Source organism: Oncorhynchus clarkii, chromosome 2 (assembly GCF_045791955.1).
Source record: "Oncorhynchus clarkii lewisi isolate Uvic-CL-2024 chromosome 2, UVic_Ocla_1.0, whole genome shotgun sequence".
Lineage (NCBI taxonomy): Eukaryota > Metazoa > Chordata > Actinopteri > Salmoniformes > Salmonidae > Oncorhynchus > Oncorhynchus clarkii.
In genome coordinates this window covers 60,015,329-60,158,890 of record NC_092148.1, presented here as the reverse complement: position 1 = coordinate 60,158,890, position 143,562 = coordinate 60,015,329, and the positions used below count along the sequence as shown (strand labels likewise).

The 143,562-nt window shown below is 44.2% G+C and overlaps 8 protein-coding genes across 8 annotated transcripts in view; 3 read left to right on the top strand and 5 right to left on the bottom strand.

The window, feature by feature from the left end:
- LOC139371030 (monocarboxylate transporter 2) overlaps window positions 1–10,643 on the top strand; it is an 18,584-nt gene extending 7,941 nt beyond the window's left edge. The window contains exons 4-5 of the mRNA XM_071111062.1: window positions 127–996; window positions 9,251–10,643. Coding sequence (XP_070967163.1) covers window positions 127–996; window positions 9,251–9,393 — 1,013 coding nt within the window. The 3' untranslated portion in view covers window positions 9,394–10,643. The remainder of the gene's footprint in view (window positions 1–126; window positions 997–9,250) is intronic.
- An 11,509-nt stretch (window positions 10,644–22,152) lies between these two features.
- On the top strand, window positions 22,153–33,321 carry LOC139371036 (WAP four-disulfide core domain protein 1-like). The gene is made up of 7 exons (XM_071111074.1): window positions 22,153–22,720; window positions 30,579–30,777; window positions 30,946–31,029; window positions 31,122–31,262; window positions 31,346–31,396; window positions 31,498–31,563; window positions 32,083–33,321. The coding sequence occupies exons 1-6, from the start codon at window positions 22,610–22,612 to the stop codon at window positions 31,560–31,562; spliced, it is 651 nt and encodes a 216-aa protein (XP_070967175.1). The 5' UTR covers window positions 22,153–22,609; the 3' UTR covers window position 31,563; window positions 32,083–33,321.
- A 142-nt stretch (window positions 33,322–33,463) lies between these two features.
- Window positions 33,464–41,130, bottom strand: LOC139381886 (U3 small nucleolar RNA-associated protein 4 homolog). Its single transcript, XM_071125736.1, has 17 exons — window positions 41,031–41,130; window positions 40,497–40,665; window positions 40,116–40,304; window positions 39,918–40,002; window positions 39,511–39,600; window positions 39,153–39,364; window positions 38,778–38,952; window positions 38,578–38,669; window positions 38,304–38,400; window positions 38,084–38,148; window positions 36,435–36,557; window positions 35,073–35,229; window positions 34,833–34,939; window positions 34,620–34,715; window positions 34,254–34,439; window positions 33,952–34,062; window positions 33,464–33,785 (listed from the first exon to the last, which is right to left on the bottom strand). Exons 2-17 carry the CDS (start codon window positions 40,653–40,655, stop codon window positions 33,669–33,671), a joined length of 2,061 nt encoding a protein of 686 aa, XP_070981837.1. The 5' UTR covers window positions 40,656–40,665; window positions 41,031–41,130; the 3' UTR covers window positions 33,464–33,668.
- A 44-nt stretch (window positions 41,131–41,174) lies between these two features.
- Window positions 41,175–43,102, top strand: LOC139381882 (CTF8, chromosome transmission fidelity factor 8 homolog (S. cerevisiae)). The gene is made up of 3 exons (XM_071125720.1): window positions 41,175–41,372; window positions 42,112–42,229; window positions 42,337–43,102. The coding sequence occupies exons 1-3, from the start codon at window positions 41,347–41,349 to the stop codon at window positions 42,568–42,570; spliced, it is 378 nt and encodes a 125-aa protein (XP_070981821.1). The 5' UTR covers window positions 41,175–41,346; the 3' UTR covers window positions 42,571–43,102.
- A 1,982-nt stretch (window positions 43,103–45,084) lies between these two features.
- On the bottom strand, window positions 45,085–55,407 carry LOC139381876 (hyaluronan synthase 3). Its single transcript, XM_071125708.1, has 4 exons — window positions 55,198–55,407; window positions 47,314–47,964; window positions 46,459–46,560; window positions 45,085–46,336 (listed from the first exon to the last, which is right to left on the bottom strand). The coding sequence occupies exons 2-4, from the start codon at window positions 47,962–47,964 to the stop codon at window positions 45,407–45,409; spliced, it is 1,683 nt and encodes a 560-aa protein (XP_070981809.1). The 5' UTR covers window positions 55,198–55,407; the 3' UTR covers window positions 45,085–45,406.
- Window positions 55,408–58,456: 3,049 nt separating this feature from the next.
- On the bottom strand, window positions 58,457–90,760 carry LOC139371020 (transport and golgi organization 6 homolog (Drosophila)). The gene is made up of 18 exons (XM_071111049.1): window positions 90,461–90,760; window positions 89,553–90,202; window positions 89,178–89,294; window positions 88,032–88,188; window positions 87,769–87,875; window positions 87,500–87,662; window positions 85,802–85,869; window positions 85,604–85,716; window positions 85,280–85,456; window positions 84,902–85,028; window positions 84,583–84,777; window positions 83,761–83,901; window positions 82,970–83,620; window positions 82,206–82,263; window positions 81,790–81,939; window positions 75,366–75,517; window positions 73,445–73,558; window positions 58,457–59,179 (listed from the first exon to the last, which is right to left on the bottom strand). Exons 1-18 carry the CDS (start codon window positions 90,516–90,518, stop codon window positions 59,003–59,005), a joined length of 3,375 nt encoding a protein of 1,124 aa, XP_070967150.1. The 5' UTR covers window positions 90,519–90,760; the 3' UTR covers window positions 58,457–59,002.
- Window positions 90,761–91,686: 926 nt separating this feature from the next.
- Window positions 91,687–92,557, bottom strand: LOC139381867 (interleukin-17C-like). The gene is made up of 3 exons (XM_071125697.1): window positions 92,531–92,557; window positions 92,143–92,384; window positions 91,687–91,936 (listed from the first exon to the last, which is right to left on the bottom strand). Exons 1-3 carry the CDS (start codon window positions 92,555–92,557, stop codon window positions 91,687–91,689), a joined length of 519 nt encoding a protein of 172 aa, XP_070981798.1.
- A 2,959-nt stretch (window positions 92,558–95,516) lies between these two features.
- Window positions 95,517–133,240, bottom strand: LOC139371014 (zinc finger CCCH domain-containing protein 18-like). Its single transcript, XM_071111036.1, has 19 exons — window positions 133,074–133,240; window positions 123,723–124,633; window positions 121,258–121,342; window positions 120,610–120,761; window positions 120,413–120,508; window positions 119,993–120,150; window positions 119,844–119,873; window positions 119,446–119,563; window positions 118,948–119,234; window positions 111,920–112,108; window positions 111,634–111,759; window positions 111,347–111,442; window positions 109,673–110,692; window positions 99,937–100,047; window positions 98,435–98,634; window positions 98,077–98,306; window positions 97,581–97,680; window positions 97,258–97,357; window positions 95,517–96,575 (listed from the first exon to the last, which is right to left on the bottom strand). Exons 2-19 carry the CDS (start codon window positions 124,617–124,619, stop codon window positions 96,374–96,376), a joined length of 4,197 nt encoding a protein of 1,398 aa, XP_070967137.1. The 5' UTR covers window positions 124,620–124,633; window positions 133,074–133,240; the 3' UTR covers window positions 95,517–96,373.
- Between the last annotated feature and the right edge of the window lie 10,322 nt (window positions 133,241–143,562).

Here is a 143,562-nt window from a genome sequence, read left to right as displayed (position 1 = left end):
TTTATGAGAATTGACTGCAATTTAACTATGTTTCTAATAAGTTCAACCCCCCAATCCCAATCTTTCCTTAAATTAATTATTTCTCCAGTCCCACACACAGTGCTGTGGTCTTTACTTGCCCTGTAGGTTTTGGTTATGCCCTGACCTGGACCCCTACAGTGACCATGGTAGGCTGGTATTTTGAGAAGAGGAGGCCCATGGCCAACGCCTTGGCCAGCGCAGGAGAGTGCATCATCACCTTCCTGTTTACTCCACTGTTCCAGCTGCTGGTGGACCACTACTCCTGGAGGGGGGCCATGTTGGTGCTGGGGGGCCTGCAGCTCAACCTGTGTGTTTGTGGGATGTTACTGCGTCCCCTGAACACCCCCACTAAGCTGCCTCCCAAGGAGGTCAGAGAGGAGGAAGGAGACTTGACGTTGGATGCCTTGCCCCAGACTAAATCCAGCTCTGAGGGGACAGTGGAGCGGACAGGCAAGACCCAAGCCCAGAAGGCCAGAAAGGCTGAGCTATGGAGCAAAGTCCTGCGCTACGTGGACTACACACTCATCACTAACCCCCGCTTCATGGTCTACTCCATGTTTGGGGTGTTTGCTGCTTTGGGCTTTTTTGCCCCGGCCCTCTTCCTTGTGCCCTATGCCCGGAGCCAGGGAGTGGATGAGTATCAGGCGACTGCCCTCATGTCCATCTCAGCAGTTCTGGACCTGACGGGCCGGGTGTTCTTCGGCTGGGTGGCCAACCTGCATCTAGTGGAGATGGTGCAGCAGCTGACTGCCACTGTGATCTTGCTGGGTATAGTCCTGCTGCTGTGTCCCCTCGCCTCCTCCTTCCTTGAACTGGCTGCCTTCAGTTCAGCCTATGGCCTGGTGTACGGGGCCACCGTCTCCATCCACATCACCGTGCTGGCTGAGGTGGTTGGCGTGCAGCGGCTGGGGAGTGCCCTCGGCTTCTTCATGCTCATCCGCAGCAGCGGTGGCCTCCTGGGGCCGCCCATCGCAGGTGAGCTCATCTGTCATTAGCTCAAGGGTATTCTCTATGACCTTGTCTCTGGTTGTGCAATTCCAAAAGGCATTTGCTTATAGAAAATGTAATCTTAAGTTATGAACCGTGTGATTACTGTAACCATGTTCTGGTTTTAATTGAACATAACTTCATGTAGCTAACCATTGAGGGATTTGAGCTCTTCCTTCGAATGGTCATCCTCCAGTAGATGATGGCTTTTACTAACATTCCTATACAGAGATCCTATATTCAGAGACGGTGCACAAATATACAGTGGGGAGAACAAGTATTTGATACACTGCCGATTTTGCAGGTTTTCCTACTTACAAAGCATGTAGAGGTCTGTAATTTGTATCATAGGTACACTTCAACTGTGAGAGACAGAAAATCCAGAAAATCACATTGTATGAATTTTAAGTAATTAATTTGCATTTTATTGCATGACATAAGTATTTGATACATCAGAAAAGCAGAACTTAATATTTGGTACAGAAACCTTTCTTTGCAATTACAGAGATTATACGTTTCCTGTAGTTCTTGACCAGGTTTGCACACACTGCAGCAGGGATTTTGGTCCACTCCTCCATACAGACCTTCTCCAGATCCTTTAGGTTTTGGGGCTGTTGCCCTGGCTGTGTGTTTCGGGTCGTTGTCATGCTGGAAGACCCAGCCACAACCCCTCTTCAATGTTCTTACTGAGGGAAGGAGGTTGTTGGCCAAGATCTCGCGATACATGGCCCCATCCATCCTCCCCTCAATATGGTGCAGTCGTCCTGTCCCCTTTGCAGAAAAGCATCCCCAAAGAATTATGTTTCCACCTCCATGCTTCACGGTTGGGATGGTGTTCTTGGGGTTGTACTCATCCTTCTTCTTCCTCCAAACACGGCGAGTGGAGTTTGGACCAAAAAGCTCTATTTTTGTCTCATCAGACCACATGACCTCCTCCCATTCCTCCTCTGGATCATCCAGATGGTCATTGGCAAACTTCAGACAGGCCTGGACATGCGCTGGCTTGAGCAGGGGGACCTTGTGTGCGCTGCAGGATTTTAATCCTTGATGGCATAGTGTGTAACTAATGTTTTTTTTAGACTGTGGTCCCAGCTCTCTTCAGGTCATTGACCAGGTCCTGCCGTGTAGATCTGGGCTGATCCCTCACCTTCCTCATGATCATTGATGCCCCACGAGGTGAGATCTTGCATGGATCCCCAGACCGAGGGTGATTGACCGTCATCTTGAACTTCTTCCATTTTCTAATAATTGTGCCAACAGTTGTTGCCTTCTCACCAAGCTGCTTGCCTATTGTCCTGTAGCCCATCCCAGCCTTGTGCAGGTCTACAATTTTATCCCTTATGTCCTTACACAGCTCTCTGGTCTTGGCCATTGTGGAAAGGTTGGAGTCTGTTTGATTGAGTGTGTGGACAAGTGTCTTTTATACAGGTAACGAGTTCAAACAGGTGCAGTTAATACAGGTAAGGAGTGGAGAACAGGAGGGATTCTTAAAGATACAGTGCCTTGCGAAAGTATTCGGCCCCCTTGAACTTTGCGACCTTTTTCCACATTTCAGGCTTCAAACATAAAGATATAAAACTGTATTTTTTGTGAAGAATCAACAACAAGTGGGACACAATCATGAAGTGGAACGACATTTATTGGATATTTCAAACTTTTTTAACAAATCAAAAACTGAAAAATTGGGCGTGCAAAATTATTCAGCCCCCTTAAGTTAATACTTTGTAGCGCCACCTTTTGCTGCGATTACAGCTGTAAGTCGCTTGGGGTATGTCTCTATCAGTTTTGCACATCGAGAGACTGACATTTCTTCCCATTCCTCCTTGCAAAACAGCTCAGTGAGGTTGGATGGAGAGCATTTGTGAACAGCAGTTTTCAGTTCTTTCCACGGATTCTCGATTGGATTCAGGTCTGGACTTTGACTTGGCCAAAAAAATACAGTTTTATATCTTTATGTTTGAAGCCTGAAATGTGGCAAAAGGTCGCAAAGTTCAAGGGGGCCGAATACTTTCGCAAGGCACTGTAAACTAACAGGTCTGTGAGAGCCGGAATTCTTACTGGTTGGTAGGTGATCAAATACTTATGTCATGCAATAAAATGCTAATTAATTACTTAAAAATCATACAATGTGATTTTCTGGATTTTTTTAGATTCCGTCTCTCACAGTTGAAGTGTACCTATGATAAAAATTACAGACCTCTACATGCTTTGTAAGTAGGAAAACCTGCAAAATCAGCAGTGTGTCAAATACTTGTTCTCCCCACTGTATATCATTGTGCTTTACAGTTAATTTCATGGGCCATTGACCCCATAATAAATGTATTTCTCTGGGATGGGTTTCCTCTCCATTGACTTCCTCTTCTAGCACACACACTCCACTCCAGCTCTTTGTCTGAATGTAAAATAATGTTTCACAGATCATGATTCTTCAAAGACCTTGTGAACAACTGCATGCACAGCATTGGGTAAAAATATAAATAGCAAAGGTACTCTTAAATGTTAACTCTGTTGGATCACAAACCAAAAACACACAATACAACATAGTGGAAGAATACCAACAGTATAATAGACGTGCCCCACTGCCTTCAGAAAGGCTCTGATAACCATAGCATTTGGGGTTGATTACTAAGGTGGTGATATTTTGCCCCTCTGGTCTAAACAATAGCAGTAAATATAGGCTACCAAATCAGGTCTTGGCTTAGCACCACACAGTTCGGGGCATGCCAGAAAGTGTTTTGCCTCAGAGCACCTTCAACACTACATCAGGTGGAAAAACCTCTTATGTCAAACTCTGGCCCGGTCACCAAAGAAAAAACATGACTTTAATTGTGGCTATAGCTATTCCAGGAGACAATTAACTGAGTTTATCATTTTCCTGTCAGTAATAGAGAAGAGACGTGAGTTGTTGAAGTTGGAGAGGCTGGATTTCAGGAGGAAGGAATGTAGTTCTCACTGTATCATAACGATCCGTGTAATTGCTTTGTAAATTAATGTAGTCCTGATCCAGTTTGTAAGGGGGAACCATATTGTTTCTCGGCCAGATTTCAGTTCCACCCAGTTGCCAGAAGTCCTTTCTCTCTCTCTTTCTCCATTACTCCTTCCTCTGATTAAACACTACTGCTGAGAGAGAGAGTTAGGGGGGGGGGGGGGCTTAGCAGAGAGACTACAACCCAGGGATCATTATCAACACAATTAAAGCTCTGGATTAGCACAGTATCAAAATATCAGATCACCAAATTCTGTTTCAAGTTCATTTACAAGGCTATTAAGATACAGAAAATGTAGCTAAATCAAAGTGTTATGTTGATTATCCCTTCTCTTATGTTCCCGGGAAATTTGACCTGGAACAGAGTTTGAAATCACTAAAATACTATTTTAAGTAATTTTTCCACCAAATCAAACCAAATTTTATTTGTCACATACACATGGTTTGCAGATGTTAATGTGAGTGTAGCGAAATGCTTGTGCTTCTACTCCCTCTGCTGTTTCCTGAAGTCCACGATCATCTCCTTTGTTTTGTTGATGTTGAGTGTGAGGTTATTTACCTGACACCACACTCCGAGGGCCCTCACCTCCTCCCTGTAGGCCGTCTCGTCGTTGTTGGTAATCAAGCCTACCACTGTAGTGTTGTCTGCAAACTTAATGATTGAGTTGGAGGCTTGCATGGCCATGCAGTCATGGGTGAACAGGGAGTACAGGAGAGGGCTGAGAACACACCGTTGTGGGGCCCCAATTTTGAGGATCAGCGGGGTGGAGATGTTGTATCCTACCCTCACCACCTGGGGGCGGCCCATCAGGAAGTCCAGGACCCAGTTGCACAGGGCGGGGTCGAGACCCTGGTTCTCGAGCTTAATGACGAGTTTGGAGGGTACTATGGTGTTAAATGCTGAGCTGGAGTCGATGAACAGCATTATTACATTTTTTTATTTTTTTTTATTTCACCTTTATTTAACCAGGTAGGCAATTGCGACCTGGCCAAGATAAAGTAAAGCAGTTCGACACATTCAACAACACAGAGTTACACATGGAGTAACACAAACATACAGTCAATAATACAGTAGAAAAATAAGTCTATATACAATGTGAGCAAATGAGGTGAGATAAGGGAGGTAAAGGCAAAAAAAGGCCATGGTGGCGAAGTACAGTGCCTTGCGAAAGTATTCGGCCCCCTTGAACTTTGCGACCTTTTGCCACATTTCAGGCTTCAAACATAAAGATATAAAACTGTATTTTTTTGTGAAGAATCAACAACAATCATGAAGTGGATTGACATTTATTGGATATTTCAAACTTTTTTAACAAATCAAAAACTGAAAAATTGGGCGTGCAAAATTATTCAGCCCCCTTAAGTTAATACTTTGTAGCGCCACCTTTTGCTGCGATTACAGCTGTAAGTCGCTTGGGGTATGTCTCTATCAGTTTTGCACATCGAGAGACTGACATTTTTTCCCATTCCTCCTTGCAAAACAGCTCGAGCTCAGTGAGGTTGGATGGAGAGCATTTGTGAACAGCAGTTTTCAGTTCTTTCCACAGATTCTCGATTGGATTCAGGTCTGGACATTGACTTGGCCATTCTAACACCTGGATTTGTTTATTTTTGAACCATTCCATTGTAGATTTTGCTTTATGTTTTGGATCATTGTCTTGTTGGAAGACAAATCTCCGTCCCAGTCTCAGGTCTTTTGCAGACTCCATCAGGTTTTCTTCCAGAATGGTCCTGTATTTGGCTCCATCCATCTTCCCATCAATTTTAACCATCTTCCCTGTCCCTGCTGAAGAAAAGCAGGCCCAAACCATGATGCTGCCACCACCATGTTTGACAGTGGGGATGGTGTGTTCAGGGTGATGAGCTGTGTTGCTTTTACGCCAAACATAACGTTTTGCATTGTTGCCAAAAAGTTCAATTTTGGTTTCATCTGACCAGAGCACCTTCTTCCACATGTTTGGTGTGTCTCCCAGGTGGCTTGTGGCAAACTTTAAACGGCACTTTTTATGGATATCTTTAAGAAATGGCTTTCTTCTTGCCACTCTTCCATAAAGGCCAGATTTGTGCAATATACAACTGATTGTTGTCCTATGGACAGAGTCTCCCACCTCAGCTGTAGATCTCTGCAGTTCATCCAGAGTGATCATGGGCCTCTTGGCTGCATGAGGACAATACAGTGCCACTGACACGGCCTGCAACGAAAACTTGCGGTCTCTCCTTCACTGCAGCCGAGGTGAGTAAGACATTTAAACGTGTTAACCCTCGCAAGGCTGCAGGCCCAGACGGCATCCCCAGCCGCGCCCTCAGAGCATGCGCAGACCAGCTGGCCGGTGTGTTTACGGACATATTCAATCAATCCCTATACCAGTCTGCTGTTCCCACATGCTTCAAGAGGGCCACCATTGTTCCTGTTCCCAAGAAAGCTAAGGTAACTGAGCTAAACGACTACCGCCCCGTAGCACTCACTTCCGTCATCATGAAGTGCTTTGAGAGACTAGTCAAGGACCATATCACCTCCACCCTACCTGACACCCTAGACCCACTCCAATTTGCTTACCGCCCAAATAGGTCCACAGACGATGCAATCTCAACCACACTGCACACTGCCCTAACCCATCTGGACAAGAGGAATACCTATGTGAGAATGCTGTTCATTGACTACAGCTCGGCATTCAACACCATAGTACCCTCCAAGCTCGTCATCAAGCTCGAGACCCTGGGTCTCGACCCCGCCCTGTGCAACTGGGTACTGGACTTCCTGACGGGCCGCCCCCAGGTGGTGAGGGTAGGCAACAACATCTCCTCCCCGCTGATCCTCAACACTGGGGCCCCACAAGGGTGCGTTCTGAGCCCTCTCCTGTACTCCCTGTTCACCCACGACTGCGTGGCCACGCACGCCTCCAACTCAATCATCAAGTTTGCGGACGACACAACAGTGGTAGGCTTGATTACCAACAACGACGAGACGGCCTACAGGGAGGAGGTGAGGGCCCTCGGAGTGTGGTGTCAGGAAAATAACCTCACACTCAACGTCAACAAAACTAAGAAGATGATTGTGGACTTCAAGGAAACAGCAGAGGGAACACCCCCCTATCCACATCGATGGAACAGTAGTGGAGAGGGTAGCAAGTTTTAAGTTCCTCGGCATACACATCACAGACAAACTGAATTGGTCCACTCACACAGACAGCATTGTGAAGAAGGCGCAGCAGCGCCTCTTCAACCTCAGGAGGCTGAAGAAATTCGGCTTGTCACCAAAAGCACTCACAAACTTCTACAGATGCACAATCGAGAGCATCCTGGCGGGCTGTATCACCGCCTGGTACGGCAACTGCTCCGCCCTCAACCGTAAGGCTCTCCAGAGGGTAGTGAGGTCTGCACAACGCATCACCGGGGGCAAACTACCTGCCCTCCAGGACACCTACACCACCCGATGTCACAGGAAGGCCATAAAGATCATCAAGGACATCAACCACCCGAGCCACTGCCTGTTCACCCCGCTATCATCCAGAAGGCGAGGTCAGTACAGGTGCATCAAAGCTGGGACCGAGAGACTGAAAAACAGCTTCTATCTCAAGGCTATCAGACTGTTAAACAGCCACCACTAACATTGAGTGGCTGCTGCCAACACACTGACACTGACTCAACTCCAGCCACTTTAATAATGGGAATTGATGGGAAATTATGTAAATATATCACTAGCCACTTTAAACAATGCTACCTTATATAATGTTACTTACCCTACATTATTCATCTCATAGGCATACGTATATACTGTACTCTATATCATCGACTGTATCCTTATGTAATACATGTATCACTAGCCACTTTAACTATGCCACTTTGTTTACATACTCATCTCATATGTATATACTGTACTCGATACAATCTACTGTATCTGCCTATGCTGCTCTGTACCATCACTCATTCATATATCCTTATGTACATATTCTTTATCCCCTCACACTGTGTACAAGACAGTAGTTTTGGAATTGTTAGTTAGATTACTTGTTGGTTATTACTGCATTGTCGGAACTAGAAGCACAAGCATTTCGCTACACTCGCATTAACATCTGCTAACCATGTGTATGTGACAAATAAAATTTGATTTGATTTGATTTGCATCTCTGATCAGTCTTCTCCTTGTATGAGCTGAAAGTTTAGAGGGACGGCCAGGTCTTGGTAGATTTGCAGTGGTCTGATACTCCTTCCATTTCAATATTATCGCTTGCACAGTGCTCCTTGGGATGTTTAAAGCTTGGGAAATCTTTTTGTATCCAAATCCGGCTTTAAACTTCTTCACAACAGTATCTCGGACCTGCCTGGTGTGTTCCTTGTTCTTCATGATGCTCTCTGCGCTTTTAACGGACCTCTGAGACTATCACAGTGCAGGTGCATTTATACGGAGACTTGATTACACACAGGTGGATTGTATTTATCATCATTAGTCATTTAGGTCAACATTGGATCATTCAGAGATCCTCACTGAACTTCTGGAGAGAGTTTGCTGCACTGAAAGTAAAGGGGCTGAATAATTTTGCACGCCCAATTTTTCAGTTTTTGATTTGTTAAAAAAGTTTGAAATATCCAATAAATGTCGTTCCACTTCATGATTGTGTCCCACTTGTTGTTGATTCTTCACAACAAAAAAAAAAGATGCTCAGAAGCTCAGCAACGCTGATCTGAATCCAATTTTAAGTCAATTTGACCTTGACCTTTGTGCTAGAGTCTAACGGTCTTATGTGCAGTAAAGATATATCCATGATGATCATACATAAGTATGTTTCCCTGTGATATTCAAAGGCCGAGGGACAGAAATGACATAGATGTCATAAAATGTTATAATTTGATTAATTTATGACTTTGGTACAGTAATGTAGGACATGTACAAACATGTAGGAAAAATAATTGAACAGCTGGTCTATCAACTCAGGGAAAAAAGCATATGAAAAAGGACATTCTCAGCTACCGGAAAATACATTTTAGGAGATTAAAATCATACATGTATGAGCTTGATATACTTACTGTACGGGTCAAATTGACCCGGAACATGAACGGTGTAGGCCGAATCGAACATAAAGGAAGGGTTAAAAGCAAGATATGTGTTGGCCTGTGGTGTTCTTAAACAGCTTAGTGTGTGGCAATAGAAAGCAATCCTTAGTGAGGGGAACAAATTCCTTATATCCCATAATTACGGAAGATGACAATACATGCATGGACATGGTAATAATTGTGTCCCATCTTTCATTCACCCAGGATTCCTTATAGACAAGATGAGTGACTATGGGACAGGCTTCCTCATGGCAGGCGTTTCCCTCCTCATCTCTGCCCTCTTTCTGCTCCTGCTGCACCAGATGAACCGCAGGGCTCAGGGGTCAGCCAGGACGGGACATGTATGATTCGCCTATGGACAGGCAGAAGGGGGAGGAGCTGTGGAAGTGGACGGTATAGCACAGCAAAAAGGACTGTACAGACTGGGAGTACGAGGATGGAGAACAGACAAGGACCTCAACAGAATAGTGCCAATCACATTCCTTCTTCTGAAGATTTATCATCTAAACTGTTTCTGCAGAAACTAGTGCCTTATTCACTCACACAACACTGGCAGACACCTCTTTTCTTCACAGAGTTTAAATGAGCTCATAAGGAAAACTCTACCAGATGGCCTCAAGTATCACAACAACTATGCAGTGATTCACTTTTGACTCATTACAAAACATAAAATGTGATAATGACCAAAAAGGTGCAATCCTCCACAACAATGCTTTGTAGGACATGTGTAGTGCTTCTGATATGACTCATTCAAATAGCTGGGACAAGTTTGATAACACTTACTCCCTCTAGTGGAGCTTAGAGGTATTTTAAAGTAGAGTCTATGGCTAAACTCAGTGGGGATCATGTCTGAATATATTTATTGCTGGAGCTGGCATTAACTCAAATTAGTTAGATAATGAGTTTAGCTGTTGTAAATAGTTTAGTGGATCAGTAGTAATAGGGGGAATAACCTTTGCAGTAGTAAATTGTCAAATCTACAGCTGAACAAACATGCACATACACATTAACTCATTGTCATCCTCCCAACATGAGACATTTAAGGGGAAATTAGATTGTGTACTGTGAAACATTGCTCACAAAGGCAACAAATTAAGTGCTTTCCATTTACTCTGCTCTACAATGTTTTTTGCAAAATATACATCCAAGATAAGTAAACTCCACAAAACTGCAATAACACAGGCACTCTGATAAAAATCTTACCGCTGGACTAATACAAATACGCCTAAATAAAGTAGTCACCTTCCATAAACCTGGAATAATAAACTAGAAACGGAGGTTTAGCTAAAGCCAGCTGTTCCATAAACACTTGCTTGGGAATCTCCCACCACATGCAAACAAACACACACATGCACGCACGTACAAAGGCATACCGTCACGTACACATGCACGCACGCACACACACCAGGACCCTTTGGGTGCGTGAAATGGCCGACTGCCAAGTGATAGAGCCCACCTATTATCTTTTACAGAAGACTATCAGATCAAATAAACAAATTACCACAGCATTTCCATCCCATGGAACTAAAACTCCTATTCTCTGTTGTGTCTGTTTCATCTTTTGATCACTTTCCAGTATAAACTATCTAAACCCACATCTCCCTTTCTTGTTTGAGCATATTGTATGCATTGTAAAAATACATGTTGATACTGTATCAGGCAAACATTTTTCAAGGTCCCACATGTGAAAACTTTTCTGAACATCATATTTCCTCATTCAAATACACAAGCCCTCAGTGCTGTTCTGGAAGAAATGGTACAGTAGGCTCATACGGCAAATGAAGATAACTGTGGGAATCCGCTTGAATGCATACAGCCGCTGAAAGGTATAGCGTGACACATATGCTTAAGTTATGATGAAGGGATGGTAAAAAGTAGGACAAATAAAGGCCTCCTGCCTTGTCATTACAGGGAGAGAGGAGAGAATGATACCTTGGGAAAGTGGGACATGGGACCTCAGGTGACCTCAGTCTTCAACTCTTATAAAGCAGGAAGACCGAGTCCTTTGGAGTCCTAAAGAACTCAAAAGAATCTCCGATCCATCTCCCCTCCCATTCCCCCCAGTCCCTACCACATCCCCAACCCTAATCAACCCCCCTTCACTTTGACCTCACTGTTGGACTCCAGGGAAGAATGTCGCTATAGTAACTACAAGTTTAAATGTTTGCTTTGACCATGCTTTCAGGGGTCACATTGTGGAATTTCAGGCAGCTACCTGAGTTCAAAGGGCCCCCGGCTGTAGCTGTAGGGTGAGGGTAGAGAGGGACAGCTGGAGGCAGAGAGAGAGAGAGAGGGGGGGAGAAGTAAGAACCAGACAGAGAAGTTGGTAAGGAGATGAAAGGGAAATGATGGAGTGGAAAAAGGTGCACAGAAAGGGAGGAAGGTTAATAAGGTGGAGGGTGAAAATGGTAGGTAGAGGCCTAGGTTAAAGGGGGAAAAGGATACTCCTCCAGCCCAGTGTGGATGGCTCCCTCTCTCCCTGTCGGTGGAAGAGTGGCACTGATTAGGGGAGGTCATGGGGAAATGGTCCTAATGAGTTGTGATTGGGCCAGCTGCAGGGGGTTAGGATAACGAGCTACAAGCACAAAGGCCCTCCCAGATGAGCAATTTAAAACCAGCTATAGTGTCTTTCATTTCGTCTTTCTTCTAAACAAAGTTGTAAAAATTCTAAAATGCTAAAGTTCAAAATCCTAGACTCAAAGTGAATAAAGACTGAAAACTAAACAATCTTGAAAGCCAAGATGAAAAAATATTATTTTCCTATTTTGTTGCATTACAACCTGTAATTTAAATTGATTTTCATTTGGATTTCATGTAATGGACATACACAAAATAGTCCAAATTGTTGAAGTGATATGAAAAAAAGAACTTGTTTAAAAAAAGTAAAAAATTAAAAGTTCTGGTGCAATCAATTACCTCTAGAAGTCACATAATTAGTTAAATAAAGCCCACCTGTGTGCAATCTAAGTGCCACATGGTGTCAGTATATATACACATGTTCTGAAAGAGTCCCAGAGTCTGCAACACCACTAAGCAAGGGGCACCACCAAGCAAGCGGCACCATGACGACCAAGGAGCTCTCCAAACAAGTCAGGGACAAAGTTGTGGAGAAGTACAGATTAGATTTGGGTTATAAAAAAAATATCAGTAACTTCGAACATCTCACGGAGCACCATTAAATGCATTATTAAAAAATGGAAAGAATATGGCACCACAACAAACCTGCCAAGAGAGGGCCACCCACCAAAACACAGGCAAGGAGGGCATTGATCAGAGAGGCAACAAAGAGACCAAATATAACCCTGAAGGAGCTGCAAAGCTCCACAGCAGAGATTGGAGTATCTATCCATAGGACAACTTTAAGCTGTACACTCCACAGAGCTGGGATTTATGGAAGAGTGGCCAGAAAAAGCCATTGCTTAAAGAAAAAAATCAGCAAACACATTTGGTGTTCGCCAAAAAGCATGTGGGAGACTCCCCAAACATATGGAAGAAGGTACTCTGGTCAGATAAGACTAAAATTGAGCTTTTTGGCCATCAAGGAAAATGTATGTCTGACACAAACCCCAAACCTCTCATCCCCCCGAGAACACCATGTTTTTCATTGGCAGGGACTGGGAAACTGGTCAGAATTGAAGGAATGATGGATGGTGCTAAATACAGGGAAATTCTTTGAGAGATTTGAGACTGGGACGGAGGTTCACCTTCCAGCAGGACAATGACCCTGAAGCATACTGCTAAAGCAACACTTGAGTGGTTTAAGGGGAAACATTTAAATGTCTTGGAATGACTTAGTCAAAGCCCAGACCTCAATCCAATTGAGAATCTGTGGTATGACTTAAAGATTGCTGTACACCAGCGGAACCCATCCAACTTGAAGGCGCTGAAGCAGTTTTGCCTTGAAGGATGGACAAAAATCCCAGTGTCTAGATGTGCCAAGCTTAGATGTGTCAAATCAAATTATGCAAACCCCCCAAAAAATCTATTTTAATTCCAGCTTGTAAGGCAACAAAATAGGAAAAATGCTAAGGGGGTGAATACTTTCGCAAGCCACTGCATTTTCTAGTTGTCCCAGCAATGAGGTACATTAAAATTAAAAACAGATTTACTTAGTTTGGTGGAGACCCGAGGAACCTCGAGTTGATGTGAACAGGTTTCCTTATTTTACTTTTTTATACTTTATCAATGAATTTAGGTAAGTTGGAAGCTTATGTAGTAGAGCGTAGAGCTTTGTAAACAAAACAGGAGTAATGAAGTGAACAAAGTCTATGGGGAAATGGATAAATGCTGAAAATAAGGTCTGTGGTAAACACAAGCTTAGGAGATCTGATATGTTTTGTTCTGAGATAATCTTCACTTTTTGTCAAATTTGAAGCGTTTATATAATAAATAAACACAACGCACATACATTCATAAAGGTCATGTTAACTGACTGACACTGTCTCATAAAACAAAATGTATAAGATCTCATAAGCCTGTGTTAACCATATCAGTGTTTATTCCAACACCATATTCTTTCCCTATTCATTTTGTCAATAGGAATGGCTGAATGAACCAGAGGTAAATCATTTCAGTTTTTTAAGGACTACAAGCTGGCGAGCTCTATTTGATCAAATTTACGTTTTGTATTGGTTAGGTTGTTACGAATGCACTGATATACAGTGAGGGAAAAAAGTATTTGATCCCCTGCTGATTTTGTACGTTTGCCCACTGACAAAGAAATGATCAGTCTATAATTTTAATGGTAGGTTTATTTGAACAGTGAGAGACAGAATAACAACCAAAAAAATCCAGACAATTTATGTCAAAAATGTTATGAATTGATTTGCATTTTAATGAGGGAAATAAGTATTTGACCCCTCAAAACATGACTTAGTACATGGTGGCAAAACCCTTGTTGGCAATCACAGAGGTCAGACGTTTCTTGTAGTTGGCCATCCGGTTTGCACACATCTCAGGAGGGATTTTGTCCCACTCCTCTTGGCAGATCTTCTCCAAGTCATTAAGGTTTCGAGGCTGACGTTTGGCAACTCGAACCTTCAGCTCCCTCCACAGATTTTCTATGGGTTTAAGGTCTGGAGACTGACTAGACCACTCCAGAACCTTAATGTGCTTCTTCTTGAGCCACTCCTTTGTTGCCTTGGCCGTGTGTTTTGGGTCATTGTCATGCTGGAATACCCATCCACGACCCATTTTCCCATCCACGACCCAGTTATCCTGTCCACTTAGCAGAAAAACACCCCCAAAGCATAATGTTTCCACCTCCATGTTTGACGGTGGGGATGGTGTTCTTGGGGTCATAGGCAGCATTCCTCCAAACAAGGCGAGTTGAGTTGATGCCAAAGAGCTCCATTTTGGTCTCATCTGACCACAACACTTTCACCCAGTTGTCCTCTGAATCATTCAGATGTTCATTCGCAATCTTCAGACGTGCTTCCTTGAGCAGGGGGACCTTGCGGGCGCTGCAGGATTTCAGTACTTCACGACGTAGTGTGTTGCCAATTGTTTTCTTGGTGACTATGGTCCCAGCTGCCTTGCGATCATTGACTAGATCCTCCCGTGTAGTTCTGGGCTGATTCCTCACCGTTCTCGTGATCATTGCAACTCCACGAGGTGAGATCTTGCATGGAGCACCAGGCCGAGGGAGATTGACAGTTATTTTGTGTTTCTTACATTTGCGAATAATCACACCAACTGTTGTCACCTTCTCACCAAGCTGCTTGGCGATGGTCTTGTAGCCCATTCCAGCCTTGTGTAGGTCTACAATCCTGTCCCTGACATCCTTGGAGAGCACTTTGGTCTTGGCCATGGTGGAGAGTTTGGAATATGATTGATTGCTTCTGTGGACAGGTGTCTTTTATACAGGTAACAAGCTGAGATTAGGAGCACTCCTGGGAGCCAGAAATCTTTCTGATTGAGAGGGGGTCAAATACTTTTATCCCTCATTAAAATGCAAATAAATTTATAACATTTTTGACATGCGTTTTTCTGGATCTTTTTGTTGTTATTCTGTCTCTCCCTGTTCAAATAAACCTAAAATTAAAATGATAGACTGATCATTTCTTTGTCAGTGGGCAAACGTGCTAAATCAGCAGGGGATCAAATACTTTTTTCCCTCACTGTAAGTGGATGCACGTGGCATTTCGGTAACTTTGAAAACAACTTTTTTCTTATATTGGAGTTGTGGCTGTCACACACGAATCTGCCCTCTCATTGGCTAGAATGGTCCCATCTGATCTTGCCTCCTCCCATCTGCTTTCCATCTTTGAGGACATGTATTTCCATTGTTAGAGTGGTCACAATGTTTTCAATATTATGGATAACCTTTGGTATAGTACAGATCATGTAATTGTTTTACTGGGGGGTTGATCCACTTCACTTACTGTAGTTCAATAACCAAAATAGATTTGTTCAAACTCAAGGCATCATATCATAGCTGACACCCCATTATTTCCGCAGACATCTTTGAATCTTAATTCAGAGTTTTTGGAAAACGTGGTCACATAAAAAACTGAGGGAGATTTTACTGTCCTTCTGGTATGCCCAACAGTTAACGTCAGGGGCTGCAATAGAAGCGGATTGGTTTACCAGCCCATCACTGCTAATCCCTGACCCAGTGGGGACCACCCTGATTGGGTCTCCCATTTGGGGAACAATATATTAGACTACTGCTTTAACATCATCCCTTCCCCCCCTATCTATTATAACACCTCCACCTTACCTGTCAACCTAGTGCCACTTCAATTTGCTGACCCCCCAATAGGTCCACAGATGATGCAATTGCCATAACACTGCGCACTGCCCTATCCAATCTGGACAAGAGGAATACAGTGCCTTGCGAAAGTATTCGGCCCCCTTGAACTTTGCGACCTTTTGCCACATTTCAGGCTTCAAACATAAAGATATAAAACTGTATTTTTTTGTGAAGAATCAACAACAAGTGGGACACAATCATGAAGAGGAACGACATTTATTGGATATTTCAAACATTTTTAACAAATCAAAAACTGAAAAATTGGGCGTGCAAAATTATTCAGCCCCTTTACTTTCAGTGCAGCAAACTCTCTCCAGAAGTTCAGTGAGGATCTCTGAATGATCCAATGTTGACCTAAGTGACTAATGATGATAAATACAATCCACCTGTGTGTAATCAAGTCTCCGTATAAATGCACCTGCACTGTGATAGTCTCAGAGGTCCGTTAAAAGCGCAGAGAGCATCATGAAGAACAAGGAACACACCAGGCAGGTCCAAGATACTGTTGTGAAGAAGTTTAAAGCCAGATTTGGATACAAAAAGATTTCCCAAGCTTTAAACATCCCAAGGAGCACTGTGCAAGCAATAATATTGAAATGGAAGGAGTATCAGACCACTGCAAATCTACCAAGACCTGGCCGTCCCTCTAAACTTTCAGCTCATACAAGGAGAAGACTGATCAGAGATGCAGCCAAGAGGCCCATGATCACTCTGGATGAACTGCAGAGATCTACAGCTGAGGTGGGAGACTCTGTCCATAGGACAACAATCAGTCATATATTGCACAAATCTGGCCTTTATGGAAGAGTGGCAAGAAGAAAGCCATTTCTTAAAGATATCCATAAAAAGTGTTGTTTAAAGTTTGCCACAAGCCACCTGGGAGACACACCAAACATGTGGAAGAAGGTGCTCTGGTCAGATGAAACCAAAATTGAACTTTTTGGCAACAATGCAAAACGTTATGTTTGGCGTAAAAGCAACACAGCTAATCACCCTGAAAACACCATCCCAACTGTCAAACATGGTGGTGGCAGCATCATGGTTTGGGCCTGCTTTTCTTCAGCAGGGACAGGGAAGATGGTTAAAATTGATGGGAAGATGGATGGAGCCAAATACAGGACCATTCTGGAAGAAAACCTGATGGAGTCTGCAAAAGACCTGAGACTGGGACGGAGATTTGTCTTCCAACAAGACAATGATCCAAAACATAAAGCAAAATCTACAATGGAATGGTTCAAAAATAAACATATCCAGGTGTTAGAATGGCCTAGTCAAAGTCCAGACCTGAATCCAATCAAGAATCTGTGGAAATAACTGAAAACTGCTGTTCACAAATGCTCTCCATCCAACCTCACTGAGCTCGAGCTGTTTTGCAAGGAGGAATGGGAAAATATTTCAGTCTCTCGATGTGCAAAACTGATAGAGACATACCCCAAGCGACTTACAGCTGTAATCGCAGCAAAAGGTGGCGCTACAAAGTATTAACTTAAGGGGGCTGAATAATTTTGCACGCCCATTTTTCAGTTTTTGATTTGTTAAAAAAGTTTGAAATATCCAATAAATGTCGTTCCACTTCATGATTGTGTCCCACTTGTTGTTGATTCTTCACAAAAAATACAGTTTTATATCTTTATGTTTGAAGCCTGAAATGTGGCAAAAGGTCACAAAGTTCAAGGGGGCCGAATACTTTCGCAAGGCACTGTACCTATATAAGAATGCATTCAACACCATAGTACCCTCCAAGCTCATTATTAAGCTAGAGGCCCTGGGTCTCAACCCCGCCCTGTGCAATTGTGTCCTGGACTTCCTGACGGGCTGTCCCCAGGTGGTGAAGGTAGGAAACAACATCTCCACTTCGCTGATCCTCACACTGGGGCCACACAAGGGTACATGCTCAGCCCCCTCCTGTACTCCCTGTTCACCCATGACTGCGTGGCCATGCATGCCTCCAACTCAATCATCAAGTTTGCAGACGACACAACAGTAGTAGGCTTGATTTCCAACAACGATGAGACAGCCTACAGGGAAGAGGTGAGAGCACTTGGAGTGTGGTGTCAGCAAAACAACCTCTCACTCAACGTCAAGAAAACAAAGGATATGATCGTGGGCTTCAGGAAACAGCAGAGGGAGCACCCCCCCCATCCCCATCGATGGGACAGCAGTGGAGAAGGTGGAAAGTTTTAAATTAATCGGCGTACACATCACGGACAAACTGAAATGGTCCATCCACACAGACAGTGTGGTGAAGAAGGCGCAATAGCGCCTCTTCAACCTTAGGAGGCTGAAGAAATTTGGCTTGTCACCTAAAACCTTCACAAACTTTTACAGATGCACAATTTAGAGGAGGTTCACTAGTCACTTCAATAATGCCCCTTTAATAATGTTTATATATCTTGCATTACTCATCTCATATGTATATAATGTATTTATACCATCTATTGCATCTTGCCTGTGCCGCTCTGACATTGCTCATCCATACATTTATATGTACAGTATATATTCTTATTCCATTCCATTTACTTAGATTTGTATGCATTAGGTAGTTGTTGTAGAATTGTTAGATTACATTAGATATTGCTGCACTGTCGGAACTAGAAGCACAAGCATTTCGCTACACTCACAATAACATCTGCTAACCATGTGTATGTGACCAATACATTTTGATTTGATTTGTCTCATCACCATACTCAGGTCCCTAATGCCCTGTGACATGGCTATCCACCGTGGTTGTAACAGAGACACAGGGAGTCAGGAAGCAGGTGCAGTTGGTGAGTTTAATAGGATTGAACATGAAGTGAATACAAAAACAGGAGCTAAACATGAAAACAGGAAACAATACTACCTAATGGGTGATACAACGGAGCGCTAGATAAAGGGGAAGTAATCAGGGAGGGATAAAGTCCAGGTGTGCCTCATGATGGGGCGCAGGTGTGCGTAATGATGGTTGCCAGGACCGGTGGTTAGTAGACCGGAGACGTCGAGCGCTGGAGAGGGGGAGCGGGAGTAGACGTGACAGTGGTCCATCTGGGCTGCATTAGAGCAGCAGTACACACTGAGATCTGAAGCATGTGATGTGTGCAAAAAGCCCTCTCTGCTCTAACAGAAACATCCCAATCTCCAGAGAACACTGCCTCAGATCAAAGGAATGTATGCCTCTCTATGTGTGTGTGTGTGTGTGTGTGTGTGTGTGTGTGTGTGTGTTGCCTTGCTTAATCAGCATGCATCACAGAATATCTGTTTGCGATATCTTTCTACACTGCCTGGGAAAACCAATACGGTCACACTGTAACTTCAAACTGCCACCCATATACATACACACTGTGTAACAAGACCGGATAAGAATGAATTTAACGAACACAGAGACACTCAACATAGTCAGGTCCTGTTGCATGTGAAGGGGGCGCCCAGGTTCCGTGTCAAGGTTATCCGAGTCAAGTTTCTCTGTGCCCTTGCTATAGAAGGGGACAAAGAGTTGCGCTGGTGGTTGGGTGGTAGACAGAGTGGAGTGTACTTGGGTTTAGGCTAGTGCAGGGATGGGCAAGTGACGAATGCAGGGGGGGATGTGGGGGTTGGGCAGTCTGGGGTGACAGGTGACCGTGACAGGGGAAGTGACTCTCTAACCTAACAGTGCAGAAATGAGAGTGACTGTCATCTGCATGGAGCACAGCCACATGTCTACACTTAGCTGTCTCTAGTCTGGCTATAATCACCATGCCAATAAACACCACTCAACAAGTTTACCACTGCTGTGTTACGTGGTTATAATCAGCTTAAAGCGACAATCAACATGACCCAACCGTCCTGTAATGAATGGTCTGAGCTCCACATATTGTTGCATTATGGTTCTCTGAGGTATGTTATCATAGTTTTAGTTCCTAGCTCCATAATTTTTGGTTTCTGCTGTTATTACTGTAGCTACTGTATCACCTCCGCTATTGATGCAGTACCATTCCTGGCAGGGAACATCCCATGGTTACATCATCAGGGGTCTTTATAGTAAAGCTACTTTCCCGACCCCATGCCCCATCCAGGCCCCGCTGGCGACAGACAGGCATGTCTTTCTCTCGCTATTCTCTCTCTCTTCATTCTCTCTTTTGTGTTACTATAGCTTGGGCCCCATTGTGGCATGGGCCTTGCTCCTGTAAAACTAATAATGACGGAGATTTTTGCAGGCTTAGCATTCTTTCCCCCTTTCAATGCAGGATACGGGAATGATGGGGGTTAGGGGGAGTTAGGGAGTGAGAAGGGTGAGGGGATATGTCCTAGTTTGAAAGGGAACATGTTTTTTCATAGACAAGTGGCTCCTTCCCTGGAACACGCAACATGATTTTATTCTTTCTGGTTGACCGTCTACATCATCCTTTCAATATATAACCTTCTCAGGAATGTATAGTCAAGAATGACACAAATATTAATTTTCACAAAGTGTGCTGCCTCAGTGTCTTTAGATATTTTTGTCAGATGTTACTATGGAACACTGAAGTATAATTACAAGCATTTCATAAGTGTCAAAGGCTTTTATTGACAATTACATGAAGTTGATGCAAAGAGTCAATATTTGCAGTGTTGACCCTTCTTTTTCAAGACCTCTGCAATCCGCCCTGGCATGCTGTCAATTAACATCTGGGCCACATCCTGACTGATGGCAGCCCATTCTTGCATAATCAATGCTTGGAGTTTGTCAGAATTTGTGGGTTTTTGTTTGTCCACCCATCTGGAGGATTGACCACAAGTTCTCAATGGGATGAAGCTCTGGGGAGTTTCCTGGCCATGGACCCAAAATATTAATGTTTTGTTCCCCGAGCCACTTAGTTATCACTTTAGCCTTATGTCAAAGTGCTCCATCATGCTGTAAAAGGCATTGTTTGTCACCAAACTGTTCCTGGATGGTTGGGAGAAGTTGCTCTCGGAGGATGTGTTGGTACCATTCTTTACTCATGGATGTGTTCTTAGGCAAAATTGTGAGTGAGCCCACTGCCTTGGCTGAGAAGCAACCCCACACATGAATGGTCTCAGGATGCTTTACTGTTGGCATGACACAGGACTGATGGTAGCGCTCACCTTGTCTTCTCTGGACAAGCTTTTTTCTGGATGCCCCAAACAATCGGAAAGGGGAGAGAATTACTTTACCCCGGTCCTCAGTAGTACCTTTTGCAGAATATCAGTCTGTCCCTGATGTATTCCTGGAGAGAAGTGGCTTCTTTGCGGCCCTTCTTAACACCAGGTCGTCCTCCAAAAGTCTTCACCTCAATGTGCGTGCAGATGCACTCACACCTGCCTGCTGCCATTCCCGAGCAAGCTCTGTACTGGTGGTGCCCCGATCCCACAGCTGAATCACCTTTAGGTCCTGGCGCTTGCTGGACTTTCTTGGGCACCCTGAAGCCTTCTTCACAACAATTGAACCACTCTCCTTGAAGTTCTTGATGATCCGATCTATGGTTGATTTAGATGCAATCTTACTGGCAGCAATATCCTTGCCTGTGAAGCCCTTTTTGTGAAAAGCAATGATGACGGCACATGTTTCCTTGCATGTAAACATGGTTGGCAGAGGAAGAACAATGATTCCAAGCACCACCCTCTTTTTGAAGCTTCCAGTCTGTTATTCGAACTCAATCAGCATGACAGAGTGATCTCCAGCCTTGTCCTCGTCAACACTCACACCCGTGTTAACGAGAGAATCACTGACATGATGTCAGATGGTCCTTTTGTGGTAGGGCTGAAATGCAGTGGAAATGTTTTTTTTGGGGGGGATTCAGTTAATTTGCATGGCAAAGAGGGACTTTGCAATTCATTGTAATTCATCTGATCACTCTTCATAACATTCTGGAGTATATGCAAATTGCCATCATACAAACTGAGGATGCAGACTTTGTGAAAATTAATATTTGTGTCATTATCAAAACTTTTGGCCACGACTGTATATCATGCATTTCCTATCTCCACAAATTAAACTCATTGTGTAAAATGTATGCAACAATATATACAACAATGTATACAACGATCATAACTGAATACAGGCATACATACACATTAACTCTAACATACAGTCCATACTGGAAATGTACTATATGCTGTCAGCATTAGCCCTCAATGTTTTTCCTACTCTCTTTAACACATACAGTACGTTCCCAAAGACAAATACTATATACTCAAACTCAAGGATGGATGTCTCTCTCCATCTCTCTCTCTCTCTCTCTCACTCTAGTTACAGACACATGGGGCAACAATATCTCATTCTACACATCTTTCGGTCTTCTGTTCTCTCCCCTCCCTCCTTAGGGCTCCCTCCTCCCGCTCCCTCCCTCCCTCCTTCCCTCGCTCAGTCATAGGCAGACGTGCTTGTCGTGCCAGCAGACCGATTTAACCCTCTCCTCAGAATAACTGATGCAGACAGCTGCATTTCACTTCCTCTCCTTGACTCCTCTAACTATCTCCCTCTTTCCTTTTCTCTCCACAGTAGCTCTATTCATTCTTTCTCCTCCTTTCCATTCCTCTTCCTGATTTTCCCTTGCAGTTTTCCCTGCTCAGATGGCTATAAAGACTTGTCCTGTAGCAGAGCTTGTGTAATCGCTGGCTTCACAGGAACACGAGAACAGGAGCCCCTGCCTCAATACCGGCCCAATAAGGAATACCAAGCACTGGACTGAACAACACAGCGTTGGAGGGAAGGATAAAACATAAGACATACAAAGAAAAACAGGCCACCTTTTCTAAACTCCAAGGAAGAAGGATACAATACAGAATACAAGGAGTGGCAGAAGAAGAGACGAAACAGTGTGAGGAGTACAGGAAGAGTTCCGTGTTAGACCATGCCTGGCTGTCATGTCCGGACACCGCTGGTGCTGGTGCTCTGCATGCTGGTGCTGTCCTGTGGGTCAGGAGGCGCCCGGCGGATCAGGAAGAGAGGGCTTAACCAAAAGGTGGGGGTTAGTTAGAGCTGATATGAGTACCTACACTGTTTCTGCAGCAATGTGTGTGTGTGTGTGTGTGTGTGCGTGTGTGTGAGAAGAGAGAGGGAAAGGCTGGTGTAAATACAATACATACTCTGTTTTAGCAGGGTGGCAGGGGGGTGTAGTTTGAAGGTTTCACACTGAAAACAGTTTTGGCACTGAGGTGAGAGGAGGGTGTTAACAGTGATGTGATGTCTCTGTTGAAGAGCTCAGTAGAGGTGTGTATGTCTGAAGATAAACGTACTGAGTAATGTGCTTGAACTCTATCAAAAAAACTCTCACAAGACTACAAAATAGAAGGTACAGAGCAGGATGCGTGTGTGTGCGGTACGAGTGTATGTGTTTGTGTGAACCTGGTGTAAAGGATGTTAGGGTTATTGGGGCAGGAACTCAGTGGGCCTTAGCTCGTTAACTCAGCTCAGTGCAGGTTTGATTGATCATAGTTAACGAGGGCCGGTGCACTATGGTGCCCCCCCCCTCTCTCTCTATCTCCCCCTCCCTCCCTCCCTCCCTCTCCCTCCCTCCCTCTCTCTCTCTCTTTCTTTCTCTCCCTCCCTCACGACGGATGGCCAAACTGACATTCTTGAAGGACGCTGCTTCAAAACCATTTTAATTGGAACATGCTGAGGTGGCCGTGACCTAATGCTTTATTCTCCAAGCCTTCCACCTCTTTCACTTCCTTCACTCTTCATTCACAACTCCATGTCACCAGCATGTGCAACACCTGTTGCCTTCCCTTGCCTTTCTTTTTTGTCTGAATAAGCCAGTAATGGTTGTGTGTGTGTTGCCTTGCGGAGAATAAGAGCAGGTGGTCAGTCCAGTTCAAGTGTTCAGTCTGATGGCTTGTTGATAGAAACTGTCTCTGATGGCTTGTTGATAGAAACTGTCTTTGATGGCTTGTTGATAGAAACTGTCTCTGATGGCTTGTTGATAGAAACTGTCTCTGATGGCTTGTTGATAGAAACTGTCTCTGATGGCTTGTTGATAGAAACTGTCTCTGATGGCTTGTTGATAGAAACTGTCTCTGATGGCTTGTTGATAGAATCTGTCTCTGATGGCTTGTTGATAGAAACTGTCTCTGATGGCTTGTTGATAGAAACGGTCTCTGAGCCTGTTTGTGTCAGACCTCATCCTTTGATACCTTCTGCCCGATGGTAAGGGATGCAGAAGTGCTTGTCGGTCAAAGGAAATTGTTGCCCGGACATTCTGAGCAAACAAATTCAAACAGGAACCGACAAGACGCGCATCCTCCTCAGTGCTGCAATCTTATCTTGTCCCATTAGGTCAGTAGTCGTGGTGTAGTGTTGGCTCAGATTAGTCCAGAACTGGGGCACTGGGTCACCTCAGGTCAGTAGTCGTAGTGTAGTGTTGGCTCAGATTAGTCCAGAACTGGGGCACTGGGTCACCTCAGGTCAGTAGTCGTAGTGTAGTGTTGGCTCAGATTAGTCCAGAACTGGGGCACTGGGTCACCTCAGGTCAGTAGTCGTGGTGTAGTGTTGGCTCAGATTAGTCCAGAACTGGGGCACTGGGTCACCTCAGGTCAGTAGTCGTGGTGTAGTGTTGGCTCAGATTAGTCCAGAACTGGGGCACTGGGTCAAATTCTTCTGGCACTTTGCTCCGCTGTAATTGCAGCTTAAACTGCAAAGTTCATAAGTGCCAAAGTTCTTGAGTGAGATGACTCAAATTAATTGGACTGTTTAATTAAATGATTTCATCCCATTGCCAGGCAGCCCCAAGTGCCCCCTCTCCATTAGAGTGCCCACAGAGTGGTGTTTAATGGATGAGGCATGAACTCAGTATTGACTGCATGGACACCTTGTTGTGAGGCCATTTATAAGCTATTGTCAATATCATTGCCCTCGTCATTCAATCATTACACAGCTTTTAAAAGCCCAGGCATCTTATTCATGTAAACCCTTCCAGTGTGCTCAGTCTTAGCAATAGCAGCACTATGGTTTCATGAAGGCTGTGTGAGGAGTGGAGGAGTGACAGACAGTCATGCAGAAGACAGACCACAGAGAAACAGAGCATGGCCATTGTCACAGAGGGGCTGTGTGAGAGCAGCAGACAGAGGGAGGGGAGGAGGGAGGGGAAAGATGGGAGAGGTGCAGGAGGCAGAGGGGCACAAGGTGCAGCTCTCTTTCTCCCTCCAGACCAGCAAAGTAGAATGAGCAGCCGGCCAGCACAGCCGGCCAGCACAGCCAGAAACATGCAAACATTCTGCTAGAAAGGGGAGAGCATTTCAATATCCACAGCTGCCACTGCTTAGACAGCACCCAGAGAATGTTGATGCAAATTTTGGAGTAACACTCCTCTTATTGTGTCCCATCCAGGGGGATATAGGAATGTTCGTGATGTTCTCAACTGTACTAAATCTGTACAGTTCCATTAATTTCCCTCGATGGGGACAGGCTTTTGTCAGGCTCTGAAATTAGATTGGGCCTGCAGATGCTCAGCAAATCCTTGGCCTTCCTGTTCTGTTTCTGCTCTGGCCCATCTGCCTTGGCCTCTCTCAGCATTTTATGTCCTCCCCAGGTGATTCTCACACCTCTGTTTACCATCTTACAGATACAGCTCTTTATCTATGGGAGCTATAAGGGAATGAATCCCATGGAATTGGGCTGTCTGTGGGCTAAAACATCAGAATGAACCGAATTGGAACAGGCATCCTAACTTTGCACATTCCAGCATGGTGGCCAAGTTCATTTACAGTATAGGCTATTCCAAGATGGCTGGACTCAATATAGCAGATAATCCCTCTATTGTAGCCAGTAAATACCACTCTGTCTATGAGTAGGACAAAAATTTAAAATATTCGTAACAAATACAAAACATATGGCCTTGCCATACAGTAATATATTGGAACAAATATTCTGGAAGAAATCCACAGGAGGTAAGGTATGTTTTATACTTGGTTTGACGATACTGCTGGGTAGGTCAGAGTTAATACACTCAGTCCACTGGCAGAGGTGGTCAGGTGATGTGGACTTTGATAGGCATTCTGAATGTTAATCCCAGTCAGATGATGTGAGCATGGTCTGTACGTTACTGTACACCATCAACTAGATTCAGCCGCAGGCCAATTTTTTCATGAGTGGCTGGTCAGGGTGCCGGAACATAGCTACAATTAATTTGTAGACTGCAAATTGACCGCAAGAAGCCCAAACAGATATAATATCTGACTAAAACATAATTTCACCCCCTCCTCAGCATTTGTCTGGCTACACTCCATCTCTTTATAGACTAAGGTCAGACCCTGCCAGCTGTCAGTCAGAGTCGGTGCAGGAAATTAACTAAGTGCCCAGGGGCCACACAACGTCTAGAGCAAGGCTGGTCTAGATACCTTTCACAGCACAGGAGAACTCTGCATGAAAAGGAGGCTGGATAATGCATGTAGTTATATTACATGAGAAAGGAGGAGATACCGATCCAAATAGCATGGCCATACGTATGACTAGTATGAAATAATCAGTGTAATCCATTTGAGCTGTATGACAGTATCACATTATACATAGTCACTGGAGAGGCTGCATGGTGTGCTTCCTGGAGTTCTCGGAATCAGGAAGTGTCAGATCTAAGAACTAGATACAATACAGACCTCAATGGCCTGATCACAGTTTACATCGCAGTCTGCAGCCAAATTTGGTTTCTTATTTTTTTATTTTTTTATTTTTACCCCTTTTTCTCCCCAATTTCGTTGTATCCAATTGTTGTAGTAGCTACTATCTTGTCTCATCGCTACAACTCCCGTACGGGCTCGGGAGAGACGAAGGTTGAAAGTCATGCGTCCTCCGATACACAACCAACCAAGCCGCTGCTTCTTTAACACAGCGCACATCCAACCCGGAAGCCAGCCGCACCAATGCGCCGGAGGAAACACCGTGCACCTGGCCACCTTGGCTAGCGTACACTGCGCCCAGCCCGCCACAGGAGTCGCTGGTGCGCGATGAGACAAGGACACCCCTACCGACCAAGCCCTCCCTAACCCGGGCGACGCTAGGCCAATTGTGCGTCGCCCCACGGACCTCCCGGTCGCGGCCGGTTACGACAGAGCCTGGGCGCGAACCCAGGACTCTGATGGCACAGCTGGCGCTGCAGTACAGCGCCCTTAACCACTGCGCCACCCGGGAGGCCGCCAAATTTGGTTTCTGATTGCTTTAGACCACAGCTGCAGCGCTCAGCTTTGAAAACCCTGCCCTGGAAGACAATGCTCCCAGTAAACACCAGTATAACAGGGCTGCCGGCATCTCTGTGGCCCAGCAGGAAGATACCAATAAACAATAAATAAACAATGTGGGACTGAACACCAAACAGACACATGCAGCACGGCACAGTGCTATACTGTAGGGCAGCTTGGCACTCAGACAGGTAGACTGATAGACTGACAGACAGGATCCAGACACTACTTCCTCTGTTACTGAGATCTGAGGGGAAACGATGGGAACTGAGCAGATAATGAACCATGGTCACTGTAACTCACATTATCCATTCACAGAGATAATCAGTCTCACTCTTGTACTTTAAACCTGGAGTTGCATTTGTAAAGATATAGGATGACATGGGGATGAAAGTGAATGGCCTACTTTGCATCCCATAATCATGTGTTTATAGGATTATAATTATTTTGTAGACTGAACAGCATGACGACATTTGATTAGCTTCTCTTTCACCTTTCCACTGGTTTTGAGATAATATAGGTTAGGTTAATATGACTAGGCCTAGAAACCCTCAGGAGACAGACAGTCAGAATATCTGAGAGATGCTTGTTACAATCTGGCCAACGTAGACCATGGCTGCTAAAAGCACAAATTCTCAGTATGAAGAGAACCCTAATGAAGTCAAGAGCTCAAAAGATTAACTTGAATCACTGTAAAGATTGTAAAGATTAAGGTGAATCACTGTAAAGATTGTAAAGATTAAGGTTAATCACTGTAAAGATTGTAAAGATTAAGGTGAATCACTGTAAAGATTGTAAAGATTAACTTGAATCACTGTAAAGATTGTAAAGATTAAGGTGAATCACTGTAAAGATTGTAAAGATTAAGGTTAATCACTGTAAAGATTGTAAAGATTAAGGTGAATCACTGTAAAGATTGTAAAGATTAAGGTGAATCACTGTAAAGATTAAGGTGAATCACTGTAAAGATTGTAAAGATTAAGGTGAATCACTGTAAAGATTGTAAAGATTAAGGTGAATCACTGTAAAGATTGTAAAGATTAAGGTGAATCACTGTAAAGTACATAAACAATCTGGAAGTGGTCCTAAGACGTAGTCAATTGGCGTCAAATCAAGATCAATACCCTAACCAAGGCACAGCCTGAGGACGCACTGTGGTCACACTGACAGGGAGGGACAAAAAGTAGTGCCTCTGTATGTTGCCACGCCAACGCCACAAGTTGATTCAGTCACTAAGCCATGGTGAGACCCGGCACCCCACCCACCAGGCTGGCAGCTGATGAAGCAAACGATGTGTGTGTTTATTACAAATATGCATTCTGTGTGTCACAAACACCCATACCAAACATTTGCTTTAATTTTTACGGTTGATTTGGAAGAGCAGTTGCTTAGTCTGCCATATAAACAGTGCAGTTTTAACAATTTTGATCAGTCTGCAAGCACATTAACTAATTAGTGAGAGGGTATCCACTACGTGAGTAGCAAGCAGGATGCACACCTGAGTTTACAGTATCTGCTATGGAGCTCCATGCTATAGATGGGCTTTCGTTCTCTCTAGGCCAGACAATGCGGAATATTTGCATTCTGATTAACTACTGCTTGATGAAGGATGATAGAGCAGAGGAATTTGTATTGGCAGAGTGAGCCTCCCAGATTGTGTCTGGTTGGCACTGTACAATACCTCAACCGGAAACCTGACCTCACTGGATCTGCTGCTGGGCCAGAGCAGTTCCTCTGTGGAATAACACTAGAAAATATGAGGAAAGTGGTGTGCACATCACATACAGTGACCACAAACTTAAATAAACCTGTGTTTGACCTATGACCTCCTCCAGAGCTTACAGGAAGTGCAGCCTCTAATGGGTGAAGTTCACCACATGGGTGCATGGAAATAGTTGTAGCTTATTGAACCAAGCAAAGCAGTAAGCACAGTCATGGCTGTATTACAGATCTGATTATATAAGTGTTTCACAAGCTCTTTACGAGCAATCACAGACCACCACTGTTCCGGAGAGGGGGAGAATGTGTGTGGGTTTGAGGCACAATCACAGACCACCACTGTTCCGGAGAGGGGGAGAATGTGTGTGGGTTTGAGGCACACTGTTCAGGAGAGGTGGAGAATGTGTGTGGGTTTGAGGCACAATCACAGACCACCACTGTTCAGGAGAGGTGGAGAATGTGTGTGGGTTTGAGGCACAATCACAGACCACCACTGTTCAGGAGAGGGGGAGAATGTGTGTGGGTTTGAGGCACAATCACAGACCACCACTGTTCAGGAGAGGTGGAGAATGTGTGTGGGTTTGAGGCACAATCACAGACCACCACTGTTCAGGAGAGGTGGAGAATGTGTGTGGGTTTGAGGCACAATCACAGACCACCACTGTTCAGGAGAGGTGGAGAATGTGTGTGGGTTTGAGGCACAATCACAGACCACCACTGTTCAGGAGAGGTGGAGAATGTGTGTGGGTTTGAGGCACAATCACAGACCACCACTGTTCAGGAGAGGTGGAGAATGTGTGTGGGTTTGAGGCACAATCACAGACCACCACTGTTCAGGAGAGGGGGAGAATGTGTGTGGGTTTGAGGCACAATCACAGACCACCACTGTTCCGGAGAGGGGGAGAATGTGTGTGGGTTTGAGGCACAATCACAGACCACCACTGTTCAGGAGAGGTGGAGAATGTGTGTGGGTTTGAGGCACAATCACAGACCACCACTGTTCAGGAGAGGTGGAGAATGTGTGTGGGTTTGAGGCACACTGTTCAGGAGAGGTGGAGAATGTGTGTGGGTTTGAGGCACAATCACAGACCACCACTGTTCAGGAGAGGGGGAGAATGTGTGTGGGTTTGAGGCACAATCACAGACCACCACTTTTCAGGAGAGGTGGAGAATGTGTGTGGGTTTGAGGCACACTGTTCAGGAGAGGTGGAGAATGTGTGTGGGTTTGAGGCACAATCACAGACCACCACTGTTCAGGAGAGGTGGAGAATGTGTGTGGGTTTGAGGCACAATCACAGACCACCACTGTTCAGGAGAGGTGGAGAATGTGTGTGGGTTTGAGGCACAATCACAGACCACCACTGTTCAGGAGAGGTGGAGAATGTGTGTGGGTTTGAGGCACAATCACAGACCACCACTGGTCAGGAGAGGTGGAGAATGTGTGTGGGTTTGAGGCACAATCACAGACCACCACTGTTCAGGAGAGGTGGAGAATGTGTGTGGGTTTGAGGCACAATCACAGACCACCACTGTTCAGGAGAGGTGGAGAATGTGTGTGGGTTTGAGGCAGGCAGGACCTCCTTGACAGTGTATCACTTGTGAAGATCTCTGGCTCATGTTCACAGCCCTATTTCCCTCCATATTGAGTTACTCTTCCTCAATTCTTCATCCCCCCACATTTTTAGAGTACTGGCAGGCATGACAGCTACATTACACTGAAAACATAAGAAATAGAAGAAGCTGATGGATAATGTTGCAACAAGTATGATAGATAAATCAGTTACTGCCACCTGCTGGTCAAAAGGATAGGACAAGCACACTTACCATTATTTATCTTTATAGGCCTACAATAGCTATTATGTTGGAAAGGACCCAGGTCTCTTTATATTTCAGCAAACAATGAAGTAATTATCTTATCTCATCTCCTCTCAGGACTATGAGTATCCGAACCAGCAGTCCCAGTCCACCCAGCACCAGAAGAACGACCGCTGCCCACCCCCACCTCAGATGCTACCGGAGCGGGCCTGCGAGGTGCCCGGCTGCCGCTCTGACTCAGAGTGTGAGCGCCACAAACGCTGCTGTTACAACGGTTGCATCTACGCCTGTCTGGAGTCAGTGCAGCCACCACCAGGTGAGCACCATAAGATCTAGTATACAGTAAACAAAATCATACTTATCGACCCATTTGACAACACACATATATAGCATGAGCATGGTTCTAACCACAAGGATATGCATTAAAGTCCTGACGATATAATTAGGATCAAACTTTCCAATGACGTGTGTTTGTGTTGACCAGTGCTGGACTGGCTGGTTCAACCCAAGCCTCGGTGGCTGGGAGGGAATGGCTGGCTTCTAGACGGTCCAGAGGAGGTACTGCAGGGTGAGTAGCCTGGAACCATTAAACCCACCTGAAGTCTACATCATCAGTATGTGTTTAGTTGACCTCTGACCTGTGTGTCCCCTTCCCAATAGCGGAGGCATGCAGCACCACAGAGGATGGTGACGAGCCCCTTCACTGTCCCACGGGCTACGAGTGCCACATCATCAACCAAGGAAACCCCGCCGTTGGCATCCCCAACAGGGGACAGTGCATCAAGTCGCGTGGTAACTCTGGTAAGGTCAGATTCAGTCAACACCCATGCAATGGAATTCTAAAAACTGCCATAAACTAACTGGAGGTGCTCTCTCTCTTCCAGACGGACGTCCCATGAGGCAAAAGTCCTACAAGGACTATAAGGATTACTTGGGTAGGTGTGATGATCAATTGTCCTGTATACTCAATCATTATTACTGCATTTGGATCAACTACTGGGGTCTCTTTTATACACCTGTCATTTCTCCACCATAGGAACTGGAAGCAGCTCTAATAATGCTGTGGCCTATGAGAAACACCACCACAAACATCTGGGATGAGGTAGGTCTTACTGGGATAGAAAACTAGATGGCATTTAGAAAAACAAAAAGGACATAATATAGCCTATATTATTTGCTAGGGCTGAGAATTACCAGGGACCTCACTATATGATATTATCACGATATTTAGGTGCCAATACAATATGTATTATGATTTGATGTTCCAAAGATATTGCTCTCTATGTCTGCTGCAGAGACTAGAGAGAGCATAAGTACATTTGTTTTGATCAATCATGGAAATGAAATACCTGAAAACGTGTTGGCTCACTATTTTAAAAGATGGAGAAGAAGCTATAGGATGAAAAATACAAGCATTTTGGCACAGGTAGTCAATTTAGCACCAGCTAAAAATATATATTGTCCAAAATAATATTGCTCTATGTAACAGTATCGATTTTCCCCTCATCAAAATGTTTTGCCTATGCCAGAGCTATCAGAGGACAATCTAACAATCTATAATAACAATGTGACAGATAGTAAATGCTCATACTCATCACAACAGATCAATGTCTTTCCTTAGAGCATCGGATACCTCTCCACAGAACCTCAGCTATCAGAGCCCAGATACCAAACCTCTCGTCAACAGAACACAACCAAACCAGACCTGGTAACCTCACGGTGCGTTACATTTCTCATGTCTGGCCTGGGAAAAGGACGAAAACAAGCCTACATTTCCTACCTCTTCTCTAACTGGTATACTCACTTTTGTTGTAATAATGTTCCAGGCAGGATTAACACATAATACACTACTTTGAGAGATTCACACACACACACACAGAAACGTGTTGTGATTTTGTCATGGGTAAAGAATAATGGCGTTATGGTTGAAGCAGAGAAAGGTATAAGACAGTAAACATCAAAGCACTTTTCTTTCCATCTCAAACTGGGAAATAAAAATAAATCATGACATTATTCTTAACATAATATCTAAGTAGATCCACTGCAAAACACTCCACAACTAGACGCACACACACACACCCGCCACCTAGGCAGACCAATGTTTCTCCAACTAATAAGTATTTTCACCAATCAGATCAGCTCTGAAAAAGAACTGTGAAAAGAAATGCGATTGCTCAAAACTAGTGGAAAAATTGGGCTGCCTGTGTAAACCCAGACATTGAATCCTAACCTGAGGCTACTTGAGGGCTGGTCAATAGAAAATAAGAACCATGTGCTGCTGTTGGCCCACTCACCCTTCAGGCGAGCAGGATGAAGGTCCCATAAACACACAGGATTTATGGTTATCAGACTGAAACCCAGAAACAGACCCAGAAACAGCTGGGGGTCAACCAGAACCACAAACAGACTCCATACATTCATGTAATAACTTCACAACTACCCTCCACTCTACTGACAGCTTGAACAAAGGCTGTCTGTCTATCATAGTGGGAGAGCAAGCTAGGCCTTACACCAATGATCACATCACTTTCAGAACATCGAATAGTTCAAACTATCGAAAGTGAATCAAATTGATCCTATTCCATCCAGTATTTTCACAAAAATGTGCTTTAGTATAATAAACAGTGAGTGGTTAGGAGTCCACGTCTGTATTTGAGTACTAAATGAAATGGTGCTCAGTTCCAAGGCTGCCTCTTCTAACAGGACAATAAGCGGGTCTACACACAAAGACTGAATTACACAACTAATAAGCTAGAGGTATGAACAAGATGTAACTGAGTGAAACAGTGATATCCAAATGTTGTCAAACTGGTGCTGTAATGTTGCTTTGTGTATTCTAAATAAACTTGTTTGAGGCATGGTCTGTTATTCACATTATTGTACAGACCTAAATAACTGCAAAACGTTACACTAAAACCTAACCATTAACGCAAAAGCACGATCTACCATTCTTGCTAACTTAAGGTGACTACCTTGGGGTGGATGACAAAACAGTCTGTACATTACAGTAAATATTTCATTTATTAACGTATCAAACAGTCTTTACAAAGCATGGGTCAGGGGTGAAGACACAGGCTGTGTTCCGATTCCCTCCCCTGCTCCCTGAAATGGCATTCTTTTTAAATCCAATGAATGTACCTCAGGGAGAAGGTTAGAGAATTGAAGTGCAGCCACAGACAAACATAAAAACACACTTCTCGGCCATGTTTATGTTGCAAACTTTTTCTGTCGGACTGGAGCAGGCAGCTGAGATGTGATGGCCAGGAGAGGGCGCTCCACCACCACCAGAGACTGGTCATCCAACAGGCTCACACACAGCAGGTCCTACAAAGGACATATCATAGGAACAGACACATGAATAAAACATACTGATTTGACCTGTTATATTTACAGAATTTAAACATCACTGTATATAGGGTATATCCAACAGAATCCTGATATTGTCCCAGTTTGGGGTTGGGTTCTACCTGGCCAAAAAGAGGAGACTCACCTGGAAGGTTTTGCATATTTTGAAAGCATGGAGGTGACTGGGCCTCTCCTGCTCTGATAGGCTCCTGAGGGTCATCTGATTGTAAAACTGGGTCTTCTGGTCAGGGAGGGGCTGAGCGGGAAAAGGGGACAGCGATAACCTCACAGGCCACTTACAGCAGGGGTATTTCTAAATGATACATTCATCATGATCCATACTAGGCCACTAAAACCAATAAGGCCATTATGACAAGGACATTGATGAATAAACACTTGAAAGAAAAACAAAAAGGAGGATGCCTTTGGGAAATGCAGGTTTCTTACCAGACTTTGGTCGATTATGCAGAACATGTGCATGTCGTGCAGGACAACTTGATTTGGGTTTTTCGGGTTGAAGGTCACATGGGTGACAGGTGTGTCCCGGTCCAACCAGACGTTGTGGAGCCCCTGCTTCTGCAGCTTTCGGCTCCAGTCTGTGTACTGCTTCTCCACTATAGAGTACTCAAATAACTACAGACATGCACCACAGAACAGTCAGCATAACTACACGTGTCAAGAGTACTAAATCCTAAACCTACAGGGGAAATGACAACAATTTCAACAAGATCAATCCTGTAAAAGGTATAATTGAGAGATACTAATATCTACAACTGCAGTGGCAGCAATGTGAGGGGATGGCATGGTGTTTACCTGTTGGTCAGCGTGCACCACTGTCATGTTGTTGGTGGTGGGGTGGATCCCCATGGCACTGGGACAGGAACCATAAACAGGTACTATACAATGGAGCTGGAACACAAGAACAGGGCCATGAGCGGCTGTCATTGGTAGAAGATTATACAACTTTTACAATGTTACTTGTAGTCTAACAAGCAGCTGTAGAGCTTGGCTGGAAAACCCACCCACCTTTAGTTTCTGTAGATTGTAGACGTGGATCTCACAGTCACTATTTGCGGCCGCCAGCCACTTCCCATCTACACTGGTAGTCATTAGGTGAATGGGCTGCCTGGACCCTGGAGAAGAAAACGTCAGAGTGAGACCATGTTGCCACAATCAGAGTTTACAATCGAAATTATACAAAAGAAAGCTATGGTTTTCCAGTGAAGAACAACCAAACTGAGGTGACATATCGGAGGATCCACTGACCTGACTTGGGCTTGAGGGTGTGCACATACTTGCACTCAGACTGGGTAAGAGCAATAACGAGGACTGATGATTGGCTGGAGGCAGCAAACATCTTGGAGGAGTCCGAGGAGAAGCAGAGCTGGTGTGCAGAGCGTAAAGCCTTTGGGAGTTTGGATACCTGAGAGGGGGTGACAAGTGAGGTAGTTCAAATATATTCTAAAAATAAAATATATTGCTGAACCTACACTATATATACACACAAAGGTATGCGGACACCCCTTCAAATCAGTGGATTCGGCTACTTCAGGCACACCCGTTGCTGACAGGTGTATAAAATCGAGCACACAGCCATACAATCGCCAGAGACAAACATGGCAGTAGAATGGCCTTACTGAAGAGCTCAGTGACTTTCAACGTGGCACCGTCAAATTTCTGTCCTAGAGCTGTCCCGGTCAACTGTAAGTGCTGTTATTGTGAAGGTTAAATGTGTAAAATGTGTCTGTCCTCAGTTGCAACACTCACTACCGAGTTCTAAACTGCCTTTGGAATTAACTTCAGCACAAGAACTGTGTCAATAGCTTATCATAGCCAAGCAGCCGCACACACTCCTAAGATCACGCAATGCCAAGCGTCGGCTGGAGTGGTGTGAAACTGTGGAAACGCGTTCTCTGGAGTGATGAACCATAGTTCACCATCTGGCAGTCCAACGGACGAATCTCAGGAGAACGCTACCTGTCCGAATGCATAGTGCCAACTGTAAAGTTTGGTGGAGGAGGAATAATGGTCAAATTGTTTTTTGTTTTCATTGTTCAGACTAGGGCCATTAGTTCCAATGAAGGGACATCTTAATGCTACAGCATAGAATAACATTCTAGACAATTCTGTGCTTCCAACTTCATGTCAACAGTTTGAGGTAGGCCAGTTCCTGTTTCACCATGGCAATGACCCCATGAACAAAGTGAGGTCCATAAAGAAATAGTTTTTCGAAATCGGGGTGGAAGAACTGACCTCAACCTCGTCGAACACCCCTGGGATTAATTAATAATGGCATAGAAATAATGGCTGGTCCATTTTAATGATTGCAAATATCACCACCCCTAGGAAAACTGAACACAATCAATGATCAGATTCCACAAACTCAAATGACAATCAACAAGAACAGGATCTTATGAATTAGTCAAACAATGAGAAATCAATCCTGGAATATTGACTTAGTTGACTTACAATCGTGGAAATCAGTTCATAACCAGAGATCAAATAGTAGAAGAAATATCTCAATATATGAATACATTTTGTTGTCATTGCCACTACTGCCAGAGCGACACGCATGATACAGTACAGGTGAGGAAGCTGAATTTATCCACATTCAGGATTTGGTAATACCTTGGTAATACTGATGTTATTATTGTCTGTCTGCAGCCTGTAGATACGCACACAGGACACGGTGGAATAAGCTAGCCATCCTCCACAGGAGGACAGGGCACTGCAGCAGATATGATCTTCACCCTGGGGGCAAAGGTCACAACAATACTACAGTTAAACAGCATTACTTTAACATTATAAACTCAGCAAAAAAAGAAACATCCTCTTTTCAGGACCCTGTCAGATCTTCATTGTAAAGGGTTTAAACAGGGTTTCCCATGTTCAATGAACCATAAACAATTAATGAACATGCACCCTTGGAACAGTCGTTAAGACACTAACAGCTTACAGACGGTAGACAATTAAGGTCACAGTAATGAAAAGTTAGAACACTAAAGAGGCCCTTCCGCTGACTCTGAAAAACTCCAAAAGAAAGATGCCCAGGGCCCCTCGTCATCTGCATGAACGTGCCTTAGGCATGCTGCAAGGAAGCATGAGGCCAAAGACAGCGCTACAGAGAGACAGGACGGACAGCTGATTGTCCTCGCAGTGGCAGACCATGTGTAACACCTGCACAGGATCGGTACATCCGAACGTCACACCTGCGTGACAGGTAAAGGATGGCAATAACAACTGCCCAAGTTACATCAGGAATGCACAATCCCTCCATCAGTGCTCAGACTGTCCTCAATAGGCTGAGAGGCAGGTCCTCACCAGACATCAAAGGTAACAACGTCACCTATGGGCACAAACCCACCGTCACTGGATCAGACAGGACTGGAAAAAAGTGCTCTTCACTGACGAGTCGTGGTTTTGTCTCACCGGGGGTGATGGTCGGATTTGCATTTATCGTTGAAGGAATGAGTGTTACACCGAGGCCTGTACTCTGGAGAGGGATCGATTTGAAGGTAGAGGGTGCGTCATGGTCTGGGGCGGTGTGTCACAGCATCATCTGACTGAGCTTGTTGTCATTGCAGGCAATCTCAACGCAGTGCGTTACATCCTCCTCCCTCATGTGGTACCCTTCATGCAGGCTCATACTGAAATGACCCTCCAGCACGACAACGCCACCAGCCATACTGCTCGTTCTGTGCGTGATTTCCTGCAAGACAGGAATGTCAGTGTTCTGCCATGGCCAGCAAAGAGCCCGGCTCTCAATCCCATTGAGCACGTCCGGGACCGGTTGGATCGGAGGGTGAGGACTAGGGCCATTCCCCCCTGAAATGTCCGGGAACTTGCAGGTGCCTTGGTGCAAGAACTGGCAAATCTGGTGCAGTCCACGAGGAGGAGATGCTCTGCAGTACTTAATGCAGCTGGTGGCCACACCAGATACTGACTGTTACTTTTGATTTTGACCCCCCCCCTTTGTTCAGGGACACATTATTAAATTTATGTTAGTCATGTCTGTGGAACTGGTTCAGTTTGTCTCAGTTGTTGAATCTTATCTTCATACAAATATTTGGTTTGATTTGGTGGAAAAATTTCTTAAAATAGGATTTTAAGCCTTGTATAGCCTTGTCAGAGGACGTTTATTTTTTTGCTGAGTTTATAAACTCAAGACTATGCCACTCAGATTCACTGTATACTGTGCTCAGATAAGCTAAGAGGAAAGGCTAGAGGGTCGGGTGATCTTAGATGGTTCTACTGATATGCAGGAGCCACGTAGCTACCTTTCTCTTCAGAAGGAGGAGTTTCTCCGGCTTCCTCTTCAGAGGCAAGCGGTCTCCTGGCTTCCCTGAAAGGAAGACAGATGAGTTGTCAAATACTGCACACAACAACTATACCTACTAGACAAGTGTGATGACCACTGCCTTTTGTTTGAAAAGAGTCAACGATATTGACTGTATTTCTCCCATCTTCCTAAACAGTGTGTGTGTGTGTGGTTCTCACCATGTCCATCACTATCTCCCAGTCTCCACAGCTCCAGCTGACCAGGGAACTGGAAGAGCAGTAGTCCTGCCTTCTTCGCACAGGATACTAGATTTCGCTGGGGAAAAAACAATAAAACAGGATCGAACCCAGCCTTAAGGCAATTCTATAATAATAAAAAAACATGTTCCTAGTTAATAGGAATATTCCATTGAATTCACTATTCAGAATCAATGCAATTGATATTATTTGCAACAACTGACACCAGAGTAATTTCTGCCATTTCTGTACTCACATGGGGAAAGTGGATCTTCCGAAGTCCTGAAGCGTGTGACTTCTCATCAAACTTCTCCAAGAGGGGTCTCACTACAAGGTGGGTATCCATGCCTGAGAAAATAATGAATCCAGAATGAGTATTTATGCAGTCAATATAAAGCAACATTTATTGTACTACAGTAGCATTTCATCTTCCTCCATTTGAGCATTAGTACTGACCTCCAGAGACGATGGCAGTCTCGATCTCAGCCAGGGCTCTGACATCATGCGTGTGGTTCTTGAAGGTCCTGGTTCTGACCCACTCCTTGTCCTGCTGCTGATGCAGAGTAGGAGCAATGAACTGGAACTGGATCACAGTGCCTTCTGACGTCCCTGCCACCACACTGCTCTCGTCCTGTCAATCACACACAGCCAAGTCAGGAAGGAAGCTCCATTCTAGTGAAACATAAACAGTAGTTGTGTCAAACAAATACATGCCTTCAGACATGTCACCCTGCTCCCTCCCCTCTGAATAAAAATAGAGTGCGCCAATCCGGAAGGAGAGATAAGATATTTGTTAACGCCAGGTGTCCATCACAGAGAATATCCTCTCACCTTAGAGACAGACAGTGCCAGCACATCCCACTTGGTCACCAGGTGTGTTTTGACAAGAGTGCCGGTGTGTCCGTCCCAGACTTGGACCTTCCCAGCAGAGTCCCCGCTTACAACAGTATGGTCTGACAGGAAGGCCACGCTCCAGACTACTGTCTCCTGACTCTTAGAGCCTCCAAAGCCCCGGTCCACCAGGAGCCTCTGTACAGCATGACCTGAGACAACAAACAAGGGTCAGGATCAAACTACAAGTAGCTACATGCAACATAACACCACAACCTCACTGGCCCATTGAAACAAGTATGAATTCAACACTACTTTTCGCATGTAAATTGATTATTCAAAGCAGATCATAGCTCACCAGTTGGAACATCAAAGACACGGATCATGTCCATCATGCCAGCAGCGATGTGTGTGCCAGAGGGGTGCCAGGAGAGGGATATGATGCGACCTGAAAGACAGGATTAGAATGTTTAACAGGGCTGCACTACAACAAGAGGTTTAGTTCTCAACACCCATTGACAGTGTGAGTGAGGATTCCCATATTTTACCTTTACTTAACTAGTTAAGAACAAATTCTTATTTTCAATGTCGGCCTGTTCAACTACCTTGTCAGCTCGGGGGTTTGAACTTGCAACCTTCCGGTTGCTAGTCCACCGCTCTAACCACTAGGCTACCCTGCCACCCCTTAAATAGCATAAGAAAGGCTGCAATCTAAGGAAGGAACACATGTTTGAACAATTAAATCAGAAGGACCGTTTCTCTTACCTTTCTGTCTGTCCAGATTGCGCTCAAACTGTATGTGCTCTTCAAGTACTTCAAACAACTTCACTGTCCCATCTTCACATCCAATCTAACAGGTGAAAAACACACATTTACATTGTTTTAATAGCAAAATAAACACACCTACAGCAGGCATACTTGGAATATTTCTGAAAATACTTTGATTCTAGAGGGGTAACTGACCGCTAATTGTGTCCCTTGAGTATTGCTGATTATGGTCCAAATGGGGCCCCCATATGCCTCCAGGGAGTACTTGGGTCTTAGGTTTTCCAGGTCATATTCTGTGATCTCTCCATTCAGGCCAGCACTGAAAAGGCGTCCTCCAACCCAACACAGAGACTCAGTGGATCGGGAGTCTTTCCCTGGGATAACCTGCAGATCCAAAACAAGTGTTAATGGCAAGTTTTAGCAACCACACTGAGGCAATTTCTGTCAACAATGTCGATCAACAATGGCCAAACAAGAGAGGTTTGAAGTTTTTAAAATGTGATAGAATGTAATGGCCAATCAAAATGTTTCTTTACATTCTGAACATGCCATAAAATAACTAAGTATGCTACTAACTTTTTCCTGGAAATAGTGGTCAGTGAAGTTGAAAATCTCGACACTCCCATCCATTCGTGCAAGGGCTAGTCTCTTTGTGTGGGCATTGAATGCCATGGCTCTGATCGCTGTGGGCATGTAGTCGAAAAACCGAACCCGGTGCACTTTGAACTCCCCCATTGTTGCGTATCTAAGAAAACATATACATGTTAAAATTAAAAAGAGAATGAATAGTTTTGCATGGAAAACAGTAATGTTAGCTAACGTTAATGGACTTAGTTACAATAACTAGTTAGCGGATAAACGACCATCATGTTAAATATATAATTTGAAATGTAAACCGCAACAAGATAACTATCAACTACAAAACTAGCCTACTTGGATAAAGATAGCTAGCTAAAGTTAGCTTGCTAGCTCACAATTTGGCCGGTTAGCTAGCTACGCTCGCTGTAACGTTACACTGAAAGACAAGAACATGGATATCAACAAATTATTACATTATTGGCAAGTACCGATATATATTGAACATAGAAAGAGTAAAACAAATACGCTTACTTATATCACCCCCTTCTTTAGTACTTTCACCAAACGTTCATTGCTAAGAGTTTCAAACGTTGAATTACAGCAAACACCACGTTGGACACCTTTGAACCGGAAACCCTAGATGTGAGTGACGCGACTGTGCGCCGGAAGAAGGTGGTACATGTTGCTGGCGGGAAAAACATGAAAACAATCAGGATTTGTGAAAGCCAGAATAAGCGTTAACGCATCATTATATGTACCTAACAATGTCTAGTTAAGTGCCTATGTTGCATCTCTCTTCTTCTCCTCACCCCCTCTGTGTTTTAGTTATATTTCTGCGAGCAGTACGATGGTTCAAATAATCATAAATTCAAGGTAAGACTTGTCAATCATCTGAATTCTTATTACACGTGTTCTGTCTGTCTCGTCGCAGTATAAAACATTGATTCAGAGTAGTGTACCTTACATAGCTATGTATTTAATTTCATAAGATGTTAATGAACAGAGTTAGATCTGTCAGCAGGATACCACCCTGCACCCCACTGCTGGCTTTCTTCTGGAGCTAAGCAGGGTTGGTCCTGGTCTGTCTGTCCCCTGTATGGGAGACCAGATGCTGCTGGGAGTGGTGTTGGAGGCACACTTTCCTCTGGTTTAAAAAAATATCCCAATGCCCCAGGGCAGTGATTGCAGACATTGCCCTGTGTTGGGTGCTGTCTTTCAGATGGGAGGTTAAACAGGTGTCCTGACTCTCTGTGGTCAATAAAGATCCCATGGCACTTATTGTAGAGTAGGGTAGGGGTGTTAATCCTGGTGTTCTGGCTAAATTCCCAGTCTGGCCTTCATACCATCATGGCCACCTAATCATCCCCTGTTTACAATTGGCTCATTCACACCCCTCCTCTCCCCAGTAACTATTCCCCAGGTTGTTGCTGTAAATGAGAATGTGTTCTCAGTCAAATTACCTGGTAAAATAAGGGTTAAAAAAATAAAACATGTGTGTCAATCAGTCTGTTGTAGTGTGTTAAAGATTAATTTCTGTTTAGTGACTGCTTGATGTCTAGTTATGTAATTGGCGAGTACGTTTGTTTCTACTCCCCTATCCATCCCTGTCCAGTGTGGATGGGACTGGTCCTGCTGAGTGGCTTCTGGTTGAACTCCAGGGGGAGATGGTGTCCAGGCAGAACTCTGGACTGTCTGGGAACCTGATGGGAGATCTGCTCTACACCAAAGAGGTACAGGACAACATGGCACTATAATATAGTGTTAGTACACTCTTCTCTTACCTCACCTCTTTCCACTCTGAGATGTTGTTTGTCTTCACCTGTATCCCCTCCCCCAGGGTGTGCCTGTGCTCATTGTGGGACACCACATCCTCTATGGAAAGGTGGTCAAACTGGAGAAGCCCTTCGCTGTCCTGATGAAACACTCCGGCCTCCCGCAGGGGGACGAGGTTCCCATGGAAACCAACCATCAGAACCCCACCACCTACTCTGTCGCCGCCCTCATCAAGAAGAAGCTAATCTTCAAGACTCGCCCAAAGCCCATCATCACTAATGTACCCAAGAAAGTTTAGTGAAGTACTTGGTCATATGCATTAGGGCTCACTGTCGAAAAACCCTTTTTACTGAAAAATTTGACAAGTTCAGATCGTCCCTCTTTGTTTCAGTGTTCCGTTTTGTGCCTAATGACCCTGGTCACCTCTGTGGGAGGAAAGTACATGCTGCTCTCTTAATGACTTCAAATCCACAAGTATGGAGCACACAGTGCAAGACTGTATTTGGGACACACTCCTCTGGCTTGAGGTTATCGACCACTGGAACTAGACTGTGTACATATTTGTTTAGATATGTAAGTGGTTATGCTCCTCGAATTTGCTGTATGCGGTGGTGTATTAGTAAAATCAAGATATTTCAATCATTTTTGCATTTTTGTGACATGATTTAATGTGTTGATATGCCATTTGTACTGTGTTTATTTTCAGATGGGAAAGAAATCAGTACAACAGTGGAATGAGCATGTTTTTATTCAGATACAAAAACATACAGTTTTTCAACCGCTGTACAAGTGTAAAAAATAAATGTTCTGATTGAAATTTAAATACAAAACCTTTTTCCAAAAACATGTCTTTTATACTGTATTTAAATATGTTCATAATGAAATACATGGGTGGTTACAATACTTTATTTTCAGCTGTTCTATACCAATAAAACTATATGTGTTATGTTGTGTATCAATAGCCATATGCTGTTGCTTGATTCTGAGAGTTTTTAAAATATTTTTTTTACCATGCTACTGTTAGAAATGTTATCTGTTGGTTAATTACTTCTACAGGACACCTGTTTTAAATCTACATATCATCCCTAAATGGTCATATAAAATAAGTCTTATCTCTCATCCATGTAACTTCACAAATACCAGTGTAGCAATGTTGAGCTCTAGAGACCAAACCACACTGAATTCACTGACCATGATGTGCTGGCTACATCATACTATAAACATGATGTAAACAGCTGTTTCATGAAATCAGAACTCCATAATTCCTTTTAAATATAAGCCTGTTCTTCACCCCATCATTCTTAACGCATCTTCAAAATATCTTTAAATGTTCAATACAGAAAATATATTACTTGGCAATATTCTTTGAAACATTGCCTTTTGTAAACATTGAATGATGTATGAGCTGAGCTGCCATGGCTTTTTGGTTAGGCTCAACAGTCGTTCTGCGGCATTGAGAGAATGCCTAGAACATTCTGGTATCGATTTTAAGTCACGTTGAGACTTATTGAATAGTTCTATAATTATATTCAAACAAGTTCTATTATAAGAATGTTTTTCCATGGAAGATATGCCTACAAAATATGGGTGGACATCTACTGTCACTCAGCGTTATGAGACCCATTGATTTATTGTCAAACATGAGTGGTCGGAAACTGTCACAGCTCAAGGTTCTGAGTGTACATCAGAGGCAGGAAGTATCAAGGAAATCAAAAACGGCATGAAAGACAATATTGTAGACTGAGCAGATGTTCAGCCTGATAGATACGCTATTGAATATGATATCTACACACCATACAACATCAATCACAGTCATCTCTCTATTTTATTTATGCCTCTAATTGGTTCATGTAATCCCAATATCTATACCACTGTGAGTCTTATTACACAGTCACATTACATACACCCTTGAAAGTAGATGGAGACATTATTCCTGTGGCTAATGTTGAGGTTGCAGTTTTGAGCCCCAACAACAGCAAACTCTGATTTACAGCTAAGACAACACTGCAAATGCAAACCTACCAAGTTTGTCCTTTAATATCTACTCAGACTGAAAAGGGAAAGAAAGTCATATCACCTTTGATCTCCTCTGTGTGGTCATGGAAATATACTGTACCGTCAAGCGTTGTTTCTTGTGTCTTGTTTGCACTTTCAAGTTATGCAATTCTCACTGAATAAAATAATATTGACACAACTTAAAAAGCACAAGAGTGGAAACTTCAACGACAGTATCTCCATTCTCCAACAACAAAAACATGTCAACTTAGACATGGCACCTACACTAATACCAATGGCCTTGTTAAAAGGGGATCATGGTTTTCTATTTTCTTATTCTGGATTTAACAACTAATAACAGCAATGTGGAGTTAGTACTTGTATTATACTAATGGTCAGGCATGCGGTAAAAAAACAAGTGGTCTTTGGTCATAGCAGTTTACATGATGGAATGAATGATGGATTATCCTCAGTTGGTAAATTATATCCTGTAATGAGCATTGATACTGTATGTAATGTGTATACAATGTGGCACTCATACAATAAAATGCCCACACAAAATTATCTGACTCATTTAATTGGATTTAAATATCCTTGCAGGCATTGGAAGATTGGACTATTACCATATGAGCTAAACTTTTATCTTGGGCACTGTTCAACAGCACCAAAAATGTATTTATGAGTTATGTATAAATGTTGGATTGTCTTTAAATTACTGTATTAAAGAAATACAACTGTAGATCATTGTGTCACCTGATTGAGGCAAAGTGGGCCCTCCGTACATGTGTCTTACTGTCTCTATGTTCAGTCATTCAACTCAGGCTGGAGACATATCAACACTGCTTCATACTGACACATATACTTGTTTTGATAAGCCCAAACCCCCATGCCTGTGTCATAGCTCTTACAATCTCTTGTAAACGGGTTGTATGATAATGTGCTTTATATCTATGGAAAGCACCATGCCCTTGTAACTCATGACCACTGGTAGAGCACTCTACAACACATTCATACCACATATGTCCCTTAGAACCAGAGGTTTAGCACCATGGAGACAGAATGGCATGAGAGGGGTGGGGCCAAAGACTGGCTCAGCTGTTCCAGCAGCACCATTGAAACACTGATAATTGATTCATGTCTTATGCATCTGCATACGGCAGGTGGTATTGCTCCTCCCTCTTGTTGCAGCGTTTGGCTACAATAGCCAGGTAAAGAACCAGCAGGATGACCCAGTAGCAGGCGTAAAGGATGGCCCCAGCGATGAGCAGGGCTTTCTCTGTCTCACTGAAGGGCTCCTGGGTCTCACAGTAGATGGTGTATGCCACCCCACCCAGCAGCACAGCCCCCCACACTGTGACAGGCACTGCCCCAATGAAGTTCACCACAATCTTCCTCCGCCCTGATGTGCCCCAGCCAGCCTTGTTGATAGTGAACAGGGCAAAGATTTTGGCTGGCAGCAGGCTGGACATGTAGAGGAGGGAGTAGAGAGACATGAAGATCATGACCAGACTGCCCCTCAGGAAGCAGGCGTAGGTAGCCTTCACCATGCCAACTAGCTGCACTGTCAACAGGAAGAGAAGGATGTTCCACAGGCGCCCACGGTAGAACAGGTGGATCACTGTGGCAACCAGGAAGAAGGGGAAGAAGCCTGTCACCACAGACTCGTAGGTCATCCAGAGGCTGTGCTTGTGGAACCAGAGAGCGTTGTACAGCCACTCCCTGAAGTAGGACTTGCTCCAGCGGGTCTGTTGGTTGAGCCAGCGGAGGTAGCGTGTTGGCGTTTCAGTCTGGCACTGGGAGCGAGCGGTGAACTTGGTCTTGTAGCCGAAGCTGAGCACGCGGTTGGTGAGGTGGCGGTCGTCACCGAAGCTGCACTTGCTGCCCAGGAAGGTCTGGTGATACCAGGGCTCCAGGAACTGCTGCAGCAGGGAGTTACGGTACATGCCCAGGGGACCACTGATACACTGCACACAGCCAAAGTAGGACTGGCAGGCCCGCTCCACGTTGAAGGCCATCCAGTAACGCACACTGCTCAGGAAGGAGAGCCACGAGTCATACTTATTCAGGATCTGAAGGGAAACAATAAGAGGACAGGAGAAACTGTTGCAGATGATTGATTCAGTGTACTAGTATAGGAAGGAAGACAATAACACCATTGTGAAGGGTCTTCTTGGAGAAAGAAGTCTCTCACCTGAACATCTCCACCTACTCCCCCCACCTTTGCATCCTCTTCTAGAATCTTCAGCATCTCTATGGTGCACGCTGGGTCCAGAACTGTGTCTGAGTCACACACCTGCAATGGCACACACATGGGGGCCTTATTTCTACTCTTATAATATAACTGACATGAAGCCAAGTTGGTGGTAATGTGTATTGGTTTAGACAGTGGATTCATCTGATTTGCTTATCCATCACACAATAGGCCATTGATCTTACTATTGACGTTACGATAGCTGTTGGGATCATACAGTATGTTTACAATACACACTGGTCTACATTAACAAACGAGTGATTAACTGTCTATTGATGATTGAGAAATACTCAAGACGGCAGCCTAGGGCCACAGCAGGTGTTTTAGCTCCATTGTGTTTCATCAGATGCCACTCAAGTTACCTGAGATAATTTAGAGACTGCTGACAGCACACAGGTGTTCCAGAAGCACACAGGTGAGGGTCAGCTGAACAAATGAACTTCGACCCTGACAATGCAGTAATGCACTGTGTATGGCTCAATGTGCATCTTTGTTTTTATAACAATCCACAAGCCCAGGAGCAGCACAGAAATATCAGTCCATTGCTATAATATGTAATAAAAGGGTGTGTGTTTGTGTGTGTGTGTGTGTGTGTGTGTGTGAGTATATGTGTGTGTCTGCATGTGTGTACGTGTTCGCAGATTTGTGATATTGTTCTCTAATCGAAGAGCATCAAAACAAGACCTTGTGCCAATGTCTGTGGAGACTCAGTCACAATGAGGTTAGATTACCTATTTCTATCAAGCAGGACAGATGACACACTGATGCAAAATTCAACCACTGAGAGAGACGTACCTGCATATAGTCCACAGAGTCTCCCAGGGCTTTGAAAGCTGTGTACATCACCTCTCTCTTCCCTCCCCACTCCTGCATGATACAGGAGTAGCGACAGTTCCTCACCAGCCTGGCCACACGTGCAGCCTCCTCCGCATGCAGGGACGCTGCTCTGGTCCCCCCTCCGCCCACCCCTCCACCCCCGCCCCCGTCACTGTGGTAGTTCCCCTTCCACACCACACTGCCGGCCTGGTCCGCTCCACCCATCACCTCCTGGAAGATGTCCATCATGTAGCCGTCCTCCGGCCTGTTCCCGTCCACCACCAGCACCACCTTTAGGCCGGGGAAAGAGATGCGGCGCACGCTGCGGAGGCACTTCCTCAGGTAGTCTGGGTCCTCCTGGTAGGCAGCGATGCACAGGGCCACAGAGCGCCGCAGGTGCTGGGGCTGGGCGGGGCTGCGCATGTGTCTGTGCTCCAGGAAGGCAAACAGGCTCTGGAGGAAGAGGTGCAGAGATAGGATGGCTCCGTACAGGCCGAAAGACAAGTGGTGCTGCTCTGTGTGGATGAACTGGTAGCCAGTCACGTAAGCCAGCAGGATCCCAAAAAGGACCACAGCGGCAAAGAGGGTGGTCGTCACGATATGCAGCACAGTCCTACAGCGAGAGGGCATCTGGAGGGAACAAGAGAGGGAATGGATTCATGATTCCAGAAAGAACTGATGGACGAAAGACAGCGCTCATCCACTGTGCACAGACGTTCAACGTCTAGTTTTTATTTACATTTGGTTGAGTTGTCAACTAACGTGAATTCAATGTGAAAGAAAAAAAATGTAACCACGTCAATGGATTTAGGTTAAAAAAAGACTACATTTACATTTACATTTTAGTAATTTAGCAAATGCTCTGATGCAGAGCGACTTAGAGCGACTAAGACAAGCACATTTTTCGTCAATAAAGTGTCTATCAGCAAAATCAGACCTATTAAGGGGGAAAGAATGCCAGTGTTAGTTCACAAGTCTGGGGGGCTGTGGGAATATTTAAGATATCCTTTGAAGAGGTAGGGTTGTTGCAGATGTTTTCAGAAGATGGGCAGGGACTCTGCTGTCCTAGCTTCAGGGGGAAGCTGGTTCCACCATTTGGGTGCCAGGACAGAGAAGAGCTTGGACTGGACTGAGCGGGAGCTGCCCTCCCGTAGGGGTGGGAGGGCCAAGAGACTAGAGGTTGCAGAACAGAGTGCTTGGGTTGGGGTGTAGGGTTTGAGCATAGCCTGAAGGTAGAGCGGAGAAGTTCCTCTTGCTGCTCTGTAGGCAAGTACCATGGTCCTTTAGTGGAGTTGTCAACCGTGATGGAGAGGTCTTGGAACAGGCAGGCCTTCCCTGGGAGGAAGAGCAGCTCAGTCTTGTCGAGGTTGAGCTTGAGGTGTTGGGCCGACATCCAAGCTGAGATATGTGCCAGGAATGCAGAGATGTGTGACGCCACCTGGGTGTCAGAAGGGGGGAAAGAGAAAAGTAGTTGTGTGTCATCCCTTACTTTAATGACTTTTTTACAAATTCAATAAGTTCTCAACTTTGATTCAACGTCATCACATTGAATTTTCCTGTCTTATCTGTCACACTCTTCATAACCAGTCTTCTTCTGAAACATAAATAACTAAATGCATTGTTCATAACACTAAACATGTAAATATGAAGATCTAAACATTATCTCAAAAATTCCAAATGAAATGACCCCACCTACAGAAAGCTGAATAAACATGGGGAAACAACATAGCCATTTACAACCTTTATACATTAAATGGAAATGAGACCAGTTCACTGAGTTAGACATCTGCTGTTGCCCCCCCCCCCCCCCCCCCCCCCCCCCCCCAGGTTAATTACTTTAATTAAAGACCAGGCAGGGCTTGGAAGGCACTCAGGAGTGGCCAGAATGGAGAACAATCCCCCCTTTCATTGATGAAATTACCTCCATGTGCCCCCTGCTTCGGTTCTGCTGGGGAAAGACGGCCTTCATTCACAGACCTCATATCATAACATCCACTTGTAGGGAAAGCATTGGCAGAAATGGAATTCATAAAGTGAATTTACATCATGGTCCTCAGGCAGTTTACCACTCATATTTTCTATACAACCTGCATTCAATGTAATAATACTCTGTAAGCTACTTGTAGGCATTGTCAATATTGTACACCACCAGGATAAGTAATACACCACCTGAACAGAATTTCCATAATATTACGTTATTCCATTAATATTCCACCATGCCTGATATTGCATCTAGAATTGCTTATGTGAAAGTGAGTGCAGATTAATTCAGTGTCCACTGACAACACATATACAGTTACTATTCCCCTCTGAGGGCCAGTCTATGATCTGGGGACCATGGGGGACAATAAGAGGGTGAGGCAGCCAGCACGCCATTAATGCCCCCTGGGCATACAGGAGATGACAGACAGGCAGACAGACTAATTAGAGGGCCACATTCACTTTTTTGGGGGGGGGGGGGGGGGGGGCTGTTAGCAAGCAGGATTAGAGAAGAATGGACTGACATTTCAACCATAGCATTATGCCATCATGGTAACCAATTGACAAACCTTCTATAAAATATGTGGAATTTGTACCTTTGAAACAAAGTCAGATCTTCAATGTAATATCCGCTAAAAGCAAAAAAAACAATAGGCTGGGAAGCACCTCCTACTGAATCTATCTACAGCCACCCTTTGGTCTCCCATCCAGGGTTTAACCAAGCCCAGCTTTGCTTTAATATGTATCACTGACTTTTACCCATGTGCTATTGTGAGGATGATTGATGAGAAATATCCACTTATTCACTGTTGCTATCAAAGTCATTCCAAAAGGTAGATTTAACAGAGCAAATTAAATGTAACTATACTTTATCACTCATATATCATCAATGATGCTATTAATCCTATATAGCATTTGGAAAGTCATCAACAGCTATTGTATAAATTCAACCCAGGGTTCAACTAAAAAGAGACAAGACAGATAGGCTTAAGGTTTCAAGCTTTGGCTGATTTCAAATGGAATCTACAAGTTAGTAGTAATCTACAAGTTAGTAGTCAAAGTAATTTAGGAGACTCTTTACTCAGAGCGACTTACAGGAGCAATTAGGGTTAACCTTTAATGCAGTGGGCTAAGTCAAGGTCACATAGAGTGATTCTTGGTAGTTCTAAACACATCTACTTTGAAACACACCTCACACACATGGTTATAGGCAACAACAAAAAAAGAACACATCTGTACCATGTCAGATATGGAGTTGAAATGTATTACATTTTGGGATTGCATCCCAATATTACACTTTATGTACAGTGTCAGTCAAAAGTTTGGACACACCTACTCATTCAAGGGTTTTTCTTTATCTTTTGTATTTTTTTCTACATTGTAGAATAATAGTGAAGACAGCGAAATTATGAAATAACAAATATATGGAATCATGTTGTAACCAAAAAAGTATTAAACAAATCAAAATATATTTTATATTTGAGATTCTTCAAAGTAACCACCCTTTGCACACTTTTGGCATTCTCTCAACCAGCTTCATGAGGAATGCTTTTCCAACGGTCGTGAAGGAGTTCCCACATATGTTGAGCACTTGTTGGCTGCTTTTCTTTCACTCTGTGGTCCAACTCATCACAAACCATCTCAATTGGGTTGAGGTCGGGTGATTGTGGAAGCCAGGTTATCTGATGCAGCACTCCATCACTCTCCTTGGTCAAATAGCCCTTACACATTCTGGAGGTGTGTTGGGTCATTGTCCTGTTGAAAAACAAATGATAGTCCAACTAAACGCAAACCAGATGGGAATGCGTATCGCTGAAGAATGCTGTGGTAGCCATGCTGGTTAAGTGTGCCTTGAATTCTAAATAATTCACCAACAGTGTCACCAGCAAAGCACCCCCACACCATCACTCCTCCTCCATGCTCCACGGTGGGAACCACACATGCAGAGATCATCCGTTCAACTACTTTGTGTCTCACAAAGACACGGCGGTTATAACCAGAAATCGCAAATTTGGACTCATCAGACCAAAGAACAGATTTCCACCAGTCTAATGACCATTGCTCGTGTTTCTTCATCCAAGCAAGTCTCTTCTTATTATTGGTGTCCTTTAGTAGTGGTTTCTTTGCAGCAATTCGACCATGAAGGCCTGATTCACAGTCTCCTCTGAAAAGTTGTGTCTGTTACTTGAATTCTGTGAAGTATTTATTTGGGCTGCAATCTGAGGCTGGTAACTCTAATGAACTTATCCTCTGTAGCAGAGGTAACTCTGGGTCTTCCTTTCCTGTGGCAGTCCTCATGAGAGCCAGTTTCATCATTGATGGTTTTTAGGTCTGCACTTAAACAAACTTTCAAAGTTCTTGAGATTTTCCACATTGACTGACCTTCATGTCTTAAAGTAATGATGGACTGTCACTTCTCTTTGCATATTTGAGCTGGTCTTGCCATAATATGGACTTGGTCTTTTACAAAATAGCGCTATCTAATGTATACCACACCTAACTTGTCGCAATTGCTCAAACGCATTAAGAAGGAAAGAACAAGGCACACCTGTTAATTGAAAGGCATTCCAGGTGACTACCTCATGAAGCTGGTTGAGAGAATGCCAAGAGTGTGCAAAGCTGTCATCAAGGCAAAGGCTGGCTACTTTGAAGAATCTCAAATATAAAATATATTTTGATTTGTTGAACACTTTTTTTCTTACTACGTGATTCCATATGTGTTATTTCATAGTTTTGATGTCTTCACTATTATTCTACAATGTAGAAAATAGCAAAAAGAAAGAAAAACCCTGAAATGAGTCGGTGTGTCCAAACATTTGACTGACTTTTGACAGAAAACTGAAATAAAACGAAACCATTTGACATAGAAACACTGGATTTTTCAGAGGGTTTAATTATTAATTTATTTGATTAATTATGAATAACATTCCACATGTGAGGCCACTAGAGAGCAATTTGGTCATTTTACTATGGCCTATGTGCCTTGCTCAAGGGCACATTAACAGATTTTTCACCTAGTCTGAATAGGGGTTCAAACCAGCATCCTTTTGGTTACTGACCCAATGCTCTTAACTGCTAGGCTACCTGCCACTAGGTAACCTGCCACCCCGTTTAAAGGTTGATTTGATTTAGTCCTATTAATTAACTTCGATTTTTGGTTGGAGACGTGAATCTAACATACGGTACCAATTATTAATTTGTAGACAAACTGGAATTCAGTGGCACAGACGGAACTATCCAAGGATACATATCCTTCAAATGATGATATTTGGTTGCATTGACAACCAAACACAATTCAAAATCACTTTTGCAGTAGAGTAAATATTAACTTGTCGACCAGTTAACAAACAATGTGTTGGATTCAGGTGGAACTATCCAAGCAGTAGATACATCTCCATTGTCAACCAAACACAATTCAATGTTACTCTGTAATACAATAAATAGCCTAAAGTTAGGTCTATCTTACAAACTAACACAAAACTATTTATTCAACTTTAAAATGATTAATATATCCTGGCCACATTTGGAGGTTGTTCTGACAATAAATGTGTTACGTAATCATAGAAAGCGTGCATGTTCAAATGCATGTAGGTCTCTGGAAATCTTCACAATTGCAATAACAATCTGCGCAGAATCTCAAACGACATTGATCACTTGCACAATGTACTTAAATAATCTCAACTGCAATTCAAGTCATTTAGTTGTGCTAGTAGATGAAGCACAGTGATAACACATTAAATATCTAACATTGTATTCCCATTTGAAATTTGTTGTGCTTTTAATTGGTTGAAAGCGCAGTGATATCGCATTCACCTGACAACTTAACCAAAAATCTGACATAGATTTTCCATTGGAATTAGTGTTTTTAGGTGCTTGAAAGCATACTGATAACACATTGGGAATTCAACAAACTTTTGACTGTCTTTGTGAGTGGATGAAAATAGTTTGTAATCTCATTGATCAAAGTATCAAACAAATATTACCCAATTATTGACATGGTGTGCCCAGTGGGACCCTTCTACCACAATGCACTTTCAAGCACTGAGTATAATTCTACATTTCGACAACAGAGTTAAGGGAATACCTGAACAATATTGTTAAGTCCTTAGAGTAGTGAGTGGTCAAAGGCAAGTACTCACTGTGGTGGTAATGGTGACAGCTGGAGAAGCAGGATTTCAGTTCATGATCAAGGCTTTTTCTGTCCATGCTACCTAAACATACATCTCCTAGAGTATCTCCTGGAGTATCTCCTCTATCTTGTATGTCCCATTCAAATGAAGAATCTGCTGTGTAATCCAGCGGCTCTAGGGTGAGCTGCAGTTCAGCATTCACAGAGGAGAGCCAAGCATGGGCACAGGTAGCTATTCCCAGGTGAGTCCCAGGTCCCAGGTAGGTATTTGCAGGTGTAATGTGCCCCTCCAACAGAATGAATGGATTCTATTCTCAGGTGTGATGGCAGGCTGGTGCAGACTGAATGAGCATTTGGGCTGTGGGACAGGGGACATCTACAGAGGCTAGTGAAGAAGGGTAGGAGGGAGGAGAGGAGGGAGGAATGACAGCAAGCAAAGGAGGGGGAGTGGATGACCATGTGAAGGGAGAGATGGATGGGGCAAGTGAGTGGAGTCTCTTGATTGCTGGGTTTCAACTTGACTCTTCATCAATCTACTCTATCAATACTGTAACTCCCACAGCCTTGCTTTCATGAGTCATGGTTCATCCAATCAGATACAAGCCTGTGAATCAAAGCCCTGGAGTTTTCTCTGAGAAACCCAGAGATCTTTCTGCTTTCCATGCACAGGAGACTCAGCTTCTTGCAGTATGTATTTAATAATATTGTCACCATGACTCAGAATATAATAATATATCATCTTCAGTTAGGCCAATGTATAACAATGCATCTATTCCCCACTAGAGGGCTCTCTTTAAATCTCACAACACATTTACAATGACTGAGGCACTTTCAAGGAGTACACAAAAAGCAGAGACTATATGGCAAAAATACTCATGGAAAATACATTGATCTCTTTTCTTAAACTATTGAATAAAAAGTAATCTTTCACGTTCCCCCATACAAAGAGACATGTGGTTGCAGAGAGTTTTGGTAAAGCAGCTTAAGCACTTCTGTGGCAGACTGAGCTGAGGTAGTTGGTAACTGGGCCAGTTAGTCAAATAGAAACCACTGAGAAACCAGCACCGCTTCCCATAAGGCCTGATGGCAAATCCCAACAGGGCCTTTTCAAATGGCCACCAGACCCCAATTTGGAGTCAACCAGTGATGCCATGGAAAGTCAAACAATCAACGTTTTCCTTGGAGAGGTCACTTCTTCAAACAGAATTCTGAGGCGTTGCTGTCGTTTCTTTCTAACGTTCCGCCAGCCTCAGGGAACCAACCACTGTGCTCTAACACAAAATACATAATTTTGTATCCTACACTTTCAAAACACTAAACTGACACAAGCCGACACGCACGCACGCACGCACGCACGCACACACACACACACACACACACACAAAGAGACATTCATCTCCTCATAAACAGAATGTGACTCATTCTTTACCCCATGACATACTCCCTCTATTTCTAATACTTACATACAATTAAACATACATATATTCTGAGATGGTAATGTTTGTTTCAAACCAAATGTTACTTTCTACCTTTCGTCTGACATCCTTTTTTGGCCATTAGCACAGTGAACAAGCACATTTTCTCCATAAAATATTCTGCATACATTTGCTATACACAAGGCTCTCTCTACATTTTTATGTTCTTACTTACACAGAGGTTTCACAAACGTACCACTTTCTTTCTTTCTTTCTTTCTTTCTTTCTTTCTTTCTTTCTTTCACACAGAGTAACATAAAACATAGCATTGTCCCATACCTTCCTGATCTAGTGGACCGCTCAGGCTCTGTCTCCCCCACTGGAGTCACCCCTGCAGCTCCGTCAGGCCGCCTGTGTGTCCGTCAGTCCACCCCCTGCTCCCGGTCTGCCCCACTCCACCACACTCTGCAGCACAGCACACTACTTGTTCTGCTTCCCACTCACACTACATCTTTATTCCAGCTCGCTTATTTCGGGAGTCCTTCATCCAAAAATACAGCTCTACCTCACCCTAAGCCTCCTTCTCCCCCACCTCCCCCTGCCCCTCCTCCTCTCCCTCTCCTCTATCTACCTGGACAGTCTCAGGGCATGAAGGCCCTCAGATCCCAGTCTCACCCAACAGCTGAGAGTGTTAGGCAGAGATAAGTGTACAAGAGGATAGCAGATGACCTGATCCCATCCCTGATCCTGGTTGGATCTCAACCATCCGGTCTTGAGTCCATGTCTGCTCGGTGGTCTCTCCCATGGGCAAGCGGTCGGGTCACAATGTGGTAGAGGTTGGAGGTCTGATACTGGGTCTCCGTAGCCTCCTGCTTGCCTGTCCTTCAGTCGCCCTCTCTGTTTCGATCTCGCTTCCCTGCTGCAGTGGAAGCTCCACTCTGCATCCCTTTGCAGCACAGCCCAAATCCCTGCTCCACTCTCCTCTGTCACACTGTCCCGGCTCGGTACATAGCTGCCCAGACTGATGCTGATTTTCCTCCTCTCACCTTCAAGACCCCTCTACCCTCTCACTAGCTCCCCCTCCCTGTCCTAGCTCACTGCAGTGTAGCCAGCCTCCAACAAGACTCAGGACTGTTCAGGCAGACCCCCTCTCCCCTCCTCCACACTGCCTGGCTCAAAGCATCCTTTATGGGCTTATTTATTTACCCACCCCTCCTCTCCTGCGCCGGTGCTGCCGACAGCCTGCAGGTCTGATACAGGCTGATAGACTGAGGGAGAGAAACTGCAGAAAGCTCTGACACACACACTCAGTACATCCTGTAATCACATACACTACTCAAGTCATACCCTGAACACCAAGTTACCAATTATCTTATAACACATACTGTATTCAACTGTGTCTGGTCCCACTTACTCTCTCACCCCATCTCCTGCTCAGAGGGCGTGGCAGTACTGTAATTAGTGTAAGAGCCATTTCATGGAGAGCAATGGCATGGGGCCTGTGGGGTGGTACGCCACTTGGCTGGCTGTGTTTCAGGGTTACTGTCCTGCGGTGAGCTGAGGTGAATCAGAGCATAGCATCACACTATCAGAGCATCCCATTCACTGTGAGGATGTCCTTGGCAGTCAAGCTGAGGAGACAAACCCTGGCAGGCTGGCACACACATCATTTCTGCATTTCTATGTCCGGCTGCACTAGTATGACTTACCTGAACCTCATGTTGCTTGAAAAGGTAAACTCAGCAAAAAAAGAAGCGTCCCTTTTTCAGGACCCTGTCTTTCAAAGATAATTCGTAAAAATCCGTAAAGATCACAGATCTTCATTGTAATGGATTTAAACACTGTTTCCCATGCTTGTTCAATGAACCATAAACAATTAATGAACATGCACCCTTGGAACAGTCGTTAAGACACTAACAGCTTATAGACGGTAGACAATTAAGGTCACCGTTATGAAAAGTTAGGACACTACAGAGGCCTTTCTGCTTACTCTGAAAAACTCCAAAAGAAAGATGCCCAGGGCCCCTGCTCATCTGCATGAACGTGCCTTAGGCATGCTGCAAGGAAGCATGAGGACTGCAGATGTGGCCAGGGCAATAAATTGCAATGTCTGTAATGTGAGACACCAAAGACAGCGCTACAGAGACAGGACGGACAGCTGATCGTCCTCGCAGTGGCAGACCACGTGTAACAACACCTGCACAGGATCAGTACATCCGAACATCACACCTGCGGGACAGGTACAGGATGGCAACAACAACTGCCCGAGTTACACCAGGAACGCACAATCCCTCCATCAGTGCTGACTGTCCGCAATAGACTGAGAGAAGCTTGACTGAGGGCTTGTAGGCCTGTTGTAAGGCAGGTCCTCACCAGACATCAAAGGTAACAACGTCGCCTATGGGCACAAACCCACCGTCACTGGACCAGACAGGACTGGCAAAAAGTGCTCTTCACTGACGAGTTGCGGTTTCGTCTCATTTCGTCGGATTCGCGTTTGTCGTCGAAGGAATGAGCGTTACTCTGGAGCGGGATCGATTTGGAGGTGGAGGGTCCGTCATGGTCTGGGGCGGTGTCTCACAGCATCATCGGACTGAGCTTGTTGTCATTGCAGGCAATCTCAATGTTGTGCGTTACAGGGAAGACATCCTCCTCCCTCATGTGGTACCCTTCCTGCAGGCTCATCCTGACATGACCCTCCAGCATGACAATGCCACCAGCCATACTGCTCGTTCTGTGCACGATTTCCTGCAAGACAGGAATGTCACTGTTCTGCCATGGCCAGCGAAGAGCCCGGATTTCAATTTCATTGAGCACCTCTGGGACCTGTTGGATCGGAGGGTGAGGGCTAGGGCCATTCCCCCCAGAAATGTCAGGGAACTTGCCTTGGTGGAAGAGTGGGATAACATCCCACAGCAAGAATTGGCAAATCTGGTGCAGTCCAAGAGGAGGAGATGCACTGCAGTACTTAATGCAGCTGGTGGCCACACCATACACTGACTGTTCATTTTGATTTTGACCCACCCTTGTTCAGTGACAGATTATTCCATTTGTTAGTCACATGTCTGTGGAACTTGTTCAGTTTATGTCTCAGTTGTTGAATCTTATGTTCATACAAATATTTACACAAATTTGCTGAAAATAAACACAAATTCATTACAGTATTAATGTAACATCTCTATCTCCATAGAGACTGATACGCTATTTGATTAAGTGCCTCACGACATAACCATAACTGTATACATGAACTTTGATCTAAATAAAGATGTAAAAACATATCGTCATGGCATGTTTAGATCGAAAGTATTTTCAGTACAGTCCTCAATTCTATACACATATAATGGCAAGGATCACATAACTAGCCAACTGCTTACAAGAATTGACCTTGTTTATGGTTATGAATACGGGACTACAGTGCAAGCAGGGTAAGCTCATTGCTGGAAGCTAAAAGTGCTGTGCTGGTGAATTCATGGTTAGTCCCTAGTGGCTCGGAGTCCCTGCTCCTGAGCTACTTTCAGCTCCACTGGGCCATCTGCCTAGAACACAAACTACAACAGCCTGAGGTCACCGTAAAGAACAACGCTCAAACAAAAGAACATGCACTTGTTCATACAAAAGGAAACTCATTTCCCTTTATTTTATTTCACTGTAATGGGATTTTATTCAGAGGCACACACACATTATCAGCTGATCATCATCATCACCTCTAATGTTTACCTCTAAGATTATACGATTCATAGGCACATACAGGTGTGGTTTCCAGGTGTGGTTTCCAGAGAGGGAAAGTTTGGTGCCTCTGCAGAAGGCCTAGATCTGTCATTGTGATAAAATACCCTTCATTCACTATGGTCACAATGATAGCATGACAGACTGGCTTGGGGGAACTCCATGTACTGCAAACACTGAGAAAATGACCAAGAGAGGTAACTCTCGTGTTTGTTGAGAAAGTCATGTTGTACACACAGTTCAGCTATCATTCAATGCCTGCCTTTTCACCTTCAGCGGGAACTTGGACAAAAAGGTGGAATGTTGTGCCCAGTCTGAAACTATCCCCTAGTTCCTACTCCTGGATACTCCTAAAAAGTTATCGTAACACTGGTTAGTTGGTGTGTGTGCTGTTCTGTGTGCTCATGTTCCTAAAATCTCATGGCAAAACCACTATCTTCTTCTCCAGCTTCTGTACAGGGAAGATGAACCTCCTCATGACATCGTCAAGGTCCTCCAGAGCCAGCTGAGCATGGAGCACTGTGACATCATCAGTGTCTGAGCGCACCACCCACTTCAATGCCCGGTACAGGTCCAGCAGAACATCACTCAGGACCTGGGAGATTAAGAGAGACAAGAAAAGGTGAGAGAAAAATATGGAGGGAGAGAGATTAGAGGGATGTATACAGAACTGAATAAGAGAGTGATCTCACAGAGCCATAATGAGTGTGGTGTAGGTAGGTGATCAGTGTTCCTGGGAGCACAAGGTAGACACAGGTCTTCAGCCATCAGCTGTTTCTTCTCAATCACCAGGTTTGAGTCATCAGGTTTAAGGTCATGTCTGGTCTACCTAACTGATATTTTCACATGGACTCAGTGTTATTGCCACCACAACAGCTGCACACACAGCTACATCAATTAACCAAATGACAGGACTGAGAAAGGCCTGAGAAACTTAACCAAGGGAAAAGTGTGTTGTGAAGACCAGTTACAGATTTGAAAAGTCATACGACCAAAAGACAGCAAATGTAGCGATTGGACCATTCTAGCTGTTTCGGCTAATACAAAATTCTTCAGACTTCCAAAAGGAGTGGACAACGTGGTTTGGAGCTATGCTACGCGGGACTAGATATTGGCCTATACGAAGGAATCAAATGGTCAGTAATGCAAAGGTCGGACAAGCAGCCTAGATAGAATGGAGAGTGAATAACCCTATAAAACAAGGGGGTAAAGTTAACAGGTTCTTTGTCCAGACTGTACTGACCCTTAGCAACACATCAGTGTCCAGTCCTGAAGTTAGAGAGTTAGCTGTTCTTTGTATTCAGCGTTTGATTCTCTGGTTGGACAGAGAGTATGTCATACAAGATGAGCATGGACTTTCCCCAGATAACATGGTTGTTACAATGCAAGTCCAAAACAGGATGCTTTTACTAAGTCTCCTTCCTGTTCTTGGTGAGAATCTGCCAACAGTCTGTAATCACACTGTGGAGCATGGTGACACAAGATTAGAGGACCAATTGTTTCAAAGAACAGGCTCTGAACCGATTCTACTGTTGAACACACCTAATGTTTTCACACTTCTACTAGTGTTTTCAGTATGCCGGCCAGTGTAGAGCACCAGAGGTGATAATATGGACATTGTTTTCTTCCTCCACAGAAAGGGTTCCTCTACTAGCCTATATTGTTTTCAGGAATGCCCATATTTGGTGTACACATTCTGAGGCCCTGGCTACACAGGGATGTTGTCTACATGACATCCCTGAACTTTTGGCCTTTTGGGTCTACTGATACAATGAAACTAAGTTTACACACACAAACATTTTCACACACGGTTAGCAGAGAACCAACTATTGAGAGATCAAAAGAACCAGTATTGCCTGTAACCCCTTGAGTCTTTTGCCCAACGTTTTTGTGTACAGTCCCTCCTTCAATCAATTTAAGATATGGGACTCTCAAAATTCAGAAAGTGTCACAGCATTAAGGCACAATTTGAAGACTTTCCCAGACAACTCATCAACAGTGGCCAGTCCCATCACACATTGTGGAAAATCCCTGGCTATTATCATCTATCAGTTCTGTATTAGTGTGGCCTCGCCATTAGAGCCTGACCAATATATCGGTTCGCTGATATTATCAAACAATATTGGCTTGTTAACAATCTCGGAGGATATTACCACAGATAACCAAAATTCAATAGATAGGATGGGGAAAAAAAGGGAATCTCATGATTATCTGAACACTTGTGGCCATTCTCATAATGTGTCAATATTGTCACAATGTAAGAAATCAACATTTGAAGCATATTTCTTTGACAATTGCTCTTTTGGATGGCAATTTTGAGAAGCCTGTGTGGACAAATTTTACTTATTAATTTTCCCGCTGTAAAACAGCAGATATCGGTATCTGTAAGTTTTAACCCCCAAAAAACAGCAGAATCAGTCCAAAACTCCCATATCAGTCGGGCTCTGTTCTCCATAAGCAGACGGTTAACTCAGTTTAAACAATCAGGTTAGGGGGGGTGGAGGGGCATCTACCAATGGAAACCAATGTGAGTCACAGTGGCACAGACTGGCACCAAGGTAACATACCTACCACATCAAACACACACCTCCTGAGTGTGGAACCAAGATGGCCACAGTGCAATGAAATCAGTTATTGTGGAAGCAAACCTACTATACCTGATTCACATGCTCTAGGGTCACAGAGTGCAGCACACACCAAAATACTAACTAAAAATATCCTGCCTGGGCAGTAACTCCATATTTATAACCGTGCATGACATAATAACAGTTGAATTCAGGGAGCTGTACTGTGGAACACTGGTACTTGCTGTAAACTGTGGTGTGTGTATTGAAGGTTGTGTGAGTGAGAGAATCATGATGTCTACAGAAAGGTATTCAGGGATAAACTATAAAAGGTGGCTTTCAGACTGGTGTTCCAAATAAGGGAAGAGGAAAAGACAGAACCACTGTTTTCTTTAACTGCTTTCACATAGGAGTTACGGTATTTTGCTTGTAAAAAAAGAAGGGCAATGTTTCTTTCTCCCCCTTAAAACAGGCCCTACTTTTATCACATTCTTGACTGCATACACTTTTTATACCTCTCGTGTGCATGCCGGGGTTGAGTGGTAGTAGTGGTGTGCAGATGTGGGAGGGTGTCTATTTCAAAAAATTCATTTAGAATATACACTACCATTCAAAAGTTTGGGGTCACTTTGAAATGTCCTTGTTTGACAGAAAAACATTTTTTTTGTCCATTAAAATATCAAATTGATCAGAAATACAGTGTAGACATTATTAATGTTATAAATGACTATTGTAGCTGGAAACTGCTATTTTTTTTAAATGGAATATCTACATAGGCCCATTATCAATAACTATCACTCCTGTGTTCCAATGGTACGTTGTGTTAGCTAATCCAAGATGATCATTTTAAAAGTCTAATTGATCGTTAGAAAACCTTTTTGCAATTATGTTAGCACATCTGAAATCTGTTGTCCTGATTAAAGAAGCAATAAAAGTGGCCTTCTTTAGACTAGTTGAGTATCTGGAGCATCAGCATTTCTGGGTTCGATTACAGGCTCAAAATGGCCAGAAACCAAAAACTTAATTCCGAAACTCATCAGTCTATTTTTGTTCAGAGAAATGAAGGCTATTCCATGCGAGAAATTGCCAAGTAACTGAAGATCTCGTACAACGCTGTGTACTACTCCCTAAAAAGAACAGCGCAAACTGTCACTAACCAGAATAGAAAGAGGAGTGGGAGGCCCCGGTGCACAACTGAGCAAGAGGACAAGGACATGAGAGTGTCTAGTTTGAGAAACAGATGCCTCACAAATCCTCAACTGGCAGCTTCATTAAATAGTACCCGCAAAATACCAGTCTCAACCTGAACAGTGAAGAGGTGACTCTGGGATGCTGGAGCCAGAAACCGATGAACCAAATAGCCTATACAGACGGAGATTCAGTGAAACAAAATCACATTGATTGATTATCAGACAAGTCAGTGAGTGAAGTCACAGGGTTTTGGTTGGGAGTAGGCCTAGGCTACTTACTAAGCGACCGCGAGAAGAGCAAAGTAATAAACTTGTTAAACTACATATCATAGCAAAATGTTCTAATACATTAAACAAGATGATCATGGCCAGCATTCACCTCAACTTACCATTTCCCATCCCAATATCCCAATTGTAGCCTAACTAATATTCAAACTGAGATTTTTCAAAGTCACCGACCTAGCCATCGCTGATCCTCTTTTCATTTTCCTTTGGTTTTGTCTTCCATCACACCTGGTTCCAATCCCATCAATTACATGTTGTGTATTTAACCCTCTGTTCCCCCTCATGTCCTTGTCTGTGATTGTTTATTGTAAGTGCTTGTGCACGTCTGTCCTGGTGTGCGTTGGGTTATGTACCAATTTATTTGATTATATTTTCCGGTGGGTTTCGTTAATAAACTGCGCTGTTGGAAAAACAGTTATTTCTCTCCTGCGTCTGACTTCTCTGCTGCCAGTTCGCATCCCTTACAGAATCACAGACCCAAACTATGGAGTCAGCAGGAGCAGGTACGCCGGGTATAGGGGTGGAGGAGCGTGTCCAGGAGCATGCAATGCTTCACCATCTTGGCACCGCCATGGACCGCGTTGTCCGGACAATGAACCGCTGGGAGAGACAGGGAGTTTTTCCAGCGCCTCCACCAGCACTACCGGGGTCTCCCCCAAGAGACCCTCTTCCGCTTGGTCCCAGTCGGATTAATCTGTCCTTGCCCCAGGAGTACAACGGGAAGGCTGCAAACTGCCAGGGGTTCCTGCTACAATTAGACCTATACCTGGCCACCGTCCACCCGGCTCCATCGGGCCGTGAGAGGGTGTCCGCCCTCGTCTTGTGCCTCACCGGGAAAGCCCTGGAGTGGACCAACGCCATGTGGAGAGAGGGAGTTGCGGCGTTGGACCAGTTTGAGGAGTTCACCCGCCGTTTCCAGGCAGTCTTCGACCACCCGCCCGAGGGTAGAGCGGCAGGTGAACGCCTCTTCCATCTGAGGCAGGATATGAGGAGCGCCCAGGAGTTCGCCCTGGAGTTTAGGACCCTGGCTCCCGGCGCGGGATGGAACAACAGGGCCGTGATCGACCAATACCGCTGCAGTCTGCGCAAGGACATCCATCAGGAGTTGGCCTGCAGTGACACCACCCTCACATTCGACCAGCTGGTAGACCTGTCCATCCGGCTGGACAACCTGCAGGCTACCCGCGGACGTTCAGATCGGGGTCTGGTGGTTCCATCCTCTAGGAAACCCTCTCCGATACTCATGGAGCTGGGAGGGGCGGTGCGCAAGGAGACCGGAGGGGGTTCCAGCTCATGCACCATCTGTGGCCGCAGAGGTCACACTGCCGGTCGGTGCTGGGTTGGTTCCTCTGGGGATCGTGGCAGCAGGCAGGGTGCTCGAGCGTCACCCCAGGTGAGCCGGCACCATTTTCACCCAGAGCCCTCTGTTGCACATATGTTTGTGTTTGTCACTTTCCCTGAGTTTCCCCCGCATTCCCAGCATAAGGCGCTCGTCTATTCAGGCGCGGCTGGGAATTTTATTGATAGAGCATTAGCCCATAGTTTAGGGATCCCCATTGTTCCCGTGGATGTGCCCTTCCCCGTTCACGCCTTAGATAGTCGACCATTAGGGTCAGGGTTGATTAGGGAGGTCACTGCTCCTTTGGGCATGGTGACACCTCCTTTGGGGGTCACACAGAGAGAATTAGTCTCTTATTTATTGACTCTCCTGCATTACCCGTGGTACTGGGCCTACCCTGGTTAGCTTGTCATAACTCCACTGTTTCTTGGCCACAGAGGGCTCTCACGGGGTGGTCGCGAGAGTGCTCAGGTAGGTGTTTAGGGGCCCGCTCCCGTCCAGTGTCCCGCTGGGTGTCTGTTCGTGGCCGGTTCATCTATTGGGCCCACACGTCACCCTCCTCTGGTCATCCTGGGATTGGTCGGACAGTGCGCTGTTTGAGCGGGAGGTGCTGGCGGCCTACCTTGGCTAAGGACATGAGGGTTTATGTTTCCTCCTGCTTGGTGTGGGCACAGTGTAAGGCTCCTAGGCACCTGCCCAGAGGTAAGCTACACCCCTTACCCGTTCCGCAGCGGCCTTGATCGCACCTGTCTGTGGATTTTCTGACTGATCTTCCACTCTCACAGGATAACACCGCGAACCTGGTCATTGTGGATCGTTTCTCTAAGTTCTGTCAACTCCTCTTTCTGCCCGGTATCCCTACGGCCCTACAGACTGCGGAGGCCTTGTTTACACACGTCTTCCTGCACTGCCTGAGGATATAGTGTCTGATCGGGGTTCCCAGTTCACGTCTAGGGGCTGGAAGGCATTCATGGAACGTCTGGGGGTCTCGATCAGCCTTACTTCAGGGCTTCACCCCCAGAGTAATGGGCAGGTGGCGAGAGTTAACATGGATGTGGGCAGGTTTCTGCGGTCCTATTGCCAGGACCGGCCGGGGGAGTGGGCGGCGTTTGTGCCCTGGGCCGAGATGGCACAGAACTTGCTCCGCCATTACTCCACTAACCAGGGTACCAGCTGGTTCTGGCGCCTTGGCATCAGGGTCAGACCAAGGTTCCTGCGGTGGACGACTGGTTCAGGCGCGCGGAGGAGACATGGGAAGCCGTCCGTGACACGCCAAAAGAGGAATGCAGATCGCCACCGCAGCCGTCTATCGTCCATATGTATATAGTCTTAATTAATTCCTACTTAGATTTATGTGTATTGGGTATATGTTGTGTAATTTGTTAGATATTACTGCACTGTCGAAGCTAGAAGCACAAGCATTGCTACACCCGCAATAACATCTGCTAATCACGAGTATGTGACCAATACAATTTGATTTGATTTGAAGCGGGTATGTTATTGCTTCAAATGTTATACAAGGATTGAAATGCTTTGGGAGTTTCAGTAAGCAACAATTTGATACAAGCCTTCAATTGCATTAGCCTACTGATTGGACTGATCATGTTAACATCATATTTTCAAAATCTTAGATAGCAAGCAGTCATCATCATGAATCAAATTTGCCCACAGGGACCGCCACACCACCTTCCTGTTCAAGTGAGCACAGCACAAGGTGAGTCCAAAAATGTATTGTATGCTGCTGCATAAATGATGTAATATGCCAGGGAGATATGTATACTGTAGTTAAGAAAGTAAGACTAAATGTTAGTAGCCTGTGTGCCTCACACTAATAATTTGGTCCCTTTCCCCCTCATAACTTAGCCTACTGTTCTGACTTGGTGGTGCACATATAGCCTGCTTTATAGAAATGTAATCATTGAATATTGTAAGAGCTTCCACTGTCTGATTATATGCCCCCTTTATTTCTGACTTGTGTGCAGGGAGAACACTAAGAACGGTCCATGTTATGAATTCTGTCACTGTATGTTTCAAAAGTGCTGAACAAAGTTATATTGACTACGTCCATCCAAGCTCGCTAATTAATGTTTTAATCTAAATTACGGATGGCCTCTTATTCGCTCATCGCCCCCTTATGCCATAGTTTGTACATCTCAATTGTCAGTAGAAACCACATTTGTTTAAGTAAATCAGCCATATCAGCTGATTATTTTAAAAGGCAGTAAATGAGGCAGAATGAACTGTTTCGCTGCCAGACAAGGCTCTGCTGAAAGCCAGGTGTAGTGGTGGTAAGGATTCACTCCATGGTGCTGAAAATAAAGCTCTGCTGTTGGAACAGCTTTATGTAGGTCCTAACAGTTGTGGGCACCGTTTATCACCGTTATAGTGCAAATAATGTATTGTTCAGTGTTGTGTTGTGGCTCTGCTGGCATGCGTCAACAATTTTGGTGGGAAATTTGCCCCCACCAAGATTTACATGCTAAAATCACCACTGACTGGGATATTTGTTTCTCCATTCCAGCTGGCTCCAGGATTGCACATGTAGCCTAAACACAGTGATGTTCACCAAGACACACAGAGGTCTGCGCGGGACTGAGTTCTTCCTCCAGCTCCCACCCACAGCTTTTCATACCGCTCCTGCCTGTTCTCGCTTGGCTTTCTGTCCAACTCCCACCCGCTCCTGCAAGAACTAGTCCTGCAATGTTATTTAGGTGTATGTGACGCAGCTCCCAATCATTTTGTACCCTCTAGGCAATTTCAAAATGCTAAAAAATAACCAAAGAAATAGGTTACATTCAGTGGCGGTCGGTGCAGTTTAAGATGAGGGAGGACAATTATTTTTTTAATGAGCATGGCCTTATTTCTATTACAGCGTATTGGATGACAAAGGAGCTGATCGTGGACTGCAGGAAAAGGAGTGCCGAACAGGCCCCCATTAACATCGACAGGGCTCTTGTGCAGCGGGCCGAGAGTTTCAAGTTCCTTGGTGTCCACATCAACAAACTATCATGGTCCAAACACACATTTGGACCATGGTTGGTCTACACCTGTTGTATTCGGCGCATGTGACCAATGACATTTGATTTGTCATTCATATTCCATTCACCCAATTCAATGTTGCGTTGATAGGTTTAGGCTACTACATGATAAAAAAAAAAAATCCCTACACCCATCACCCTAGCCTATGAATGAAAGTTTACAACGTAGGTGTACAGGTTGAAAGAAATTTGAGTAATCAAGGTGACAGACATTGACAAATACTGCCTGCACACTCTTGCCTGCATCTAGCTGATCTAGTGTGTAATCATTAGTCCAACAGTTTGAAACGAGAGTTACTATTGGACAAATTCAGGTATGTTTATCCCTGTTCCCTTTGCTTACGTTAAAGAAACGTTTTTCAACAGAATCAGCAGAATTAATACATGTAAACACAGTTCACTTTCATAGCAGCCAAATACAAACAGCATGATTCCTTCTCAAATCTACACGTTCTTTTCCTCTCACCCTTTCACTTCGCTTGTGGACTTCACACATCAGCTGTCTGACCAGGCGAAAAAAACTTCTGCTAACCGCTACACACAGCTTACATTGTCACGATATTAATGTCATTGTCAACATAGCTAATTGAACTAACAGTGTTAGTAAACCAGCTACAATCATGCAGTACAGTCAGCAGCAAACAGTTTGGCAGTTACACCAGCAGGCCCCTGTGGCAATACATTTATAAAACCAAAAGCTAACCTTGATGAGTTCCAGTGTTGGATAGCCATAGCCAGCTAGCTCTCATCCCTCTCTGTTTAAGCCAGGTGTTTGAATAGGCTAAACTAGCTAGCTGCATTCACTAGCTAAGTAAGTGAAAGTAAACACCACGCTCAAACAGAGAGGGATGCTATGTTAGCTAGCTGGCTATCCCTCTCTCCCACTTTCGCTTCTCCTTCATTTTGAAGAGATTAATTTGTTCAAAACTGTTCAACTATTGTCTGTAGCTTATACTTTCAGTACTAGATTCATTCTCTGACCCTTTGATTGGGTGGACAACATGTCAGTTCATGCTGCAAGAGCTCTGATAGGTTGGAGGACAATCTCATAATTACTGTGTAAGTCTATGGAAGAGGATGAGAACCACGAGCCTCCTAGGTTTTTGTATTGAAGTCAATGTACACAGAGGAGGACGGAAACTAGCTATCATCCGGTTTCACCATGGTGCTACCCTACAGAGTGCTGTTGAGGCTACTGTAGACCATCATTGCAAAACAGTGTGTTTTAATCAATTATTTGGTGACATGAGAATATATTTACTATAGTTTTATCAAAAAAAAGGTACATTTTTTAATGATTCACTATTTTTATTTAGATGAAATTCCTCCTCTGAGGAGCCTCCACTGGTTACATTACCAGAGATTCTCACATGGCCCATTACTGGGCTATATCTACAGCAATGGGATGTAGGGGTGTTGAAAAATCTGAATTAATCAAATATATATTAATAGAAAAACATATATGGAGACTTTTTTCTCTCACAAAAGTAGTGCACTGGGCCTTTACTAGTCCTGTATTAGCAGACCGATATAGTCATCTGTAGCGAGGGCAAACATCTTGCTGCGGCTATGGCTATATCAGCCAGTAGGCTAGACATCGTTTGAAGAGATCAGAGTTTAACTTTCTCTTGAGCTACATTATGCATATAGCCTACCTTTTAGGAGTGGGATGATTTTCAGACAGACAAATATGAGTGAGCAATATTTATTTTTAGGCAACGTAGTAAACTATAGCCTAATCATATTTAGGAAGTAGATTCCCTTGGAAAGATACCTGCCTATTGCTTCTCTTCCCATGAATACTCCATTTAATTGTGGCCACACGCACACCTGATCTCACGCGCTCAATTTAGGAGCGTAGAGGTTCGGCTACTGAACTTGAAGCAGCCTGGATGATAAAAGCAGACACTAACCTTTTCTTGAGCTACACATTGCATATAGGGTAAGGGTACCTATTAAGTCCCCCAAAATCTAAGTTTACACATTTCTAACATATGGTGGTGCATTCGAAAGTATTCAGACTCCTTGACTTTTTCCCACCGTTACATTACAGCCTTACTCAAATTTTTTTGTTGTTTTTCCTCATCAGTCTACACACAATACACCCAGAATGTATTAAAAACTGAAATATCACATTTACAAGTACTATCAAAGAAAGAACAAAAACAACTCTACTTTCCTGGACTGAGAACCAACAGAGGGAGACGTGGAAATCCTTCTAATATAAAATGCATCTCCCCTAAAGTTGTTAGAATAAACTGATCATTGCTATTCATCCTGACAGTCCACAGAGATCAATGTGGACTTTTGTTCTTGCAAACCAGTACACACCTGATTCAACTAATCATTGACTTCAATTAGTTGAATCAGGTGTGTTACTGATTGGTTAGAACACAAATCTTCCTCCCTACTGTGTATTAAAAAAGGTACAGGTGGTGGACCCAAAAACAGAATCACCTGGATGAATGAAAGACAACAATATGACAATTCCCCCACCCAAAAGTGCATGAGCAGTCTTCAAATTGTCATCTTCCTGTCCCTCATTTGTTTGCATTTTTGTCACCTCTTGTAGGTCTTCTATCCTTCAACCCTGATCTTGTTCTTCTCTCTCTCTGCATCAAGGACTACCTGTCCACTCCAAAAGTCTTGGAGAGAGTACAGAGGTTTCTATCTTGGTAAAGGCACCATAGCTAGATGCATAATATGCATACCTGTAGTTTTTGTGTGTTTTAACCAACAAATCGGAGAAAAAAAAGAACTTTTTTTGGTAATTGAATATGAGGGATATCAACACACTATCCCCATGTGTTTCAATATAAACCAGGCTTAATAGGAGCATACTGGGCCTAATAGGTGCATACTGGGCCTAATAGGAGCATACTGGGCCTAATAGGAGCATACTGGGCCTAATAGGAGCATACTGGGCCTAATAGGAGCATACTGGGTCTAAAAGGAGCATACTGGGCTTAATTGGAACAAACAGTGATTTATGGTGAAAAAGACAGAAGAGCAAAGTCTACTCATAAAATATTTGGAAACGAATGCACAGGGCTATAAATATACACTATAGACTACAATATTATGTAAAAATAGTATTGATCATATTGAACAATATTTCTTTGTCATTTACACTCTGTATAGAGGGAGTGCTTTTGTGCTACTGTACCCTTTAAGTCCAACTAAATGTCAATGGCATCTACAGTGGGGCAAAAAAGTATTTAGTCAGCCACCAACTGTGCAAGTTCTCCCACTTAAAAAGATGAGGCCTGTAATTTTCATCGTAGGTACACTTAAAAAATGATAGACAAAATGAGAAAATAAATCCAGAAAATCACATTGTAGGATTTTTTATGAATTTATTTGCAAATTATGGTGGAAAATAAGTATTTAGTCATCTACAAACAAGCAAGTTTTCTGGCTCTCACAGACCTGTAACTTCTTCTTTAAGAGGCTCCTCTGTCCTCCACTCGTTACCTGTATTAATGGCACCTGTTTCAACTTGTTATCAGTATAAAAGACACCTGTCCACAACCTCAAACAGTCACACTCCAAACTCCACTATGGCCAAGACCAAAGAGCTGTCAAAGGACACCAGAAACAAAATTGTAGACCTGCACCAGGCTGGGAAGACTGAATCTGCAATAGGTAAGCAGCTTGGTTTGAAGAAATCAACTGTGGGAGCAATTATTAGGAAATGGAAGACATACAAGACCACTGATAATCTCCCACGATCTGGGGCTCCACGCAAGATCTCACCCCGTGGGGTCAAAATGATCACAAGAACGATGAGCAAAAATCCCAGAACCACACGGGGGGACCTAGTGAATGACCTGCAGAGGGACCAAAGTAACAAAGCCTACCATCATCTGCTGGGACCAAAGTAACAAAGCCTACCATCAGTAACACACTACGCCGCCAGGGACTGAAATCCTGAAGTGCCAGACGTGTCCCCCTGCTTAAGCCAGTACATGTCCAGGCCCATCTGAAGTTTGCTAGAGAGCATTTGGATGACCCAGAAGAAGATTGGGAGAATGTCATATGGTCAGATGAAACCAAAATATAACTTTTTGGTAAAAACTCAACTCGTCGTGTTTGGAGGACAAAGAATGCTGAGTTGCATCCAAAGAACACCCATACCTACTGTGAAGCATGGGGGTGGAAACATCATGCTTTGGGGCTGTTTTTCTGCAAAGGGACCAGGACGACTGATCCGTGTAAAGGAAAGAATGAATGGGGCCATGTATCGTGAGATTTTGAGTGAAAACCTCATTCCATCAGAAAGGGCATTGAAGATGAAACGTGGCTGGGTCTTTCAGCATGACAATGATCCCAAACACACCGCCCGGGCAACGAAGGAGTGGCTTCGTAAGAAGGAACTTTTCAAGGTCCTGGAGTGGCCTAGCCAGTCTCCAGATCTCAACCCCATAGACAATCTTTGGAGGGAGTTGAAAGTCCATGTTGCCCAGCAACAGCCCCAAAACATCACTGCTCTAGAGGAGATCTGCATGGGGGAACGGGCCAAAATACCAGCAACAGTGTGTGAAAAACTTGTGAAGACTTACAGAAAACGTTTGACCTCTGTCATTGCCAACAAAGGGTATATAACAAAGTATTGAGATAAGTATTTGGTTAATAACAAAAGTTTATTTTCCACCATAATTTGCAAATAAATTCATTAAAAAATCCTACAATGTGATTTTCTGGATTTTTTTTCTCATTTTGTTTGTCATAGTTGAAGTGTACCTATGATGAAAATTACAGGCCTCTCATCTTTTTAAGTGGGAGAACTTGCACAATTGGTGGCTGACTAAATACTTTTTTGCCCCACTGTATGTATATCAATGCAAGGTTGATTTAACAGTAAAATTAGACAAAATGCTTTGGAAAAAAATGTAAGCTGAGAATGCCTGAAATCTATTATCTTGCTGTAGTTCACCAATTTGTTGCTACTGTGTAACTGTGACATGCATGTATGACTGCTAGCATGAAAAACACTTATTTCAATTGGCAAGAAATAGCAATGAATCCTCATGAAACATGCTATCATAAATCAACACATTCTAAAATATCTGAAGATGTTGTTTATCTGAGGGTAGCATCAATACAAGTTTTTTTGCAGCTTTAAAATTAGCCATTAGTGGGAACTTATACATAACAGTCAATACCTTAATAATACAACAACATCTGATTGGCTTAGAATAAAAAAGTTGGGTGTAACAACCAAATGAATTAGTTGAAACGTTAAACAGCAGAAAAGTTGTTTTATTTTATTACATTTTTGGCATCCAAAGATGGAAGTGGGCTTAATGGGAAAAGTGGGTTTAATAGGTATGCTTACCCTAACTTTTACAACGATTTGCAGATAGAGACAATTAAATGGGCAAACAATGTTTATTGAAAAGGTCGCTCACCATGGTATGTGCATTGCATCTTTTCCTTTTTAATGATAATCACAATTTTTGACTGTACTTCGACTCACGTTGGTTAAGTGCCCTCCACTTGTTTCCATTATCAATATTTATTCACACACACCGTAGTAAACTATAGTGTAATCATATTTAAGTTAATTTCCTTGGAAAGATAACTGCCATGTGATTCTCTGCCTATGCATACGTAGTGGACACATCAATTCAGGCTACAAGTGAAGGCACAATGACAACCACTGAATGTCATTACAGATGTCTCTTTTCATTCATTAAATTGCGGATGCACAGCGCACTGTTGGGGTTTGGATGCTGAAATGATTTAGTGAGTGGACGAACATGCACAGGTAGCCTACAGGAGCACCTTTTTGAAGTGATTGTTTGACAATCAGATGAAAACATCATGACTGGTTGTGTTTATGCCACATTAAAAGGTCATACATTGTTTTACTAGGCCTAGGCTAAGAACACAGAGATCATATATGAAATGATTAGGGATTCTATAGGCCTATGTAATTCTATGATTAAACCTAGCCTATAAAAATTAAAAAAAGTGTTTGTCCCGTACCGGTAAGAAATAAAATCTACTTTTACCCCTACTTTTAATACAATAGGTGGTCCAAAGTGAATGCATACAAAGCAGAATGACAACTGTTTCAAAATATTCTGCAGGACAAAAAACCCTCCAAAGTTGTCTGACCGCCCGCTTCTGCCCGCAGTATGATGACCGCAGTATGATGACCGCATAATGATGACCGCAACGATCTCTGTTGCAACCCGCCGGCCCTCCAACACACATCTCCACACACTAATATGTCAACTATATTAGATTACATTCTGTAGGAGGCCATACCAATGACCATTTTTTACTTCTTATGACTGTTTAACAAATGTGTGTAGGAGTGTTCAACAAATGTGTGTAGGAGTGTTCAACAAATGTGTGTAGGAGTGCTCAACAGATTTGTGTATCCATGTGGTTCTTGAACCTGTACGGGTACAGACAACTGCTCTAGTACTGTACCTCGGTGGCTTTGTCGCTCAGGCCCCTGAGCAGCAGGGCAATGACGTGGACAGCAGCTCGCCGCACCTCTGCCTCCTTCTCTGTCTTTATCAGTGCCGTCAAACAGGTGCTCAACTAAGGAAGAACAAACACATACACAGGTAAATACACACTCTCAGAGGATCTATAAAGGAGCAGTGACCTTGCCAAGGTCCACAGTGCTGTGGTTACCGCTAGTGCACTGGGTTGATTAACATATTGGTAGGATAGACACACACCGACGGCAGGCTGCGATGGACTGAGAGGGATTAGGCTGTAGCAGAGAGCAGAGGGCCATGGCTCTCATGAATAGGCATCCCTGTTACTCAGCCTGACAGAGATGCGTATTCATGAAGCAGAGCCTGCAGTGCACAGACCTCGCTGACAGACCCCTGGTCGTCAAAGCAGCTTTATTTAGGACCCTGACCACTGCAGCAGGCAGACAGGCCTTCCACAAGCTGCCCTGACACACACACATTTCTGTCAACTCAAACATAGACTAGAGCGGACGAGCGTTTGAGTAAAGTGATTCCGGACCCTCCCCCTCATGCTCTCCCCACCAGTGAAAAGCCTGATCTCAGCACTGAGGGAGGGGCTCTTTAGGAGAGGTCACTCCAACACACAATACTGCTGAGCTGGGAAAAATGTGTCATGGGCAGAGGCACAGGCTGAGAGAGGGGCAGTAGGACAAGACAGTCACAGTTCAGTTCTCTCCCTCTGAAGAAAGTGAACCGTGACCTTTAACCTTGGGCAATACCTGCTGTTCCCTGACGCCGGACCCCTAGATGAATCCCACCCTGACCCCAACCCTGACCCCAACCATCCTATGGCTAATAAGTGTAGCCATACGCCAAGACAGGGGACATCTGGACTCATTGACAGATTTAAGAGAGGGAGTAGTTACGTCACTATATAATGAGTGATTGGCAAATTCAGGATGATTCATTGACAGATTATTTTATTAGTCACATGCACAGGGTCACAGATGCATTTGCAGGGTACAGTGAAATTCTTACGCTCCGAGCTAGAACAGTGCAGGTACAACAGAAGTGAATGAAACAATACAAATAATAATAGTAATATTATTAATAGTAGTAGGTGCATGGAGCACCAGTTTGTATCAAGAACTGCAATACTGCTGGGGTTTTCACACTCAACAGTTTCCTGTGTGTATCAAGAATGGTCCACCACCAAAAGGACATCCAGCCAACTTGACACAACTGTGGGAAGCACTGGAGTCAACATGGGCCAGCATCAGTGGAATGCTTTCGTGATGGCGTATCGCTGCAGAATGCTGTGGTAGCCATGCTGGTTGTGTGCCTTGAATTCAAAATAAATCACTGACAGTGTCACCAGCAAAGCACCCACACACCACCACCTCCATGCTTCACGGTGGGAACCACACATGCGGAGATCAACCGTTAACCTACTCTGCGTCTCACAAAGACACAGAGGTTGGAACCAGAAATCTCAAATTGGGACTCATCAGACAGATTTCCACCAGTCTAATGTCCATTGCTTGTGTTTCTTGGTGTAACTCTAATAACTCTAATGTAACTCTAATGAACATATCCTCTGTAGCAGAGGTAACTCTGGGTCTTCCTTTCCTGTGGTGGTCCTCATGAGAGCCAGTTTCATCATTGCACTTGATGTTTTTTGTGACTGCACTTGACGAAACTTTCAACTTTCTTGTTTGGTTACTACAAGATTCCATATGTGTTATTTCATAGTTTTGATGTCTTCACTATTATTTTATAATGTAGAAAATAGTAAAAATAAAGAAAAACCCTGGAATGAGTAGGTGTGTCCAAACTTTTGACTGGTACTGTACTTAGAAACTATAGGCAAATAAACTGACAGACATATGTTTAACCATATGACATGGTTTACTAGTGGTCCTCACCTCCTGAGCCCAAGGCCCCAGGGCATAGTTGAGTCTCTGGCAGAGCTCTCCCAGGTTGGACAGGCAGCTAGCGCGGACACTGCGGTCCTCGTCCCTCGTACCCCTCAGGAAGACCCCGATCAGAGGCCGGCCATGGTGGGGAGCCAGGTCACCTGAAACACAGGAAGGAAGATAAGGTTTGTATTCTTATTAACGATTATAAATACTGTACTATTACCTGCCAGCAAAACTGACTACTGCTGACAGTGCTGAGGAAACTTCCCCACATCTGGTCTGTCCTCCAATGCACCTCAGGAGGACATGGCATCACACTACCTGCCTATTGGTCCAGCTGGTGAAGTTGTTTTAATCTATACAAAGAGCTGTGTGTGTGTGTGTTTTTTTTATTTTTTTATTTTTTTTTTTACAAAGGTGGTTGCTAAATCTGCAAAGAAACTAAAATAGAGAAGACGCTTTACTCCTTTCAGTGTGTGTAAGTGTGTGTGTGTGTGTGTTACAGATACCATTATCCTGTGTGTGTGTGTATCCTGTGTGTTTCTTTTCTCTCCGTCTCCCCTCACAGGTGAAAATCATCACTCCCCAATCAGTCAACAATCCAATCAACAATCAGAAGACACACCTCCTCCTGTTTCCTACCCTATCACAGTTCCTTCCCCATGGTTTAAAAACCCCATCATTTGTTTGCTCTGGAGCTCAATCTCTTTGTAAATGCCATGTTTGTAGATCTCTGTTCTTCGCTCGCTCTCTGTGTATTAATTAACCTCTCTTTTGTTTGAGCACCTCCATAGCACTTTGTCATCACCTGTGAGTATTGTTTTGGTTATGGTGTTTCTTTGTTTGCTAGTGGGAAAAGGGGAAACCAAGACAAGTCGCCCATGGGCATACACTACTCGTAGGTGAACTTTTAAATACCCTAGTTAGAACTGGGCGGACCACCCACTGTATTTTTGGTTGGTTAGTTAGCTGTTGTTAAAGTAGGCTAGTCTAGTTTAGGGGTGTTTTTGCATATTTGTTTCTTTCCTTGGGTCCAGCTCAGCCCCTTTTCCTGCTCCCCCCCCCCATTACCGTGTGTTTATCAAATAAACCTTGAGTTTGACGGTAGATTTCAGTTGTCCTGGTTATTACGTTCACACTTTTACTTTGTCACTATTATAATTTACATGAGTTCTGTTACGAGTCTCATTACCATCCCCCCCTAGACTGTCGGGCCAAAAGGGATTCGTAACATAAGTGGGGGCTCATCCGGGATATGTCTTTACTGACACCCATGCCGCTCATGTAGATTGTTGATAGTGGTATAGTTCAGTGTTGAGCGTCATAGCTGAAGTAGCATTAGTGTTTGCTATTTTCGTTGGCTCTTGTGAAGTAGTGTAAGATGGCTACTTTTGATTTGAAGTCCTTTTTGGATAACCCTTCGTGGGAGGTTTTTGATAAATGTCGTAGAGTTGACTTAATGACCGTGGCTGACCATTATTCAGTATCGATTCCACAGAATGTAGTTAAGTCGGAGGTTAAAAAGCTGGTGTTAAATGTATTGTTGGAAGAGCTAGTGCTTGTGTTACCGCTGCCTGAGCATACTACCCCTATAGGGGATGTTGCTGCTCCTGTAAGCCCATTGGTGTCTGATAATGAGGGTGAGGCTAAAACACCAGCCACATTGTCCCGTTTTGATCCACTCTCCCCACTGTCAAATGGTGATGCCAGGAGGGATGTCCGTTTAGCACAGTTACAACTAGAGGTGGAAGAGAGAGCCCAAATTAGGCGAGAGACTCTCCAGTTGGAGATGTGTAAAATTGAGGCAGAAAAAGAACGTGAACGAGAACAGAGGCAGATGACGTTTAAAATGCGCCAGATGGAACTGGAGGCAGAGACAGCAAGGCTAGCCTTCGTTCCTACTGTGCCTGTTAGTGAGTCGTCCTCACCTGCTGTGTCCTCAAACACGCTTGACATTAGTAGGCAGATTGCCTTAGTACCTTTGTTCAGAGAGTCGGAGGTTGACTCCTATTTTTGTGTATTTGAGCGTATAGCCGTAGCATTGAAGTGGCCTGAAGAGGTATGGTGTCTATTACTTCAGTGTAAATTAACTGGTAAAGCCCAAGAGGTTTTGTCAGCGCTACCTCTGGAGGACAGTTTGAATTATGAAGTGGTCAAAGCTACTGTTCTTCGTGCCTATGAGCTTGTGCCTGAGGCATACCGACAGAGATTTAGGTCTCATAAAAAGTCTTCTAGTAAGACTTATGTGGAATTTGCTAGAGACAAGGGAAATCTGTTTGATAAATGGCATGCTGCTAGTAAGGTAACTGATTTCAACTCTCTCCGGGAGTTAATCTTGTTGGAAGAGTTTAAAAATTGCTTACCCGAACGCATTGTAGTTTATCTAAACGAACAGAAAGTATCCTCCCTGGCAGAAGCGTCTGTGTTGGCAGACAAGTTTGTGTTGACGCACAAGTGTGTTTTCGGCTCAAACTAAGAGTAGAACCACTGAGTTTCCTACCTTTAGCCCTAGTCGACCAGCAGTGGTATATCAAGAACGCCAGAAGACTGAGCGTTCCTGTTTCTATTGTCATAAAGTGGGACATATGATTAATGATTACTTCATGCTTAAACGCAAACAAGGGCTGCCTCTTCGTGCCAAGCCGCCAACAGGTGTTGCTCTAATTCGTACGGTTGTGAGGTCTGCAACAAAACAGGTGCCTCAGGGTAACTGTAGTTTGAAAGTCTCAGTCCCCGACCGCAGTTATGAGCCATTCATTTCCGAGGGGTTTGTGTCCCTAACGAATGACGAAGCGTCTCAGCGTCCGGTTAAAATCCTTAGAGATACTGGTGCGGCGCAGTCGTTTATATTGTCTGATGTGTTGCCCTTATCTGACGATACATACTGTGGTTCCAGTGTGTTAGTGCAGGGTATTGAAATGGGTTTTGTCCCAGTGCCATTGCACTTTGTGAAAGTACACTCTGTTAATCAGTGGAATATTCAGAGTGGGGGTACGTCCTAAGTTGCCAGTGAAAGGTGTGACCTTTATAATGGGTAACGATATTGCCGGAGGAAAGGTAGTACCCGTATTGGATAAAAGTGACCACTCTCTCTCTAATGAGCTGGCACAGAGTTATCCACATGTGTTCCCCGCTTGTGCTGTCACTCGTGCTCAGGCACTACAAGAGGGTGACGTGATAGATTTCTGATCACTGTTCTGTTCAAAGAGGATGATCAAGAGGATGGATTGTGTGATACCTCTGAGAAGCTGATCACCTCTGACAAACAGCCCAGGAAAGAATTAAAGAACGTTGAACTTATTGCTGAGGCAATACAGTTACCAGTCACTCGTGAGCAGCTGATTGCTAACCAAAAGGTTGACAACAAACTTGCTAAATGTTTTACTAGTGTTGTCTCATTGGAAGAGGTGAAGAAGAAGAATGTGGCTTACTTCATTGATGGTAATCTCCTCATGCGTAAATGGAAATCCCATGTTGACGCGGGTGGAGATTGGAATGCTGTTTACCAAATAGTGATTCCTACAGCCTTTCGACAAAATGTGTTATCCCTTGCTCATGATCACCAGTGGTCTGGTCATTTAGGAATTACAAAGACGTATGATCGGATCCTTCGACATTTCTTTTGGCCGGGTTTAAAACCAGATGTGGCGCAGTTCTGTCGGACATGCCACACCTGTAAGATAACAAGAGAACCAAATCAGGTTATTCCTCCCGCTCCTCTTTGTCCAATACCTGTCATAGGTGAACCATTTGAGCATGTGGTGGTTGATTGTGTCGGACCGTTACCGAAGACAAAATCGGGTAACCAGTTTTTGTCTTGTCTAATGATTTTTGTATGTTTTGCAAGGTTGTTGCTTTGTGAGTATTAATTGTAATACTGTGATCGCAATCCCCCCTAGGGTTGCTCTTTTAAGGGTGGGAGTGTTACGGATACCATTATCCTGTGTGTGTGTGTGTGTATCCTGTGTGTTTCTTTTCTCTCCGTCTCCCCTCACAGGTGAAAATCATCACTCCCCAATCAGTCAACAATCCAATCAACAATCAGAAGACACACCTCCTCCTGTTTCCTAACCTATCATAGTTCCTTCCCCATGGTTTAAAAACCCCATCATGTGTTTGCTCTGGAGCTCAATCTCTTTGTAAATGCCATGTTTGTAGATCTCTGTTCTTCGCTCGCTCTCTGTGTATTAATTAACCTCTTTTGTTTGAGCACCTCCATAGCACTTTGTCATCACCTGTGAGTATTGTTTTGGTTATGGTGTTTGTTTGCTAGTGGGAAAAGGGGAAACCAAGACAAGTCGCCCATGGGCATACACTACCCGTAGGTGAACTTTGTTAAATACACTAGTTAGAACTGGGCGGACCACCCACTGTATTTTTGGTTAGTTAGCTGTTGTTAAAGTAGGCTAGTCTAGTTTAGGGGTGTTTTTGCATATTTGTTTCTTTCCTTGGGTCCAGCTCAGCCCCTTTTCCTGCTCCCCCCCCCCATTACCGTGTGTTTATCAAATAAACCTTGAGTTTGACGGTAGATTTCAGTTGTCCTGGTTATTACGTTCACACTTTTACTTTGTCACTATTATAATTTACATGAGTTGTTACGGGTCTCATTACCATCCCCCCCCTAGACTGTCGGGCCAAAAGGGATTCGTAACAGTGTATCTGTCTTTCTAAGACAGCCCCCCACTGACAGTGCAAAACCTACTTTATTCCACAACATAAAGCAGTGGAGCCATGGAGTTGGCCAGGTGACTGGGTGTCCAAGTAAGACCCAGATGGGTGGACTGGGTCGTGGTCCCTGCAGCTGAGTCTGCTGGCCCAGTCAGACCCACCATGAGAGATATCATTCAGCCTGCCCCGGCCTCCACCTTCCAGATACCCATACACACCAGTTCAGCTGGCCACTCCTCAGTCAGAGCCATGTTTCAAAGGATGGTATTTTATTAACTGCCTTAATAAAAGAGAACGGGTGTCGGTTTGTGAATGATTGTGTGTTTTATCCAGGTCAGCAAGCCTGTATTCGTCCAGTTGCTACTCTCATGCTTCCCTTGCCCATTTACTACTATCTGTTTCTGACTTATTCTAGCTCCTTTGTCCAGTCAGTCAAAACTGTAACTGTACATTTACATCACTCTCAGACCAAGATCTGACCTGGGCCAAAGAATCTCAAGAATTCCTTTGATGGAAATGTATTAATGTGCAATACACTGAAAAAGCGGCCTTTTGTGCACTGGGGATACAGTACGTGGTAGGGATGGGCATGGTTAATGGATGTTAGTATTCGTTTACTTGAGTGAGTTAAATTATTTTTAGGCCTATTTAAACAGCGAAAAAGCTTTACCTGCAAGGATATAGCACAACATTTTAAATTCTTTAAAAAAATAAAAATACATGTACTTTGTTTTTCTCTCATAGCATTGGTATGCTATGTTCCGCACCTAACAGTTTCCACAGGACCTGACACAGATCAATACAAAATACTCACCAGAAAACCTTTTTGTATTATAATCAGTTCTATCATGGCGAAAATCAGACTTCTCTTTCGCTGTTGTTGTTAGCCAAAACTACCTGAGAAAAGCAGTCTGTCCGCTGTTGACCATCATTTTGCATTGTAGAGCAAATTCTGTTATGATTTTGCATTCCGGCTATCCCAGAAAAATATAATATTACTTGAATAGTAAAGGAATTTTAAATGCCCATCTAGTATGTGGGGGGACACAAAAAAAGATGGGGTGCTAATATGGTTGGATTCAGCAGACGGGGGTATTTTCCCAGATGCATAAGGGGAGAATGATCCAGAGGAGTGACAAAAGATTCCTGTGGGTATCTAATGGGGCGACAAACCAGCTGAGATGATGTTCTGTTAGGCTAGTGGAGCAGGGCCAATTAGAGACCGTCGCTGGTCTGTCTGGGGGACTTTCACATCCAAGATAAGGGAGGGGAAGGGGGGCATGCCGAATAACCCCTCACTTGTCCCGGCAGACAAAACCAGGGAGAGGGAAAAACCACAAACAAGGAATTCTAACAGAGAGGGATAGGTTTCGATATAGTCCCCTCAGTGTGGAACAAGCATGTACTGTCTGTTTTACGACCGTTTTAGGACTTTATAACTATAATTGGGCCCCATACACCGTTAACATAAACCAACACACATGTATGCATAATTCAAATGGAAACACTAACATGAGTAAGCAAATTCACAATCATTCATACACGTCCCTCACAAAACAGCCTATGAATCTGTCAAAACCTAACCTCAAAACTGTATCACTGAGGCTAGCTGCAGGCGCTTCCTTCTCTGTGTGGTCAATCTACACACCAAAATATAATAATCTCATTGAGTTAATGAGTGTACTGCTGGAGCCTCTCCCAGGATGTGTGGTGAGCAGGTTTTTAGTAGGTCAGTTAGTTGTGTTGATAATAGTCCACTCACCCATAGCCCTGCTAGCCCTCATCAGCACCTCTCCAACCTTCAGCCGTGTCTCCAGGGACCTCTCCTTCTGAGAGGATGGAACATTCTGGTACTCTTCCTGCAGCCGCAGCAGGATCCTCTCAGGGAAGAAGTCAGCCAACACCGCCAGGCCTGCAGGGAGGAGAGGGACACAGAATGGGTCACTGAGAAACTCTAAGCCCAGCAAAACCTATATGCCACTGCAAGGTAATGTCATTCCAGTTTCTAGGGCAAATTAGATGAGATACAGCAGTTATATCCTAGTTATACTTGCTACAACTTGCTAAAGGAAAGCTAGCCGATTCAAAAGGTTAATATCACCCCACAAAACTAAAGTAAAAGACCAAAGGTTTACACATGTATGGTTAAGCACCACCTGGAGACCATCGACTTCCTACCTTGAATGGCTGACAGATACACAAACGTGTCCTCATGTTCCAAGTTCTCCAGGAAGAGCTGGAAGACAAAGCCATCACAGGACACATTATACCAAAGCTGCTCAACTTTCCCATCTGACATCTTATAAAAATGATAATTTCACCACTACATAATTTTCTTCATAGTGCTTGTAATTTGTCCCAAAACAACCCAACACAAAGAGAAGTACAATAGGATGGAGATTAAAGAGGATCCCCACCCCCCACCAGGTACTGGACCCCCTAGGCTGAGACGGGATGGGGGGGGGGGGGGGGGGGGGTCATGGAAGGTGCGCACAGAAGGGGTGCTCATTACACTGAATACTAAATGAGATCCAGACCCAGTGTGATAATCCAGTTCCCTCAACCTCACCACCCCTCAACCAGATTAACAAGTCCCCATAGACCACACTGCATTCCCCCAGGGTCTCTGATCAACTCCCCTCATCTATTAAACATCCTCTCCACCCAAACAGACAGTAACCCCCACAGAGACGGGTTCTGCTGCTACTGTCCACGCCTCCAGGGCCTGCATGAGGCTATGGTGTTAGAGGAAGAGCCCTCTCAAGGGAGATGGAGACCCTGGAAGTCAGCGATGGAGGTAGAAAGATAGATAACACTGAATCAGAGGGAACCTATTAAACCCATGACTGCAATGGGTCCCCTGGTTGATACACAGTCAAACCACTGAGTTATATTCTATAAGCTACATGCAATATTTACTGGTTCTCCACCGCTCTACTCACCGTGAGGACTTTCTCCTGATTCTGAAGAGCCTCCCGGTCTCCGTTCTGTATGGCCCGTGTTAAGGTTCTCAGGGCCACTGCTCTGGTGGGGACCTCAGGATCACATGCCCCGAGCATGCAGTCTGAGAAGGCCCTACTGTGGGTGCCACTGGAGGGCTCAGTGCTGCTACTGCTGCCACCCCTCCCACCTGACTGCCCCCCATCAGGAGCAGACACCCCTGCAGGACCCTGGCCAGCCCCAGATGATACCCTCTGGGATAGATGAGTTTTCTGGGCCAGACTATCACCAGAGCTGCTCTGTGTTCTGAGGTTGGGGATACAGGTCTGAATTGAGGCTCGAGTGTTAGGCGTTTGAATAGTGTCTGTGCTGGGGTTGTTATGAAGGGTGGGTGAGCAGAGTCTTGTTAGGGAGACTTGCGAGGGACATGTTTGGGTCTTGAAGTTTTTCTTAGTAGGCACGTTATTGTCCATTTTGGGACTTTGATATTGAGTGGCTCGTGTCACGTTGTCAGGTTGGTAGGCACCGTGTGTGCCTATGGCGGCTCGCAGGTCTGAGGCCAGCTCCTGGATGACCACCTCAGGGTGCCTCTGGGAAATCTCCTCCAGAGGTGGGAGGAGCCTGGACATCGAGGAGTAGTCCTCAGCACTCAGCTGCGACAAGGAGAGAGAGACATCAAAACAAAATGCCACATATCATACAGTATGATACCATACTCATCTACAGTAGTATCAAAGGTAAAGCCTGTTGCCTGAACAGAATGGTGTGTGTTCCCTAGCTGTGTGTGCAGTACCGGTGAGGGTCCTGACAGCAGGGTGGCCACCAGGCCCATTCCCATGCTGAGTGTCTGGGTCTCAACTGGACTTGCAGCAGCCCGGACCTGGTCCAAACCCATACAGGCCCTCTGCAGCATGGCCACGATGAACTCCACCACCTGGGAGAGAACACACAGACAGACATATCAGTTACAAGACGGACAGACAGACAGCTGCATGTATACAAACCACACATTTCCTACCAAGAGGTGCATATTAACTAGTGCTATTAAATTCTCACACCCACAGTTTTAAACATAAAAAAAACTTTAAAATGTCTCTGCAAAAACCCCTGGCTGAGGGCCCTCAAGATAAAATGGCTAAAAATACTGCTTATCAACTGAACTGAAGCCAGTTTATCAGAGACGTTTCCTAATCTGAGAGTGAATGGTTTTCCTCGGGCAAAATGGCACAGCACTAGCCCTGGGTCTTTTACCTAATCAGAGATAGACCACACTATTCTTAGAGCTCTTAAAGTATTACTCATCATGCCCTCATTCCTCAATAAGGAGGCCCAGAGGACCAGTGTTCTGTAAAGCCCTGATGCGGAGGGAGAGACAGAAAGACTTAAAGTTAAAGTTTGATAAAAGCTCATCACAAAACCACAAGCGGAAAAATGGTGAACATAAACTGAGATAATAACGTAAACGATGGGAGACTGAAACTTTAGAGCTGGAGTTAAATAGTTAAGCAGTGAAAAAAAATACTCAAGTCAATCAACTGTTGGCATCTGACATGATCCAATCTTGAACAGGAGCAAGGTCATTGAGTTTAGCTGTGGGGTGTATACCAGTAGTTACCTGGGTTGGCTTGCGCAGCAGTAGAGTGTGTGGTAGGCCCTCACACATGACAGCCAGCACCTGCAGTAGGGCCAGCTTCTGACCCCTCCCTGTGACTTTCCCTAACAGATGCTGCTCCAGCTGCAGTAGTGTCATGGCTGACGTGTCCACTTCCTGCTCCTCTTCCTCCTCCTCTGCAGCCCAGCAAGTCAGCGCCTGCCAGGGAAGAGAGCGTCCATATTTACACACCAACCCCACCTGGGGAACTCAGCAGGACAATACTGGCCAAAGCCATAGGCTGTCTCTCTGTCTGTGTCTGTCTGTGTGGTACATTAGATACCTGCAGCAGCTCCAGGAAGAAGTCTCCAGGCAGGTCGCTATCCTTCATCTCAGCCAGCAGCTGGGCCAGACACTCCACCCTCCACTGCTCCCCAGACACCTTCTCATACAGAGCATCATCCTCATCACTGAGACATGAAGGGTAGAGGAGACCAACACACATGATGGGAGAGACTTGGTGCATGATCGTATATTTCAATGTTTTTTCTAACATGACTGGATAGGTGCACTTGCAGTTTCCACTACATTACATCCATCAATCCCAGTCATCCGATCAGTGATAACAACCCCTCCGCCCAATGAAGGGGTTTTACTAGCAGCTTCTTCTCATATGGGAGCATTGGAGACCAGTAATTGTGTGATGTTGAATGCCAGTCACCTGATGGTCTCTGAGGGGTTAAGCTGTGCCCCTCCGTCACTACCAGGGGTGAAGTGGAAGCCAGAGGCCACCCCGCCTGCCCCTCCATCCATGGCACACAGCTGCTGTAGGGTTGAGAGGGCGACAGAAAGCTCAGAGTTGCCAAAGTACCAGAGCAGGATCTCCTGACAGGGGGCGCTGTGGAGCACACAGCATACACAGGGAAAAGTTAGAAACTACCTAAAAAGCAGAGACCATCACAAATAGGGCTTATTGAGACTATTTAGTAATAGCCAGATATTGAAATGCTTCAACTGCTCAGTATTTCTCTAACAGAGAACTGACCGTAGGTGGGAAGCATTCTTCTTGGTAAAGCAGTACAGATCGAAGAGAACAGGAACCACTTCTCCAAGAGCCTTCAGCAAAGGAGCAGACGGGCTGTTCCCCACCACACAGATCTGAGAGATGGAAGGAGAGAGTGATACAGTAAATCTCTAGGTTTGGCCTATACATGGTTGAGTTAATCGTCTGTGTTCCACTCACCTTAAACACGTCCTCCACACAGCGCGTCAGCTCCCATTCCTCCACTGTGACCCGGGTTTGACCCTCCCCTGACAAATACAAACATACTCAGTGCCTAGAGCCACCCAAGCTGTGTCTGAACCTAGAGGTTCATGTTCAGCATCACGTAAACAAGCACTTACAGCCAGCAGACATCTTTAATCGTGAGCCAGAATTTCGCGAGCTTAAAAAACACACGCTGAATTCAGCGAGGGACAATACCTACAGAATAGAGGATAATTGTTTTCACACACACATAATACATGTTAAAAGAATATAGTAACTGGGGCAGGATTTATATAAAACTTAGATACTATTCAAAACAGAAAGAGGCTAAGGATGAGTCTCATAGGGTAGATGTGTCCTGTGTTGGTTAAGTGGATCAATGAGGAGTTCTTTGCCGATGCAGATTTGCTGTGTCTGCATACCATCTATCTGTCAGAGCAACAGCCAGACCACAGGCCTGTTAACAGCAGGGGGACATCCATATTCAATTAGCCCAACTTTACAGAGTGCTCCTCAAGCAATACCACAATTTACACACACAGGCATGGGCACCCATACATGTACACGCAAACAAACACACACAGGCACATATTAAGATGCACGCATGCACACACAAGTAAATACCAAGAGTCATTTTCAGAGTGGTAAGGACATTGACCGGCAGACTCTAATTAAAAGCCAGCGGAGTCAATCTCTGCAGCAGTGTCAATTTCCCTGATGCACAGACCAAATCATTTGATAGAAAGCGGTGAGCAGCTGCAATCAGCTGTGCAAGCTAACAACAGTGGTGGTTATTTTTCAGTTATATAGCCTACAGAAGTTGTCATTTTTAACAAACCAACATACACTACATGACCAAAAGTATGTGAACACCTGCTCGAACATCTCATTCCAAAATCATGAGTATGAATATGGATTTGGTCCCCCCTTTACTGCTATAACAGCCTCCACTCTTCTGGGAAGGCTTTCCACTAGATGTTGGAACATTGCTGCAGGGACTTGATTCCATTCAGCCACAAGAGCATTAGTGAGGTCGGGCACTGACATTGGGCAATTAGGACTGGCCCACAGTCTGCGTTCCAATTTTTCCCAAAGGTGTTCGATGGGGTTGAGGTCAGTGCTCTGTGCAGGTTAGTCAAGTTCTTCCACATCGATCTCGACAAACCATTTCTGTTTGGACCTCGCTTTGTGCACGAGAGCATTGTCGTGCTGAAATAGGAAAGGGCCTTCCCCAAACTATTGCCACATAGTTGGAAGCACAGAATTGTCTAGAATGTCATTGTATGCTGTAGCTTTAAGATTTCCCTTCACGCTACAGCGTTTTGCTGAGCCATTGTTGCACCTAGATGTTTCGACTTCACAATAACAGCACTTACTGTTGACCGGGAAGCTCTAGCAGGGCAGAAATCTGACAAACTGACTTGTTGGAAAGGTGGCATCCTATGACGGTGCCACATTGAAAATCACGGAGCACTTCAGTATGGCCATTCTACTGACAATGTTTGTCTATGGAGATTGCATGGCTGTGTGCTTGATTTTATATACCTGTCAGCAACGGAGTGGCTGAAATAGCAGAATCCACTAATTTGAAGGGGTGTCCACATTTGCATATATAGTTTAGGCAAGTAATTAGTACATTTGTTCTCTCAGAGATACTGCACAGCGTGCACTGACCTGTCATCCGGCCACAGCGGAGAAGGGAGCTGAAGAGGGGAGTGAGCAGGTACTGCAGGGCAAACATTGGGCAGTCCTGCACCATGGTGAGAGCCGCCCTGGTGGCCACACGCTGGAACTGCTGCGCTGTCAGCTTGTCTCTGAAGTGCAGGAGCTCCAGAATCTGACCATTAAGACAGAATATTATTACCAGAATGAATCTAGACTTTTATGCTGGTATGTACAGAAAGTTCAATTTCCATAAATCTTTAAAAACATGACAGGTTTACCTGGGGGCAAACCTGACTGTAGTAGCTGTCTGAAGATAGAGACTGCTGAGGGCAGGCTGCTAGGATCCTGGCTACACCATCACATTTCCTCCAATCAGACTCTCCTCCTATTAGAGAGAGAGGGAACAAAAAGTGAAACTGCATTATTATATGGGTCACTCATCACAACAACTGATAATACCTAAGTGTTTGGTAGATGTTTCTTGCCCATCTCATGGCCAGGGTTTTCTAAATGTTCCCCCTATATCTCCAGCGAAGCTCACCTGCGCCTCCCTCTAGGATAGCCCTCACCACAGACTGGACTCCATTGGGCTGCATCAGCCTCTCAGACAGCAGCTGCCCACACAGACGCCTCAGCCATGGGGGAGCCTGGCTCAGGGGGCTCCTATTGCCACCACTAGTACCAGGGCCTGGAGGGGCCTGGAAGGGCAGAGAGACATTTACATTTGAGTCATTTAGCAGATTATCTTATCCAGAGCGACTTTGTGCATTCATCTTACGATAGCTAGGTGAGACGACCACATATCACAGTCGTAGTAAGTAATGCCATTTTAGTGTAAGAGCTGTTTGGAATTTTGGCTTGCATGGTGACCTTAGTTAATAAACTAATAAGGAAGAGTTCTAAACCTCTTTGCCAATAACAGATAGTTTTCAGTATCCCCTCCCCACTCAGACCACTCCCAGACACTCCTAGCAAAATTATTGCTTGAGAAATGCTCTTTGCTAATGTAGCACATGGGGATGTGTGAAACTTACTCCTCAGCCTGAAGTGTCCCCACTGTTTAAAAAGACCAGCGCCAGATGACAGGTCAGTGCAAGCTGGTAAGATGCTTGAGGAGGGTGGTCACGTGTGCTAGCAAGGCAGGGGTCCCCGAGTTTGCGCCAGGTATGGCCCAATTCGGGAGGAAGTGGTACTCGCTAAGAAAGCAGCGTGACTTCCTTTACACTAAGAAGCTATTTGTGTTTCTTTTTTACCATTTGAATTGAAAACACAGTAAGGTACTTAATGATTTCCCAGAAATCATTTGATATTGAGATAAAACATTTGCATTGGACCTTTAAGATACTCTTTGAAGATCATACCAGAGTTATCATCAGCAGTGTCAAAAACAACCAGATGTTTACGCTTTTCAGGAAAAATTGATTTCTGGCTTTCGGACATTAACAAGGTGATACTCCATCTTAACTCCTCCTCCACATTTACTGGATTGGATGAATAGTGCATTAGAGAATCTCCCTCTACTGTTTTTTCTCTTGTTATGATCAAAAAGAAAGAAAGGCCGCTCAGGCGTTTCTTTTACGCCTGCTACATTCGGTTACACCAGAGAAGACAGACAGCACCATATACAAGTACATAGAGGAAAACATACTGATATGTAATGGTGTACAGATACTTCACTGCGCTCTACCTGTTTGGGACCGCCTTGGAGAATAAGCAGCTCTTTGATAACGATTGGCTGGTAGACTTTCCCCAAGAGTTTTTGAAGGGCCTCCCTGCAGTTCTTGCGTTCCTCCTTACTGATCTCCTACATTATCAAAAGAGTGATCAAAAGAGTGAGCCTGCTTGTTTATCCGCTTAATACTTCCACCATCTAGTGGCAAAAGGGTGTTATGACAATCCTATCAATCACAAGTTGAATAACTGACTTCATAATGGCAAATAGACAAAACAGTAAACTACATGGGCATCCTATTTTGCTGAAAAACTGATATCCAAATCCATGATATCAAGTTATAATAATACCATTCATATTCAACATCGTCAGGCCGGAACAGTGAATTACCTTCTCTTCCTTAGTGGTGCCTTTCTCTGGGCGGAATCCTAGCTGGCATAGCGCTGCCATGACATCTCCCAGGTGGCGAGTGTAGACCATGGTGGCCAGTGATGACAGCACAGACAGCTCCAGCAGAACAGCAGTGGTGGTCAGGAGACGGCGCTCAGGGACAGGGGCCACATCATGACACACCAACCCCTCCACCAACTTCCCAAACGCTGACCTGCGCCCCAGTGGCACCCCCACCCCCAGGGCCAGGTAGGGACACAGGCCCAGGGAGACAACAAATTGAAGAGCTGCACCAAGTGTCTTCTGTTGGGCCACGCTCAGCACGTCAGGGGGCAGAGGAGGGGCCATCTCAGGGGTCCGCAACCTGGACATAGCAGGACTGGGGGCTTGGTTGAAGAGCTCTAGCTGGAGAGTGAGGTTACGGGCCAGGCTTAGCAACAGCAGCAAACACTCTTGGACAAAGCTCCATGTGACGTCCTCTGTATCGGTGTAGATCCAGGGCACCCCTGCCCTCACCTCCTCCCGCAGTCTGCGCACCTCATACAGGCCCTTCTCCCCCTGCAAACGCTCCTCCAGCAGGGCCTGGTTGGCTTGGAGTGCAGCCATCAGTGCCTCCTGTTCAGTGTGTTTAGTACCATGCACTGTGGTCTCTGGAGGGGACATATAGGGTCAGCAGACACACATACATCCAGACAGATTTAGTCAAAGCCCATTAATTGAGCTGATTTACCAAGGTAGCTAGTAACAGCGCTTTTTCTTCTGACATGGATAAAATGAAATGCAGTATAGCGGATCAAATTAAACGTAGACAGCGTTCCCGTATCATACGTGGCTAATCTAGCTAGCACTGTACACATATATATTAATGAGGAACGTATTTAGCTAAATCACACTGAATATTAACTTACCTCCGATAGGTTTAGTGAGGACACAAAGTGCAGACAGTATGGCTGAAGTCATATTCATGTTTTATTTCGCTACAGCAGAGGTCCTGCAGTTTTCTATTCAAGACCCGCTACTCATTTTTAGCCATGCTGCTAAAAACACTTGTCGCCGAAAGTATGCGTAATATTGTGAGTAGCTCAGGAGTGCATCCGATTGGTCATAATTTCAAAGATTTGAAAGCATAAAATAGGGATAAAGAAATGGCGGACGCCTAGAAGGATTTGCAGCAATGACGTTGGCTATAGATCAGGGACTTCAACTGCGCTGATTCTCAAATCTAAACAAATGTATGGCTATTAATGTAATGTAATAATGCAGCGCTTTCCATTGCGCGTTTTTTTTGTTTAGTCTATTTAATAACGTTATTATACATTATGACCCCCATGAAGCTAAATCAATATTTAATCCTAAATTAATTAACCTTGTCTACTGATCAAGCGGTCAAGTTTATTGGTCAAGTGTATAGAAAATGAATGTGGACTAAATAAAGCAAGAGGGGCAGATATTTCATTAGGCATCTTTATTAAGGAATCAACAATAAAATCCCATAAATGATGCTACATTTCTATAAATACATCACTACCAATCAATATCCATGGATATATATATATATATTTGTTTTTATATATATATATATATATATTTTAAATGTAACCTTAATTTAACTAGGCAAGTCAGTTAAAAAACAAATTCTTAATTTGGCCTACACTAGCCAAACCCGGACAGCGCTGGGCCAATTGTGCGCCGCCCTATGGGACTCCCAATTTTGGCCGGTTGTGATACAGCCTGGATTCGAACCACTGAAATGCAGTGCTAGACCGCTGCGCCACTCGGGAGCCTGTGGAGCAGCTGATGGGAAAACAACAACAGAAGAACACATTGATGTTGAAAGGAATAGGCAGGCCTATTAACAAAAGTCACCAAAAACCATATATAAATAAACAGCTTTAGAACATAGCTAGTTCAATAAATAATCAATAGATCATCAAATAAATACAATCTTGAAACATAAATACTGTACACAAATAATTTTGTCTCATATAAAAATGCATGTATTCTCTATAGCTTATTATCCATAAGCATATTAAGTGTAATACTTTCAATAGCGTAAGTGCATTTTAAAAACAAACAACAAAATGTGAAACATGTCACGACAGTTTGTCTAAAAACTGTCCTCTATGAGAGGCAATCATATCCTACTCCTGACACAGGTGCAGGCAATGGGCACTTTGACAAAGTGTGATGTAAGTGAGTATTTTTCTGGGTTGTTCAGGCATACGGTCTTCATCAATACCATCTGGGTTTGCTCTATAGGCACAGAGTTATATGCATGATGTTGGGCCCCGTGGTGTCCGGGCCCTTTAATGATGAGGCATCCCTCGCATAGACATTCAGCAACAACAATCTTTTCAGGGAATCGTCCCTCCACGCTATCGATGCTAAGGGAAAAGTGGCAATCCAGTTATCAAAATAGACAATTATTAATCAATGAATAATGCTATCCGAAAATGTATTTCCAAACCATATGGCATGCACATTTACTCAAATGATGTTATTGTCAGACTGACAATATTATGGATGCATGGTTAAAACAATGTTCGACCTATCAAAAGGTATTTACTTCGAGTAGAAAGAGATGCCTTACCTGTACCGCCAGGGGGAGACTGAACGATTGTTGTAGTCTACTGACTGTGAACGAAGCACAGTGGGGCAGGTCTTCTTCATACCCAGTTTGTGATACTGTGTTTCATCAATATGAACATCTGTCTGGTACCGGTTTCGGTGAAGGATCTTGAGAGCTCTATGCTCCAGTTTTTCTGTACTGAAGCATCCCTTATACTTGTGTGCCTCTGATGTAGCAATAACAAGTCCAAGTAAAATTAGAGTCTGCAAAGGAATTATGAAATAAATTAAAAACATTTGGAAATTGCCATTTGAATAAGGCCTATCCATAATGATGGATTAGAAGGCAACCCAACATGAATTGAGGTGTATACACTTCATTCCATCAGGGCAGTCAATCTCTCACTTACCTGCATAATCTTGAATAGGCCTGGCATGTTAAAATATCAAATATCTTGGTAGTAGAGGAGCCCAGGTGCTTTTGCTCGGTTTGTGCCATCATGCCCATGCTCCTACACAATTTATAGGCAAGTCTACTATTTGCTTGGGGAAATCCACATGTAGGAGGAAATGGAATATTGAGTTCCCTGCATCCTCTTTCCTACAGTGAGTGTCTACATTAAGATTACATCACCTGTTATTAAATTAATTTATATGAGCTCATGTGATTTATACTATAGCTTATACACATATATTTTTTTATCTGATGTAATTACTATATTGACGCTGACGATAGATCTAATATCAGACAACCTGCATCCCCTAGTCATTTATGACTGACAGTAATCTTACTGATATGTTCTCAGTCAAGACAGAAGCTAGGAATTATGAAGAAATGTAACAAAACTGTTCATTAATACATACAATGCTAAAACTGATTCGATCTGCATCCTACTACACCTTTTCACAGTTTTCTACTAATAATAAATGTAACATAATGTATTAAATTATAATTTTCTTATATTATGGTTAATTTAGTTGTTAGACCAATGGGCTTTTGCTTTGCTGATGATTTTGCTTTGTTCATCAGAACATGATGCTTAAATTCTCATTACAGTATATTTAGCTGCTTCACTAGGAAACCTCATCAGCCTTCCCACAAGACCACAACTTTCTCCTGCAACCTGGGTCTTCCCACTCTGATGCAATCAATGGTTTTCATCAGGACGGCCACTTCAACGGGTTATTTTTTTCTTTCAAGTGTGTGATTATAGAGAACAAATTAACATTGAGGTGAAGTATTGCTTTTTTCCCTCCAGCTCTTCTCAAGTGATAAACTGTTTTATTTGTCCCATATTTTTAGTTGACACAGGAGTGTATGTTTGTGCTTTTGTGACAAAATGCTTCTAAATAATCAATTTTGATAAAGCAAAACCATCCAAGCCTTTTCCTTCTCTCCAGACCCCCCATCGGATCCTTTTCCTTCACTAACATCAAATCAAATCAAATTGTATTTGTCACATGCGCCGAATACAACCGTAAAATGCTTAGTTACAAGCCCTTAACCAACAATGCAGTTCACACTGAGCAAGTCGATGCCACAGAGTCCCGAAAGTATTTTTAATCTGTGTTTTTCCCGATTGAATTCTTTCCAACAAAGGTGGTTCTTGCACAGCATGACGTGTTTGTACAGCAGTGAGAGATAGACATACAATAATGCCTTATCAGTGCATTGTAATAAACTATCAGGTGAGATTCTCAAAATGCCAGGTATTCTCACCATCAAGCCAATACATAGTCAAAGACAAATCTGGAAAGGACTCAACATGGTACAGTAAACTGTCAGAAGTCAACATGCTTCATTATAAATAGGTAGTTTTCTTTGTGATAAAGTAGAAGTTCCCTCCATCTGCAATCTAATGAGCTGTCATGCAGATAAACTACTAGTGTGTTTCTTCTAATACATTCTGGTCATGATGGAACTGACCCTAGACTATCAATCTGCCACTGAGTAACATGTCTAAGAGATACAAATCTGCCACTTTGAAAAGGCTCGGTGAAAAGATGAGTCTAGCCCAATAAGGGCAAGTACCATGAACTTTCCAATGATCAAATCCCTGCCCCAAAGAGCAAACATATTAAATCAATAGACTTGTACAATGGAACTTTCCAATGCTGGTACCTTGAACTTTCCAATGTCTGTTTCACTTTCCAATAATAAAATGTTAAATCAGTAGATTTGCACCATTGACCAGTTCAGCTGGGCTCACATTTCCACCTTACTAACTTTCAGTAAATTATCATGACATGTCACCTACAGCTCCTGAAGAGGAACGTCACCATGGTTGGTACAGTTCGAAAGAACAAGCCTGAGATCCCACCTGCACTGCTTGCGACAAAGGACAGAGAGGTCTTCTCATCAAGGTTTTCCTTCACGCCCACCACCACTCTAGTCTCCTACTTCCCAAAGAAAAACAAGAATGTGTTACTTCTGAGCACACTGCACACAGAGGCTGAAATTAGCCATCGCCAGGACAGGAAGCCAGCCATGATCCTAGACTACAACTGCAACAAAGGAGGTGTGGACCACCTAAATAAGGTGATTGGAACGTACAGCTGCAGAAGGATGACTTCCCACTGGCCCCTGGTCATCTTCCACAACATCATTGATGTTTCCTCCTACAATACCTTTGTGATATGGAGATAGAACAACTCTAGCTGGATAACTCGTAAGCGCAACAAGAAGAGGGTGTTCCTGGAGCAGCTGGGAAAGGCACTTGTAACTCCATTCATCGAAAGAAGGGAGCGTCTCCCCCGCAGACGCATCTGCAGCAGTTGTGAAAGCTGTTCAGAGGGCCAGCTCTCATGATCAACCTGAGGAACCACTAGCCACTGCCCCAGCTGGGGCAAGTAAGGTGTCAGATCTGCCCACCAAAGGACTCTAAAACGCATACTGTGTGCTGCAGGTGTAAGAAATATATCTGCAAAGGCTGTGCACATGCATACTGTCACACATGTGCTCATTTGGGGTTTAGTCAAGGCAGGTCAGTTTGACCCGGGGTGTATACAGAATATGAGGACAACCGGAGGGGTGAGATAGCTAGGTGGGACAACCACAAATCTCAGTCATTATTAAAGTCAGTGCTAGTAGGGGCAAACAAAGTTAATTGCGAAGCAGAATGCTTACGTGATGTCCTTTCCCCACCATTGAAAGCACCAAATTGTGTCCTGCCCATTGACATGCATACAATCTGCAGTAATCATGATGAGATAGTCAAGGTGTGTTTTAATTATATTTGGTAGTGAAAATGTATGTTAACATGCAGTACATGAAGCTCCATCTCTTGTGAGAAACAATATGAAACAAGCAATTGAAGAATTGATTCATCAAAGTCATGTAGGATCGTGGAAATGTAGCAGAGTGAGGGTGTGCAGAGAAGGAATTGGCTCAGATGGTTTTGCTTTATCAAAATAGTTTATTTAGAAGCCTTTTGTCACAAAAGCACAAACATACACTCCTGTGTCAACTAAAAATGTGGGACAAATAAAACAGTTTATCACTTGAGAAGAGCTGGAGAAAAAAAAAACAATTTGTCAATTTGTTCTCTATAATCATACACTTGAGAAAAAAAAGGGTGCTTGTCATATGCTCACTATGATTGAAAACAGTATGTAAAATACACACTGTAAGATAACACAATGCACAGACCTAGAAGAGGAAAAGTAATTGGTTAAGATGTGACCACCATGAACTGGAGGTCCTTTGAGCGTGTTCAATGTTTCTCAGTCTGAATGAATACAGAAGCTAAATGTTTGTACAGAGAACCAGATGGGAGCCTAGAAGCGGTTTCCAGGATTTTTAGAATCGAACAGGGCAAGACCAACTCCAACCCCAAAATAACAACAAAAAATCTATAAAAATAAGACATGAGAGATATGAGACAGTAAAAGGGGCAGACCGAGAGAGTGGATCAAAAGTATATAAATTCACCTTATCATTGAGACAATGTCAATATTCTCCTTTCTTATTAAACAAACAAGAGAGAGCAACAATGACACCCTGCTACTAAATTTCTTCAGTACTGTAAAATCATCAAGACAACCTCTCTCTGAGGGCAAACAAGCAAAAATGTTTTGGTGGCCATTTTGTCGAGGAACAATTACACAATAGCCTTTACATTTTGGGACAGAAACCTTTTTAAAATCTCCAGAGAACGCTAGGCGTCATGAATGGGATTGGTGATTTTATGTCCCTTGATGCTTTGTAGTTGCCTGCGTGACTTGGGCAGACAGGCGGGCGAGCAGGGTGAGGGTTATTTCCCAGGGATCTTGGCCCTCTTGCGGGCGATGGCGTCCTCCACAGCTTTAAGCTGTTTCAGCAGCTCCTCACGGCGGGACAGTGTGCTGCTAGGCTTGCCTGAGCCCGGGCCGCCTGGGGGCTGCTTGCCTGAACCCGATGATAACCCCCCTGGACCTTTCCCAGACGACTTGGGTGGTGGGGACAAAGGACGTTTTCTAAACAGGGAAATAACAAGGTTGGGTTTAGAGCCACATGCCTTTGACAATTTACAAGGGTTATCATGAGGATACATCTACCAGGGTAGAGACGATACCTGTAGATTTGGCTAACATTGTGTGAGTTTTCTACATGGTGTGGCACCACGGTCACATGCCCTGTGTATTATTGGTGTTTATAAACTGGGTGGTTCGAGGCCTGAATGCTGATTGGCCACTAGATTTCCAACTAAGGAAGTCTCTTTAGCTTTACAGCATTGTGTCAGGTTCACTGTTGCCCTCCTTACACACTTGAACATAAAACAAGTATTGATTTGTCAAATCAGACCATTTCTATGACAAAACATTAATTTTTACTGCTCTAATTACGTGGGTAAACAGTTTATAATAGCAATAAGGCACCTCTGGGGTTTGTGGTTTATGGCCAATATACCACAGGTAAGGGCTGTGTCCAGGCACGCTGTGTCATGCATAAGAATAGCCCTTAGCCGTGGTATATTTGCTATATACCACCTCGGGCTTTATTTCTTAAATATCATTTACTTCTGGGATTCCACTTTCGTGACTTGAAATCTTAAAATGACATCACTACTGCAGTGGAGAAGGGCAGCACCAACAAAGAGGTGGCAGGTTGGGGTCGTGTGTTTGATCTGGGGTGAGATGCAGCACAGAGGGCACCTACCTTTCTCCCGGTGGGGGCATGGGACGAGGGCCCTGGCCTCTGGGCCGGTCCATTCTAGGAGAGAGTGGGGGCCGTCCAGGCATCCTCCTGTCACCACGACCTGCAGGACATTGAGGGGAAGTTGATTACCAACAATACAACAGGGACGTGTGGACAGATTATAGAGAATGCAGCCTATTGTGAGGTTTCTCTGGTGTTGGATTTTCACATTTGGGTTAACTGAACCACATATTTGTGTGTCTGTGTGTGTGTGTGTGTGTGTGTGATTTCCTTGGAAAGAACACATTCATCCCTGACTTTTCTGGACAGTTTGAGGCCCTCACCTCTCTCAGGAGACATTGCTATCCTCTTGCTGAGGGGAGAGGTCGGCCTGTCCTTGTCTGAAGGCATGTATCGCTTCCTGTTACCCCGCTCTGCCTGCTGCTACAGAGTGAGAGAGCGCCATGGTTCGTCAGATGCACCAAATGCAAAATGGAGTACATTAAATTGAGATCAAATCACATCTTAAATGGTGGTATTCAAATAATGTTTGTTTTTCAGTTAACTGAGAGTAAATGTTAGCGAAAACAAAAGTATTGTATACAGAGGCTTGATAATAATATATCTACTTATTCAGTCTCACTGATAACATCACACGAGTATGAGGAAGTCAGACACTGACTGTCCTTCCCCAAAGTCAAAACCCTGTAATGACATCAGTGTCACAGGGTGTGATATTAGTGTAACTCATAACTACATACTCTTCAGAGAACTTCAAAGACTCATCACTTGTAGTCTACCTGGGTTGGGGACTTCCAAAAGTAATCCAGTACTAGTCACCTTGTTGAGGAGCGTGAGTTTGATGTCTTTGTGCTGGCCGTAACCTCCAGGGGGACCCATGGGAGGTCCGTGCGGCGGGTGCATGGGGTGGCCTCCAGGACCATGGCCCCTGCTGCCAGGCCCAGACCTGGGCATAGGACCGTGAGTGTTTCTGGGAGGGAGGCCTGAGGGATCCATCTTCCTCCGGTCCTCCCTGGGGGGATGGGGCTCATCTTTCTTAGTGGGCTTCCCTGTGTGGAGAGCACTACGTATGTCACCAACAACCAATAAATGCTGCGATTCTGTTATAGCTTTGTCACACCAACCTAAACACAATACAGAGTGAGTCAAGAGTCTATAACAAAAGCCTGACCACTACCTTTGTCCTTGTTGGGGACCCTGTCCCGTGGGGGGCCCCTCTCCTTGCGGGCATGGGGGTGTCCTGGGGTTGGGGAGCGGGAGCTGGCTGACGACACAGGGCTGGCCAGGTCGGCATACATGTCATCTGAGTCAGCGCTCCTCACAGAGCTGCTACTGGAGGCCGAGGACACGCTAGACACACTGCTCACACTCAGAGACCTGCACAGAGACCACACAGAACACAGGGAAAGAGACTCAGTGCTGCGCCACAAAAACACATGGTTTACACGTAGTTTAACTCATACATTCACAGTAAAAATATTTATTTTAGAGTGAGAAAAAAGTTGATTACAACACACACGTACAGAGGGTAACAAATGAGTGAATGGTGGGGCAACATGGAGAAGAAATCAATCAAACTGATGAATTACAGTTAATATGAATGAAGAGAAGCAGATGTACAGGGGGGGAAAAAGGCTGATACATTTGACGTAGTACCTGGATTTTCTACAAAGTTGACCAGTGGATACATGGAAAGAAGAGAGAAAGGATTCAATACATGTCTGTTTCAAAGTGCTTTACTAAACACCATAATTGCCAGCTTTTAAAGCAATCATATCTGGCTTTCTATATGTAGTCTGTTCAGTGTGGTATGAAAAGAAAGCAAGTAACAATCATATCCACATCTTGTCGATTTGGAGGATTCCCAATATCCTAATAATTAAGCTGTGGGCGAAGGAATACCCGTTCAGCATCACTTCCTCAGACGTTACATTGTAGTTTATTCTGTATTTGTGTGTAAACCAGTGCAATGCTCATTTATCCTAAGGTGTAAAGTAAAAGTAAAAATACTTGAAAGTACTACTTAAGTAGTTTTTTGGGGGTATCTGTACTTGACTATTTAAATTTGACAACTTTTACGTTAACACACATTCCTAAAGAAAATTAGATTTTTACATTTTCCCGACACCCAAAAGTACTCGTTACATTTTGAATGATTAGCAAAGACAGAAAAATGGTCTAATTCACACACTTGCTTCGTTTGTAAATTATGATTGAGTGTTGGTGTGCCCCTGGCTATCCGTAATTTAATAATAATGGTGCCATCTGGTTTGCTTAATATACATTTTTTTTAACCTTTATTTAACTAGGCAAGTCAGTTAAGAACAAATTCTTATTTACAATGACGGCCTACCGGGGAACAGTGGGTTAACTGCCTTGTTCTGTGGCAGAACAACAGATTTTGACCTTGTCAGCTCAGGGATTCGATCCAGCAACCTGGCCCAACGTTCTAACCACTAGGCTACCTGCCGCCCCATTCCCAATATAAGGAATTTGAGTATATTTTACTTAAGTATATTTTAGCAATTACTTTTAGACTTTTACTAAAGTAGTATTTTAGTGGGTGACTTTCACTTTTACTTCTATTAAGGTATCTTTACTTTTACTCAAGTATGACACTTGGGTACTTTTCCACTACCGCATTTACCCAGTAGTGGAAGTAGGATCTGTTATTTCTACCTGGACTTCTTGGATCCGGAAGGTGAGATGGTTGCAGAGGAGGAATGGGATCTTGAGCGAGAGCTGGAGCCAGAGTAACTACTGCCACTCACACTGCCACTGACCGTCTGCCTGGAGCAGGGGAATAGAAAGACAGGAGAGGAAAGATCAGCATACTTTTAATAGCAGATTGTACATCACTGTAACAACGCATCAGTCCCATTGCATACTTGGCAAGGGTTTATAGGTCATATTCATATAATAGAAAACAAACTACTGTCCCGGCAGAGGAGGAATGGAGTGTGGTATCACATATGACGGAAGATTTTAGTCAGAGCAGGAGTGTTGTTGTAGAATGACTGTGAGAAGGCCACTTCTGGTGACTTTTTAAAAGGACATTCTACTCCAAAATGAATGAACATTTAATTATATTGCCACCAACTGAAATAGAACTGATGGGCGCCTCTTCACTGTAGGGAGATTATGAGGAGCAAGCGGTGGCTGTGCACTTGAGGCGCTCATTCGCGCCACTGCTCTCTGTTTACTTATATACATTGTAACTTGCCACTGATCTTAAAGGGATAATGTGAGATTTTTGCATGGCTCTGCGTGCAGTTCGAAGTTAGTGTTAGCGCAATGACTTGAGTCTAGCATAGCTAGCTGTTAGAAACAGTTAGAAACAGCGCTAACGCTTGTTAGCGACTTCTAACTGCACACAGAGACAAATGGTATCCATGAGTTCATGATTTAATAGCCAAAATCTCACCATATCCCTTTAAAAGCGCATCCCGGCAGATGTTTTTTGTAAATATAGAAGAAACACTAACATAAACTGACTGACAATACAAGTTCACCCGAGAGGAAAACCCAAGAAACAGCATGTCTTCAAGTCCTACTCATCTTATTAACAAGCTGTCCTACTCCGCTTGCCAAACTAAGCAACATATAATATTTTGTTAAACCATGAACAGACAGAGTAGTGCCAGGTTGTGGTTGTGGATTACAATCTTCACTACGTGAATAGTTCCATTGAAGCTATTCTGATACCACATGAGATCTGTGCAATCAATCAATTATATTACTGTACTTCCTACTTCCGCGTCCTCAGAGCATGCGCAGACCAGCTGGCTGGAGTGTTTACAGAGATATTCAATCTCTCCCTATCCCAGTCTGCTGTCTCCACTTGCTTCAAGATGTCCACCACTGTACCCAAGAAAGCAAAAGGTAACTGAACTAAATGACCATTGCCCCGTAGCACTCACTTCTGTCATCATGAAGTGCTTTGAGAGGCTAGTTAAGGATCATATCACCTCCACCTTACCGGACACCCAAGACCCACTTCAATTTGCTTACCACCCCAATAGATCCACAGACGATGCAATCACCATCACACTGCCCTGTCCCATCTGGACAAGCGGAATACCTATGTAAGAATACTGTTCATTGACTATAGCTCAGCCTTCAACACCATAGTACCCTCCAAGCTCATCATTAAGCTCGGAGCCTATCTCTGTGCAACTGGGTCCTGGACTTCCTGACGGTCCACCCCCGGGTGGTGAAGATAGGAAACAACACCGCCACTTCGCTGATCCTCAACACAGGGTACATGCACAGCCCCCTCCTGTACTCCAGACACCAGAGAGAGCATGCCCCTATACACATCAATGGGACCGCAGTGGAGAAGGTGAAAAGCTTCAAGTTCCTCTGCGTACATATCACTGACAATCTGAAATGGTCCACCCACATAGACAGTGTGGTGAAGAAAGCGCAACAGCGTCTCTTCAACCTCAGGAAACTGAAGAAATTCATCTTCACCCCGTTACCATCCAGAAGAGGTGGTCAGTACAGGTACATCAAAGCTGGGACCGAGAGACTGAAAAACAGCTTCTATTTCAAGACCATTAGACTGTTAAATAGCCATCCCTAGCCGATTACCACCCAGTTACTCGACTCTGCACCTTAGAGGCTTCTGCCCTATATACATAGACAAGGGATCACTGACCACTTTTATAATGTTTACATACTGCTTTACTCATCTCAAATGTATATACTGTATTCTATTCTACTGTATTTTAGTCAATGCCACTCAGACATTGCTTGTCCTAATATTTATATATTTCTTAACTCCTTTCTTTTACTTTAGATTTGTGTGTATTGTTGTGAATTATTAGATATTACTGCACTGTCGAAGCTAGGAACACAAGCATTACGCTACACCCGCAATAACATCTGCTAAATATGTGTATGTGACCAATTCAATTTGATTAGCCTATTCTTGTGCCAAGTAACCATGTATAGTCGTGGCCAAAAGTTTTGAGAATGAAACAAATATTAATTTTCATAAAGTCTGCTGCCTCAGTGTGTATGATGGCAATTTGCATATACTCCAGAATGTTATGAAGAGTGACCAGATGAATTGCAATTCATTGCAAAGTCCCTCTTTGCCATGCAAATGAACTGAATCCCCCAAAAACATTTCCACTGCATTTCAGCCTTGCCACTAAAGGACCAGCTGACATCATGTCAGTGATTCTCTCGATAACACAGGTGTGAGTGTTGACGAGGACACGACTGGAGATCACTCTGTCATGCTGATTGAGTTCAAATAACAGACTGGAAGCTTCAAAAGGAGGGTGGTGCTTGGAATCATTGTTCTTCCTCTGTCAACCATGGTTACCTACAAGGAAACACGTGCCGTCATCATTGCGTTGCACAAAAAGGGCTTCACAGGCAAGGATATTGCTGCCAGAAAAATTGCACCTAAATCAACCATTTTTTTATCAAATCATCAAGAACTTCAAGGAGAGTAGTTCAATTGTTGTGAAGAAGGCTTCAGGGCGCCCAAGTGAGTCCAGCAAGCGCCAGGACCGTCTCCCAAAGTTGATTCAGCTGCGGGATCGGGGAACCACCAGTACAGAGCTTGCTCAGGAATGGCAGCAGGCAGGTGTGAGTGCATCTGCATGCACAGTGAGGCGAAGACTTTTGGAGGATTGCCTGGTGTCAAGAAGGGCTGCAAAGAAGTCACTTCTCTCCAGGAAAAACATCAGGGACAGACTGATATTCTGCAAAAGGTACAGGTATGGAACTGCTGAGGACTGGGGTAAAGTCATTCTCTCTGATGAATCCCCTTCCCGATTGTTTGGGGCATCCGGAAAAGAACTTGTCCGGAGAAGACAAGGTGAGCACTACCATCAGTCCTGTGTCATGCCAACAGTAAAGCATATTGAGACCATTCATGTGTGGGGTTGCTTCTCAGCCAAGGCAGTGGGCTCACTCACAAATTTGCCTAAAAACACAGCCATGAATAAAGAATGGTACCAACACATCCTCGGAGAGCAACTTCTTCCAACCATCCAGGAACAGTTTGGTGATGAACAATGCCCTTTCCGGCATGATGGAGCTCCTTGCCATAGGGCAAAGGTGATAACTAAGTGGCTCAGGGAACAAAACACAGATATTTTGGGTCTATGGCCAGGAAACTCCCCAGACCTTAATCCCATTGAGAACTTGTGGTAAATCCTCAAGAGGCAGGTGGACAAACAAAACCCCACAAATTCTGACAAACTTCAAGCATGGACTATGCAAGAATGGGCTGCCATCAGTCAGGATGTGGCCCAGAAGTTAATTGACAGCATGCCAGGGTGGATTGCAGAGGTCTTGAAAAAGATGGGTCAACACTGCACATCTTGACTCTTTGCATCAACTTCATGTAATTGTCAATAAAAGCCTTTGGCACTTACGAAATGCTTGTAATTATACTTCAGTATTCCATAGTAACATCTGACAAAAATATCTAAAGACACTGAAGCAGCAAACTTTGTGGAAATTAATATTTGTGTCATTCTCAAAACTTTTGGCCACGACTGTACATGGAGGTTGGTGATCAGTTCCAAAGCCCTCTATGTAAATGAAATTAACATAAAAGCACAAATATTTGTACTTAACTACTTTTCCCATCCTTTCAATATTATAAACCACTAAAAGTGAAGATCAAAGAAATGTATGATCATTCATACAGTAGCCTATTCAAAATGTATGCATGGTATGAATTTAAGTAAAGGATCATGTTCCACTAAATAGGAGTCAAGCAAAAGTATAAAAATGTCACCCTATTAACTATGAATCATTGCTGAACAAAATGACTAACATAAAAAGTGTGGTCAAGTCATTTTACATGGGAGGACAATGTGTCTTTAGAGCTGCAGGACCACCGGACAAAACGTTTTACATGATGTTTTCCACAGGGAACACCACGCCACACACATAGTGTGAGCCTAGTGTATTCTACCAAGGCAGGCAGAGAAACCAAAGCTAGTGGCTTGCCCCCACGCTGTGCTTTCCTTCCCTTCTACAGCACAGCACCAGACCTAGGTTCTTTCCGATGAAGGCCCAGCCATAGTGTCACCTGACCCTCAGACAGAGGATAGCTCTTCCACCAACACACAGCAATGCTCACGGAAAAGGCCCCCCCTGATGCTAATCTAGCTACCGTACAAAGTGTCTTTGTGAGCTGAGGGATACCGGTCATGCAAGTGCAATAAAAATAAAACACACCCACACAAATATGGCTGGTATTAGGCCTACCTGTGAAATACAGCCTGAAAATAATGAAAACAACTTGATTTGCAAAAGATCAAAATGAGACCCAGTGAAGTCTCTAGCTAGTGGAGCAGCAACGGAGTTCACTACAATAAGCTATTATACTGAACAAAAATATAAACGCAACATGCAACCATTTCAAAGACTTCACTGATTTACAGTTCATATAAGGAAATGATTCATTAGGCCCTAATCTATTGATTCCGCAACTGGGAATACAGATACCAGAAAACCAGTCGGTATCTGTTTTGACCACCATTTGCCTCATGCAGCCTGACACATCTCCTTCGCATAGAGTTGATTAGGCTGTTGATTGTGGCCTGTGGAATGTTGTTCCACTCTTCTTCAATGGCTGTGCTAAGTTTCTGGATATTGGCAGGAACTGGAACACGCTGTTGTACACGTTGATCCAGAGCACCCCAAACATGCTCAATGGGTGATATGTCTGGTGAGTATGCAGGCCGTGGAAGAATTGGGACATGTTCAGCTTCCAGGAATATTGTACAGATCCTCAAGAAATGGGGCCGTGCATTATAATGCTGAAACATTAGGTGATGGCGGCAGATGAATGGCACTTTAGGAAACATCAGTGGGAGCACCCCCCTATCCATATCGATGGGGCAGCAGTGGAGAAGGTGGAAAGTTTTAAGTTCCTCGGCGTACACATTACTGACAAACTGAAATGTTCCACCCACACAGACAGTGGTGAAGAAGGTGCAACAGGAGGCTGAAGAAATGTGGCTTGTCACCTAAAACTCTCACAAACTTTTACAGATGCACAATTGAGAGCATCCTGTCGGGCTGCATCACCGCCTGGTACGGCAACTGCACCACCCATAACCACAGGGCTCTCCAGAGGGTGGTGCGGTCTGCTCAACGCATCACCGGGGGAAAACTACCTGCACTCCAGGACACCTACAGCACCAATGTCACAGGAAGGCCAAAAATAAAATCAAGGACAACAACCACCCGAGCCACTGCCTGTTCACCCCGCTATCATGCAGAAGGCAAGGTCAGTACAGGTGCATCAAAGCTGGGGCCGAGAGACTGAAAAACTCTATCTCAAGGCTATCAGAATGTTAAATAGCCATCACTACCAGAGATGCTGCTGCCTACATACACAGACTTCAAATCATTGGCCACTTTAATAATGTTTACATATCTTGCACTCATCTCATATGTACAGTGGGGCAAAAAAGTATTTAGTCAGCCACCAATTGTGCAAGTTCTCCCACTTAAAAATATGAGAGAGGCCTGTAATTTTCATCATAGGTACACTTCAACTATGACAGACAAAACTAGAAAATAAAAAAATCAGAAAATCACATTATAGGTTTTTTTTAATGAATTTATTTGCAAATTATGGTGGAAAATAAGTATTTGGTCATCTACAAACAAGCAAGATTTCTGGCTCTCACAGACCTGTAACTTCTTCTTTAAGAGGCTTCTCTGTCCTCCACTCGTTACCTGTATTAATGGCACCTGTTTGAACTTGTTATCAGTATAAAAGACACCTGTCCACAACCTCAAACAAACAGTCACACTCCAAACTCCACTATGGCCAAGACCAAAGAGCTGTCAAAGGACACCAGAAACAAAATTGTAGACCTGCACCAGGCTGGGAAGACTGAATCTGCAATAGGTAAGCAGCTTGGTTTGAAGAAATCAACTGTGGGAGCAATTATTAGGAAATGGAAGACATACAAGACCACTGATAATCTCCCTCGATCTGGGGCTCCACGCAAGATCTCACCCTGTGGGGTCAAAATGATCACAAGAACGGTGAGCAAAAATCCCAGAACCACACGGGGGGGACCTAGTGAATGACCTGCAGAGAGCTGGGACCAAAGTAACAAAGCCTACCACCAGTAACACACTACGCCGCCAGGGACTCAAATCATGCAGTGCCAGACGTGTCCCCCTGCTTAAGCCAGTACATGTCCAGGCCCGTCTGAAGTTTGCTAGAGAGCATTTGGACGATCCAGAAGAAGATTGGGAGAATGTCATATGGTCAGATGAAACCAAAATATAACTTTTTGGTAAAAACTCAACTCGTCGTGTTTGGAGGACAAAGAATGCTGAGTTGCATCCAAAGAACACCATACCTACTGTGAAGCATGGGGGTGGAAACATCATGCTTTGGGGCTGTTTTTCTGCAAAGGGACCAGGACGACTGATCCGTGTAAAGGAAAGAATGAATTGGGCCATGTATCGTGAGATTTTGAGTGAAAACCTCCTTCCATCAGCAAGGGCATTGAAGATGAAACGTGGCTGGGTCTTTCAGCATGACAATGATCCCAAACACACTGCCCGGGCAATGAAGGAGTGGCTTCGTAAGAAGCATTTCAAGGTCCTGGAATGGCCTAGCCAGTCTCCAGATCTCAACCCCATAGAAAATCTTTGGAGGGAGTTGAAAGTCCGTGTTGCCCAGCAACAGCCCCAAAACATCACTGCTCTAGAGGAGATCTGCATGGAGGAATGTGCCAAAATACCAGCAACAGTGTGTGAAAACCTTGTGAAGACTTACAGAAAACGTTTGACCTCTGTCATTGCCAACAAAGGGTATATAACAAAGTATTGAGATAAACTTTTGTTATTGACCAAATACTTATTTTCCACCATCATTTGCAAATAAATTCATTAAAAATCCTACAATGTGATTTTCTGGATAATTTTTCTTTAATTTTGTCTGTCATCGGTGAAGTGTACCTATGATGAAAATTACAGGCCTCTTTCATCTTTTTAAGTGGGAGAACTTGCACAATTGGTGGCTGACTAAATACTTTTTTGCCCCACTGTATATACTGTATTCTATACTATTCTACTATATCTTAGTCTATGCTGCTCTGACATTGCTTGTCCATATATTTATATATTCATTCGATTCCTTTACTTAGATTTGTGTGTATATGTTGTGAAATTGTTAGATATTACTTGTTAGACATTGCTGCACTGTCAGAACTAGAAGCACAAGCATTTCGTTACACCCACAATAACATCTGCTAAACATGTGTATGTGACCAATAAAATTTGATTTGATGACAATGGGCCGTTGGATCTCGTCCCGGTATCTCTGTGCTTTCAAATTGCCATCGATAAAATGTAATTGTGTTCATTGTTCATGGCTGCCCATACCATAACCCCACTACCACCATGAAGCAATCTGTTCACAACGTTGACATCAGCAAAACGTTCACCCACACGAAGCCATACAGGTGGTCTGACATTCTACCAAATTCTCAAAAACAATATCGGAGACAGCTTATGGAAGAGAAATGAAAATGATGTTCCCTGGCAACAGATCTGGTGGACGTTCCTGCAGTCAGCATGCCAACTGCACGCTCCCTCAAAACTTGGGACATCTGTGGCTTTGTGTTGCATGACAAAGCTGCACATATAAACGAAACACGTAAAGTGTTTGTCCCATGTTTCACAAGCTGAAATAAAAGATCCCAGAAAATTTCCATATGCACAAAAAGCAAATTTCTCTCAAATTGTATGCACAAATTTGTTTATATCCCTGCTAGAGAGTATTTCACCTTGGACAAAAGAATCCACCCACCTGACAGGTGTGGCATATCAAGAAGCTGATAAAACAGCATGATCATTACACAGATGCACCGTGTGCCGGGGACAATAAAAGGCCACTCTTAAATGTGCAGTTGTCACAAAACACAATGCCACAGATGTCTCAATTTTGCTAACTGCAGGAATGTCCACCAGAGCTGTTGCCAGAGAATTTAATGTTGATTTCTCTACCATAAGCCACCTCCAACGTTGTTTTGGAGAATTTGTTATTACATTCAACCGGCCTCAACTGCATACGGCCTCAACCGGAGCCCGGGACCTCCAAATCCGGCTTCTTCACATGCGGGATCTTCGGAGACCAGACACCCGGACAGCTGATGAAACTGAGGAGTATTTCTGTATGTAATAAAGCCCATTTGTGGGGAAAAACTCATTCTGATTGGCTGGGCCTCACTGCTAAGTGGGTAGGCCAATGTACTTACTGTGGAATGCAGTGTTCAGTTTTCGTCAGGCATAATGTGACCCATCTCATCCAAAAAGTTCAATCAAGTTTGACAAAAAGCACCTGGAAGAACATCAAGACTCTTGGAAGAATGTTCTATGGACAGATGAGTCACACGTATAACTTTTTGGATGACATGGGTCTCATTATGCCTGGTGAAAACCAAACACCGCATTCCACAGTAAGAACCTTACACCCACGGTAAAGCATGGTGGTGGTAGTGTGATGGTTTGGGGATGCTTTGCTGCCTCAGGACCTGGACGACTTGCCTTAATAGAAGGAAACATGAATTCTGCCTGTATCAGAAAATTCTACAGGAGAATGTCAGGCCCTCCGTCTGTAAGCTGAAGCCGAAGCGCAGCTGGGTCATGTAGCAAGACAATGATCCAAAACACACAATCAAGTCTACATGAAAATGGCTAAAAAGTATACACATTTGAAATTTTGCAATGGCCTAATCCCAATTGAGATGTGGCAGGACTTGACACAAGCAGTTCATACTTGAAAACCCACAAATGTCGCTGAGTTAAAGCAGTTCTGCATGGAAGAGTGGGCCAAAATTCCTCCACAGCGGTGTGAGAGACTGATCAACAACTACAGGAAGTGTTTGGTTGGAGTCATTGCAGCTAAAGGTGGCACAACCAGTTATTGAGTGTAAGGGGCAATACTTTTTCACACAGGGGCATTGGGTGTTGCATACCTTTGTTTACGAAATGAATGAAATAAGTATTTAACTGTTGCGTTATTTGTTCACTCATGTTCCGTTTATCTAATATTAGGTTTTGGTTGAAGATCTTTTAACATTCAGTATCAAAAATATACAAAAATAGAGAAAATTAGAAAGGGGGTAAATACTTTTTCACAGCAATGTACATGAACTAACAGCTTCGGGGAATTAATGTAATTTTAAAATAAATGTTATAGTCTAGACTGAAAATACCATTATTGTGATATTTTTTTCACTGGCCAAAGCGGACCACTGACATGAATGATTGTATGTCGAGCCCTGTTACACCTTTGTATATCATTGGATAACCTTGAGATTTCAGGTTGGCTGTGTTGAATGTGACAAAGGAACTTGTGAAAGACAGACGGCCATCTCTGACCAAATGTGTACTTCTGTCCTACCTCCTGGGTGGATTGTGCTGCTGCCGCTCCTTCCGTCGGCCCTCCCGCAGGTTGAGGGGTTTGCCCCCCTCCCGAGGTGACATGGGTCGGCCCCCCTCCCGAGGAGGCATGGTTCGGCCCCCCTCCCGAGGCGGCATGGCTCGGCCCCCCTCCCGAGGCGGCATGGCTCGGCCTCCATCTCGAGGAGGCACGGGTCGGCCTCCATCTCGAGGAGGCACGGGTCGGCCCCCCTCCCGAGGAGGCACGGGTCGGCCCCCCTCCCGAGGAGGCACGGGTCGGCCCACCTCCCGAGGAGGCATGGGTCGGCCACCCTCCCGAGGAGGCATGGGTCGGCCACCCTCCCGAGGCGGCATGGGTCGGCCACCATCCCGAGGCGGCATGGGTCGGCCCCTCTCCCGAGGCGGCATGGGTCGGCCCCCCTCCCGAGGCGGCATGGGTCGGCCCCCCTCCCGAGGAGGCATGGGTCGGCCCCCCTCCCGAGGCGGCATGGGTCGGCCCCCCTCCCGAGGCGGCATGGGTCGGCCCCCCTGACCCTCCCGAGGCGGCATGGGTCGGCCCCCCTGACCATCCCGAGGCGGCATGGGTCGCCCCCCCTCCCGAGGCGGCATGGGTCGGCTCCCCTGACCCTCCCGAGGCGGCACGGGTCGGCCCCCCTGACCCTCCCGAGGCGGCACGGGTCGGCCCCCCTGACCCTCCCGAGGCGGCACGGGTCGGCCCCCCTGACCCTCCCGAGGGGGCACGGGTCGGCCCCCTTGACCCTCCCGAGGGGGCACGGGTCGGCCCCCCTCCCGAGGTGGCATGGGTCGGCCCCCCTCCTGAGGCGGCATGGGTCGGCCCACCTCCTGAGGCGGCATGGGTCGGCCCACCTCACGGGGCTCGCGGGAGTTGCCAGGCTTAGCCCCCTCTAGGGTGGGTTTGGGGGGTTTCCCAGGCTGGCCTGGCAGTGGTGGGCTTGGAGCCTTCTTGGGGGGAGCCTTCTCCCTACCAGGAGGGGAAGGCGCACCAGGTTTCGACGGGATGCTTGAGGATGATAAGACATTGGTTTGTTGTTTGGCATGCAGCATTTACACACGTCACATCCATGAGGGAAAAACACATGCTTTGTTCAAGAGACAGTGATTCTACAGACTAATACTAGAAGCATGCTAGCTACATGCCTAAGATGAACAATACAGCATGTGCATTACATGCAAATTACCCTATTATTATGTAAGACTTTGAAGTATCAATATTGATTGACTCAGTATCTACAGTGGGGAGAACAAGTATTTGATACACTGCCGATTTTGCAGGTTTTCCTACTTACAAAGCATGTAGAGGTCTGTAATTTGTATCATAGGTACACTTCAACTGTGAGAGATGGAATCTAAAACAAAAATCCAGTAAATCACATTGTATGATTTTTAAGTAATTAATTAGCATTTTATTGCATTTTATAGATTCCGTCTCTCACAGTTGAAGTGTACCTATGATAAAAATTACAGACTTCTACATGCTTTGTAAGTAGGAAAACCTGCAAAATCGACAGTGTATCAAATACTTGTTCTCCCCACTGTATATTGACTCGAGCCATGAAAGGAAAAGTACATATGATCTGTGTGAGTTGTGTATGGAAGTGCACAGCACAACCGATGAATATACAGTATGTCTATGGACGGATGAGTATAGCTTTACCCTTTGGGCCCTAGGGCCAGTGGGGCCGCTGCTTTATTCTTGGCGTTTCTCTGTGCTGAAGGGGTCGGAGAGGGAGACGAGGAGAACGATCTGGACCTGCAGTGAGACAAACAGAAGGCCACATTTAATTACAACCCTAAGTCATCTCCGATCCATGATACATATCAGCTCTCTTATGGGAGACCTGAGATTACAGGTTACCATGCTCTCAGGGAATGGGTGTCCTACTCAACAGACAGTGATGTGGGGGTGGACAGACAGACAGGCAGAGTGTGTGTGTTATGGACCTGGAGCGGCTGCCGCTGAAGGAGCTGTGCTGGGAGGAGTGGCTGGAGTACGAGCTGAAGGACGAGGTGCGAGAGCGAGACCGGGATGATCCGGAGCCTGTGTAGGAAGAAGAGCGGGACGAAGACCTGTAGAACAAAACCCACAGTTAACCTCACTCTTTAACACACACACAGAAACCCATAGTACTCAAGTAGATATAAATTACTGCAGAATAAAAACATTGTTTTAGAGTGTTGATTTAAGGTGTTACCAGAGTATCAGACTAGAGGCTGAATTGAAAGCTACCTAGAGGAGTTGGACAGTGAGACAGAGGATCCAGAGGGCCGGTGACGTCGGCGGCCCCGCGGTGGTGACCCGGACATGCCCGGACGTGTCCTGGGGGATTTAGACCGGCGCCAGGGGTCCTTCCACTCATCTGGCCGCTTGGACATGGGCATCAGCTCCGTTTTGAGAGGCGGCTCCATCATCGGCCGACTGGGAAGAGGGGTTGAGAGAGGCAATCAAATCAATCACACATTTAGCAATAAAGCATCACAAACGAATGAGAGAGAAATACAAAATAAAGAAGGTTCCATACACTGTTTTCATTCCTCAGTTTATGTTCATAACATAGTATGGCATGACCTCCCTTCAGTTATTCCCAGGTAAGAGAAACAAAGACACTGAAATCACAACATGATGTGTTGTAACATTCCTGGAGGAGATGAGTGCAGAACAAGCTGTCACGGACGGACCTTATCTGATGACCCCTCAAAATAATTATTCACACATTCAAAAACATTCTGCACAAAGGACTGTTCCTGTGATGGCAAAAGAATGTTCAGTGAGGGCACCAGTCCAGTCACTGACTGATCACTGACTGATTGGAAGTTAAAGGGATGCGATGTTTCACTGTCCTCTCTGTAGAGTCTAAGATATGGATCAGAGCTGTTTCAACACTGGGAATCTCTCCCATTTCCTCAGCCAAATATTTGGACAGACGCTCGAACAGAAAGTCTCAACAAACCCAGAGCCAAATCTGATGCTGCAGTGTAAACACACAGCCTAGACTACATCATATGCTGATGCCATGTTATGCACTCATCTAGGCCATCATATCACAGTTCCAGTACTTGTATGGCTGGGTATAACCTAAATGTAGGCCTAACCTCTTTAGAACAGAAAGCCAACAGTTCTTTGTTGCTTCTTGTGTGTGGCGAAAATTTCGGTATAGGAGTTCCCCAACCTGAACATTTGCGCTTTCATACAAAGCTAGTAAATAAGGATTGTTTACCAGAATGTTTAAAAATAGGTGTGGGGGGCTCTCGAGTGGTGTATACGAAGTATATTGAGAGCCGATGCTTCCACACATGGTTCCTAAGTTAATTAAGCAATTAACATCCCATCATCCCATTGATCTCGACTAGTCAGGATCAAGGGAAAGATGAACGGAGCATTGATGAAAACCTGCTCCAGAGTGCTCAGGACCTCAGACTGGGGGCGAGGTTCAACTTCCAACAGGACAACGACCATAAGCACACAGCCTAGACAGCGCAGGAGTGGCTTCGGGACAAGTCTCTGAGTGGCCCAGACAGAGCCTGGACATGAACCCGATCTAACGTTTTTGGAGAGACCTTAAAATAGCTGTGCAGCGACGCTGCCCATTCAAGCTTGATAGGATCTGCAGAGAAGAATGGGAGAAACTTCCCAAATACAGGTGTGCCAAACTTATAGCGTCATACCCAAGAAGACTCAATGCTGTAATCACTGCCAAAGGTGCTTCAATGAAGTACCGAGTAAGGGTCTGAATACTTATGTATATGTAAAATGTATTTTGCAAAAAAAAAAACAGTTTTTGCTTTGTCATTATGGGATATTATGTGTAGACTGATGAGGAAAGTAAACAATTTAATCCATTTTAGAATACGGATGTAATTTAACAAATTGTGGGAAAAAAGTCAGTGTTTGAATACTTTCCGAATGCACTGTATATTAGGATGAGTTGTGTTGAGAATACGGTATACATACACAGTGAGTAAACAACAGTATATAAAACAGATTATGAGGTGACTAGCATTTAATGACTATATATACAAGGGGCATTAGTCTCAATGTGCAGAGCTGAAAACCGGGCAGGTAGCTGGATAGTGATGGGCCTGGAGAAATGTAACCACTCTGAAATTCATCGACAGAGCTATTCCGTGTTTTTGTTTACATTTACAATGTTTACTGACATTGGCGTAAATATAAGCAAATATTTAGGGTTCTGATGGGGTTTGAAAGTTTAACTAAGCTCATGAGGCATTTATAAGCCTGAGTTATATTCTTCCAACAATTAATGGGTATTTATCCAAAAATATATGAAGGAACTGCAGATTGGCCCTTCTAAGAAAAGGAAATGAGCTTGTTTTTTTTCTTCTCTCAGCCCCATGGCAAAAAGTGTAGAATTTAAGGTAATTAGCTTTAAAACGCCAAAATTGTGTCTGCAGCCAAGAGGGGGGCCTCTAAAATGTTTGGCCATTGGTCATGCCCACTTCCACACACACATTTGATTGGTCTTTTTTTAGGTTGGGATATTTCGAGAAAGCTTTTGCTAAATGTTTTGACATGATTTATAGGGCCGGGACGATACCCTTATCAGGATACTCGTTAGTGTTATGGCAAAGAAACAAAACAGATTTAATTTCTTTAGGGAAACAGCCCTAATGTTGGAAACAAACATCATTGTTATCATCCAGAGTCCAGTTTATTCATTTTACAAGCACACAATATTTTACATACAGCAGGTTTTGAATGTTTTTGCCGGCCCTAATGATTTATACATATCGGCTGACGAAGACTGTACTTTTGAATCCCCCTCTGCTTGTTAAGTTGTATACAGTAGTGACCTGTCTGTATCCACCTGACTGGTGTAAATATGCTTCTCTGCTAAAATCTGGGTAAAAGATTGAAAGGAATGTGAGTCTTATTCAGTACTTGCTTTTCTAAAGTCTTCCAACCTTGCAAACTAAGATACAGGTAACTGCTAAAATAATGGAAACCTTTGAGTAAATTAGGTATACGAAGTATATTGAGAGCCGATGCTTCCACACATGGTTCCTAAGTTAATTAAGCAATTAACATCCCATCATGCTTAGGGACATTATTTTGGGCAAGCCATTATTTTGGCTACCATGGCTACGCCCCCATAGGATGACAATGCTCCCATCCACAGGGCATGAGTGGTCACTGAATAGTTTGATGAGCATGTAAACAATGTAAGCCATATGCCATCTCTGTCACCAGATCACAACCCAATTGAACACTTATTGAAGATTCTGGAGCGGCGCCTAAGACAGCGGTTTTGATCACCATCAACCAAACACCAAATGATGGAATGGTCTCGCATCCCTCCAATAGAGTTCCATACACTTGGAGAATCTAAGCCAAGGTGCATTGAATTTGTTATGGCTCGTGGTTGACAACGCCTTATTAAGACACTATGTTTGTGTTTCCATTATTTTGTCAGTTTCAAATAAAATGTTATTGGTCGCGTACACATTTTGCAGATGTTATCAGGACGAGCAATGTCTGAGCCCGGAAAATAAATATATATGTACATGATTGTGTGTATAGACTGTATGGACAATTATATGAATCGAAAAGTGTGTCCAACAGTAGTTATATAGGATGAGCCTTGACTAGAATACAGTGTGTATACATAGGAAGTAGGTAAAACAGTATGTACAATGTATTAAAGTGGCAAGTGTTCAATGACTATGTACAGTGAAAAAAAATATTAAAGGTGACGTGCAACAATTTCTAAGATTTTACTGAGTTGCAGCTCATATGAGGAAATTATTTAATTGAAATAAATAAGGCCCTAATCTATGAAATTCAAATGACTGGGAATACAGATATGCATCGGTTGTTCACAGATACCTTAAATATATATATATGCGTGACATCTCCTTCACATAGAGTTGAACAGGCTGTTGATTATGGCTGTGCAATGTTTCTGGATATAAACTGGAACGCGCTGTCGATCCAGAGCATCCAAAGCATGCTCAATGGGTGACTTGTCTGGTGAGTATGCAGGCCATGAACTGGGACATTTCAGATTTCAGGGGTTGACATTGTGTAGTGAATTATCATGCTGAAACATAAGGTGATGGGTGGTAGATGAATGGCACAACAATGTGCCTCAGGATCTCATCGCGGTATCCTGTGCTTACAAATTGCCATTGATAAAATGCAATTGTGTTCGTTGTCCGTAGCTTATACCTGCCCATACCATAACCCCACCGCAACCATGGAGCACTCTGTTCACAACATTGACATCAGCAAACAGCTCACACACACAATGCCATACCGGGAAACTGGGACTCATCCGTGAAGAGCAAACTTCTCCAGCTTGCTAGTGGCTATCGAAGGTGAGCATTTGCCCATGATGTCGGTTACAACACCAAACTGCAGTCATGTCAAGACCCTGGTGAGGACGACGAGCATTCGGATGAACTTCCCTAAAACGGTTGCTGACAGTTGTTCAGAAATTATTAGGTTGTGCAATCTCACAGTTTCATTAGCTGTCCAGATGGCTGGTCTCCGACGAGCCTGCAGGTGAAGAAGCCAGATGTGGAGGTCGTGGGCTGGCGTGGTTACATGTGGTTTGCGGTTGTGAGGCCAGTTGGACATACTGCCCAATTCTCTAAAACGACGTTGGAGGCAGCTTATGGTAGAGACATGTACTTTCAATTATCTCACAACAGCTGGCTCAGTGGTGACTGTTTAATTGTCTGGAGAGAGAAGCTGTTTTTTAGTCTCTTGGACCCAGCTTTGATAAACCTGCACTGTCTCCCACCTTCTAAATGGTGGTAGGGTGAACAGAAAGTGGCTCGGGTAGCTGAGGTCCTCTGATCTTGGCCTTCCTGTGACACCGGGTGCTGTAGATGTCCTGGAGGTCCATACCACCCTCTGGAGAGGAACCAATGGGGTGATCGAGGGGGTGGGAAGGGATGATAGAACCAATGGGACGCTCAGAAGAGGCCTTCCTGCAAGATTGCCCACATTCAGGAATGCCCCAGATTGCTGGCTACAGTTGCACACTATTGCCCTTTCCCACTAGAATGAATGATATGCATCTTCTAGTGATCTATTGATAGGTCACAAAGTGAGCGAAGACAGGGAAACACGGCTGTTTTGACAGTCTGCTGTTGGTCTCCCCACTAAGTAACTGGTTGTGCATGTTGTGTGCGCTGTGGTTGCAGTCTAATTTCAACATGGGGGAGAGAGCATAAATTTGCACATCTCATATGGGGTAAGGATGAGTCGAAATCCCCCAGTTACTGACCCGACAGGTCCAAGAGGCTTCTAAACATCTTCTACCCCAAAGCCATAACATCTAATCAAATGGCTACACAGACTACTTGCATTTCCCCCCTTCTTCCACGCTGCTGCTACTCTGTTATCATCTATGCATAGTCACTATAATAACTCTACCTACATGTAGATATTACCTCAATTACCTCGACAAACCAGTGTACCAGCACCGGTACCCGCCTGTATATAGCCTCGCTATATAATTATTTGTTACCTTTTTTTTAACACCTCATTGCCTTTAATTGTTTAACTTCGGCCAAACGTTTTGGGTAGCCTTCCACAAGCTTCCCACAATAAGTTGGGTGAATTTTGGCCCATTCCTCCTGACAGAGCTGGTGTAACTGAGTCAGGTTTATAGGCCTCCTTGCTCGCACATGCTTTTTCAGTTCTGCATACAAATGTTCTATGGGATTGAGGTCAGGGCTTCGTGATGGCCACTCCAATACCTTAACTTTGTTGTCCTTAAGCCATTTTGCCACAACTTTGGAAGTATGCTTGGGGTCATTGTCCATTTCTAAGACACATTTGAGAACAAGCTTTAACTTCCTGACTGATGTCTTGAGATGTTGCTTCAATATATCCACATAATTTTCCCTACTCATGATGCCACCATGTGCAGTTGCAAACCGTATTTTTATGGCGGTTTTGGAGCAGTGGCGTCTTCCTTGCTGAGCGGCCTTTCAGGTTATGTCGATATAGGACTCGTTTTTCTGTGGATATTGATACTTTTGTACCCGTTTCCTCCAGCATCTTCACATGGTCCTTTGCTGTTGTCCTGGGATTGATTAGCACTTTTCCCACCAAAGTACGTTAATCTCTAGGAGACAGAACGCTTCTCCTTCCTGAGCGGTATGATGGCTGTGTGGTCCCATGGTGTTTATACTTGCGTACTATTGTTTGTATATGAACATGGTACCTTCAGGCGCTTGGAAATTGCTCCCAAGGATGAACCAGTCTTGTGGAGGTCTACACATATTTTTCTGAGGTCTTGGCTGATTTCTTTTGATTTTCACATGATGTCAAGCAAAGAGGCACTGAGTTTGAAGGTAGGCCTTGAAATACATCCACAGGTACACCTCCAATTGACTCAAATGATGTCAATTAGCCTATCAGAAGCTTCTAAAGCCATTACATAATTTTCTGGAATTCTCCAAGCTGTTTAAAGGCACAGTCAACTTAGTGTATGTAAACTTCTGACCCACTGGAATTTTGATACAGTCACATATAAGTGAACTAATCTGTCTGTAAACAATTGTTGGAAATTTTACTTGTGTCATGCACAAAGTAGATGTCCTAACCGACTTGCCAAAACTATAGTTTGTTAACAAGAAATGTGTGGAGTGGTTGAAAAACAAGTTTTAATGACTCCAACCTAAGAGTATGTAAACTTCCGACTTCAACTGTATGTATGCATGTATATCATATATATGGGGCAAATCAGCAATTAGGATTTGTTATCTGTAATAGTTATGATAAATTAAGTATTGTTGCGATCTCTTGGCATATAGATAAATACAGTGCAAAAATGTAAAATGCCCATCCCTAGTTTCAACTAAGGATTGAGGCTTTAAACTATGGGTTGGGACCCAGCATGTGATAGGTGGGTCACGAGTTTTGAGAATACATCAGTAAATCACACATCATATCCTTTTCATTTATGTCATTGGAGGACTATTTGAGTCATGGGAGAATAGTCCATTTGTCATTTGGGTCTCAAGCCGAAATAGTTTAAGAACCCCTGGTCTAGTGCAGAGTTTCCCAAACTCGGTCATTTCCCCCCGGTTCAAGTATTTGGTTTTTGCCTGAGCACTACACAGCGGGTTTAAATAACCAAGGCTTGATGATGAGTTGGTTATTAGAATCCGCTGTGTATTGCTAGGGAAAAAAACAAAACGTGCACGGGGGGGTCCAGGACCGAATTTGGGAACCCCTGGTCTAGAGGACTTGCTACCTGTAATAAAGGACATGCTACTCACTTGGGGGGCATGTTGGTATCGATGGGGGACCTGGGGGGACCTTTAGGCTGCTTGTCCTCCCCCTCCTTCTTCTCCCGAGGTTCACGTGGAGGCCGCTCCCTGACGGGCCTCTCCTTCTCATCACGCTTCATGCGATCCCTCTCCCACTCCTCCTTTCTGCGCATTCTCTCCTTCTCTCGCTCCCTCTCTCTTTCCCTTTCACGTTCTCTCTGCCGGCGTTCTCGCTCGCGGTGGTCCCGCTCACGGTCACGATGGCGCTCTCGCGGGTCCCGCTCACGTTCACGCTCCTAACATTCATACAGGTGGGTTTGTAAACACACTGCCATAGACCTCCAGCCAGGCTCAACCTGCTTCACGCATCAACGGCGCATTCAAGATTCTCTTTAACCAAAAGACTTACAAGTAAAATGCAAATCCGACAAAGTTAATATCGATTGTGCATTTGTGTTTAAAGTTGTGTAGTCCTTGGGTGGTGGATGTCGCTCTGAGTGTACTTACACTGTAGTGGTAGGGCAGAGGGGTCTCTGTGTACTGCACTCTGAAGTTCTCATACTGTCCCCCTCTCCAGAAGGCCTCCATCTCATAGTCATAGTATGGATCAGCATAAGGGTCATTACTGAAATGACATCACAAACGAGGACAAATCGTACAATAGAGATAAATAGCTGTGCAGCTATATACACCATCTATATAATTTAGGGTTCATTTTATTTGTATATTTGAACAAACCCATAATTAGACATGTGAATCATAAGGCCTAGTAGAGTGGGCTGATCATTATAACTGACCAGCTGGATTCTCACAGCAGAGCAGGAGCTGATAGTCAAGCAGGGAAACGTAGAGATAAGAGATGCATGAAAAGAGGACGTTACTACTGCCCCCTACATTGTACTTACGGATAGACTGGGTCTCTGAACTCCAAGTCACTACGGGGGAAGAAAAGGCCAAAAACAGTTTAAACAGAGACGTAGTCTAAAACAATTCTTGAAAACATCCACCATGGCAAGATATTTTCTCTCTTTTGAACCATAGCTCCTGAGCTTACCCCGGGTCTCTGATTTCTCTGGTGATGCGGTAGCTGCGTTCCCTAAAGAAATCATTCTCCTTGTCAAAGTCTCGCTCATCCTCTCCAATGGTCACGTTAAAGCGCTTCTCCTCAAAGTCTGGCTCCTGCTCTTTGCGTATGGTAGCTTTTTTCAACACCTAGGGGAATAGGGCAATTTTTACACAAGGAAAGTCTGGGATTTCACCATAACCTGCTGACTGAACAAACCCATAGAGGCTAAACACACATGCACACTTGTATTATTATAAAGACGCATCACGAGCCAAATGTAGCAGGGTGACCCTCTCAGAAAACATGTCAATTAAAAAATCAACATACTCAATATCAGCTGGTGCTGAAAAGTAACCTGTACAGAAGAGGAGTGCATATATGCTTGTAAGAGCTGAGAGGGTGTTGTACCTCTTTGGCATGTCTCAGACCCCTCTCCCAGGCACTCTCCACAGGAGGCTCCACTGGAGGAGGGGGTGGAGGGAGCTCCTCAACAGCAGGTCCACCCTGAGACAGGGAAACAGATGTAAACACAATACATTTACCCAATGCAGAAACACACACACACTCTTCAGGTCCAAATACAGCAGGCCAGAGGTGGTGCATACCCAGGGGTTGCTTCCAGGAATGAGAGGGTGGGGTGCTCCAGGTGGTGCCCCGTTGGGAGAGAAGGGGTCTGGCTTGGAGATGAGAGAGTAGTTGCCCTTGTCGTTGACCCCTGGATGGATGAACCTACAATTCATACTCCATGTGCAGTTACCTGGAAAAGAAAAACAGAGCTGTATCATTTTGAAAACAGACACATGGGAATTGGAAAAAGCATATTTTCATTGAATTAAAATACTTTGAAGTAAATGGTGTTTGGGTGTAAGTTGCCATCCATCATCGCTGTATGTGGCTTAGCTCCTAATAATATTCCATTACCACATTATCTTCATTTAAGTTATGAAGTACAATGCTTCCCCCTGCTGTCTGAAACAAGTGTCTTCAATATCACTGCTTCAAAAGGACCGTTACACTGAAGAAGAGAAACGCTACACAGGCCACAGAAGCAGAACATCAGTGAAGCAACAACACGCAAGACTTGTGTTGCTGATCAAGTGGTTCACGTTTTTACCTTCGGTTTAACCTTCATGATACGTCTCTGGTGTAGAATGGAATGCTCAAGTTGCACACGCAATGTTTGCACAGTGTAGTTTCGTCAAAAGACAGGTGTTGTACACGCGAGTGGTGCACAGGAGAGTACGTTGAGGTACCTTTCATGAAGAACCTGCAGACGGGCCTGGGTCTGACCTTCCTGTCCATGGGGTCCTTCACCTCTCCCTCCTCCAGGTCATCATCCTGCACAAATGGAACAGCTAAATATCAACTCACTTCCCCATGTGCATCCGTGAAGTAACCTTATGACTCTAGGTCAGTGGGACAGGGTGCAAGGCAGGTTATTTGTATTGCCACATGGTTCTGACTCGGGCTATGGCGGTCATTAAATGTTGTCAGATGGTAACTGTCATGCAAACGACTGCTGATCTCACTGTAATTTGCCTTTAAATTAACACGTTCAGCATCTTCAGGCCTTCACACATACAAGCTGCTGATGGGCGCCTTTGGAAAGTCTTCCCTTTAAAAAGTCCATAATTTTTTGCAACTTTAGCTGTGACTAATACAAACCTTAGAATGTCTTAGAAATCAAAACATATAAGGGCTGCATGATGCGAGTATATTTATGTTTTGAGAAAGTCACAAAAAAAGCTTGTGCTCTGTTCCTTGCCTCAGGCTGCACACGCTGTTCTCTCATCAAGTGATCACATTCGCAACCATCAGATTATTCTCAATATAATCTTGTCTTTAATAATATGTGGAATTAGTTTAGATTTAAAATGGGCCATTATCAAATGTGCAGAACTGGGGCAAGGGAAAAAATACGTTATCCGTATGCACTCGAATAGCGACTGGAGGCTGCTTTTTACCATAGCTCCTTTTTTCATCGTGCCGGGTAGGCGACTCTGGTTTTACAGCGGAGCAATGTGCTGAATATTAGCAGCTGAGAAATAAATCTAGTTGCAGTAGAAAGCTGGAATCCTCTTTTAAGTGGCAATCATCAAAACTCTGCGTTCCACACAGGATTGTATCAGTGGAGGCTGCTGAGGGGAGGACGGCTCATAATAATGGCTGGAACAGAGCAAATGGAATGGCATCAAACACCTGGAAACCATGAGTTTGATATATTTGACACCGTTCCACTGATTCAGCTCCAGTCATTACCATGAACCCGTCCTCCCCAATTAAGGTGCCACCAGCCTCCTGTGGATTGCATATAGAAATGTTTGGGCTGTTTGAGGAGCTGGTGATATTCTACCCAAACTATGTCAAGGGGTCTCCAACCCTCTTCCTGCAGCTACACAGTGATTCGTTTGGGAAAGCAACCAAGTGAAATCTGTTCAGGAACACCGAAAGTAACATGTTTACACAATGAAACATATTTCTCTCTATGCGCTCACAAAAAGGAATGAACGAGAGCGAGAGAGGAGATGGAAACACATGGTGGTGAGGCTAATCAAATAAATAAAATACTAATTCGCTGTAATTGTAGGCTAACCAGCCTACTCTGTAGCCGCCCTGCACAATCAATGAACCAACAGCATCACCTAGGCCTGTAGGTTCTCTCCCAGACTCATGGATAGTAATGTTGGAGCGTAGCATAAGATAAACCATCCATCCAGTATGTATAATAATTCAATCCACACTCAAAGGCAAATATTAGAATTTGTTTAGTTTTGGATTATAGGCTAGACCAATTACGTACCAAAGAATATGTGGTAGGCTATTAGGCTATGTATTGTATAACGGCACAATCATTACATTAATTCAGACTTTTTTCCCAGGCGTGATCATTTATGCATAAGCTCTAATATGCCTATAGGCATACTACATGCCACGTCAATTGCTTTTAATGAATCATCCCCTTAGAAAGTGCTGTCCATTTCCTTGTTTGGCTTTAAAACAAGATCCACAATGAACACGTTTTTCACTTAGTTTCAACCTGTTTTTGAACTTCTTTTTTCAAGTTGATCGATCACAGTGAGTTTTAAAAGCACAATACTGTTTTGATGATGAGTGTTTGATGTGATTTTCCAGTGTATTTGCGTTGATGTCAGAGTGGTTAGAGCAGGGTTCCTCAAATTCGGTCCTTGGGACCCCAAGGGGTACACGTTTTGGTTTTTGCCCAAACACTACCCAGCTGATTCAAATAATCAACTAATCCTCAAGCTTTGATCATTTGAATCAGTTGTGTAGTGTTTGGGCAAAAAACTCAATTCCAGAGGACAGAGTTTGGGAAACGCTGGATTAGAGGGACAATAGTGCACTGCGTATCAAGTCATTAGCGGCCTGACGGTCGTTAGCGGCCTGACGGTCGTTAGCGAGTTGTGTAGTCCCAACGTATCAGTGCCATTCATGTACAGAGTGCATAGGAGATTACCGTGACTCAACGGTCACGTGGAATTTGACTGCGGTCAATACACATACATGCCTGTTGGTGTGACGGTAATATGGTCACTGCAACAGCCCCAGTTCTGACTTTGCAGTTCTGTACTTGATCTGTTCTCCTGTTTTGCTTCCCTCCCATATCTCAGTGTGAGTAGTCCTGCATACTCAAAGAAATCAGTTTCTTGATTAAAAGTATAATGCAGATTGAAGAGAGCATATAAATCACATTACTTACATCTATTTCTCCCTCATCAATCTCTCCGTCATCCTCGTCCTTTTTGTCACGAAAGGAATCTCTCCTTCCTCTGTCCTGAGCCCTGGACTCTTCAGGCTTCTTAGGTGGACCGTCTTTCGGGGATGGAGGAAGGATTGGTATCTTCTCTTTCTTTTTGACGCTCTTGTCCTCTTTCTCATCCCCTTCTCTGGGTCCTTTCTCCACCTCGTCATCTTCTTCAGGCGCTAGAACATTGGGCTCCTCAGGAACCTCCTCGTCATAGTCCAGCTCATGCTCATCAAGCTCTCTGGACACAGATGACAACTCCTCCTTCATCTGATTCACCACCACCCTCCTCCTCCTCAGTCTCTCTTCCTCCTCTTCATCATCTACTTCTGCTGTCTCCACTGCCAGCTTCACAGACGGTTCCCCACTCTCATCTTCCTTCTCATGGCTGGACATCTCCTCAGCTAAGGGGGATGACCTCTCCTGCTCTGGCTCAGAATCAGGGGACTTAGGAGTTTGGCTGATCCGGTCCTCCTCCTCATCTGATTGGCTTTCCTGTCGCTCCTGTCCCATCATCACCATCCCATCTGACTCCTCCTGCTCCTGTTCTAGAATAGTATGCCTATCCCTTCCACCTTCCCCATCAGCTTCATCATCCTCTGGGTCAGAGATACGCTCCTGAACTACCCCCCCATCTTCGTCATCATCCAGCTCAGAGTCCCCACCTTCACCACCCTCTTCATCTAAACCACCGTTGTCTTCATCATTCAGCAGCTCAGTGTCAGAGAGCAGCCTGTCCTCCTCGGGGGATGCCAGGAACTCACTGTCAGAAATTCCCCTCTCTTCCTCTGGGGATTGGGGTGATTGGCTGGGGCTTTCGGGAGACTGGGTGGGACTCTCAGGGGTGTCCATTGGAGAATGATCCACTAAAACAGAAGAAAGAATTTACTTATAGAATTGTCTGTCAATAAAATAGATACACTTGGTTTAAGACACAAAGACAATGTCTCTAGGCAATATACAGATAACAGCGTGAACCACCGCATTTAACCACAGCAAGGTGACTGGGAAAATGGTTGAGTACAAACAGTCATGCCCTTCGTAAGGCAATCAAGTGGAGTCGCAATTCAACGGCTCAGATACGAGACATTTGTGGCAAGGACTACAGACAATCACAGATTATAAAGGGAAACCAGCCACGTCGTGGACACCAACGTCTTTCTCCCGGACAACCTAAACACCTTCTTTGCCTGCTTCGAGGAAAACACAGTGACGCCAACACGGGCCACCAACGCTCCCGTGGACTGTGAGCTCTCGTTCTCCGTGGCCGACATTAGTAAAACATTTAAGCGTGTTAACCCTCGCAAGGCTGCCGGCTCAGACGGCATCCCTAGCCGCGTCAGAGCATGCGCAGACCAGCTGGCTGGAGTGTTTACGGACATATTCAATCCCTATCCAAGTCTGTTGTCTGCACTTGCTTTAAGATGTTCCCAAGAAAGCAAAATAACTGAATTAAGCTCCGTAGCACTCACTTCTGTCACCATGAAGTGCTTTGAGAGGCTAGTTAAGGATCATATCACCTCCACCTTACAACACCCTAGACCCACTGGAATTTGCATACCGCCCCAACAGATCCACAGATAACGCAATCATCATCACACTGCACCCAGCCCTCTCCCATCTGGACAAGCGGAATACCTGAATGCTGTTCATAGACTACAGCTCAGCCTTCAACACCATGTTACCCTAACAAACTCATCATCAAGCTTGGGGCCCTGGGTCTCAACCACACCCTGTGCAACTGGGCCCTGTACTTCCTGACAGGCCACCAAGTGGTGAAGGTAGGAAACAACATCTCCACTCCACTGATCTTCACCACGGGGTCCGCACAAGGGTGTGTGCTCAGCTCCCTCCTGTACTCCCTGTTCACCCATGACTGCGTGGCCATGCACGCCTCCAACTCAATCATCAAGTTTGCAGACAATAATAGTGGTATGCCTGATTACCAATGACGGCGAGACAGCCTACAGGGAGATGGTGAGGGCCCTGGCAGAGTGGTGCCAGGAAAATAACCTCTCCCTCAACGTCAACAAAACAAAGGAGCTGATCATGGATTTCAGGAGACAGAAGAGGGAGCATGCCCCCAACCACATCGATGAGCCGAAGTGGATGAATTGAAAAGCTTAAAGTTCCTCGACATACACGTCACTGACAATCTGAAATGGTCCACCCAAACAGACAGTGTGGGTAAAGAAGGCACAACAGCACCTCATCAACCTCAGGATGCTGAATAAATTCAGCATGGCCCCTAAAACCATCCAACTTTTACAGATGCGCCATTGAGGGCATTCTGTCGGGCTTGATCACATGGTCTGCACAACGCATCACCGGGGGAACATTGCTCTCCAGGACATCTACAGCACCCGGTGTCAAAGGAAGTCCAAGAAGATCATCAAGGACTTGAGCCACCCGAGCCACAGCCTATTTACCTCAGTACAATGCAGAAGGCCAGTACAGGTGCATCAAAGCTGGGATCGAGAGGATGAAAAACAACTAAATCTCAAGGCCATCGGACTGTTAAATAGTCACCACTAGCCAGCCTCCACTCAGTACCCTGCCCTGATCTTTAGTCACTGTCACTAGCCAGCCTCCACTCAGTACCATGCCCTGAACTTTAGTCACTGTCATTAGCCAGCTAGCACCCAGTTACTCTACCATGCACCTTAGAGGCTGCTGCCCTATGTACATCGTAATGGAATACTGGTCAATTTAATAAAGTTTACACACTGTTTTACCCACTTCATAAGTATGTACTGTATTCTATTCAAGGCCTATCCTATACAGTGCATTCAGAAAGTATTCAGACCTCTGACTTTTCCCATTTTGTTACCTTATGGCCTTATTCTAAAATGGATTAAATATATTCCCCTCTCATCAATCGACACACAATACCCCATAATAACAAAGCAAAAATGGGTTTTTAGACATTTTGCAAAATTATTACAAATAAACTGAAATATCACATTTACATAAGCATTCAGACTCTTTACTCAGTACCATGTTGAAGCACCTTTGGCAGCGATTACAGCATTGAGTCTTCTTGGGTATGACACAAGCTTGGCACACCTGTATTTGTGGAGTTTCTCCCATTCTTCTCTGCAGATCCTCTCAAGCTCTGTCAGGTTGGATGAGGAGAGTTGCTGCACAGCTATTTTCAGGTCTCTTCAGAAACGTTAGATTGGGTTCATGTCCAGGCTCTGTCTGGGCCACTCAGAGACTTGCCCCGAAGTCACTCCTGCATTGGGGTTGTTGTCCTGTTGGAAGGTGAACCTTAGCCCCAGTCTGAGCGCTCTGGAGCTTTAATTCACTCAATTCATATTTTCCTCGATCCTGACTAGTTTCCCAGTCCCTGCCGCTGAAAAAGATCCTTAAAGCACGATGCTGCCACCACCATGCTTCACCATAGGGATGGTGACCGGTGTCCTCCTCCAGAATGCTTGGCATTCAGGCTAAAGAGTTGAATCTTGGTTTCATAAGATCAGAGGATCTGAGAGTCCTTTAGGTGCCTTTTTTCGCAAACTCTAAGCATTTGTTTGGCCACTCTACCATAAAGGCCTGATTGGTAGAGTGCTGCAGAGATGGTTGTCCTTCTGGTAGGTTCTCCCATCTCCACAGAGGAACTCTAGAGCTCTGTCAGAGTGACCATCGGGTGCTTGGTCACCTCCCTGAGCAAGGCCCTTCTCCCCCGGTTGCTCAGTTTGGCCAGCTCTAGGAAGAGTCTTGGTGGTTCCAAACTTCTTCCATTTAAGAATGATGGAGTCCACTGTGTTCTTGGGGACCTTCAATGCTGCAGAATTGTTTTGCTACCCTTCCCCAGATCTGTGCCTCAATACAATCATGTCTCAGAGCTCTACAGACTATTCCTTCGACCTCGTGGCTTGGTTTTGCTCTGACATGCACTGTCAACCTGTATATAGACAGGTGTGTGCCTTTCCAAATCATGTCCAATGAATTGAAATACCCTGATGAAAACAGCTTGTCTGTCGAAACATTAGATATTAGGTTATTTAATTATTGCATCTGAGCTCCTAGGGTGTGCAGCTCTCCTTTTCTTTTTCAATTAATTGAATTCACCACAGTTGGCCACCAATCAAGTTGTAGAAACATCTCAAGGACAGGATGCACTCGAGTCTTATAGCAAAGGATCTGAATACTTATGTAAATAAATTAGCAAACATTTCTAATAACCTGTTTTCACTTCGTCATTGTGTGTAGATTGATGAGAATTTGTATTTATGTCAATACTTTTTGGAATAAGGCTGAAAGGTATCAAAATGTGGAAAAAGGGAAGGGGTCTGAATACATTCCCGAATGCACTGTATAAATACTGCTGTACATATACCACTCTTCAGATATACTACATATTATATTCATATACTGTCCATAATGTCTATACTTCTTACCACACATACAATTGAAGTCGGAAGTTTACATACACTTATGTTGGAGTCCTTAAAACTTGTTTTTCAACGACTCCACACATTTCTTGTTAACAAACCAAAGTTTTGGCAAGTCGGTTAGGACATCTACTTTGTGTATGACAAGTCATTTTTCCAACAATTGTTTACATACAGATGATTTCACTTATAATTCCCTGTATCACAATTCCAGTGGGTTAGAAGTTTACATACACTAAGTTGACTGTGCCAATAAACAGCTTGGAAAAAAGGGTGTCATGGCTTTAGAAGCTTCTGACAGGCTAATTGACATCATTTGAGTCAATTGGAGGTGTACCCGTGGATGTATTTCAAGGCCTTCCTTCAAACTCATTGCCACTTTGCTTGACATCATGGGAAAATCAAAAGAAATCAGCCAAGACCTCAGAAAAAAAGTTTGAGACCTCCACAAGTCTGGTTCATCTTTGGGAGCAATTTTTAAATGCATGAAGGTACCATGTTCATCTGTACAAACAATAGTACACAAGTATGAACACCATGGACTCACGCAGACATCATACTGCTCAGGAAGGAGATGCGTTCTGTCTCCTAGAGATGAACGTACTTTGGTGCGAAACGTGCTAATCAATCCCAGAACTGAAAAGGACCATGTGAAGATGCTGGAGGAAGCAGGTACAAAAGTATACACAGTAAAACGAGTCCTATATCGACATAACCTGAAAGGCCGCTCAGCAAGGAAGACGCCACTGCTCCAAAACCGCCATAAAGACAGACTACGGTTTGCAACTGCACATGGGGACAAAGATCGTACTTTTTGGAGAAATGTCCTCTGGTCTGATGAAACAAATATAGAACTGTTTGGCCATAATGACCATCGTTATGTTTGTAGGAAAAAGGTGAATGCTTGCAAGCCGAAGAACACCATCCTAACTGTGAAGCACAGGGGTGGCAGCATCATGTTGTGGTGCTTTGCTGCAGGAGGGACTGGTGCACTTCACAAAATAGATGGCGTCATGAGGAAGGAAGATTATGTGGACATATTGAAGCAACATCTCAAGACATCAGTCAGGAAGTTAAAGCTTGGTCGCAAATGGGTCTTACAAATGGACAATGACCCCAAGCATACTTCCTAAGTCGTGGAAAATTGGCTCAAGGACAACAAAGCCCTGACCTTAATCACATAGAACATTTGTGGGCAGAACTGACAAAGCGTGTGAGAGCGAGGAGGCCTACAAACCTGACTCGGTTACACCAGCTCTGTCAGGAGGAATGGGCCACAATTCACCCAACTTATTGTGGGAAGCTTGTGGAAGGCTACCCGAAACGTTTGGCCCAATTAATCAATTTAAAGGCAATGCTACCAAGTACTAATTGAGTGTATGTAAACTTCTGACCCACTGGGAATGTGATGAAAGAAATAAAACCTGAAATAAATCCTTCTCTCTACTATTCTTCTGACATTCTTACAATAAAGTGGTGATCCTAAATGACCTAAAACAGGGAATTTTTACTAGGATTAAATGTCAGGAATTGTGAAAAACTGAGTTTAAATGTAGTTGGCTAAAGTGTATGTAAACTTCCGACTTCAACTGTACATATACATAGTCCTGACACCGACATTGCGCGTCCTAATACTTCTAAATTCCAATATTTTACATCAGTGTGTATCGTTAGATATTACTGCAACGTTGGAGCTAGGATCACAAGCATTTTGATACACCTGCAATAACATCTGATAAATATACAGAGAAAAAAATATAAATGCAACATGTAAAGTGTTGGTCCCATGTTTCATGAGCTGAAATAAAAGATCACAGAAATGTTCCATATTTCACTCCAATTTTGTGCACAAATTTGTTTACTCAGTTAGTGAGAATTTCTCCTTTTCCAAGATAATCCATCCACCTGACAGGTGTGGTATATCAAAAAGCTGATTAAACAGCACAATCATTACACAGGTGCACCTTGTGCCGGGGACAAGAAAAGGACGCTATAAAATGTGCAGTTGTCGTCACACAACACAATGCCAAAGATGTCTCAATTTGAGGGAGCGTGCAACTGGCATGTTGACTGCAGGAATGTCCATCAGAGCTTTTGCCAGAGAATAGAATGTTAATTTCTCAAACATAAAGCAACATAATTTTAGAGAATTTGGCAGTATGTCCAACCAGGCCTCAAAATCGCAGATCACGTGTAACCACACCAGCCCAGGACCTCCACATCCAGCTTCTTCACCTGTGGGATCAACTGAGACCAACCACCCGGACAGCTGATGAAACTAGGCGCAGCCATAGGTGGGCATAGGCCCACCCACTTGGGAGCTAGGCCCATATGTTTGTCAGTAGCTCCCAGGTTGGTGTGCCTATGCCCTCCAATGACTGCGCCCCTGCCCAGTTATGTGAAATCCATAGATTAGGGCCTAATGAATTTAGTTAAATTCAAATCAATTTATATAGCCCTTCTTACATCAGCTGATATCTCAAAGTGCTGTACAGAAACCCAGCCTTAAACCCCAAACAGCAAGCAATGCATGTGAAGAAGCACGGTGGCTAGGAAAAACTCCCTAGAAAGGCCAAAACCTAGGAAGAAACCTAGAGGAACCAGGCTATGAGGAGTGGCCAGTCCTCCTCTGGCTGTGCCGGGTGGAGATTATAATAGAACATTGACTGGTTTCCTTATATGAACTCAGTAAAATCATTAATTGTTTCATGTTGGGTTTATATTTTTGTTCAGCATACAGTACCAGCCAAAATTTGACACAGCTACTCATTCAAGGGTTTTTATTTATTTATACTATTTTCTACATTGTAGAATAATAGTGAAGAAATAAACTATGAAATAACACATATGGAATCATGTAGTAACCAAAATGTATGTTATATTTGACATTCACCAAAGCAGCCACCCTTTGCCTTTATGACAGCTTTACACACTCCTGGCATTCTCTCAACAGGCTTCATGAGGTAGTCACCTGGAATGCATTTCAATTAACAGGTATGCCTTGTTAGTTCATTTGTGGTATTTCTTTCCTTCTTAATGCATCTGAGCCAATCAGTTGGGGTGCTATTTGGTAAAAGACCAAGTCCATATTATGGCAACAGCTCAAATTAGCAAAGAGATACAATTGTCCATACTTATTTTAAGACATGAAGGTCAGTCAATATCAAAAATTAAGAACTTTAAAAAGTTTTTTCTTCTTAAGAACTTAAGAAAGTTTCTTCAAGTGCAGTCACAAAAACCATCAAGAAATATGATGGAACTGGCTCATGAGGACTGCCACAGGAAATAAAGACCCAGAGTTACCTCTGCTGCAGATGGTAAGTTCATTAGAGTTACCAGCCTCAAGAATTGCAGCCCAAGTAAATGATTCACAAAGTTCAAGTAACAGACACTTTTCAACATCCACTGTTCACAGGAGACTGTGTGAATCAGGCCTTCATGGTCAAATTATAGCAAAGGAACCACTACTAAAGGACACCAATATTAAGACTTGCTTGGTCCAAGAAACACGAGCAACAGACATTAGACCAGTGGTCTGATGAGTCCAAAGTTCCGATTTTTGGTTCCAACCACTGTGTCTTTGTGAAACGCAGAGCAGGTGAACTGGTGACCTTCACATGTGTGGTTCCCACCGTGAAGCATGGAGGTGGTGTGATGGTGCTTTGCTGGTGACACTGTCAGTGATTTATTTTGAATTCAAGGCACTGAACCAGCATGGCTACCACAGAATTCTGCAGTGATACGCCATCCCATCTGGTTTGCACTTAGTGGGACTATCATTTGTTTTTACACCCCCAGGCAGTGTAAGGTCTATTTGACCAAGAAGGAGTGTGATGCATCTGATGACCTGGTCTCCACAATCACCCAACCTCAACTCAATTGAGATGGTTTGGGATGAGTTGGACAGCAGAGTGAAGGAAAAGTAGCCAACAAGTGCTCAGCATTTGGGTACTCATTCAAGACCGTTGGGAAAGCATTGCAGGTAAAGATGGTGGAGAGAATGCCAAGAGTGTGCAAAGCTGTCAAGGCAAAGGGTGGCTACTTTGAAGAATCAAAAATGTTTTGATTTGTATTTTTTTGGTTACTACATGATTCCATGTGTTATGTCATAGTTTTTCTACAATGTAGTAACAAAAATTAAATTCCTTAAATGAGTAGGTGTCAACTTGACTGGTACTGTATGTGACCAAGAAAATGTGATTTCATTTAAATCATCAACATAGGGTGTCTATCCCTTTCTCGATGGAAGACGTCAAAACGCGAATTGTAGCTAGTAATCTGATTGCATATGGCCCCAAAGTTCGTAATAAGATACATGCATGTAGCGAGTGCATCCGCCATATCTCGAGAATAGTAAACTTCACGCAGGTCAATAAGTCTGTCAGAGATGATTACATATTGATATTTTATATCAAATCACATTTTATTGGGAAATTACCTAGCGAAGTAAGCGAACGTTAACTAGTTGTGTTTCAACTAGAGAAGGTGATCATAGCTGCCTTCAACACAATATTCTTATTAAAACTGGGGGACTCTGTGTTTTTAGTAGAACAATGTCGTAGCTAGATATAAGCAAATTAAGAGGCAACTTCAGCGCAGTAGGACGAAAAGATGTGTCGTTAGCTTACAACAACAATGCTAACGTTAGCTAGTTACCGGGTGAAGCAGGCCCGAAAACTGCGAGGGCTATACCAGACAAGAGGCTAACGTCTGATTTGTATTTAGAAGATGCCACAATGAGTTAAAAAGGTTTAACCAACCAATGCAACCGAAAAGCAACTTTATACACGCAAAATAGCACTTTCTGGTCTGCTATCGAAGCATGCTTGTCTGTTCAATTAACAATGCAACCCTCCCCCTACAAACACCAGTAACGTTAGCTACATAAACTTTAAATATTTTCAGTCACCTTTCCAACCTGAACCTCGTTGAAGACAGGCGGCGTTAAGAACAACCCCGTCTCTCTTCCTCTTTGTCTGAGGCTCTACAATAAATAATGGTATGGTTATTTATCTGCTATGCTGGAGGAAATAAAAAAAACCTACACGATACAGTGAGAGCGGCCATTGCAGTGACGTCATCAAAATACGACACTGTCAGTTTAAGCCATAAACGGGCAACGTTATTGTTCTTTGGCGCCACCGTGCGCTCAATATTAAACATGACTTCAATAACGTTAAAACAAAAAACACTCCGCAGTGATTTTTTATTTTTAAATTTATTTCACCTTTATTTAAAGCTAGTTGAGAACAAGTTCTCATTTACAACTGCGACCTGGCCAAGATAAAGCAAAGCAGTGCGACACAAACAACAACACAGAGTTAAACATGGGATAAACAAACACAGTAATACAATAGAAAACGTCTATATACAAGTGAATGCAAATGAGGTAGGATAAGGGAGGTAAGGCAATAAATGCAAAGGAGCAACAAAAATAAGTAACAGTATGGGGGTGAGGTTGTTGGAGGGGATATTTACAGATGTGCTATGTACAGAGGCAGTAATCTGTAAGCTGCTCTGACATACCTCCAAAACAAAGGTCATGTGGTTTAACCTTGTTTTACGAGGATGGTGGTGTTAGATTTTTGACCTATTTGTTCATCTGGGTTATCTTTCTATATCCTATTTTAATATTTGGTTAAGTCTTTCCCTACCCTTAACCTTGTTCTGAACACCTCCAAAACAAAGGTCTGGTAAGAAGAATGCCCCTCCTCCCACAGGTGTTATTTCTACCTCTGAGAGCTTGATGTAGTCACCTCATACAAGTATGGAGTATGGCTAGACGGTGCACTGTCCTTCTCTCAGCACATATCAAAGCTGCAGGCTAAAGTTAAATCTAGACTTGGTTTCTTCTATCGTATTCACTCCTCTTTTAACCCAGCTGCCAAACTAACCCTGATTCAGATTACTATCCTACCCAAGCTATAATTTTATCTTTATTTAACTAGGCAGGTCAGTTAAGAACAAATTCTTATTTTCAATGACAGCCTAGGAACAGTGGGTTAACTATCTTGTTCAGGGGCAGAACAATAGATTTTTACCTTGGGGATTTGATCTTGCAACCTTATGGTTACTAGTCCAACACTCTAACCACTAGTCTACCTGCCGCCCCTCGCACATTACGGAGACATAATTTATAGGTCGGCAGGTAAGAGTGCTCTCGAGCGGCTAGATGTTCTTTACCTTTCGGCCATCAGATTTGCCACCAATGCTCCTTATAGGACACATCACTGCACTCTATACTCCTCTGTAAACGGGTCATCTCTGTATACCCGTCGCAAGACCCAATGGTTGATGCTTATTTATAAAAGGCCTCACTCCCCCATGTCTGAGATATCTACTGCAGCCCTCATCCTCCACATACAACACTTGTTCTGCCAGTCACATTCTGTTAAAGGTCCCCAAAGCACACACATCCCTAAGTCACTCCTCTTTTCAATTCGCTGCAGTTAGAACGAGCTGCTACAAACACTCAAACTGGACAGTTTTATCTCAATATCTTCATTCAAAGGCTCAATCGTGGACACTCTTACTGACAGTTGTGGCTGCTTTGTGTGATGTATTGTTGCCTCTACCTTGCCCTTTGTGCTGTTGTCTGTGCCCAATATTTTTTGTACCCTGTTTTGTGCTGCTACCATGTTGTGTTGCTACCATATTGTTGTTATGTTGTGTTGCTACCATGCTGTGTTGTCATGTGTTGCTGCCTTGCTATGTTGTTGTCTTAGGTCTGTCTTTATGTAGTGTTGTGTTGTCTCTCTTGTTGTGATGTGTGTTTTGTCCTATTTATATTTTATTTATTTTTAATCCCAGGCCCCGGTCCCCGCAGGAGGCCTTTGCCTTTTGGTAGGCAATAAGAATGTGTTCTTAACTGACTTGCCTAGTTAAATAAAGGTCAAAATATATATAAACTCGGCAAGGCTAGCACTGGAGTAATATGATAATTTTTTTGGGTTCTAGTCAGGATTCTAGCAGCCGTATTTAGCACTAACTGAAGTTTATTTAGTGCTTTATCCGGGTAGCCGAAAAGTAGAGCATTGCAGTAGTCTAACCTAGAAGTAACAAAAGCATGGATTAATTTTTCTGCATCATTTTTGGACAGAAGGTTTCAGATTTTTGCAATGTTACGTAGATGGAAAAAAACTGTCCTTGAAACAGTCTTGATATGTTCGTCAAAAGAGAGATCAGGGTCCAGAGTAACGCCGAGGTCCTTCACAGTTTTATTTGAGACGACTGTACAACCATTAAGATTAATTGTCAGATTCAACAGAAGATTTCTTTGTTTCTTGGGACCTAGAACAAGCATCTCTGTTTTGTCCTGTGTCTGCAACACAGGCTTCTAGTGAGGGCAATTTTGCGGCTTCACCATGTTTCATTGAAATGTACAGCTGTGTGTCATCCGCATAGCAGAGAAAGTTAACATTATGTTTTCGAATGACATCCCCAAGAGGTAAAATATATAGTGAAAACAATAGTGGTCCTAAAACGGAACCTTGAGGAACACCGAAATTTACAGTTGATTTGTCAGAGGACAAACCATTCACAGAGACAAACTGATATCTTTCCGACAGATAAGATCTAAACCAGGCCAGAACTTGTCCGTGTAGACCAATTTGGGTTTCCAATCTCTCCAAAAGAATGTGGTGATCAATGGTATTAAAAGCAGCACTAAGATGCAAAGCCTCGGTCTGATGCCAATAAAAGGTCATTTACCACCTTCACAAGTGCAGTCGCAGTGCTATGATGGGGTCTAAAATCAGACTGAAGCATTTCATATACATTGTTTGTCTTCAGGAAGGCAGTGAGTTGTTGCGCAACATCCTTTTCTAACATTTTTGTGAGGAATGGAAGATTCGATTTAGGCCGATAGTTTTTTATATTTTCTGGTTCAAGGTTTGGCTTTTTCAAGAGAGGCTTTTTTACTGCCACTTTTAGTGAGTTTGGTACACATCCGGTGGATAGAGAGCCGTTTATTATGTTCAACATAGGAGGGCCAAGCACAGGAATCGGCTCTTTCAGTAGTTTAGTTGTAATAGGGTCCAATATGCAGCTTGAAGGTTTAGAGGCCATGATTATTTTCATCATTGTGTCAAGAGATATAGTACTAAAACACTTGAGTGTCTCTCTTGATCCTAGGTCCTGGCAGAGTTGTGCAGACTCAGGACAACTGAGCTTAGAAGGAATAGGCAGATTTAAAGAGGAGTCCGTAATTTTCTTTCTAATAATCATGAGCTTTTCCTCATTAATTTATTACTGCTGAAGTGAAAGCCATCCTCTCTTGGGGAATGCTGCTTTTTAGTTAGCTTTGCGACAGTATTAAAAAGGAATTTCGGATTGTTCTTATTTTCCTCAATTAAGTTGGAAAAATAGGATGATCGAGCAGCAGTAAGGGCTCTTCGATACTGCACGATACTATCTTTCCAAGCTAGTCGGAAGACTTCCAGTTTTGTGTGGCGCCATTTCCGTTCCAATTTTATGGAAGCTTGCTTAAGAGCTCTGGTATTTTCTGTATACCAGGGAGCTAGTTTCTTATGAGAAATGTTTTTAGTTTTTAGGGGTGCAACTGCATCTAGGGTATTGCGCAAGGTTAAATTGAGTTCCTCAGTTAGGTGGTTAACTGATTTTTGTCCTCTGGCGTCCTTGGGTAGACAGAGGGAATCTGGAAGGACATCAAGGAATCTTTGTGTTGTCTGTGAATTTATAGCACAACTTTTGATGTTCCTTGGTTGGGGTCTGAGCAGATTATTTGTTGCAATTGCAAACGTAATAAAATGGTGGTCCGATAGTCCAGGATTATGAGGAAAAACATTAAGATCCACAACATTTATTCCATGGGACAAAACTAGGTCCAGAGTATGACTGTGACAGTGAGTAGGTCCAGAGACATGTTGGACAAAACCCACTGAGTCGATGATGGCTCCGAAAGCCTTTTGGAGTGGGTCTGTGGACTTTTCCATGTGAATATTAAAGTCACCAAAAATTAGAATATTATCTGCTATGACTACAAAGTCCGATAGGAATTCAGGGAACTCAATGAGGAACGCTATATATGGCCCAGGAGGCCTGTAAACAGTAGCTATAAAAAAGTGATTAAGTAGGCTGCATAGATTTTATGACTAGAAGCTCAAAAGACGAAAACGTAATTTTTATTTTTGTAAATTGAAATTTGCTATCTTAAATGTTAGCAACACCTTCGCCTTTGCGGGATGCACGGGGGATATGGTCACTAGTGTAGCCAGGAGGTGAGTGTAATGCTCCGGGTGTCGTGGGTGTGGAGTCAAATACAGGAGACAGAGAGTTCAATGCTGCGCGTCTTTTAATCGCACCAACGCACCACAGGGTGCTCACAAAAAAGTTACGTTCCCACAACACAGGGAATCAAAATGTACAATGGGAAACAATCTCGACCGGGCACTAACACGTGCCTATACCACAGAGCCGAAGGTTACATAGAAATAATCCCGCACAACAACCAGGCTGTCTAATAAAGACAAACTAATTAAACATCCACAGGTGCTACCACTCAACATACAAGGAGGGGGAGGAAAAACAATCAGTGGCAGCTAATAGGCCGGTGACGACGACCGCCGAGCGCCACCTGCCCGGGAAAGGGAAACACCCTTGGTCGGACTCGTGACAGTACCCCCCCCCCCCCCCTGACGCACGGCTCCCGCAGCGCGCCGACACCGGCCTCGAGGTCGCCCCGGAGGACGAGGCGCAGGGCGATCCGGATGGAGGCGATGGAAATCCCTCAACATGGAGGGATCCAAGATGTCCCCCACCGGTACCCAGCACCTCTCCTCCGGACCGTACCCCTCCCAGTCCACGAGGTACTGCAGGCCCCTCACCCGGCGTCTTGAGTCCAGAATGGCCCGGATCGTATACGCCGGGGACCCCTCGATGTCCAGCAGGGGGGGAGGGACCTCCGGTACCTCACTGTCCTGCAGGGGACCAGCTACCACCGGCCTGAGGAGAGATGGCCGCTGTGGAACAGGGAGGGGTTGTAGCTTCCCTCTAGGAAGGTGCCTAGGAGCCTTACTCTGAGCGCACACTGAACAGGAGGAGACATAACCCTTAACGTCCTTAGCCAACGTAGGCCACCAATACCTCCCCTGAAGGCTCCCCACTGTCCTCGTCACCCCAGGGTGACCCGAGGAGGGTAGGACGTGAGCCCACCGAATCAGTTTGTCCCGAACACCAAGCGGCACGTACCTTCGCCCCGCTGGACACTGGGGAGGCGCGGGTTCTGCCCGTAACGCCCGCTCGATGTCCGAGTCCACCTCCCATACCACTGGGGCTACCAGCTTCGAGGCGGGAAGGATGGGAGTAGGTTCGGTGGACCCATCCTCCGTGTCATAAAGGCGGGACAGTGCGTCAGCCTTCACGTTCTGGGAGCCCGGTCTATAAGACAAAGTAAACCGGAACCGGGTGAAGAACATGGCCCACCTTGCCTGACGTGGGTTAAGTCTCCTAGCTGCCCGAATATACTCCAGATTCTGGTGGTTGGTCCAGATGAGAAAGGGGTGTTTAGCCCCCTCAAGCCAGTGTCTTTCACTTTACTGAAAGCGATTGCCAAATCGGCATACTCGGGGGGAATGCACACCGTGGAACCCTGGTCTGGACTCTCCACCGGCGTGGCACCGATGGAAACTCCCAAACACCTTCCAGAACACTCCTCTGACCACCCCTGGAGAACCCCCTGTCTCCACGAAATTTTAGGATTGTGACGGGGCAGCCAGGGAGTCCCCAGCACCACTGGAAACGCAGGCGAATCAATAATAAAGAAACTGATACGCTCCCTATGATTCCCCTGCGTCACCATGTCCAGTGGGACCGTGGTCTCCCTGACCATCCCTGACCCTAATGGCCGGCTATCTAGGGAGTGCACGGGGAAAGGAGAATCTATCGGCACCAGCGGAACCCCTAACTTAAGGGCGAGTCCGCGATCCATAAAGTTCCCAGCTGCGCCTGAATCGACTAGCGCCCTATGCTGGGAAGAGGGAAAAAAGCAAAGGAAAAAGGTTAAGACAAACATGTGGCCAACAGGGGGTTCTGGGTGAGTTTGATGCTGACTCACCTGGGGTGACCGAGAAGCGTTCCGCCTGCCATCTCTACTCCCAGACGGACCCCCCCAGCACCGATCAGACGTGTGTCCTCTCCGACCACAGTTTGTGCAGGGAAGGCCTCCTCCTCCGGTACCCCTCGGCGCAGCCCCTCCCAACTCCATCGGAATGGGAGCGGAGGGGCTGGGTGGTGGAACGCACAGGACCCTCTCTGAAGGCCCGCGGGCAGCCAGCAGATTATCCAGTCGAATGGACATGTCAATCAGCTGATCCAGTGACAGAGTGGTGTCCCGACACGCTAACTCCCGGCGGACGTCCTCTCGGAGACTACACCTGTAGTGGTCCATAAGGTCCCTGTCGTTCCACCCAGATCCGGCTGCCAAGGTCCGGAACTCCAGCGCGTAATCCTGGGCGCTCCTCCTCTCCTGCCTGAGGTGAAATAGTCGTTCTCCCGCTCTGGGTAGTGCTCCCGCGCTGAGTCTGGGCCATTCCAAACCGCGTTCGCCCATTCCAGGGCACGACCCGTGAGGCAGGAGATGAGGACACTCACCCTCTCTGCTCCTGAGGGAGTGGGTCTGATGGTGGCCAGGTATAGCTCCAGCTGGAGCAGAAACCCCTGGCAACCCGCCGCCGCTCCATCATAAGCCCTCGGTAGCGTCAGACGAAGGGTGCTGGAGTCGGGAGGTGGGGAGTCCGGAACCGTGGGTGCCGAAGGTGGAGAGAGGAGCCCACTCCTCTCCCATCTGTCCATTTTCTCCATCACTTGATCCATCGCGGATCCGATCCGATGAAGGACGGTGGTGTGGTGGAGAACCCGTTCCTCCATCGATGGGAGAGGGTTGGCTGCTGCTCCTGCTGACTCCATTCAATTTGATAGGTGCGGGATTCTGTAATGCTCCGGGTGTCGTGGGTGTGGAGTCAAATGCAGGAGACAGAGAGTTCAATGCTGCGCGTCTTTTAATCGCACCAACGCACCACAGGGTGCTCACAAAAAAGTTACGTTCCCACAACACAGGGAATCAAAATGTACAATGGGAAACAATCTCGACCGGGCACTAACACGTGCCTATACCACAGAGCCGAAGGTTACATAGAAATAATCCCGCACAACAACCAGGCGGGCCGGCTGTCTAATAAAGACAAACTAATTAAACATCCACAGGTGCTACCACTCAACATACAAGGAGGGGGAGGAAAAACAATCAGTGGCAGCTAATAGGCCGGTGACGACGACCGCCGAGTGCCACCTGCCCGGGAAAGGGAAACACCCTTGGTCGGACTCGTGACAGTGAGGCCTCATTAAACACAACAAATTCATCAGGCTTAAGCCATGTTTCAGTCAGGCCAATCACATCAAGATTATGATCAGTGATTAGTTCATTGACTATAATTGCCTTTGAAGTAAGGGATCTAACATTAAGTAGCCCTATTTTGAGATGTGAGGTATCACGATCTCTTTCAATAATGACAGGAATGGAGGAGGTCTTAGTGATCCTAGTGAGATTGCTGAGGCGAAATTACTTCGACTAACCGGTGACCCCACATATTGTACTTGTATTGTATATAGCTTTTCTATTGTTATGTTACTAATGGTCTTTTATTATTTGTTACTTTTATTTTGTATTTTTCTTTATGTATTTTTTCAAAACTGCATTGTTGGTTAAGGGCTTGTAAGTAAGCATTTCACTGTAAGGTACTGTTGTATTTGGCGCATGTGACAAATACGATTTGATTTCAGTGGGATGGTGCTGTCCCATAGGTGATGGACTTGTGAAGGTGAAGTGTAAGTGGAGGGCTAGACCTGCTGTGTTAATTTTAGGGAATAATGTACATTGTAGGCTACAGGCTAGTGATTACCATCAGAATAACAGAACCCTGTAAGAAGCCTCCATAGCTGAGTCAAAAATAATTGTAGATCTTGATGACTGGCTGAATTATCTATAGGAGTCTGTATTCCTGCATGCAGATCTGCATATTTTAGGATTACAGGGGTTAATGATTAACAAAACGCACCCCCACAACAGTTTAATGCAAGTGAAAGATGGAAGAACAGTAGTAGCCTAGGCTATGTGAATGACAGCACTTGGGAAGCGGTTCAACGCAAGGGGGAGACATGAGCCATGATGAAAGCATGTGGTACTTAGAGCGTTGAAGAGGCTGTGAAGGCGCATCATAGCCTCATTGCTGGTCCGCGAGACTGTAAATTCTCTTAGACAACAGAAACAATTATTAGCTACACAGTATTCAAGGTGAATAACAGAGCTGAAAATAATCTGAAGAAACAAGAAATTGGGGAAGTGTGTCCATGCACATCAATCATCAAGAATGGATATAAGGTAGGTGCGCAAATGTTGTGGAGGACTAGTGCCAGAGATGTGCAAGGGATCAAAGTTATTAACGCCATAATTCATTCACATTGTTTGCCTAATACTTTACTGCAATTTTCCTGCAAAATTCACCATACATTTGTAATAATCTCTGGGAGATGCCGCTACAGCAGGGTTCTGGGGAATATTTTTGTGGGTTTTGGTGACAGTATGATGGGCTATGCATTTGAGAATGACATGTAGTGGGAGATTGTAGCTGTTTATTATTTTGTGGATAAGTCTCTCAAATAGACATGACGACCTGATAAGCCTATCACATTTAATTCTCAGTAAAGTTAATGCTGAATATTGACTAATGAATATTTATTTCTGAGTTTGAGTATATATTAATGAGTTTGATGATTAGTTTATGTAATTGATTTCAGTAATTATGCAGATCTGTATGACAGTATTGTTTTAGTTAATTTACTTGGACATTTGAAGTGACAATACTCCTTGATGCCCAAAGATTGTGATAAGCCTCTATGAGCCACCTATTTTAAACAACTTGTACTGGACTCCGTGGATTCTCATGCTGTTGTCACAGATACTGCTATTAAGCTCAGGCACAAAAACACTGACAGATTTACAAACAAGTTCCAAATTGTTTCTTCCATTTATGACCATACTGTCAGGGGACACAAAATCTGCAACAGCTTAATTCACATCACATGACTTCAGTTACCATCATGTCATTTCCAACACAATCAGAATTAAAGTTGCCATTCGTCATGACACAGCAAGGCAATTGAAGCCCAGAGCAATAATGACTCTCACGATGTGTGTTTCGCAGGAATGAGCAGAGCAACCGATGGCAGCAGAGAGTTCAAACTGCACCGAACACTGTAAAGATGTGTGTCATTAGATGAATATGCAAAATTGAAACAATGAAATTAAGGCCTTTAAATGTAATAGTCACAGCAAGGTATCTGTTGTTAGCAGACAAGGCTTACTTCCATTTTTTTAAGGTCAAACTTGTAGATGATGACCTACTGACCACAATACAGAATTATTTTTTCTTCTAATCATCTCTAGTCCATGAGCCAGTGGGTTTGGTCGGGCTCACTTGGGCCGATGATGTTTCATAGTGATTTTCTTGAACGTCTCTAAAGTTGGTAAATGTGTGATTGCAGTGAAGCAATGGTAGCTTTCTCTGTGTTATCACACTTTCTTTCATCCCTCCATCCCATTCAGTTTTCCCATAAGAATTTTACCCTATTACAAACAATGTTGGTATATAACAAAATCAGAGGAGGCTGGTGGTGGGAGCTATATGAGGACAAGCTCATTGTAATGGCTGGAGTCAAACATGTGGTTTCCATATGCTTGATGTGTTTGTTTCCATTATTCCATTCCAGCCATCACAATTAGCATGTCCTCTTATAGCTCCTCCCACCAGCCTCCTTTGAACAAGTTATTACTCACGTATACCCTTTAATTGTACAGTATATCATTGGAGAGCTTAGATTCACTGCTATCCATCTGACACATTTTTGGAATGTTCAGGTCAACAGAACCTTGACCTTTGAACTCTAGGGTACATATCAGAATTACCTGTATAAGTAGTTTAAAAAACGAAACCCTGATACATTTGAAGTGGTTCTGAAATGTCATGATGAAGGAAAAAGGAAAAAGGAAACCGAGCACTGCTCTTGATTGTATGATTCAATGACCTGAAGCATGACATTTCTACCTTTAGATTTTGTGGCATAGAGAAAGTTAAGATATCAGACAGGGGAGGTGATATCAATAATACTCTGAGTAAAAGAGAATGTTTTGGGATTTTCACCCTCCAGACATTATTTCCTAAAGGACTTAATGATGAGATGCCTATGCATGTTATGTTGTGAATTTGAACATGAATTATGTGCCTATTTAAGATTACTATGTTTTTCGTACAATGTACCCAATGACTAATGAAGACATGTCCTCATTGTGGTTTTACAGACGTGTTTCATACGTCTTATTTATA

Excerpts from the sequence above, each read along its gene's own strand:
- LOC139371036 (XM_071111074.1), top strand. The coding sequence starts at position 22,610 with ATGCCTGGCTGTCATGTCCGGACACCGCTGGTGCTGGTGCTCTGCATG. Across the intron at positions 22,721-30,578 it reads AGAGAGGGCTTAACCAAAAG|GACTATGAGTATCCGAACCA; the intron begins GTGGGGGTTAGT and ends ATCTCCTCTCAG. Across the intron at positions 31,397-31,497 it reads GGACTATAAGGATTACTTGG|GAACTGGAAGCAGCTCTAAT; the intron begins GTAGGTGTGATG and ends TCTCCACCATAG.
- LOC139381886 (XM_071125736.1), bottom strand. The coding sequence starts at position 40,655 with ATGGGGGAGTTCAAAGTGCACCGGGTTCGGTTTTTCGACTACATGCCC. Across the intron at positions 39,365-39,510 it reads TGTCTTTGATGTTCCAACTG|GTCATGCTGTACAGAGGCTC; the intron begins GTGAGCTATGAT and ends TTGTTGTCTCAG. Across the intron at positions 38,953-39,152 it reads TGGCACTGTCTGTCTCTAAG|GACGAGAGCAGTGTGGTGGC; the intron begins GTGAGAGGATAT and ends TGTGATTGACAG.
- LOC139381882 (XM_071125720.1), top strand. The coding sequence starts at position 41,347 with ATGGTTCAAATAATCATAAATTCAAG. Across the intron at positions 41,373-42,111 it reads CAAATAATCATAAATTCAAG|TGTGGATGGGACTGGTCCTG; the intron begins GTAAGACTTGTC and ends ATCCCTGTCCAG. Across the intron at positions 42,230-42,336 it reads ATCTGCTCTACACCAAAGAG|GGTGTGCCTGTGCTCATTGT; the intron begins GTACAGGACAAC and ends CCCCTCCCCCAG.
- LOC139381876 (XM_071125708.1), bottom strand. The coding sequence starts at position 47,964 with ATGCCCTCTCGCTGTAGGACTGTGCTGCATATCGTGACGACCACCCTC. Across the intron at positions 46,561-47,313 it reads ACTCTGTGGACTATATGCAG|GTGTGTGACTCAGACACAGT; the intron begins GTACGTCTCTCT and ends GTGCCATTGCAG. Across the intron at positions 46,337-46,458 it reads GAGTAGGTGGAGATGTTCAG|ATCCTGAATAAGTATGACTC; the intron begins GTGAGAGACTTC and ends GTTTCCCTTCAG.
- LOC139371020 (XM_071111049.1), bottom strand. The coding sequence starts at position 90,518 with ATGAATATGACTTCAGCCATACTGTCTGCACTTTGTGTCCTCACTAAA. Across the intron at positions 73,559-75,365 it reads TGGGGCCTTGGGCTCAGGAG|TTGAGCACCTGTTTGACGGC; the intron begins GTGAGGACCACT and ends GTTCTTCCTTAG. Across the intron at positions 59,180-73,444 it reads TGAGCGACAAAGCCACCGAG|GTCCTGAGTGATGTTCTGCT; the intron begins GTACAGTACTAG and ends TTAATCTCCCAG.
- LOC139381867 (XM_071125697.1), bottom strand. The coding sequence starts at position 92,557 with ATGCCAGGCCTATTCAAGATTATGCAG. Across the intron at positions 92,385-92,530 it reads GCCTATTCAAGATTATGCAG|ACTCTAATTTTACTTGGACT; the intron begins GTAAGTGAGAGA and ends ATTCCTTTGCAG. Across the intron at positions 91,937-92,142 it reads GTCTCCCCCTGGCGGTACAG|CATCGATAGCGTGGAGGGAC; the intron begins GTAAGGCATCTC and ends CTTTTCCCTTAG.
- LOC139371014 (XM_071111036.1), bottom strand. The coding sequence starts at position 124,619 with ATGGACACCCCTGAGAGTCCCACCCAGTCTCCCGAAAGCCCCAGCCAA. Across the intron at positions 120,151-120,412 it reads GTCTGAGACATGCCAAAGAG|GTGTTGAAAAAAGCTACCAT; the intron begins GTACAACACCCT and ends CTATTCCCCTAG. Across the intron at positions 119,874-119,992 it reads AGAGAAATCAGAGACCCGGG|TGACTTGGAGTTCAGAGACC; the intron begins GTAAGCTCAGGA and ends CTTCCCCCGTAG.